Here is a 104900-nt window from a genome sequence, read left to right on the forward strand (position 1 = left end):
CATAAAGCACTCTTCAGTACAGAATATAAAAGAAGACAGAACAAATTGAGGGTTAGCCTCTTACTGAAGGTAAACCTGAAGTTAATCCCTAACTGGTAGGAAAATGAGCAGAAATCAGAAATCTTTCATAACTGACAAGACACATCCCAAAGTATTATTTTTTAACTGATGCATTGTTCATTCTTATGTGGTTTTCTTTAAAGGAATTATCCTGGGAATGCCACCGACAGCATTAAAGAATACTTGTTAGTGTTACATCTGGTTTAGCCCTTTATTTATTTTTATTTTACCTGAAAATGTATTTTCTCAGAGACCTTATAACAGCATTTCTGCATTATCAGTTCATTTTGTCCTCCTTTTTCCTGGATATATTAGCCAGGAAAAGGAATTCCCAGTCTGTACACATTATTTCACACGTTTTACTTTTTCCACATAGAAAAATGCAATTTCTGGATCATTGAGGCATATGGATCATGAACAAGACACTCCAAAAACTAACTATCCAGATGGGGATATACTTACAAAAATCTTTTATGTCAAAGTCAGGATTTCACAACATAACACACTAATAATGCAAAATCCAGTAGCACCTGAAAGATTAAGGTAGCTGCTGCTATCACTTGCACACACTTGCGAAAGAGTTAATTAAAAAATAAACAGTAAAAGTACATTCTCCGGAGAACAGCAAGTGTATTTCAAAATAAAAAACTGCATTTTTGAGTTTTCTTTTTTTATTTTCTTTGTTTGGTTTGGTTTTTTTGTCGGGTATGTGTTAGGCTTTTGGTAATTCCGCTTTTTTTTTTTTTACAACACTGTAGTTGCCATATAAGAAGTTATACACAATGTGACTGCTCTCCCCTACAGTGCAAGTTCATGGTCATGTTTTCAGGCTATAGTACTCAGACACTGTTTCCTCCTATATATATTCCCACAGATGTATAGTACCTGTCTCTGGGAAAGTAATGTTCCAAGTGGGCAAACTTCCATTCTAAAACAGAAGTGGAGAGTCTACAGTAGGTATAGCCACCTAAGTATGAACCTTAGATTGCAACTTCTAAACACTCACCTACTGTACATAAACACTAAAAATAGTCTTAGCAATAGGACTTTATTTATATGTGCACGTGCGTCCACCTTATCCCACATTTATGTTTGGCAACTATTTGGGAATTCAAAGGTGCAGTCCTCCATAACTGTACTATTAAAATAAAAAAAAAAAAATAATTAAGCATATCTACTCTATGAGTAAAGAAATTCTCAAATATCAATTTCCAATTTTAAATTTAATTTCAATAGGAAAATATTAAAAATGTGCACATCTAAATTTTTCCATGTTCTGTATATACATATGTGTGTGTACGTATACATAGAAATACTCATGTACCACACATAGTCACAAAATTTAAGTGGAAATATTTCTGTCCACTATTTTCCCACATGTAAATGACATAGTATCCTTAAAAAGTCAATAATATCATTAAAAATAATATTACATTTATTCCATCATTAACGTTTTGTGTTTTTATTCTTTCTTCATCCTTATTATGTCCACTGAGCATCAACAGGCCAGATTCTCCTTGTACTTCCACAGATGTTAGGACAACTGAATCTTACTGACATTCAGCTGTCATAACACAAGGACACATCAAGGACACATCCGGTTTACAGCAGCTAAAGTGACAGGAGAATCAGGCCAAAACATCCCCAATAAAATTAAAAAAATGGTAGTATCTGCTCATCTGGACATGATGAAGATAAACACACCACCGTGTAAAATCCACCAAATGCAAAACATGTAGCTCACAACAAAGTAAGTTTTCAGCCAGCAGCACGCTGAACCAAGCTCCCCCCACCCTTTTAATAAATAAAATACATGAGAAAATACCCCCAAAATATGGAGAAAACTTAAACATTGTCTACATTACATACTATATAATACACAACGGTTTAGCATTTGACCTAAACCATTTTCCTGACTGGTCAGGGGAGACCTGATAAATCACTCTAAAGAAAATAACCCCAGTATTTTAGCAATAAAGCATGTATTTCTAACAAAAATGAGAACCTGTGTGTATTACATGGTGTATATACACACGGTACACACGTGAAAACAAACTTATATTTTCTAGTTTTGAATAGTAGTCTCTAAGTGGAGAAAACTGTTGTACAAATTTAATAAGCAGCTAGATTTCATGTTTAACATTCAAATTAATCTGGGGAGCAAACAAAGGTCCATGCATCTTTTGACTCTGAATTCTGACATTCATTCATTTTAAAAAAGCCTTCTTCAGCATTACAAGCAGTTTATGGCGAGAATGTACTTTGATGCAAGATGCATGACACTTGGCTTAACTTTCAAAGAGGTTTTTGTTTTTTAAATATATCTATTATATAAAGACATGTGTGTTTGCCAAAAGTCTGTTAAAATTACATCAAAACAACTTTAAAACCTGCTCACTGAGGATAACTGAATTCAATTTCTGTTTTTAAACATTTAGTTAACAGTTCAGAATATTGCCTGGTGTGTTTTCAATTAAGATGTGATATGAAGACCATAAAAGAGTAAACATGTCTCCATTTCAGTTTGCTATGACAACAAAACTTCTACAAGCAGCTTTCTTGGTTGGACAAGTTCAGTGTACGACCAATTCCTTGCAATAGCTCTATGCCTTTAAAGCAATCTGTAATAAAACAGTACTTTCCATAAGCCATTATTCACAAGACCTGAAACTCATGAGACATTCCAAAAAAGTCTCCTGCAGAACAGGGTAACAGTTAATCTGAACATACATATTCAACATATGTATCAAGGCCAGAAAACAAATAACTAGCTATTCTTTGTTATCTGCGCACGTCAAATTTTACACTTAAAATTCTCAGGGGATTTTTGTCTTTTTTTTCCTTTTTTTCTTTTCCCTTTCTTCTGGGGACTCACCTTCCATCACTGGTTGGCTTCAAAATACAGTTAAGTGGAAGATAGCATCTCACTGTAATTACATGGAATTCATATAAGAAAGTAAACCTTACATTGGACAATATTGCAGAACACCAGAGTAAGCTCCATAAAGAAATACCATATCTTTCAGTATATAGATATATATATATGTGTGTGTGTGTACATATATATATATGTTAAAAAAAAAAAAATTCCAGACCAACCAACCAAAAAACCCCCAAAGAAGAACTTTATACAAGCAGTTATAGTAACTTTTTTTCAATTAAAGATGCAACTCTCTCTCACTCCTGGCAAGAATAAATTGGTAATGGCACTGCTTCTCCACAGTGCAAAGTATCCTGAGAAATTATTAAAAACAACAAAATAAAGGGCTGTCATCACTAAGTTCTTGCACAAAACACAGCAATTAAATATCTTAAATAAATAAAACAGCAGACAACCTACATTGTTTCTATCCCAAAAAGGGGAAGTGACCTGGGACACTGCTAATTCTTCCACAACTCATAATTAGAAAAGGATTGCATTCAATTACTGTTGGTATCTTTCAAGGTATCTGTGGCCAATAATGTACAAGGAGGTAATCTGTAATTCAAGTTTTTTTGTTGTATTTTTTTCTAAATTGAGATACTGCTAAGTAAGTTCTAAATTTTACATTGAAATATGACTCAAATTTAAAACAAGCCCTCTCAGAGGAGCAATTTCTAATTTTGTGCAACTTTGATGCAGAGCCCAACACAGTCTTATGAAGAGAGACAGTGCATCTTTAAACTGATTGGCACTGAAAACCCATTTTCTTTAGCTGCATTCTATTAGCTTGGCCAAGTTATCTCGTAACTCTGATAGTTCAAATATTTTTCCATCAAGAATTTCTAAAAGTGTCTTCAAGTTATTGCGAAATGCTTCTTGCTCATTCTGACTTTTCTCCAGACGTTGCTCTAGATCAGACAGCTGGCCTTCCAGGTCTTTGTTTCGAATTTCTACTTCCTTCAGAGAAAATACATAACATGTTAATTGTGTTGCCTGCAAAGAGAAAGCAGTCTCACCTCCTGTTGGTATTCATGTGCTGGTTTTGTCAACGGTTTTCTAAAACAATTTGCAGCCCTTTACAGTTTCCATTAAGCCAAAACCAGAACCCAAATACTTATTATGATCGCATACATACTGCCAATTCTTCCATTTTTTCAGTAATTCATCTGAAGGTCAGAAACTTTTGGAGAAGAATAAAATTTAGTCAGTAAATAATGGATGGTAATATACTTACTCTGGTAAATTACTGTTTCTATCATTCTGAAACATACCACCTACTGAAAACAGCTTCTCAAAGGTTTACTTAAGTTCAAGTATTTAGAGCTGATTTAGACTACATGAATTACTCAAGGAGACAGTTCCTATTAAACCATCTCATACTGAAACCCATTCAGTATACTGCTTTATGGATGGAGGAGTACTGCTTTATTCCTGTCCCACATTACACGCCTTTTCACCCTGAAAATTAAGACAGAAACATCAACTAGCAAGACTGATGTCAAGGTGACACCAATTGTGACAAATTTAAATCAGCAAGCGTAAGCTGAACATTTTGTCTTGCTGCAGGGTGCCCCAGAGCAACCCCTGCCCCACAGCAGCGCACCTGTGGGAGCAGGAAAGCATGAGAGACAAGCTGGTCCCATACAGTAGGAAAGGAGACAAGGTGGTGCTGTGTTACACACAGGTGAAAAGATCTGACCCTGAACAGGCCCAGCTCCATCCCAGAGCCTCACTAGGGATGGAGGTCCTGGCCATCCGGCTCTGTATAAACCAGGTGCTCTTTCTTCTATCAGATGACTAATTTGGCTGTCGTATGGGTCTGGAACAACATACTGTCATTTGTCCCATACATTGCACATCTCATAAATTCATGCTAAACTTTCTAATTTCCATTATGAGAAACGCTTTCACAGGCAGCAGAGGGAGAGCGTTTTCAGTAAACCATACGCCCTGTGGAGCCATTCTTTGAAAAGTGCATAGTGAATTCATCCACTTACATACGTTACATACATTAACATTTTTTCAATACCGCTTCCCTCAACAATGGCTTTGTGTCACAAAGCTTTAATGGACCTGCTCTGAGATTTTACAACAACTAGTTTCACACAGCCATAGGATGGCTGATTTAGCAGCAGCCACTATGCCAAGTGCAAGGGACTCCTTTTTCTGCCCTCCCATTCTCCCACTAGTTTGTTTTGTTATGATTCTTCTGTCTCCCTTCAAAGCTAACAAATATATTCATGTTTACACTGGAAAGATCTCAGCTAACCATAAGAAACATCTTGACTGATACAGCCAAGAGTAGCAAGTATAAAATGGCAGCCTTGCGTCAATGTCTGTGGCCCAGACATGTTTCCACTCGTGAGGAGTCTGATGGCAGCATCAATTGGCTGCTACATTCCTGGTCAGTGGAGGGATGGGGTGATGTGGCCAGTGCTTGGTTTTGGCTCCCAGTCTCGGGAGTGGTGGAGAGCTCTAGGACCTCTGCAGTGGTGCAAGTGAAGGCGGCAGATCCTTGAGAACCTGATCTCCCTGTATCTCTGGCTGCTTGTGCAGCCAAGGGTTATGTCCAAGATGAACTGCAATACCTCCCTTACTTCTTGTTTGTAAATGGGCAAGTCAAAAATTACAGAGTTCTGGGCACTGGTCTTGGACAGCACAGATGGAAGAAGGAATTAACACTTGCTGCCAGGACCAAGAGAAGAATTAGTTTAAACCGTTTAACACTGGCAATATAGTTACCAAAGCACTAAAGGAAGCTAACTGAAAAGAATATTTGTAGGAGCAATTAAAACACATGTACGCTTATATAGTGATTTGCTACACCACTCCTGCTACAAACAAGCTGATTATAACCCAGCCATTCCCTCCAATGATTTTTTTTCACTGAGCCTACTCCTGCCCTCCAAACTGGGTACTGACAAGTACTACCTAGTATAATGCCTGCACAGGTTCAAGACCCTCTGAGACCAAGTGACTGCAGTACAGGCCTAAAAGGGAAATTTAAAGTCCTCTCGGCTATGCAGGAATAACACAGTCCTCTGTTTAGCTCACACAAAACCGACTACTGTTTGTCAATGTTTACTCAGATGTCCTGTATCTCCTGTCACCGCTCCTCTTCTACTCATCAAACCTGTGTGCTCTAGAAACTCTCCTTGCCACTGCTCTTACCCCAGACATAAATAATTTCTATAAGCAGACAAGCCAGTGATGAAAGGGACCACTCCAGAAAAAACGGACAGATACATATATCACAATATTTGTGATATTTGGGCCTGAAGTGTATCCCACTGGCCTGTACCTAATGCTGAAGATCATCTTTCAGGTCCTCTTCAGACACACAAACTGAGGTATGTTCTGCTGTGAGCTGTCAGGGTGGTAGCACCGAAGTAAAACCAAAAGCTTTGTGTTAGACATAGGCACTTCCATCCATATTCAGCCACAGACCAACTCTCCATTGCTAGTTCTTGCCCTGCATGTCTTCAAAGAAGAGATCCATTCTTTTGTTCAGTCTTCCAGCTTTCATATTTTATTTACATTCCATTCTTGATATCTCTTTCCTAATCCATTTACACTTAGCTTCCCAAACATTTCCTCAGACAGACTTTCTCCCACACTTCCTCCTGTTTTATTTTCCTTAACTGATGCTTAACGTATTTAATGATGTAGGGGAAGCAGAATCAACTGAAATACACAAGGAACTGCTGCTTTTAACTTCTGGAAAATGCTTGTTCCCAAATTTTACATTTGATCCTTACACTTACTTACTCTAGACTAATATTAATGATATTTTTTTTCAATAGTACTGCATTACAAGTTCATGTGCAGCTCATGTGCAGTTTCCTATTACAAACAAGTCTACGTCTGGAAGAAGTGCAGAGGTGTCCCTGTAATGTAATCTGTTCCCTAGTTGGGTCATTTTACTTTATTTGCAGTTAATCTCAGCTAACAATAAACTGACTCTTTTGATACATTCAAACCCTTTGCAGAGTGTATTTTGCCCTCTTACAGCGGATACAATAATTTCTCAAACATTGTCTTCTTCTAGAAAAGAAGTAAGTTATTAACAAGTTATTGTTTGTTGTTTGCATTGTAATCATCTTCTGTAGAATTCAGTGCAAGGATCTGAATAAAATATTCAAACCATACACAACAGCTATATTTGGGAATCAGCCATAGTAATAAAGATATCCTGACTTACTGTTAAGAGTCACACTGGTCATTATTCATTGAATGCCTTCTCTACATTGCTAATGGAATTACTGAGTAACAAGGGCCCCAATACATACCTTTCACAGTGATAACATACTGCTTTTCATTGGAATTTGCCAACTGGATTTCTAATTCATTCCCTTGTATGAGTGTGTTAGAATTGCAACACACCTTGAAATCATAATTTCTTGGTATAGCACATTCTTCATACAGAGTATATTCCAAATTATTTTAGTGTTACATAATCCATTTGCAGACACAAGAGGGAAAAAATACAGCACAATAAAAAAAGAGCACAGACCCTGGAGACAATAACCCTGAAAACAGATGACGAGTCAACTAAGTGAACAGATGTGAGGAGGTTTGTCTGGAGGTACAGAAGAAAACACCATCTCACTGATGTCACAGTTGTAGGGTGGCTCAGAGTAGGCTGGTATAATTGAAGCAGGAGAATTACAGCAAAGCAAACACTCCAGATGTCTTAAGACAGGTTGCATTAGGTCACTAATAAACTTTAAGCTTAAGAAAGGCAACTTTTAACTGAGATCCTAAGTGAGCTTTAAATTTACATGAATTGAACCATGCAGACCTATTTTCAGAAACTCATCACCTACAACATGACATATGGACATATATGGACATATATAGACAATAAATCCATAATAAAGATGTACCAAAGGAAGCTACTGACTTTTTAAAATAAAATTTTAATAAAAACTTTTCATTTTCTAATCTCCAATCTTTTACTAGTCTTTCATAAATCTGTTTGCTGAGGATAGCTCATTCCTGGCTCAGTATTATTTTTCATATGATCTTACATTGAAATTATTGCATATGCTATTGCTAGAACAATTTCCAACTTTCATTATAATCTCCCTTTTGAGCCTCTCAGATAAGTACTTTTTCAGCTGAAAATTCCCATCTTTAGCCTAAAGCCAACAACAATTTTTTGAATAGTGGAACAGGCAACCCCTAAACATTGTTTAAATAGCGTACTTTTTCCTAGTAATTTGACTTATGAACAGGGAAAAATGAATAAAATAATTTTCTTCGTATGGGGTTTACTCTGTAGGCTAAAATGAGATTGAAGAAAGTTCCTATTCACGTTAACACATTTCAAAGAATAACTACTTAATAATTTTTAAGCTGTGGCTAGTCTGATGGGGCATGATTTAGGTTGTGCCACAGAACAGCGAGGGTGGTATTTCAGCACTTTAGATTTGGAGCTATTTAATACCTGAGTTTGCACTCCTATTTACTTTCTGATGTCTGACTTCAGAATTTAACCCATCTAAGCTTTGGTTCACCATGCATATGTGCTGATTGCTCAGCTCAGCAACTGACAGAGGCAGCACAGGAGAATGTACTAAGGGCACACTGATTCTGGTAAAGTTGAGGTATCTGGCTTTACACACAGTAAAGAAACAATCCACAAAATCCAATAAAACCACAGTGATTCTAAGTAATTCCAAGAAAATGTCGAAGAGTGTTTTTAAAGACTGTACTACACGTGAGGCCTTCAACCTTTACTTTCTCAGGGCATGTTTAAAAGCTGAATAAACTCATTCCATATATATCATTATCCAAGCTGATGATATACAGCCTGACGGTTTCAGTGGCACACAAGACCTACAGCAAGACACTCCAATGAAAATGAGACCAGAACTGCCCAGGACATGTACTGTTGAAAGACATCTGCTAGCCTGAGAGTACTCTGTGGACCTGTAAATTAAATTTGGGTCTGTTCCCTCAGGTACAAATAACAACTTCATACAGAAGGCAGAAATTTTGATACAAATTCCTACGGATCATCCCAGCCTACCACTTTGCAATGCAGTCTAACTTACATACTTATCTGGCACCTTCAGTGAATATACCACAAGTTGCTGATGTGAACTGCTCACTTAATGATCATTTTTTCCCTTCTCTCTAAATTAAGATGACACAGTATAGCTCACCTGTAACTTCTGGGTCAGAGAATCCCTCTGTGCCTGGAGCTCTCTGGCATTGTCGATTTCTTGTTTCAATCCTTCTATTTCCTAAGGGAGAAGAAACAACCTTGTTAGCGATACCTTACCTGTCTTGGCTGCAGGTAAGCTGGCTATTGCTTCTTCTCCTGATCAAGCCATTGCAATGATAACAAAACTGGCAGCTGGCTACCGCCCATCTCAGCACATGTTTAAATTGTGCTCTCAATACTCATGAATCACAGTCCCAAATCAGTGATTCCTTTGTGAATAAACAATATTTTCTTTTGTAAAAGTCCAAGTTTTTCTTTCTCATACAAAAGATCTGAAATATTTTTTTTCCTGGAAAATTAAGGGTCCTTGGAATTAAGAGAAACAATATTGTACTTGAAATTCTATTAGAATCTACCCTACTTTTTTTTTTTTCCCAAGAAAAAGATCCAATTTTCACCTGTGACCTGCACATTATGTCACTAGCAGCAGCACTGAGCATCAAAAAAATGACCACTGATATTGTAAAAAGAGTCTAAACAAAATGGTATCTTTAATTTGGCAAGAAGAAAGTAATAAGATATAAAAATAACAAATACAGATAAAATAGTGAGCGGAAGAGAACCCTTTTCTTAACTTAGGAGACAAGAATAGAAACAGTTAATGAAACTAGAATGTATAACTTAAAACTATTAAGTACTTCTCCCTGGAAGGACATATTCACCTTCCAGAACTCTGTACAGTAAATTCTCTTTGCAGCCAACAGCTCAGCATAATTCAAAAGTGAACGGGCACCATAATGGGAAACATTACCAACTTGAGGCTAATCTCTTAAGTATGAGGTAGTTTGGAAAAGGTTTTGTTCCATTTTGGGAGGATATTCTGTAGTTAATGTATCTCAAGGCCCCCCCTGAGGGCTCAAGGGATCTTGTCTTATAGGGACAAATAATCCTTCATACACAGATTCTTCCACCTCCTTTGTACCATCCATAAAGAAGCAGTTCTTGACCACTCTGTGCCACAAATCTCCTTTCCTCTAGGACTCATGCCAGTGCAGGTACTATTCCAATTCCTTTTATTTTCTTGCTGCTGGTCCAGCCAAGGACAGATGCCACAGGAAGTATCATAAAGTTTCAGGCCAAGGGTTTGGCATGTGTTTAAGGGCTCATCTTGGGGAACATAAACAGTCAGCTATATTAACATAGCCTGAAAAACAGATTGGCCTGAAAAAGGTATTGATCTGTTACATGTTCCAAACCCTACTCGCCAGAAAAAAAGAAAGCATTCTTATGACAGCTTCCCTTCTTAGTGAATTTGGACTGCATCAGAGTGATCACTGCACTGTGGAAACCACTTATGACCAACCCCTGCAAACAAATATGCTTGGTAAAAGCAAACTGGAAAACATCATAGGATTTTTTTGTTGTTCAGATACCTAGCTCTATACATGAAAAAATATTAACGATTCCAAAAAATTTTACTTGATCAACTGAAAAAAATTCACTTTGTAACATCTAAACAAATATAGTATTTACCAGCTATCACAAGCTTAATATTGAAAGCCTTTAGAAATGATATAACAGAAAAGCCACAAATAAATGTTAGAAAATACCTCTTCTTTTTTCTTCAGCGTAGATTCTAGCTCCTGTATTGTCTGATTTAATTCTGTTTTATGCGTGTGCACTGCATTGGCTTGACTGCTCACACACTCTAACTCAGTCACCTGTTGAAATAAGTAGAAGTAACACATACAGAATAATTTCAACAAATTCAAGGTACTATTACTCTTTGCACCAACAGTTGTATGTGAAATATATGTGAAGTATCATTTTGGGTGACTTATGTTGATCAAAATGGTGAAGGTATTCTAGGAAGTTAGCATAAAATTCCTTAATAAATTGTTTAGTATAAAATGGTTGACATGACTTCTTGGAAACAATAAATTTATTATGCTGCAGGCTGAAAATAACATTAATTAAAATTATACTTCCTAATTATTGTAAATTTTATGACAGAAACTGAATTACCATTTCAGAAATAGTAGTAGGCAATTAAACACAGATCTGTCTGACTAACCTCTCTGACACTTCAATGCTGCACCACCTGAATCAACTAAGCCACAATGCTCACCCACTTCCTAGCAAGCCAATTAACTTTTTACAGCCTCAATTTCTGACTCGGCATCAACAGTGTAATAGCAAATACTCAGCCAGCAACATACAACTGCCAGCTTCTTACTTTCTCTAGTCACAGACCTCATCTCTCAGCCTCAAAGCCAACAACTAATGGATTTCACATTTCCTCTTTGTCATCAGACAGCAAACACTCACCATCTGCCTTTGAATAAGTGAAGATACCTAACGGTGGTATGCCCTCTTTATTTTACTTTTAATTGAAGAGATGTTAATATCCTGCCATTCACAGATAAACAGTTGTCAAAAAATAGCTTCTGCACCAAAGAAATAAAAGCCATGCAGCTAGACTCCACAGAGGAAAGTCTGAGTATTTCTCAAATTACAAATCAAAATATGATAGAACTCTCATGTTGTGTGTCTGCGTGGATGTAAGCACTAAAACCACTGATGAACAAACTGTTAAAATATTAAAAATACTATTTAAAACAATACCTTTTTCCCCCCAGAAGATATGAGCCTTTCAATCTTAGTACAACATTTTTCAACAAAACTTCACCATCTGCCTATGGCAACTTCTTTGTACAAAGTGCTAACCAATTCTGCAATGAAAACCTACGGGTCTCCATTTAACTTTCTTGGAGAACTAGCCCTTAGACAGAGGGGCAGGCATTCTCATGATAATGTTATTTCTTAGCTAAAAGAACATCTTGAGGAATCAAGGTTTGTGCCCTCCAGCACCAATGTACTTTAACTAGAGAAACCACTCTGATGCCAGTAATTTCAGACTCTGTAGGCTCAAAAGGTAGATTGCTGAGTGAAGTCAAAGGAAAGCCAAGATGAAACATAAGAAAATTGAAACAAAATCCCTATCAACTTCTTTATAAGTCACAGGGCATGAACTTCCCCTCTGTAATAGCCATGACGACGCTAGTTTCTTCTACTGGAAAACTGTAGACATTTCGCACAATTTCTATAAATGGAGAGAACTGAGATTACAGCAAATTCTTGTGAGGGGTTAAGGGGAATGTGGGATGAGAATATAGCTTGGTAACATGGCACCCAACAACTCACCCCAAAGAATTACCTTCTGGAATTGTCCCAAAAGAAGCATCAGTGCAAGCAATAGCAGTTTGCTCAGCTTTAGATCCCACTGAGCATTACAACCGAAGTCTTATTAGATAATTTTCTCAATTTGATTCTGCACAAGGATGTCTCTATTTGGATTCCTGTGACTGTTACTGATTTTGTCTGTTAAAGTATTCATCACTACAATTACACAAACACAAGCAGAATTGGAACAGAGATAAATTTATGACTACATGGTGGCTGAATCTGGATATAGCAAGAATTAGAGAGGCACAGAGTAATTTAGGCTTGAAGGGGGCCCTGGTGGTCATCTGACTGAGACCTCCAGCTCTAAATAGGGCCAATTTTGAGGTCAAATTTGGTTGCTTAGGGTCTTGCTCAGTCAAGAACCCATCACTATCTGCAGAGTTGCCACAGTTTTACCCAGATTCCTGTATTTCTGGCACTGTGAATGCCACACATGGGCTTTAGCCCATTCCTAAATTTTGCTGGAACTGTGAAACACACCCTGCCCACATTCACCCCTTCCGATGTTTAACTCCTTAAACATTTCCAAGCTTTACTGCTGAGTCTTGAATTGGAGGTGGAAGCCCCTGTGAACCCAGACCCTGGAGGGATTAGGAGGTCAGGCTATCTCCCACCCATTGTGAAAGACTGAACATTGCATGGGAACCTCCAAGAAGGTCTATCTCTCTTTTAAACCTGTTTGATTCAGCAACAGTCACTGACTTTTGCAAAGCACTCACACAGCAAATACTCATTTACAAAGTTTAAGAGCCTCAACTGGAGAGACAGAATACCTAGTCTCCAAACCACCTCTGTCCTAGCACCTAGTGCCTTGGAAGCAAGTGTGAAGAGGTGTCTCATCCTGTTACTAAGGAAGTGCTTGGTCCCCCCCCCACTGTTCTCCACATGGCTTCCTAAGCTGAGGAAACACACAGAGCGGATGCATGTGTTGATGCATGTGTTGGTGCAAGCTTGGAATCCAAGGAGGCTGGTGGACTGAACTCCAGTGGATGGAATGTTACTGCTCCTGGCTGCATGTACTGCCACTGGCTGCAAACACCTTCTGCAGTAGCCCCACCAACTACACGGCTCATGTGAATGTTTCCCAGTATGCTCTGGCCCATACTAACTCAAGACACCTATTAGAATTGCTTAGACAAACAACTAGTTTTGCTTGAGCAGAGCAAGGAGTGTGCTCACCCTTCTGTTGTCTTCTTGCCAAATGAGCCAGCTAGTGTCAGAAGGGCAGTTAATTACCTGCACTAAAAGGGCTGTGATGTCTTACTCTGGTCCTGCTTTACTAACATCTACCTCTTACTGCTTATGCAAGAAAACAATGCATTGCTCAACTGTCTTGCTTCCTATTTGTTGAAGAATCAGTGAGTTGAAAAAACAAAAGAAGAAATTAAATTAAAAAAAATGGGGTTACTTTAACTGAAACCTTATTTAAAAGTCCATTCCTATAGAGATCTGAAAAGATGGCAAATTATCTTCACGATGCTATCTTCTTGACTGTACCTATAAAAAGAAAATCATACTGTGACCCTTTAAAAAAAAATTGTAGAGTAAGATGAGTTAGAAAATGATGCAATACAAGGAATAAGTGATTGAAAACAGAAGTAACAGAAGACAAAGCTCTAGCCAAAAATCTGGATAGCATTTACTTGCTCTCTTTCCTCTTTTCAAATTGATCTTATTTTTCTTGTGACCAGTGGTCCAAGTAACATTAAAAGTAACTGTTTATGCATTATCCGCAAAAGGGGGTATAAAAGGAAGCTCCTTGACCCTCCCCCCTCCTGCTGTTTGCAGGGACATCTCTTCATGTTTCATGTCTAAGAGCAAGCTTCAATCAATCATTCAAGCCTTCACACATTAACACTGAGCAATGTACCTGTGAAGAAGCCTTGTTTTCAGTACAAAGTTCAGACTAAAAGAACAGTCTTTGAACAATAACTGATGAAAAAAGGTTCTTTTATTTTGCTATCCTAAGACTGCACTGACTTGTATATGTGAAAAAAGGCAATACTGTGGCTTTGTATTTGAGACTAAAAAGAAAAAAAAAACAACGTTCTCAGCCACTGCTTCTTTACTTTGCATTTACCATGCAGGTAAGGATTGCATGTAGGGAAAAAAATTCTGAAAGGGCTTTTCTGTGACTATTTAATGAGCTAACTCTTCTAATATATGGCTGGCATTATATTTAACTACATCCTTCAAAGAGAAATGTATTAGATGAAATAAGATAGCAAGGCAACTTGTTCCTGGAGAGCTTTCCCAGCAAAGGCCATTCTGGTGTTTTCTGGGAACTTTAATATACGGTAAACAACGTATAAATACGGGAGGAAGCCAGGCAGAAGTTTTCCTTGGAGCAGACTGTTAGCACATACTGGGCTGCTGTGAAGACTGGAAGAATTAAGCTTTGGGCCACTTAACACAAGGAGTGACTGCCTTGATGTGAGCTTAAAACACTGGCTGTCCAAAGCTTCAAAGGACCGACGAATCTCTCAAAGAAAATAAAACAAATCAAATCACAAAGAAACCAAGAGAGATGCATCAAATCCCAATACAGACAACTACTTCACAAGCAAAGACTTCAGTTAGTCAAAGAAGTGAGAATGACAGTAATATTTTGAGCTATCACCTTCCCCAAGCAATTACTGAATGAATGAATCTGCACTGTTTGCTGCAGGTTGGTTTTTTTTTCAAATCACTTTCTTGAGATAAATTTGTACACTTCTGTTCTCAAGCAACAATAGTATTTATCCAGCATCTTAAATTCAGTACCAACAAATCAGGAAATTTCTTCTAAACTTCATATAGGAATTACCTCAACTTCTACAGAAATGCAAAGAAAGATGAGAACATAGAATCATAGAATCATTTAGGCTGGAAAAGACCCCTGAGATCATTAAATCCAACTCTTACGCTGGCACTGACAAGTGCACCACTAAACCATATCACTGAGGGGTTCATCTTTTATTTAAACCTCTTCCCTGGGCAGCCTGTTCCCATGCTTGACAACCATTTCAGCAAAGAAACTTCTTCAATCCAGTCAAAACCTCCCCATGCACAACTTGAGACCATTTCCTCTTGTCCTGTCCTTTGTTACTTGGGAAAAGAGACCAGCCACCACCTCACTCCATCCTCTTTTCAGGTAGCTGCAAAGAGTGATAAGGTGTGTCCTAAAGGTATTTTACCCCTTCTATTTAGTGTGGAATTCAATATCCAAGGTCTACGAGCCCAGGCTATGGTGCAGACCATTCAGAGTGCTCACTTGCAAGACGGAAGTATTAATTATGTATTTTTAGCTGATTGAATTACATCCTAAATGGAGCATAGCTATGACTGTGATAATATTGTTCCATCAATAATTCAAAATGAACCTCTTACAATGAAAAAAGAGCCCTTCGCTTTCCACATGGAGAAGAGAAGTGATGTTTCGCGGCTCAGCAAAACCAGAATAACTGCATAAAGTTTCACATAACAGATGCAGAAGAAGCGTCTCAATTCTTCATGGTGGACAGTAAAATACAAGACAGCATGCAACAAGCCAAGCATAAAAGTAATTCCATCACTGCTTTCAAGAATAAAGAAACTTTGGAAGGATTTTTGGTGCTGAGAAATGTGAAAACACAGAAAACCAGGAAAATCGCTTTTCAAGGTTGAGGCTGAAAGAACAAAAAGTACACCACCATATTATTTATATACACTACTTCTGACAGCAAATTAATTATTGTATTTTTCCAAGATTTACCCATAGATAAAATAATAGCCTGGGGGCAGGGAGAGTTTTGTGCATTACCAACAATATATTACTTTTTTCAACAGGAAAACAATTAAAGATTTTGCTGAAAGGGACTTATTTTTCTCTGTGGGCACTGATGCCGCAAGCCACGGAAATATCAAAATGTTTTCCACAGTTACTCATTTCTACAGAGAAGAAACAGGAATAATCCATCATCTGCTTTCTCACTGTGAAGGAAATAATAAAACTGCAAGAGGAATAGTTGAAAATATAGGAAATTTACTAAAATTGATGCTTTGAGCTTCAACCATTATTTGCAACTGATACTGCTAATACTAACTTCAGGGGACATGCCTTTCTCTGCAATCTAATTAGCAAATACTTTTTCCAGCTATCTGGCCAGCTCATGAAATACATGCAATAGCACAGATAAGTCATCCTTTAATCCTGAGGATTTAAATCCAGTAATTTTCTCATTAGTCAGTGGAGTTTTGGAATTACAGAATATGATCCATTCTACAAAGCTGTCACTACATAAAGATTTTGCAGCATGCCTCTACGAAGTTTGTTTTTTATAACTTTCAGTTAAGTGGATCATAAAATTTTCTTAGAAAGATGAAGATCGGGTTGAAAGACCCTTCTGTGAAACCTTTTTTTGACTTTCCCAGAGTGACAATAGTTTGGTTGGTAGCTTGTTTTCGGTTTGGGTTTGGGTTTTTTTTTCAAATTAGAATCTTGTGATTTTCAATGAAAATGAATTCCCAGAAAAAAACCCCAATGAAATAAGTTTTGGGTCGTAAATGCAAATCTGCTCTAAAACCAAATCAAGACAAGTGGAAAAAGACTTCAGTTCACCATGTATTAAAAAAAGCTGAAATCACATCTTGATTTCAGGAACATGACCTGATTCACCTGCCATGTCTGAAAAAAGACCATCTTTCTTACTAAATTGTAATTATTAACCAAAGGTTGAATGTTGATAAAGGCCAGATGTGGATTAGGAAAGTTAGCTGAGAAATTCCAAAGTCCTGTCCTAGGAAAACACTCTAATAATCTCACATCACAACTGACAATACACCCTTTCAAAAATAATATGGAACTTGTGATTGCTGAAATTGATCTTGAAGGAGAAAGAATGCACATCTGAGAAAAAAATACATATTCCCTGAAATAACATGCTTGCATTTTTCTTTTGGTATCCCCTAACACAAAGGTGCAAAGAAGGTGGTCAGACTCTGCAATCGTTTCTCAAGCATTTTAAAAATGTTGCTTTGGATTTCTATTTTTATTATATCCTAGTTTCACTGTGAGAAGGATAACTAAGCTTACCCAGATAATTACAGCCTGTTCAGAAACACAAACTCTGTCTTAAGGCAATATCACAATTTGAAAAATAAAAACCAGTCACTAATTCCCCCATGTCTTCTAAAAACTGAAATTATCAAAGTTAGAACAAATTAGCCTTTCCAAATCTTACTGTGTCATATAAAACCCTAATATTCCCTAGACATCTCTTTTGAACATGTGGTCAGTATTCAACGTTGTGACCTCCACTTGGGCATGAGCTGCACCTTTTTTGCCTTTTCAGGAGTTTATAGTGCAACAAGGGTTTGCTTGCAATTCCAGATGAAAGGATGTTATATGTAAATATATGTACTTACTTGTCCCTTGGCATACACATTTCTTTCAAATAAATCCATAGACAAATACTAACAAAATTATAACCCCACTGTTTTGATCATATTGCCAAGCTACCCATTTCTATCCTGCAAAATGCTCATCTATTTTCATTACAAATGAATGGCACCAAACTTCTATCTAGCCACATACTATTTACAATATTTTAAGAAGGAAGTTATACTTGGATAGCTTCAATCAAACGAAATTTAAATATAAGTTTGGATTGTTCACTGGGGGTAGGAGGAACACAGTTTTAAAGGGAGGATAACAAGAGAAAAGCATCACATAAAAGAGCTACACTGCCAATACAGTTTTGGATCAAAACTGCATTCTTAAGTTTCCTCCCACCACACTTTGCATTACCTTCATTCGTATTGCCACTTTTAGATAACGTCCTTCTTCATGATACCAAACAGTTATTCTTGGTAGTCTCACAGTGGTACTAGTAAGACTTCTCAGCAAGCACGAAGCCCACAGCATGGGCTCTGATTTAGCAAGCAACTTCATCACATTTTCAAAATTTAGTTTTGGTTATTCAGTTATTAATACAGCTTGTGGAAACATGGAGGTGACTGCTAAAGGGTCTGCAAAGATTTTCTACAGATAACCTGAGAAGATAGCTTATACAGTATTCCATACTTCCTCTGGACTTTAATAACTGCTTTTATAGATTGCTATTTTCTTTAAGTAGCATAGAAATAGCCCAAGAAAATGACCATGGTTTTAACTCTGTATGCTCATGCATTTTCTTAATATCCAGTTTAAAATTTCTTTTAACAGCAGTGAAAGGTGTCAGGTGGTTTTGACAACTACATAATATATCTGCATACTTATTTCATTCATTGTATAAAAGAAGCAGATTACAATAGGCTAATTTTATCTTATTTCTTAGGAAATCCTGGTAAAATAACAAGCTCAAGAGTTTACCTCTCTGTTCTTTCAGGAATACCCAAGAGCTTGATCATTTCCCTTCATCTCTTTTTATCTTAGGTTTCTTTTTCTGCAGATGTATGATCTTCAAGGACTGCTGCTTTTATTATCATGCACTAGTGTTATTAGTCTGTGCTATTACCCAGTGTCACAGGATGATTTACTTTAGCAGTTAGCATGCAAGAAAAAAAAAATCAATCATTTTCATTTTTAACATACCAAAGACTTAGGGTTACTTTCCATAATTCATATCACCATTCAATCCTTTCTTTTTTGTGGCATCAGGATTAACAATATTACCAATGCTATTCTATTTGTCTGAAGGAGACAATTTCAGGGGTTTTCCTTCTGATACTGAGCTGTTCTAAGCTCATGAATCCCTTTTAAATTCCAAAAGCTATGCAAGGTGTGTAGGAGTGCTCCCCAACCTCATTTACAGGAAATCCTTGCTAAGTTGCTGCTGAGCAGATTAGAGGAGAGAAGGCTGAGAGCTCCAAGTTAAGCTCTTGACTGGGCATGACATCTTCTAAAATCATTATCTCTTTGTATTTGAGAGGGAAAAATCCATAACTCATTTAGCAAACTTCTGAAAAATATGTCTGACAAAGTATCAAAGTACAGTACTTTGACAAGCTCACAACGTGTCAGAAGAGAGGACAAAACTTTTATTTATTAAGAACTTTGAGACCTTTGCACTCAGCCACACTGAATCTGTATTCTGCTTTTTCTCAGCTCCAGGGATTACTAATGCAGAGAAAAAATGGAAAAAGGAAGATAGAAGCCACAGAGAAAGAAATTAAATATAGGTTAGTATGAAAAAAAAAAAAGGACTGATAGAGGATATCTTATACTTAGAAATGGCAAATAATAAATTAATTAATCAAAACCAAAGAAAGGGGCATTTTAGCTTTGATTCTGTGTTTTTAAAAGTGTAAATAATGTGATACACAGAAAACCTATTTCAAACAAATTCAAATACAATTACAGAAAAAAATGTTGGGCTTAAAAGAATTTAGAACAACTTAAAAAACAAAGTTTACAACAAATACTGCATGAGATGAAGGGCCCAGTTTACCACAGTGAATGAAAAAAACAGAAGATTAAAAAATAAGATATAATGTAAAATCAAAGGATGTTTATAAATAAAACATGACAAAGTTCAAACTGTGGAAAAAGATACCATAAGAAGTCAACTAGTAAGACAGTTTTAGCGTATTTTTTTTGAATATAAAAAGGAAACTATTTATGTAAATAAGGCTATTTATAAGGCTATTTATGCAAAGAACAAACTAAAGATGGAAACAACTATGCATTACTTCCCCACATACAACATATTTGACAGAGCATATGCATCTGCTACAGCTTGCAGACAGATGACTCAGGCACCAAAACTTGAATCTAAACCTGAAGCACATCAGAAGTGAATACCACAATTACATTATAACCACTTAATATATTATTAAATTGCATCTATCTTGCACCTTCTTTTTGAAATGGGGCACTATTTCAATTTGGAAGATCAGTTTTTGAGCATGGAGGTTACAAGAGCTCTCGTATCGTACCATATGATAACAGATTGAAACTGATTACTTTTTTAACATGATCTCCGTACTTTTGCCTAAAGAGTTCTATTTATTGGGTTAGCCAGGTCTTAATTTTTCTAAAAGCAATTCCAACAGAGGGCAGTACTCTTGATGCACTAACTTGTAATCTACAAGTATTTCTAGAAAGACAAAGGCACCGAGTGTTCCTGTATTCTATGTGAGATATCAACAACTCCATACGTCACAGATTACAGAAACATTTAATAAAGGCATGCAAATGGCAATCGAAAGAGCATAGGGTAGATGACCCCATATTAAAAGAATTTGCACACCCTCAGAAATATAGAATAATTGCAGGAAATTTGCTGGGTAAAGGTTATGAAAAAATCATCAGCTATTAATGAATGTAGCTATAGAAACTGGGTTACCACTTCTGCTAACTGTAGTGACATGCTAAAACTTTTTGTATTCATTAACTGTTTTCTAATAACAGATTCTAAACAAGAGTTGACTAAGAGTGAGAGTAGCATCAAGAAAAAGGGATCTTTGCCCATCTTGGGCAGCTGGGACTCCTCATGTGTGTTACTTTTCTTTCTTAGGTAAGGACTATAATGTCTCAGCTTTTTTCTTTTTTTTGTTCATTTTGCAACAAAAGCTGTTAATAAGTTATATTAGGAAGAATGCTACCTTACCATGTCTGCATTTTAGCAATGCGTTCTTCACTGTAAAGCCTATCTGGTTTTAAAAATCTACCTGAATATCTGTGTGCTAGTGATTTTAATACCAGGATGTAATTTCAATAGTTTTATCGTTAATGACTTACCATCTATTCACAAACCTGGAGCACAGGTTAGAATTCCCAACCTTTCAAAGGAGAAGCTTAAATGACATGACAAAGTGAAAAGTCTCCCTGTGTACAAACACACATGACAAGCTTGAGCCTGACTGGAAAATTTCTGAAGCAAAGCAGTTTTGTCAGCAACTGCCAATTTCTTGAACTAAAAGCACTTTGCAAAAAGCACCAGATTTAATTCTACTTCATGCGTTTTCATCTAGCCAGCTATGGCACACACAGTTACAGTCCTTCAGAAATTGTTGTTCCTCCCTATCAGATCATTTGGCTGGGACTTCAGGATCCTTGCCTGCAAGTCAGTCTATGCACAGGATAACCTCAACAACCTGCCATTATCCCAGGTTTCTCAAAGCTCAAGAGAATTCTTGTTACTCTTCCACATCTCCAGGTTAGATGAAGCCTGCTGAATTTTTCCCCTCTCAGACCTTCCTGGGACTACTAACTTCTCAAGACTACTAACAGTTGGACAGATCCATCACAGTCTGAAAGAACCCATCACAATTTACATGATTTGGCTAACTGTACCATACCTCGTTTCATATAGCTGAGCAGTACAGCATAAAAAACAAAATTAAAAGGTCCGCCATGTTTGCTACTTGACCTTTCCCTTCCTCTCAGCGGATTCATGAAACCCGTTTTCATGCAAAAAAGCAATGGCTCTTGTTGGTTTTGGTTTTATTTTCTTAACAGAGTACATCTCCTTGGTATTTTCTAAGTCAATTAATATTAACAAAAATAATCCAGCTTCATCAAAGACATCTTCAGTCCATACATGTGCTAATCTTGCCATCGCTTTGCACAAAAATGTATCCTATGATTACAAATTCATATGGATAAAAGTGAATAGATTATACAATGTATAAAGAGTTACATGTGAAACAAGAAATTAAACTATTGTATACTTGCTTTCATAATGCAGCCTTCAACCTTGTATACTTTATTCCTCCTTAAAACACTGTCTTTCCTTCCCACACGGTGCACTAATATCTGGTTTGCTCAAATACCTCTGCAAAATTTACAGTGGAGAGAACAGGCCAGTCCCTCCTGTTTGAAAGTGGGAGCAGAAGTCTAACTGTGTTTAATGATCTTGAACCTTCAGTTTCTTTAAGTGCAAGGATGAGAGAAAACTGCCTTTGTTGCATATGGAAACTACAGACGGGTATTTTTAACTTACAGATTTGACATCAAATTTATGTGGCTTAAATGCAAGAGGGACTGAAGTGTAATTCCATGGAGAAGGTCCTGAAACAGATGTGATGGCATCAAATTCAGAGTGAAAGCTGGCAAACATGGGATAAGATTAGACAACTCTTCCTGCCTGCAACAATACCCTTTGCAGAAAAATAACTGCTACAAAGGAAAGAATTTCCCAGTGAAGAACCCTGTGTGCTTTAAAGTAACCATTAATTTCTGTCTCAAAGATTAACCTGAAACCACAACAATAAATTCGTTTTGCTTGAAAATGAGTGAATAGTCACCAGTACTTCCACCTCCAGGATCCTGGCCATTTGCCTTTAGTTACTTACCCGCTTATGGAGACGTTCTGCTTCCTCCTGATATGCAGCAAGTTGTTGTTTCCATTGTTTTACATTGGCAGTGGATTCCAGCAGGGCTGCTGTGAGCTTAGCATTATTACCCTTGAGTGTGGCCAGTTCTGCCTCCCAATGCTTGCTGATTGTCGAACTGCACAGACAGAATGAGAATGGTCAGAGCCCCCAAATCTCTTTAATTTTTTTTTAATTAAAAATGCCTTATAATTTTTTTCAAAGTATCTAGGAAAATAGAATTATGCAAAAATCCTATGACTTAATGTGCAAATGAGTCTCTAAATGCTCAAATCATCAAAACTTTTTAATTCCTAAAATATAGGTATATCCTTATTGAAAAACAACCTCTACCCCCCCAGTCAAACAGGATAATTTTTTTAGTAAAATGTTAAGGATGATGGAATTCACATCAGCTTCCCAAAAGCAACAGTGTGCAATTCTAGAATATGTATATGATTAATCACTATTTTAATACATATATATTGAGTGAAAATGCTCTTTTAATGTACTACTTTATGAAATGTATTGTAGAAAAAGATTTGTCACTAACTTGATTAAAGAGAGCTAATGTAGTTCTTTGGAACTACAACTTAGTTGTCTTAATGCAAGCCTTTTACTTCTTTATTAAATACCCTATTTAATTTGTACTTGCAAACTCAAAGATCTTGAATTTCCATACCATAATACTATTAATATGCTTCTCCTCAGTTATATCAGCAAAGAGACTAAAGATCAAGGAGCAAAAAGATATTACTGCTTTATTGCAAAGAAGATGATAATGGGGTTTACTGAAATAGCCTGTGGAGGCACAATCCTTGCCTACAATTTAGTTATTCTCTGAATAAACACAGGACTTTAATTTTCACAGGTAATTAGTTTGCCATTACCCACAGACCCCATCCTTGCACTCAGTATTCATCAGAAAAACATCTAAGACACATGAGATCAACGTATTAGTATGCAAATGTCTCATTAATGCTTAGTTGTATAATGCTAACAGCATGTGAGGTGTACACCTATATGGAAAATACACACCGGAAATAATTTTGTCTCATTAGATTGCTGTTAAAGGCACAATTGAAAACCAAAGATCTGTAACTCTGGTCAAAATTCTTTTGTATATAGCTTTGTGATGAATTATAACAAATTATTATAATTATTATAATAAATACAATTTAATAGGCTTAATTAGAAATACTAGCATTTATAGGCTTATTTGATTTTGTACATATGAACAAAGAAACATTCTGCCAGCATTTTGTCCACTGAGTTTCTTTTTTCCACTTCACACACACGCACAGCCCATCCCACCAAAGCATATTTCAAAAACATTATGAATCCTATAAATACTCCTCAAGTATTCAAAATCAACCAGCCTCCAAAAAACATTCATTATCAATTCAGATCACATCTACTGCTTCACTAATACATGATGTCTGATTCTTCCAGCATGTTCTGGGGATGCTGCTTCCTCCCTTTCAACAAGAACACAAGTTCCTTTGGAAAAAGAATATGGGTATCTTTCAAATTGCTCTAGCATTTAATGAGCTAATCAACAAACTACAAGTTCACCAAGAAATTTTAAATTTTAAGTTACTAAACTAAAATAATGATAATCCTACTTCATTTGGAATACTGACTCACATATTAAAGAAGAAAATTCTGTAACGATGTCTGCTCTTAACATTTCTATAATCAGATTTATATTTCACTTTGTAGTAGTGCAGCAGATCAACAAATTACGTAAAAACCATGCCAAGTAAAACCTAGTTCATTATCATATATAACTACTCCTTGATGTTCTGATCTGCCAAGCACCCATTCCAGCCATTTTGGCAAGTAGCTCCAATTAGTAGTCCTGCTAATGCAGAACTAGTCGCAAATTTTGTGTGACACCTTACAGGTTTACAAAATGTGGCTTCCCACCCATCTTTCTCCACATAAGAAATATACACACAAGATTTTGTATTGATGTAACACAGCAGATTTAAATCTTTGTATGTCTTTTATCACTTAATATCCTAATTTAATATGCAAACAGGGAAGCAAATGAAGTTTTTTTCAATGTAATAATGTGCATACCCTCAATGATACAAGTAAACTTTTAAGATACTAAGATCCCAGGGGACAGACTCTCAAGCAATGTTGAGTAATAATGAAAAGGGTATTTCTGGCATGTTTCATGCTCGTCTTTGGCCAGTTCCCTTACTACCCTCCCAGGAAAAGTCAGGAGCTCTTAAGTTACTGCTTGTATACTGCAATGTCAGCATTATATATGAAACATGCACTTTCTGTTACTGCTATGGCTATCCTGGTTCAAAAGCTAGAAGGTTTCTTTGGAGATGGTTATTTTTTGATTGGTTGTTTTCAGGAGGAATGCACCAGTATTATTTCTCAATTGTACTTTTTACCCTTAAGAGACCTACATAGTGGGCATGAACATGTCCATTGTAATGCAGATGTTATTTGTTTGTAGCATATATTTTTTTTCTACAGATATTCTACTATGGCTCCATATTACTTATATTAGTCCAGTTTTTTACCTGATAATACACAATGACTTACCAACTATTTAGACTTACCCCCCTTCTTTTTACAAAACTCCACATTCTCTGAAATAAATGTAACCATGTGATGTATATCATACCACGAAACATCACTAGAACCAAAGATGTAAATATTTCGTTTCATAAGATTGTAATTTGATTAAAATAGCCCATAACCAATCCTGGCAGTTCTGACCTACTTTTCTTGAGTACTTTATTGACAAACTAAAAATAAAATAAATATAACCAAAATTACACTTTGTGGATTATTTTGGTTAAAACTGGATTTGTTTGGATTTAGAGTAATTATTTTAGGAGCAGACAAAAGCACACCTACAGCAGGCTGGTTTTAAGCTAGACTAAAAGTGTCTGCATTGAAGTCTGCATTGGTTCTAATTTATCAGTACTTCAAGAAGAAATGCTGAGAAACACATGGTTCAGACACAATGAGAATACTCTCTCAGAAGAAAAGATGCTGAAGCTAATACCTGGGAAAGGGAACACACATGGAAGCTGAAGGACACAAGCGGAAAATTCAAAAAGCTCACAACAACTGCAAGAGCCCATGGACATAATTTTGATGGTGCAACAGCTGCACTACAGTCCCTCAGGATAGGTATGGGAGGGCTGCACACACTCGTTCTCTCCAAGTTCTTTTACGTAATTCCTGTCTGAAAGGTTTCCTGCCAAAAGGAACTGATTTTGCCCTTGATGCATTAGTTTCTGTTATAGGAAATTACACACAGAGCTCTGCCAGGTTGTCTTAACAGCTGTAAACATCTAAACAAAACTCAAATCATTCCTCAAGTGTTCTGAAATTATTTGCTCTAGGAAGCACATGAAATACAAGCACTTGGTGATCACAGTGATCCAAACTACAATGTTAACTTCTAGCAGAACACCTTTCAGTTTCGTCCTGCAGTGCAAAGAGCAATGCTCTATGTATGCACTGGGGGACACAGGCAGTTCTGTGGTGCAAGACATACTTTGTTTTCTTCTGAAAGCCATCCATTCCTTTGCTGACAGTGCCACAATTCTAACACTTACTTCTTCATACCTCTAAGAATTAACATCACTGACTGCCTGGCACACTCAGAGTCTCAAGATGGCCTTTCAGAAAAAGTCATCCTCAACACTCCTGCTTGTTGCCCATTTCTCAGTGTGAAAGGCTGTACTAAATCTCTCCAAAAGGGAACAAAGCCTGGTCATTTCCCTTGTGAAACTTATGAACATCTGAGAATAAGAGAACAAGCTGTTTTGCATACATCACTACATTAGTGCCAAGTACAAGAGGTAGAATGGGCCTTTAATGGATAATAGCAAAATACAGGCTTTACTGGCTCAGCTGATCATGCTATACAAAGAAATGCTGTTGTAACAGAGGTTTAGGTATGATTGCACAGAAAATTATATTTACAATGGCAGGTGCTGACAGGATCATACGTGCTTGTTACTGAGTAAAAGGTCAAAACTCTCTTGAACATCTGATCATTGGTGCCAGCCACAGTATCTGGTGCGTGTGTTAACTTCAGACATGTTCACAGTCAGAACACACATGGTGATCCACCATCAAGGCAAAGGATTCAGAGTCATATATTTAACATCTATGGCACCCAGTAATTCAGTCACTAGAACGACTACTGGCTGGTATCATACAGCCTAACTTTGACACCTCCTGAAAACTAAAGTAGGAGTCAATGATCACCCATACTTTAAGGTGGGTTGACCAATCAACATAAGGCCAATTTCCTTTCTCACTGGGGATTAGTTACAACCCCAGTAAGTCACTGAGGAATAGCTTTGCTCTCTGTCCATCTGTGACCTGAATAGAGTGCCAGAGGCTATAAATGCATGATTATCTTTCCCTGCAAAGTAGGTCACTTTAGGAAAATTAATCCGAAAAGCTCCAGTCACCATGTGTAGCCAGTTAGAGAAAGCTTGCAAAGGCAGGGGGCGGGGAGGACACATTAATGAGCTGCATTCAGAATGAAGTTATTTTGAGAGATGCCTTCATGAAACAAAGGAACAAAAGCTGTTCAAATCAAAAGATGCTTTCTGCTTTTTGAAACAGTATTCCTTATACATTGTTTGTCAGGTTGCATGCAGCACCAACACTGTAAAACATGGTTTAAGCTTTATTTCGGATTTACAGAAATGCATGCAGAATTCTGCTTTATTAAGATTTTATGGGTTTTAATATTGGATTCATTGCATAAAATGAATTGTTTTTTTTCTTACTACAGCATAGTCATGGTTTCAGAGAAATACTCAAGAGCACATACTTTTTCTTCTTCAGGTGTCACTGTGATCTGCATTCCAGGTGTATGGTGAGCAGTGCTGTCTTGGGATAGCAAAAATGAGGAGGAATTCAGCTGAGTAGAGAATGGAGTACTTTCACTACAAAATTTGGCATCTGGTATAGTGAATCCGTAAGACTTGACAAACATGAGCAGAGTCCTTGTAGCTGCTGCCTAATTTATAAATAGTGGCATGTGCTGGAAGCAGCCCAAGAGTCTGGTGGAGTGAGCATTACCGATCAGCGGGAGAAGCAAGTCAACCAGCTGGTAACCACACTAGCTGTGCTGGCAGCAAGGGGCAATCCTTTCTGACAGCCTTGCCAGAGAGCCTTACGGAGCAGCTCTTCATGCTTAAGGAAGCAAAAAGGGATTGTGTGCGATATGGTTTTGTTACAGTAGTATCCCAGAGCTCTAGTGAACTCAAGTACTGTAGCTTCTTCTCTTTGTTTGGGTTATGTATTTGGGATGGAATTCTGCACAAGGCCCTTATGAAATCCTCCATATGAAATATGCTTCAGATAACGCAGGTCCCAGGCTGGAAGAGACAAATCTCTGCAATGGGCTACACTTGCTATTGCCTACATTAGAATGATGTGACTGTCTTATTAGATGGAAAGGTTGAGACTCTGCTGACACAGAGAATGAGAGCATCATCCCTTAAAGTATTCCTAAAAATGCACAAGAATCCTACTATCATTTATGCTGAGAATGAAAGTTAAGCTCATCACTTCATGTCCTGGTTTAGAAGACATTTTAAACCAGAATTTGGGGAGTTTCACCCCTTTTCAGAGATTTCAAAAGACATCTTCTGTGGCCATCTATTAAATGTGTAAAATTACTTCATGACAGAAAGGATTTAAACATGATGGTTTTAGAGTTTGTCCTGCTGCTAGTCTGAAGTATGCCCTTAGTAATGATACATAAGTTTCTCCCTCTTTTTTGAACATTTAAAGCAAAACTGAAATCAGAAACATTTAATTATACTAATTAAATATATTTAATTATACTAATGATATACTAAAATGAGTGGGAACTGAAGAAAAAGCAGTGGAGTGGATCAGGACCTATCTCACCATTCCAGAAAGAGGCAAAAGAAGACATTTTGAGTTGTTCTGCCATTTTAGTATTCATACAAAGCTGTTTGCCTTTACCGGTGCAGTGGACTCAGCATTCAGAAGACTTTGAATTTATGGGACACAGTCGTCTACAGCATAGTTACATAATTAAAGACCAGCAAAAGAGGAGGAAATATGGCAAGAATGACACCTTTTGCTAGACGAAAACTTCGGAAACTACAATAAAAAATGCCTCTTTACAGCTATTGCTGATTGTCTGATCTGTGTTTGTGAATAACTGGACACATACAAAAGGAAGTCTTACCTGATAAAGTGGAATTTATTAAAAAAGAGTAAATCCTCTCAAAATTATAATCAAGAGATAATTACCAGAGAATTGCTTTGAGTTAAATATTTTGAGGGAGGCCAATGAAAAACTAATTAATATTCAAAGAGATCCTTATCTTTAATTAGAGTATTCAAAAGAATTTTTAGCAAAGCAGGATAGGTTCCCTGGGGAGAGAAGCAGGCACATTAATGGAGCATGAAAGATCTGTTCTTTCCTTTGGGATAAGGAATATCTACATGATCTCACTGGAGTTACATCAGCACAAAAACATGGAAACATAGTTCTGAATCAGCTCTTTAGATTGATTAAATGACAAATTTGATCATAGCAAAAAAAGGCGAAGAAGGCCCATGAAGTATATCATACTTTAAGAAAGGTGACTAATGACAAAGCCGCACAGACCTACTGGGAAGCGAGAAAGGCTGAAATTGGCAGGTGAGAGCATGACTTTTCTGAGAGCCTATCATTCTCTACAAATGTTGAAGGTTTCTCCCACTCCAGAATATTTTGTTGTATTTTGCACACCACTTTCCTCAACCCAGAGCTACAATTTGCTTGAACTCCCAATTTCTATGTCAGTGTAGCAGACAGAAATGCAGAAGCTTTTTCTGCAAATTTGGGCTTAGAGGTTCTTGCTATGGAGCTATTGCAGATTTCTCTTTCAAGGTGTTTCATATATGATATTTCACTTGTGTTCAGCCTTTCAGAGTGACCATGCCCTTAAATTCTGAATCACCTGAAGTACCCAAAAGTACAAAAGTTGTCTTTCCAGTTCTGTTACAGGCAGTCCTGTTCCTAGGCACTTCTTGAGCTATGCTTTATCAGCTCACTGAGGAAGGGTCAGTATCTTTGCAGACGAGATGGATGACCAAAGAGGTAGACTAATGGTATGGACTCTTTCCACTATATAGCAGACAACTATACAATGCAAATAGGTGGCTATATCCTATTTAGACACAGCCTTCATTCATCACAGGGCCGATACAAACCACAACACAGACCGCCTTTCAAGCTTATCACTGAGGAATAGACTGGACAGTAAATCTAAGGAAGGCAAATTTCACATACTTATTTTCTATGGTAACACAGCATGGTATTCCTGTAGGAAATAAAGCCAGAGGAAAAAATGCCCAAGAATGGTGGTATTCACTCCTTATGGAAACACTATGCCAACAGCAACAGCAGAGCTCCTGAAAGGCACTCCATGGATGCAGAAGACCGTGTATGAACACAAAATTAATGCTTCAGCTATGATCCTTACCAACTGGGGCTTAGATCTCAGTCCTGCCCCAAGCTGAAGTGGGGAACAAAGAGAAAAGTCCCTCTTCTCCACAAGAAACAATGACATTTCCAAGCTTCGTGTGTTGTCTGCTAGCTTATGCTTTATGTATTTCCACAGGTGTCATTTAGACTGTTTCTTACTAAACTTACACTGTTAAGAACAGTTTTATGCATGCCTTTTGTACACTGTAACACAATGCAAAAGACTTGCATTTAACTTGAATCATCACAGTAGCACCAAGAAAACCCCTATTTTCATTGAAGAGGCTCAATTTTTAATTTTATTCTTCTGAAAAGATCTCAATTTTTGTCTCACTCATTTAATTTTATATAGTAAAGAGATAATAGGTTATCTCTTCATGAAGGCCACAGATCATAAATCAAAATCAGAAACTCTGTCTTGTCACTTTCAGCCCCTTGCAAGAGCAAGTATAGCAAACCTTGCAGACCTAACATTAATCAGATCCTCTGAAAAATTAAAAAACATTTACCCTTGCTCCTTTATTGAAACTACTTATTGGTATCACTGGAAGTAGTTAATTCTTGCACCTATAATGTATCTCGTATTTTTCACAACTGATACCTGGTAAGTTTTCTCAGTGCATTAAACACCAGACATAATTCCTTACTGTGCTGTGGTGCTGAAAATTTCTAATGTTCCACAAACTAAATTTTCAAAAACAACCTAAGTTATTTAGGCACTTAGGTCCCATTTTCTAAAATTACTGGGTATTTGGTTCCAAAAAAAGTCAAACTGACTTGGGCTCCTTATGGCACTTAGTCACTTTATGAAAGCAATTCGATGATGTGGTTATTGGCAAGTCATACCAGGACACAGTGACCGTGACACTAAAATTATCTAAATGAGGACTACTTTCATTCTGAAACTCATTTGTTCACCCAAGAATTTAAAACAGTTTAACTGTAAATTCACAGTTCGTATTTGGATGGATTAATTTTGCTGAGGCCCCTGGCGAGACAAAAATCCTCTGTTTCTCTCAAAAGTTCTACCTATAACTGTTGTGTGCATTGAACCAACCTACACTCTGTCAGCAATGCAACAGGAAAGAGTATTCAGGTGCCATACACTTCTCTCAGCTGGTCTCTCCTTTATTGAGAGCTATTCTGATTTTAAGTGTTTCACTGACCTGTGCTCTCAACTACATCTCGGTGAGTTTGAGGAATTTCCCTAGCTTCACCACAGATCACTGTAGTAGTTAAGAACAAAGAAAAACTCTTTTACGAGTGACCGCATCTCCGCCACTAAGCCCCGAGCTTCTGAAGGCCATAGGGGCTTGGGGGTTCGCACTCTCTGAAAACTGCCCTGGTCCATCTCAGCTGGCCAGATCCCAAGCACAAGTTTGCACACAGTCAGATTTAGCACCCTTCCATCTCTACAGCCTTCCAAGGCTCAATGGGATCTGCAACCCTCCCATGCTAATCTAGAACACTTCTGGGCATACAATGCCCATTTCTGCTTTTGTGCAAGGAGAACAATTCTGGTGGGTGGCAATGCAGCCCTCTATCATTGTAGGTATGTGAAACTTCAAAAGGACTCCATACACAACAGTAACCATGTCTTACAGCTGCAAGGACACTGCACGGACACAGAAGAGATCCAATATCATTGCTGTAACAAGTGGAAATGGATCAGCCCACAGCCTGCATTGGCAAGGCGCATTTTTTTAGCTGTATAGATTTGCCCCATGAGGCTGCTGCTGTTACAGGTTGATTCTATGGAGCTCAACTGAGATTCTCAGCTTTGCAACAACAGACTGAGGACAGTAACAGTTACGCTCTGAGCAACTGCAGACACATACAAGCAGTGAGGTGGCTGAAGGGACTTCTCTCAACCCTGTAAATCTGACATACACCACATGCATGGGGTGGAGGTCCTCAGCACAAGCCCCTCTCTGCATTTCTAAGTACTGTCAGCTTTACCTAGAGTGTACTGTGCCTCTGCTGAATACAGAGGAGCTGTTATGAGTGGCTGAATGTGCAAGATTTACAAGTCCCTATTTTAGATCTCAGTTGAACCTTCTCTTAGTGATATCACACGATAGCTCAGCTTCTAAGACACCTTAATGCTGGTTTCTGTGCTACTTTTCCATAGCAAAAAATGAACTCAGCAGCACAATCATTAAAGCCGCAGGGCCTCACAACTCCACTGCCAGCAAGAGAAATACATTCTATAGAATGACCTACAGAAATAGTTATATGTGATTAGGCAGTTGCATAAAGACTCTGAATTATGATTATTTGGCCTCTACCCAGCTAGTGCATTAGGTTATAATATCAGCTACTGGTGCAATTAATTTTTGCCTTACCATTGCCAGTTTGCTTATCCCAGGTGAATACAATGACATGCATTAATCACACAGCACAGGAGATGAACTGTCAGTTTACATGCTGACAACAAAATAATTTTATTCCATTAAGAAGCTATGTGAGAGCATGGCAAATTTAATTAAGTTTAATTTATCTCCTGTGATAACCATACAATTATAAGAATCAATAGTCTGTATATAAAGCCCAAACTAAATCATCTATGGAGCTGTCAGAAATACTCTGAAAAACAAGCAGTAAGTCACATGAACGATATGATCACATTAAAGCATTTATTGACTGTACAGGTGTGAAGAAAACAAGTTCTAAGTGAGCTGCAACACTTACAAGTGGATACTGCAGCTGATGCTTCTTTTCCATCCCAGCTTTTTAAGTGAATGGAAGCATTAAATTTGCCTTTTTTAAACTAAATATGAATCCAAGAAAAGACTAATTTTCTTGCACTATGTTGATCCTAGAGTCAAATTTACTAAAAAGAGATTAAATGGATGGAAAAAAAGATTAAATTTAATACGTGAGAAGTCTCTGATACTGGCATTTTTTCTAGGAAGTACAGGTTACCACTCAGAGGAAGCAGTCCCTATATACATTTCTCTGTCTCCCCTATTATAAAAAATACTAGTTTTTAAGAAAAAAAAAAACAACACCTAACATGACACCTTCCTTTATTCATTGATAGTTGCTACTTCTTAATTTGTTCAGTCTAGACTAAGTGACCTTAGTTTTCCCTCAGCTTCTCTTCATCATACACCAGATGTTTGGCTCAAAAACTCAGCTGGAAGTTAAAAATATAATAATTTATAGACCTATTCTTCCCAATTCAACACTTAATTGATGCAACAGTTTCAGAGAAGCACACAAAGCTTGGTTTCTCACTATTTTCCCCACCCCACCTTACTTAACTTGTCCAAACCTAAAAGGGATGCCAGAGTATGAAACGGCACATGAATTTTGCTAGTTATGCTTTTACAGACAGCAGAACAGGTGTTGAGCTCCCATCCTCTCACAAAGCTATGCCTAGGTGCTACAATGCTGTTTCAGTGTATTTGTTTGTTTTCTAATATTCTGAGCTATATTTTGCTTTCCCTGATGAGATGCCTAGACTAGAAAAAGGGTCGACAAACAGCATGATGTGAAGATGTTTAAAAGTCAGCTTTCCTGAGCCTCCAACTATGCTGAACCTCCCACTATGCCCAGCACCAAGGATCTCTAAGGTGCTAAAGCAGAAATAAACAATCAGTGGCGTCCTGTAATTAGTTTAAAATTTCAGAGTATTTCCTAGATAAAGTGAACAGTTACGTCACAGCCAAACACAGTGATCAGTCAGATCACACTTTTGGCATGTAGGAAACTATTTTAGCTATCCTCTTAAAATTCAGGGCAACTGAATATATTGCCTACATGAAAAAGCATTTGGCTTCAGACAACAAATCTCTATCTTATTTCTATACAATTTTCACTGTAGTGAGGGGAAAAAAAACATTTATTCTTTTTCCTTTGGCAAACTACAGATTTGAGTAACTCACTATAATTCAGTCAATTTAGGTTTTGGTTTAGGTTGTGGTGTTTTTTTTTGTTTGAGCCACATTGCTTAAATAAAATTACTTCTTAATTTCCTATGTGGTTGCAGTCTCCCAGAAAAAAATGGTTTTCACTATTCTAACTTTAATTTAGAAATCAAATACTTTGCATTTCATGACAGGAAGACAGAACATCATTACACCATAGTGCCACAGAATAAAATCTGCAATGGCAACAATCCCCACAATAGAAATTCATCATGACAGATGGAACACACATAATGCTTTATTATTGTGTACTTGAGACAACAGAGTCCTAGACAACCTGGATATTTTATTCTGGCACCTTCACCCAGCTTCAACTTCCTTTATTTACCAAATGGCTTAAGAGCTGATTAAAAAAACCCTCTTACAGTCTAGTTCATTGCTGATTTGTGCCAACCCAATTCATTACAGACAAAACTTGATGGCTGTTTGGTGTCACTGTGAAATACTTTTATGATGCTTATGAATTGCCATTTTTCCACATCTCACCAAAGTGCTATTCAGCAACAAATGTTTTGTTTGCTCAGAACTCTTGATTAAAACAAACCACTTTCTGCCTGTATGACAAAATGTCACTGGCATCTGCAGTGATATTAAATGAACTCAAAAGATGTGATTCTTTAGGTACAGAAAGCTTCCCTAAAGCGTAAAGTGGATGGAAAACTACAGGAAATGTTCATCTCTATTTCCCCATATTTCCCCTTTTACCCTTCAAGCTGTTACCTCAAGAAGAGAATATACCAACAAGATACTCTGCTTCTGTGTTTACATGTGCCTGCCCCTAATGTCTACCCATGTAGGAAGCAGATTGATGCTATCGAAGCTCCACTGCAAGGGTTTCGCCTACTACAATGCAACAGAAAATAATCAAGAGCCCACAGTTACGTTCAGTGACACAACTTTTTCAGGTGGAGCCTGAATACTGTTTGAACATTCAGACACATTCTGAAATGGCTTACAATAAAGCAACTTTGGACTTCTTCATGATCAGTGAGATTTTACTCTGGTCTTGCAGGGACTTACAATATCTGGACAAGGAACCATGACCTGGAGACTAGGGATTCCTAATGAAACAGCTCACCACGTAAAATTTAAGGCTGGACCTGGTGAAGAGGGCTTAGTGGATGAAACCCATCTTCCCCAAGTTTAGATGTTTAAAAGCTAAGAGAGGTTAAGTATCCTGGTTCATCTTACCAGTGTTAGGTGCCTGTCTAGGAGGAAATGCATCAGGCACTTCGGAAGCCCCTCAGGCAGAATATTTCTGACCTCAGTGTCACATGGATGTGGCAGAACTTGCTGGTTTTCTCCATGAGGACACAGGCCACAGCAGTTTCCAAAAGAATTCCTACTTTAACTAAGTTTACTTGTGAAGTCTACTTCTAAGTAAGGGAGAAATCTTTAGCAATCTTAATTCAACCGACAAAAACAACACACTCCAAAGAGTACCATAGTAGTAAAACAGCATGGATCTTTTGGATTAGACTTAAAACCAAGTTTTTCACTTCATGTGAGAATTAAGAGGTCCTTGTCCTTGGTCCTGCGCCTCTTGCAGGGATACAGAATGATCCCTCATAGAGTACACAGCTACATAGCTTATGAATTTCAGCCACTCTATAACAGACAAATTCTAGAAAAAATAACTCTGATGAAAACTATTTTTTGTCTAAGAAACTAATTTAAATATGAAATAATTCTCTAAAAAACATACTGAGTATAGATTTTAATCTATATTAAACTAAGATATAAATACTAAGTATAGATTTTAATCTATATTAAAAATAAGCTACATCTTTTTAATATAGATTTCTAAACTGCTTTGGCAAACTTTAGGTTTTAAATATGCATTCTTTCAAGGAGTAGGCAGAGATAACCCATTTGGCTGAATCCTATCAATAAATACGTAATACCAGCAAGTGGCTTAATCGAGTTTCCCATGGTTTTTCTGCAACATGCAGACAACTGCATGTTAGCTCTGAACTGGAGAATCAACAGAGCACAGTTAATTCCTAAGCTACATGTGCCTTAGAGCAAGCATCCAATCCTCCATTCTGTGTGACCACTGGAGAAGCCTGCACCAATTGCTCAAGGTACAGTTGTTAATTGCAGTTGCTAATTCTGAAGCATCAGAGGGGTAAAATAAGACCTGCAGTCACATCCTGAACTGTGCTTCTTTTCAATCAAAACGGTATTTGGGATAGCAGAACATCTATCTCATATCTTCAACAGGAAAAGAATCCATAACTTAAGAAATTGTTGTCAGCTATCACTGACTTTAATGGACAATCACCTAGGAGAAAGTTATCTAATTAATTAAAAACCAGCTAATTTTTAAGTCCATATGGGCTTCCTTAACACTATCTACTTACTTAATAAATGGCAAAACCCACAGATCCAAGGATCCATGTAGCATAGTTTAGGTCCATCCACGACTAATAATTCATCCAGTCTTAAAATGGAAACACTCCATGGCTTAAGATGCTTGGCATCTTGTAACTCAGGTCAGATGTAACATAAATTCCCCTATCCCATATCTAAGAGTATCCTAGTAAATACTGGTAGGAACAGAATGAATAACAGGCACTTCAGCTTAAATACCTGCAGAAGATGGTTCTAGACAGACTGATACTGGTTTCATCTCCAATGTGGTTGTTAAAGGATGAAGGTATGGCTATTTATATCCTGATTGGAAGTCCGGGAAAAATTAGTTCTACATTGTTTTAGAAAATAGTAATCATTCAGTCATTAATGTTGTCATCACAGATGCATGTGTATCATCAGGCCTTCCAGACAGTAGTGAAACCACAAACATACAGCATATGTAGGATTTCAGAAGTGAATATCCCTCTCTCTCTATATATATATATGTGCAGCTTCTCACATGAGTAGTACATGTATCTCATGATCCACTACTACAACCAAGATAACACAGGAGGCAGAGTAACTTGTTGGTATGAGTAAGAGAAGGACTAAGTTGGTATCAATCAGATGTAGCCAGAGGATTTACCTTCATTAAAATGTACTCAATTACAGTCTTCTCCCCCCTTCTTTCTTTTAAAAAATACTTCCTTCAAGTATTCCACTGGGTTTGGACCTGCTGCCTAAAAACTTCTCTTATGTCTTTTCTTTTAGAATAAAGCAGACAGATGAGATACAGCAACACAGAGACCTTTCAAAAGAGCAAGGAGCAGGCCAAACAGACACTATACCTGGCACAGATCACCTAGCCCAACCTCCCTGCCACAGATGTCCTTCACTAGAAGAAGCTGCACAAAGCCCCATCCAACCGGGCCTTAAACACTTCCAGGGAGGGGGCATCCACAGCTTCTCTGGGTAACAAGTTCTGGTGTCTCATCACCCTCACTGTAAAAAATCTGAGTGAAGATATTCAAGTACTTGAGCAATTTAACAACTGGAGGTATTTCTTAATTAAAAACAGACTTTACAAATGTAAAGTGAAGGGGGCAGGTTTACATGGACTTTAAAAGAGTAAGGCTGTATTTTGAAAATAAGTTGTTGCTATGAGTTAAAACATTCTGGTACATTAAAACACATTTTAATGTTCCAAAATTCCACAAGTTTTCTCTTGCTGAGTTTTCTAAAGCTGGTTTTTAGCTTGTGAACTTTGAACTCAGAACTATTCAGCAACTCTTCAATTTCCTTTCTTTCTAACAAATATAACAGAGGCTTTCTTCCATTACTGGAATGTCTGGAAGTTACCCAAGTTCATCCATGTTTTGTATACTGATTTTAGAAACTAATCTGAAGTTGACAATAACTGCATCTTGAGATGAGTAAAATACACAAGAATCAAATAAAGATAGTGATGCAGATTCTTCTGTGGCACACTTAAAAGTCACCTGAAGGCCACAAATCTTCATTTCTATTTAACTTACTTTCTCTAAAACTGTGTAATCTTTTCAATAATTTCTGTGTGGATGGAAACATGTACCCTGAAACCCAAATGTGAACTATTCTCCATTTTCATAGAACCAGATTATAACTACAAAGTCTATTTAGAGGAAGAAAGCAGTAAATGAACAAATCTGGAAAAGATTTTTTGCATTTGTCTCCCCATACAGATGGTTGCACAAGCATTGTATTTTGCATTGGTAAAGATAAGTGGACAAAGTCTTGCACTTCAAATGAAGCAGCTACACACAAGATACTGTACGATACTCTTACATGGAGAACACACTGCCCTGTTCAAGTCTTGATACAAACAGTTTAAATTCCAGGCTCTGAAAAAGCCCCCAACCTCCACATCAAGAACTAATCTCAGGCTGACTCACAGAATCAACTAGGTTGGAAAAGACCTTTAACATCATCAAATCCAGCTATTATTCCAGGCCTGCAAAAACCACCACTAAACCATGTCACTAAGGGCCTTATTTACATGCTTCTTGAACACTTCCAGGGATGGTGATTCAACCACTTCCCTGGGAAGCCTGCTCTAATGCATGACTACCCTTTTGGCGAAGTAAGTTTTCCTAATACCCAGTCTAAGCCTCCCTTGGCACAACTTGAGGCCACTTCCTCTTGCCCTATCACTTTTTACTTGGGAAGAGCGACCAGCCACCTCCTCACTCCATCCTCCTTTCAGGTAGTTGCAAAGAGCAACAAGGTTTCCCCTGAGCCTTCCCTTCTCCACGCTGAACAACCCCAGTTCTCTCAGCTGCTCCCCATCACACTTGTGCTCCAGACCCTTCACCAGCTCCATCGCCTTTCTCTGGACCCGCTCCAGCTCCTCAATGTCTCTCTGTAGTGAGGGGCCCAGAACTGAACACAAGATTTGAGGTGGGACCTTACCACTGCCCATTACAGGGGGGTGATCACTGGATCACTGCCCTGGCCGGGCTGGCCACACTACTGCTGATACAGGCCAGGATGCTGTTGGCCTTCTTGGCTGCCTGGCCACAAGCTGGATCATGTTCAGCTCCTTCAACCAGCACCCCCAGGTCCTTTTCCATGAGCAGCTTTCCAGCCACTCTTCCCCAAGCCTGTAGCATTGCATGGGGTTGTTGTGGCCCAAGTGCAGGACCTGACACTTTGCCTTGTTGAACCTCGTACCACTGACCACAGCCCATTGATCCAGCCTGCCCAGATCCCTCTGCAGAGACTTACTATCCTCCAGCAGATCAACACTCCCACCCAACTGGGTGTCATCTGCAAATTTACTGAGAACGCACTTGATCCCCTCATCCAGATCATCAATGAAGATGGCACTAACACTGAGCCCTGAAGTACACAACTAGTGACTGGTCACCAACAAGATGCAACAGCATTCACCACCACTCTTTGGGCTATGCCATCTTTTTGACTCAGCGAAAAATACACCTGTCCAGGCCATAAGCAGCCAGATTGTCCAGGAGAATGCTGTGGGAAATCGTGTCAAAAACTTTACTGAAGTCCAAATAGACAATGTCCACAGTCTTTCCCTCATCAACCAGGTGGGTCACCTTGTTATAGAAGGAGACTGGGTTCATCAAGCAGAACCTGAAGGTATAGGCATGAAGGGGTCACACTACATTAGTTGTGAAATACTTCCACGTGTCAAGTTTCTTAACCAATGGGAAAGAGTGAAGTCTGAGTGATCAGACTTTGTGAAAAATATGTTTGTCCTACAAACATCCCTCTGCTTCCCCCCCAAAGGCTTTTTAACGAAAAGTTGTGATACAAAGTGGCTATTTCCTGTCAAAATTTGTCATTGTTTTTTTCTGAAGAGTAGTGCACTGTAACCTGCAGTGTTTCTTTCGTGTTTGTTCTCTTTGATACTAATGGCACCTCTCAGTTTGGGGGGGGGGGGGGAGGAGTTTGAAAAGATGAAAAGACACTGTAGTTGGAAATGCTGACCTAACTTCAGCAAAATTCACCCAGAGAGATCTCTGGTGTATCAAAGGCAACACCATGGAGTCCTTCTCGGTGGCTGGTGTTCAGTTTGCAGCTTATCCCTACTTAATGTTTGAAAGGTTTTCTATGGCGACTCTTTCTGATGGAAGTAGGAGTAAAGAAAACAAGAGGTGTCAACTGCCTACATAAGATAGTCTATAATTCTTCTTCTTGAAAGGATTATCACATGTAATCTTACAACTCACAAAACAGCAGATTCTAAATCGTATATGTACCAATCATACCATAAAACAAACCTCACAGGCACTGCCCACAATTTTAAACAAGCATACACACTGGTACCAGAATGTACTATAGAATAAAGAGAATAGCTCCTCCATGGATGACTAAAAATGACCAAAGTCACCACATGCTAACAGTAGACTCCTAGAATGAGTAATGAGTTTCAGAGAACTGTATTCTTGAAAATGCTTAAAAGAATTAATGATTGTGAATTAATGGATGCAACCAAAAGCCTCAGAAAACATTCACCCTGCCGAATCTGATTCAGTACAGACATGATGCTTACAATTGCTTAAGTATTAACAATATTTAAATTTCAGTCATACTTTGGATAGCCCGAACATTATGAATGTATTTTACAAAATAGAAGTTCATTCCCTAAGCAAGATAGTTCCTTCCCTCCCCCCTATTTTTACTAAGCTTTTTTTTAATTATGTGATTAAAGGGGGAAAAATTACATAAGACAAATATATGGGTTTTGTTTGGTTTTATTTGTTTTTTTTTTGTTTGGTTTTAATAAAGTTGCATAATGATTGCATTCCTCTTCTAAGAAGGTACTCGAGTTATGTTTCAAGAATGCTCACTTTTTTCTGAGGACAGTATTTATATAATCTAATTTGAAACAAACACCCAGGTCACGTTGCCTGAATTGCCCCTTGGAGCTCTCACTAAATAAATGGCAGGAAGAAGATAACTGACATGCTCCAAACTAAAATGTGCTTAGATGCACAAGGGAGATGGTGAATTACTCTCTTAAGTGTTTTGTCTTTCATCCATTCCCACAGCCATTAAAATTATTTCAATTAATTTGAGAGCTTCTTCATTTCGAAGACCTAAGCAACACAAACACCAAGACCATTCTTTCAATAGCAGACACCATTCATCTCCACCTCTCCTCCCATTACTAGAGATACGTTATGAAAATATTACAGGGTGAGCTGTACTGTGCTGTGTTTGACATGCTACTGGTTTAAAACTATGTAATGATTTACCCTGTATTCCAAGCACACTTAAAAGAATTTTCAGAAATTATCAGTCCAGAAAGTCAGAGACATGAAAAAAATTACATGAACACAAGGTAAGACTTTCCTTTCAAATTAATAATTTCCTACCAAGAACTTTTATTTTGAAGGACAGCCTACTTGAACTAGATCCTGGCAGCTTAGGCTGAAGTACAGGAGTGTGGGGAAGCAGCAGGAATTGTGTCAGGGAGACATGAGCAATCCCTATCTGTGTGCTAGCTCCAGAGGCCACCAGACTCTTGCTGGTGGAGCACAAGAGGCTGAGGAACAGCATAGCTAACCCTTTCACAACATCAAAGAGATGTTGGTTGAGATGAAGTCAAGACCTACACCTAAGTTGCTGTTTCAGCCAGTCCTTTGCTTATACTGACAGCAGGAACATATTACCTTTGAGTTTCTTTTCTGAGTGCTCCTGAAGAAATAACAATCTTTTCTCAACAGACTAACTGAATTTACCAAAGCTTCTTCAGTGTGCCTTAAACTGTCACAGGTCATTTCAGTACTGTGCAACATGAGGACAGTTACTGCCTTTGATGTTATAGAGAAACCTTCTTAAAAGCCTGGCTTTATCAGTCCCTGTTCTAGAAGGTTTTCAAAACCCAACTGGATAGAGCTTAGTGCAGCCTGGTGTGATCTCAAAGCTGATCTCTGAGCAGGAACTTGGGTTGAAGAGCTCCTGAGCTTCCTCAGAAGAAGAAATTATCCTATGATCAGGTTAGATAACATTGCAAAACAAAACAAACAAAAAAAAAGTAATACGCACCCCTAGGACTATTTGGTAAGGAAGCTATGCACAACCCTACCAAAAAACCCCACCCAAATACAAGGATTTGAGTATAAATTCAAATTACAAAGCACCACAAAAACAACTCAAAACTTTTCCTTAAAGCCAACTGAACAGTTCAGCATGATCCCCAATGTACCTTTACTGTAATATAACTAACATATTTAAGGTTGTAAAAGTAAGTAGTTTTAATACACAAAGTGAAAAATCTACTAAACAGATTTCTGCATACAACTTTTAATAGAAACTCAGTGAAGGAACATGAGCTAGCAGCAAGATTTTTGTTTTTTCTTTGTTGTACAGTATTGGATTTACATGCAGCATCATTAAATGGTAAGATATTTAGACAATAACTAATATGTCTAAGATATTAACAATATCTAAGATATTAACATCATTTGAAGTAAATCCATTTTCACTAACGCAATGAGTCAAAATTCCCTATTAAAAATTTGCTTGAATACAAAAATAGGAATTTTAACGAACGAGCAACAAACACACATATATATATTGTCTGATCAAAACATCATGTAATTGAAAATCCAAGTTTATGTATTACAAGGAAAAAATGAGGTAACAGAGTTAAGTAATGGTTGACAGAAAATTGAAGACTTCCAAGATTTGTCCCAGAAGAATCCTCTTACATTTTGTTTCTGAAAGTGTATTTTATCAACTTCGTTAAGGTGCCAAATACGGAATAAAGCTTGTTATAAACAAATATATTCTCTCTTCAACAGTGAAAGAACAGGTTCACCAAACAGTTACCAAAAGCCCCAAGCAGCAGCTGCAGAGTTCGCCAAATACATTATTCAGTTTTAACATTGGAATTATATTCTAAGGCTGAATAAGTTTAGTACACTGTTTCTCTGGGCTCATTCAGATGACCAGAAATGGTATCTTATGCACCATCAGGATTAAAAATTTTATTTAAAACAGTCACATCAGAAGTAGTAAAAAACATTTTCACAGCTTCTCTCCAGACCCCATTTTATGATCAACAGTTTTCAGTTTGGAAAAAGAAATAATAAACACAACTCAAAGAATGTGGAAAATGTGTTTTTAAGAAAGGAAGATGTCTTAAGAATAAAAAGACATACTTCTTTTAGTCTTAGCTATTTTAAATATTAGATTTGATTAACTAGCTTCTATCAGAATAACAAGCCTTCCTGGAGTTGCTATCATTCAGGAAAGGACTGATCAGTGTGTCAGCCAAGATTTTTAAAAATTCTAATGCCAGGCTTAGGCTACATTTGTTTTGGCAGCATTACTCATGAAGAGCAGTGCTCAGGCTAAATTATATTTTAGGATGTGGGAGTAATATTACTTCATAATTCAACATCAACTATCACTGATGGTTACAAGGAAAAAAAAGGCAAGATGTTTAATTACAAGAGTTTATCCTCTGTGCAAGGTTTGTAACTGTGAAATATCCTTATTTCTCAAGTAGCTGACCAGAGTAACACTGCTTGTAAACAGACTTCTGCTCTATTATGCTAATGGCATATGAATAGTATCTTAGACATATACTGGAGAATTTGCATTTCAATACTTATGATTATTTCCTGGAATAATGAGAAATTTGTGTTCTAATAACAAAACTCTGGTGACTTAAGTAATACTGGCTTTCAGCTTCTAAGTACAAGTGGTCAGGAAATAACTATAAATACCAATGTAGTCTACACTTTGTGGAAGTAACAGGCCACATCAGCTGACACCGAGACATAAACAGCACAGAGAACGCTTGCAGAAGAGGACATACGTGGCCAGTGAGGATGTGTTAGAACAAAATCAAACTAAACATTTTTCAGGCGTGCAGATTAAAAATGACAACTAATAACATGCAGTCTTAAGTATGACCTCCACATCAGCAATGTCTGACCTTGTGAACTCCTGTCTGACCCTTCCAGTTCATACAAAGACATGAAAACCCCTTACCTAGATCACTGTTCTGGCAGATGCTCCTTCAAACCTTTAACTCTGTCCTCTGCCACAGACACCAGCACTCAGTTGAGCCTGGCAATCCCCTCTGCAGCAACTCACTTCCCAGCTCAGCAGCCACCTTCATAGCTGCCCAGGCCCCTGCTGTGCAGCCCCTCACATATGCCTTCACTGAGGACCACTCTCTTTGGTTCTTTACAGGGTAAGTATGTACTGACAGTGCCAGAGCATAATGTAACTCTCCTATTCATGGAAGAAATTAACTCCTTTGGTAGTGTTATTTCAGTGAAGCATAGGCAGCTTCAGTGACTCTGAGAGTATAAATGTATAATGTATAAAGCACTGCCACAAGCAAGACAACACTCGAATGCCCTTCCAGCGTTACCCTCCTCACCCAGAAGCATCAGCTAAAGTTCACCTTTGCCCAAAAGCAGGGTGCAGGAGGAAGAGGCTCAGTGATGGGCAGGAGTTACCACAGTGCACAAGGAAAGGGCTCAGTTCAGCAGCTCCTCTCCATCATACATGGAGTGCCGCTAACACACAGCATCATCAGCAGGGCAGGGAATGAGAAGCACAGTCCCTTTCTGCTCCCAACACATGAAAAGCCCAGGGAGTCTCCATATATAGGGGTGTAAGGTTCTAAATTTAACTTTTTTTTTTTTCCTTTAAATAAGGCAACCAGATTGCCTGCACAGAGCACGCTTTCAGCCAGCACAAGCAGCTATGTATGTCTACCAAGTTGCCAATTCAGTACTTTGAAATACCTCTATAAAATGTGCCCATTTAACCCAGACTAACACGATCCTGAAAGCTTCACTTTCCATCTTTCATGCATGTGTTTCATATATCTTTACTTCTTTATAAAAAATAACCTTTATTTATTTATAATAAAAATCATATCTAGTCAAAAGTCTACTTCAAAGCTTTTTAAAAATTTGCATTTTCTTCAGCAATAGCTCACTAAAAAACCTGAAGCTACCATTAGCAACACAAAACTCTGGTCTTTTCAGAATCATGAGAAATGACCCTCAAAATGCAGAATTATTGTAGGAAAACCAATTTGAGCTAGTGGTATTTAACAGGATAAGAACTAAAACCAGGCACTCACACTACATACAAGAAGCAGACAGAAAAATGCAAAACACATGAAGGTTTCATTACCTCTATTCTACACCACCAAAAAATTACAACTGGGTTATTTCAAAGCAAATCTTCAGTCATGCTCAATGCAGAGCAGAGCTTAGTTACTACACTGACATAGGAGAAAACATTTACAGATGCAGAATGACAGGAAATCTTGCAGCTATCATTTAAAAAAAGGAAAAAAAAAAAACCCACCAAAACAAACACCACTACTCATGTGAACTTTATCACAACTCCTTTCAACAAAAACATTGACAGCGAATTTCAAAACACAAATAGTTCAAATGAACTCACTACAGACCACTGACAGATGTGCAACACTTGCAACACTCAACATGCACACAGCACTCTTACAAAGGACCATTGCTTCTAGAACATTTAATAGATGCACTAGTGACAGTTGAAGTATAAAAATAAACACAATCACTCTGTTAAAAAAAATAGTGCAAAATTGTAACTTTCTCCTTTGAAAATGTATATTATTTCCAGATACATTTAGTATTATCCTCTTACGAAAACCAAGAAGTCCTGCACAATTGCATCTCTGCTCATTCTGAATTGCATGACATACCTGAAGTCCTAGTAATCCCCAGTCTTTGATCAAGAGCTCTTAAAACTCTATTTAAACTGAATTAGACAATGTTTAAAAAAATATATCTAGCATTTCTAGCTCTGTTCTAAGTTTATCAAATGTTTCAGTTACTTTCCACAGTCTGAATACATTGTGCTTCACTGAGAGTGACTCATTTACAGCAACTTCTGATAGGTGAGATCCATCTTAACTCATTATTTGGATAGTTAAATAGAAAGTCCTATATAATTAAATAGAGTCTTTGCTTTCTTAAAGAACAGAGCACAACACTCCTAATGCAACAAAACATAATTCAGTTTGAAGCAGAACTACACTTCTCTTGTATTTCAAAAGAAGTTGAAAAATGTTTTCAACCGTCAAGAGAACTGTTCAGTTAGAGGCTGCTTTAAACTTCATAATTCAGAAGTGCTGTAAGAGACTCTTTTCTTCCAACAGCTCACCAATGAAAGGCTAACATCCAGTCCTATCAGTCATTTAAGGAATGTGTGCAAAAATGATTTAATTGGAATATTCTATGAAGCAGTAATTTTACTAAGATCTCAGACACAGAAATAATGCTTCCTGTTAAAGGGACACCTACACTACCCAGTGTTCAAGGGCTCATGTTAAAATGATTAAACTCTGAATTAATATTCCCCCAAATCTTATTCCAAGATATTTTCTCATACCTGCCTTTTTCTTAAAACCAAAAAAGTATAGCGCAAATGTAAAAGCTAGTCCATTTCTGGGGGGGAGGCCAGGTTTCGTGGTTTGTGAGTTTTTTCATGCAAAATGGGAGAAGGTCCCTTTAACAAGGAAGGAGACAGGTATCACTTAATCAGGATGTGGGAATGGAATCTGTACCTATGGGTAAATGGCAATGCGTTCTGGGTTGGTTCAGCCCTTGGTTCTGAGTTCTGCGTCACTTCTGGCATCACTCGCTCATCATCTGTCCCGTTAATACTTTCCGGCGTTAAAGGAGACTGAATATCCCCTCCAGCTGATTCCTTAAGTAAAACAAAAAACACATTAAAATTACAAACAGCCCTGCTCAGGAGGGCTATGTGCATGTAAGTGCTAACTTGAATTCTCAAATGATACACAAATTTAAGTAGCATTGCTGAAAGGTTCAGCCTTCCAGCATCTCTCATGGCAATATTTCATCACATTAACTTAATTTTAGAAGTAGTTTATTAACATAACATTCACATTATCTTGTACAAAACACAACTGACCTATATACTATTTGCAAGTATTCTTGTATTGCTTATTACAGCTCTCTCTCTCTTACCTGGTATTACATTCTGCCTTCATCCTACTACACAGTGCATGACTGCTGACACCCAGGATTCTTGTCTCTTATTTTATATTCTAACATGGTGAAACAAACAATTCTAATATTTGTTTCAAAATCTTTCATACTGTTTATTAACCAAAGTGAATATGAGAAGGGCCATTGGTGGTGCATCCACCGTGTCACAAATGAGCCATCTGTAAAGAACGCTTGTTCAGCGAAGCCCCTGAGAAAGTTTTGCAGGCACATTAGCCTGGCTTAGCTCTTGCTGGCTGTGGTATTATCTGTGAAGGAGAACAACCTAGCTGCACTCAGACAGCTGCCACTACTGCTATGTAACTGCACACCTGAAAAACTTAATGGTTGCCTCCCAGCAAAGGGCACGCCTGGGGATTTAATCATGCTTCACCACTCCAATACGTACATTTGTGTTTTGGCCAACAAACACCATTTGCTAATTTCTAGTCACTGAAAAGTATTTATTTTTTATTCAAACAAAGTACAGCCTTGTAGCCTACATCCTAGGTTAGAAGATTATAGGCTTTTCAGTCCCTGCATGTGGTTTAATTTTAGTGTTTTCTTTCCTATTCTATTCTTTTTCAAGTAATGGGTTTTGCAGGAGATCAGAGAGTCACATAAGCTAAGCAGCTCATCTCAATTTTCAAATGTCTTAGTAGGCTTTCAGTAACCAAGTGACAACATTTAACTCTGAAATAGAAGAGCTTCATGAATAGAGTTCAATGAATGTCACAGAGGGGTGTCTATACAGCAGAAGACTGGCTGAATTACAGAATTTCCGTAAGTTAAACATCTTCACACAGCCTTCTACCACCTGCATGGGGACTAGATAAACTGCTACTTAATGTTATTAAGTTTAAGCACAAGCAGTCCCTGAAGCTGAGAGGTCCTCTCCCCAGCTCTTTGACACTCTACATAGGAAACCGAAGAACAGCAATCTCAGACGGAATTGCAAAGTCTCTGAAGGTTGTCATGATCATACAAGATCAGGGTTTAATTTTGAACCTCCACTTGTAGCCTTTAGCTAGTTTAAAAGGATAAAGCTTTCTGAAAGCCAGTACTGAAGCCAATCCTCCATCTGTAGGACATGTTGTCCTTGACTTTGACACTTAATTAGGTGGAAAAACTCAGTTCTTTTAAAGAAAATAAGATCATCACTTTCCACACCTTTCTGGAGTCCCTCAATCAAAAAATGTTGTTCAATGTTTTCATTGCACTTTAAATTATATTAAGCCTTTGTAGCACAACAATTGTCAAAATTTTGCATTTATTCGGCCATATTTTTCACACAGTGAGAGATACACATCTGACTCTACAATCTGAATTAGTGCGTGATACAACATTTTAATACTGATTTCAAGTTATATTATATTTAGCATTTGTGCACATGCACCAGTGTCTCCATTCTACACCTTATTAAATTCTCATGGATTAAGAAGCAAAAATAATTAGCTTACACTGATTTAATTCCACAGATAAAAACCATTATTTATAATATAAATGTAGGGGGTTTATGATATGAATGAAAATTGTTACCTACTTTCAGAAAGCTTGTTATTTTACACTCAAAACTATTAAGTGTTAATACTTTAAAAGTCAATATTTTTACAGAACAATATTACTGAACTGAAACTGAATTGAAATTAAGTGTGAAAAGAGAGCAGTAAGCAAGATAACCCCGCAAATAAACTTTTCTACACAAATTATATGGTTTTGCCTATTATTATCCTTCACAGGATAGACATTTGACAATTTCCACTGACATTAAATAAAAGGCATTGTGGACCCAGGAGTTTCTCCTATTTCCTCCTCCCAAACTACACTAACTACTCTGAAAAATACATACCTCTCTACAAAAAAAACACACTCTACAAAACCTAGATGGCTTGCATCTTTAAGTTAAAATTCCTGCACCACCATTATTAGATACATAAAGCCAGAGCCTACTTACTAAAATGTTTTGAGTATGAATACATAAAAATTATTTCAGTAGGAGAAAAACAAATGTGCAAGTTCCAACTAGGCTTATTTTTCTGTACAGCACTCTCATAGACTTCTAATTTGAATGCAATTGAAGTGAAAAAAGTTAATGCAGACAATCATAGTCTATGTAATACCTAAGGGTTCACTGCCTGCAAATTCACGAGGGGCTGATTTTGTATGTACAAGAGAAGCATCAGATTCTAGAATGTGTTTCTTCCACCAGTAATACAGGTTAATTAGTGCTCTCACACACTCACAACTATCCTTGCCTGATAAATAATTTATGTACAATGAAATATCATGAAGCTGACTACAAATAAAGCACCAAAGACAACAGAAAGCCACTCACATTGGACAATTTTTTTACAAATGTTTAAAAATAATGTGTTCCCATCTTATATTAATCAGACGAAAAGAATTTTAGAAACATTTTTGTGAGATGTTCCTATGTAATGAAGTTTTTATTCCATACCACTGTAGTTTCACACATCCACTCCAGACTTCACAGAGCTGGGGAAGAGACTGCGGTCAGCTTGAAAAGAGATTTTCATCCTTTCCTTCTAGCTGGGATAGCAGGTTAATTTAGTTCTAACATTCAACTGTACAGACACAATATTGAAAAACATAGTTCTTAAACTGAAAATGACAAGTCTTCCTATAAATCAGTGATGTATTTTAATGCCTGATAATTCCCAGTCATGACAGTTACAGGCTTTTCATACATTTGAGAAGAAAGGATTAACAGCTCTCCTGTGGTACCACTGTTGTATCATATATAGGTTTTCTAGAGAATATTGAACTTTAAGTCACTCACCAGTCCTGGATTTACACATGCTCTTGAGGATTAGTATTTTCCACATGATGAGTAGGCAAGACATGAGAGTCTGGCTCAGGTATATTTTGCTATTTAAGAGTTTGTCAGAGATCTGCACTGTCTAATGGAGCTCTGCTCCCTACTAACTGGGTATGCAGGACTTCAGTGATGCCAAGCAGTATAAAAATGACAGGGCACACAGTATATAAACTACATGTAACATAGGGGCACTCATCAAAAGATGCCTCAATTTTAAAATCTTACAAACAAAATGCATACACTCACAAGAGTCTCTATAGTAAAACAAGGGACTTCACACCACAGACCAAGCCACTTTTTAATGGTGACTAGATAGAGAACAGAATAAAAGGAGTAGATCATTCTAAAATCATGAACCCATCAATTCCAGCTTGCTTTCCTACTACGTATTATACCGCTTCCTCTTTAAGTATTCCATACACTTCCCTGGCATTGCTGTTCTTCATGGCGCTTCTCTGTTCAGTACTGACTGGCAATGGTGTAAGTCTGCCAGCTACTGATTCAGGTACAATAACAATTACAAGAAATGTTTGTTCCAGCATAGAAAGTCACACAGAAAGTTACTTTTTCAACAAGCTTTCTAAGCAAATTCTGTACTTCTACAAAGAAAAAGCCAACAGGTTTTTTTTTGCCATGACCATTTTGCCAAAACCAACCCAATTCTTGCACTAAAAAATTATGTGATTCTACAACTTTTCAGGCACCAGCTATTCCTTATAGTCTGCATAAAAAGGGATCAGAATTGCAGACAAGACTATTTTGAGTAAATTAGTCACCACATAATTTCAAATATTAACAAAAGTCCTAATCTGAAAAGACCAGGGTTAAAAGCAATATCTGAGGGCAGATTCTTGCTTAGAGAAAAAGAACTGAGGTTCAAAACTCCATCTGGTTGCAAGACTGATAAGGTGAGACTGCAGACCACACAAACTGCTCTATTTGGTTCTACACTTTCACCAAGTTAAAGTAATTTTAAAAGTAAAAAAAACAACAAAACAAAAAAACAACAAAACAACAAGGTGGGGGAATACACACACAGTTTTCAGGCTATTGCTTCCTGTAAGCTCAGTGAACTCCAGATCTACGTGTTGCTTTTAGTGCATAGGCAAGCTTGCAACTGAAAACAGACTACGGGTGGCTTGTCACTATAACATCCATGAGTTCCTGATCTGAGCAAATTAATTCCCTATATTATAAGATAGGTGTGGGAAATAGGAGGTGGCACAGCAGGAGAATCAGTATTTTAGTTTTATATAAATAAGGTAAGAGCATTGCAAAGCTTTATTACCTAAGGCTGAGTTGAAGGGACACCAGACGGGGGTACCTATGTGCCCAGGTGGTCTCAGAAGTAAAACAGACAGCCTCCAGACATATCAGATAAAGTGTGTACTATTATAGGAATCCATCTTCAGGTTCAAAGTACAAGTTCTGACACAAAAACAATGCATTCCTCATTTCAAGAAAGCACCATGCACTTGGTGGGACTTTACACAGCAATATCTCGCTTTTAATTTGTTGGTCCAGGCCACCGTCTTTCTGTGGACAAGTGAAGTTCTTTTTATATTTAAGGTAAATGGTGATTTTATATATTATCTAATATTCTGGGAAAATAAAGCAAAGCCTGTTGGTAAACAGGAGGAGAACAGACAGTATTAAAGAAACAGTAAGAATGCAGACTTTAGAATTAGCAGCATTACAGCTTAGCAGAAAAGGAACTCCTACTATTGAGTAACCAGAAATCCAGCTATGTATTGTTTTCTTTCTACTATGTGTTACACACACACAAAAGCCAAAGAATACATGCCATCAGATGAATCAGAATATCAAAAAAATACTCAACCCAGAACTACTACTTCTGGGCCACTGAGGCATCTTTCTAGTGGAAATACCTAGAAGAATAGTACCAGGATTTTGCTAAAGCTCCTAACACCTTAGAGAAGCAGCCTAACTTCAGTGGGCCTCAGATAAGACTGTTCTTAAGTTTTAGGATGGCTAACTCGAGCAAGTATTTGAACTACAAATACATATTCTATTTCTGAGATACTTCTATTACTATGTCTAGTTTTATATTTCTTTCCAATTTCACAACAACTTTTTGCAGAACATTCAGAATTGAAACTCACACAAACCAGCAGTATCTGCAATGAACAGCAAATGCCCTATGCAGGGTTTTGTTATGCTATTATTCGTTGTAGAGATATTTTAATGAAGATCAATCTGCAGGGACATACTGAATGCAGAAAAAAGCACATGTACTTTTTCTTTTTTAAAATTGTGTAGCAGAGAGGGTGGCCAATTTACCATACCTGGTACTTTAATTAACTCATAAATAGTAAGAGCATTTATTTTAGAGCAGTACCAAGAGAAATAAAACATTTTGTCTGACACGTATGTTTTGCCAGTCTCCAGACAGGAGAGCAACTGACACTTGTAGCTAACTGGGTTACCATTATATAGTTCACTACTCGCACACTACCTCCCAGTGCCTTTCCTGTCAAAGCTTCCTAAAAAAAGCCAGGCTCCTGTGAAGCCTTAACTAGCCCCTGAAAATGTCTCCCTCCCTCCTTCCTCTCTGTAAAGGATCATTAGGCAAAAAATAAAGAGGAGTTGTAAATGACTGAGAAAGGCAACACCTGAATTATCTGCCTTGCAGCCACTCTTTGGCAGTTGGTCAATATGACTGCAAGTGGTCCTCTGAATGTCTCAAGGGTCCTGCTTTTCCCTTCCTGCTATCAAGCACCCATCTTTCTCCAGTCATAAACCTCTCTGAATGAGCCCCAGTGCCATGGAAGTGCTACAGTTTGCTATGAAGTCATTGTCTTTCACCTGCTCCAAAGTTCTGGATTCAAGTCCCTTCTCTGTGAGGAAGTAATGAGAAGCTTTGAGTATGTGAAGAATACTATGCTGATGTGCTGGCACTTGCATTAACTGTATCTTTCTGAATAATATGCTAACTTACCAACACAGTGAAAAGACAAGAGAAGTCCTGAATGGAAAATTATTCCTAAATGCGGATTAATTAAATTGCAGCTCTCAACATGCATTACAGAATCACTCAAGGTAACATTTCTGTAACTGCCTACAGTATAAAATGTTAGGTTCCATGTATAAAAGGAAGTCTGTCCGGAATACTAATAATACTAATAGCTCATATATTTTAAAGAGAAAGCTTTAACTATGGGCAGTTGTCAGATGAAATTATCTTGTCTCTGAGTAAGTAGTTCAAGTTTATGTCCAAACCAAACACTAAGTCACTCCATTCTACTATGTTGGATTTACCTTCTGAGTCTAGAATATTAATAAACATGCCAGAAGAGAAGCAGAGGAATTGTTTTGCCTATAATATTGAGTAACTAGAGGCCTAGCTGAAGCACTTCACTGTTTCTAAAGCCAAGTATATATTAGGTTGTAACACTGAAATACCTGCTTCCATTATCTCTGTGTTTATTTATGGAATTTATCAGAAAGTGAGATACAGCCAAGGAAACTAATAAAAAAGGCCTTACTTTTCTCCTATTACACCAGTGCAAGCAGTTTGTCATTAACAGCAAAGCCAACCTAGTACTTGGGCAAAATGCCTACTAGAAAACAACAGGATGTTGGTTCACTGGGTGCATTCTTGTGGTTTCCACTGACTTCTCTTGGAAGGACACCAAATGTAGCCTTCTGGTGGCAATAAAACTATTTGTACACTATGTTACAAATCGCCTTCCATCTTTGTTCCATCAAAGATCAGGAGCATATTACTGTGTAAAGTACCCAAGAGATGCACTGATTCAATGCTTTAATCCTAGTCAACTCAGTCACCCCTGCTGTAGTTTTAAAGTTGCTTCATCCTCCAAGAGAAGGAATTACCTTTGACTTCCCTATTGCTTAAAACAAAGCAAACAGCTACACACAGAGACAGGAACACTGGAGAGGAGGGGAGAGCAGGAGTAGAGGGGCATAAAAGCCCCATGCAATTGCTTTTTTCAAAGCAAATCCAACACACTGCACAATACTACACAATAGGAAATAGTTTGTTGTTTTAACTTCAATTTTTGTTGTAATAATTCTTCTGCAAATTTTGTCCTTTACAAAAGTCCTGAAGTTTTATAGATACAATATGGAACAAACACAAAAGGTGTTCACTATAGATTTACTTACATAACTGCTCACCATGTTTACTCATTTTCTGGGTGAAGCTCAAAGAAAGGAATAGGAGTAAACAAAAGGCAAATGTTATTTTAAAACGAGTCCCCCTGACACTTTTGTAGAGTATGTTACATGTACTATTAGACTTCTTGACACTTCCAGCTGACTGTTGAGAGTAATCACGGTAACTGAGAAGTATCACATCCAATTTTAATACAACATCTGTGTGTAAGATACAATACGGTAAGTAGCACAGATATGAAGTACAAGGCTTCAATAAGGCAACAAGACTCACTTGAGAGGGTGTACTTGTTAGCTCCATCTTTTCTTGGGATTTTTCCTTTGCTAGTCTTGCAGCTTCTTTGAATTCCTGAAATTTTTCAGCAAACTGAAGGTACATATGTTTAAAAAAAAAAAAAAAAGGAAAAAGAGAAAGAGTAGGCGTGAAGTAGTACTTTACATGCAGAACAGAATGTTGCAGTTAACATTTTACAAAGTCAAATTCTGTCAGTAGAACTTTTTAGTTTTCTCCTTATTATATACTCATTTAAGTGAGTTGCACAGTGATGTAACTTTCAGACACAATGCACACTTAATTCACCCTTACACTTGAGAAATTAAATCACTTTATTAAGAATGAAGGTTAATTTCTCTGGCTAGAGGAAAGTTTTGCTTCATAGATCTCAGCTTGATATTACACTAATTGCTATAATAGCCAAGCATTAGTTTTTGTTTCTTACTGCTTTTATACAAAACATTTATCTTCGTATGATCAGCTTAAGACTGAAATGATTCTGCAAAAACACTGGAAGCTTCACCAACAGCTTCTAAAACTCCCTAGCAGCAGTATACAAAGAAATTCATTTGCACTCAATGTATTTAGAAGGCATGAAGGCTACCCTTTGTGTGACTCAATCTTCCCAGTTTTCTTCCATCAGAACTTCACTTGCCATGCAAGACCTAAAAAACTTTATTGTCTTTAAACTTCTGGTAGGCTATTAGTATTTGAGGAAATATAATTTCTCTCCATTCGTATGCTACATTTCACCTGTCAGGTTACTTAAAAGCATGCATTTCCTCAAAGTCTAATCCAGCATCAAAAAACGTCTCAGAACAGGTAACAACATTGGCAACAGATCACCAGAACTAGATGATACTTATTTAGAGACTTGTACACAGACCTCAAAATCTGATGGGTAATCTATTTGTTAAATCAGCTTTAAGACCAGAGGACTGATGAATGGAAAACATGATGCTGAGGTTTAGAATAAATGGCTGAACACAGACAAGGCAGTAAATACGATCTTCTGTATCACAATGGCAGAAACTGTAAGAAAATATTTAAGACAGACAAATGGATACTGCTCTAAAAAGAGCCAACATGACTAATGTAGTGGAAATTTTCACAAATTTACTGGGCCTCCTTGAGACAGCCAGGTGATGTATAATAGCAATCTCTTGATAAAATTCCTGAATAACGAAGATGAGATCTCACAGTATGAAAGGAAAAATTTTCTGGAGGATCAGTATTTTAAGGAAAAATTGTACAGGGAGATTACAGGAGGCCCTTACAACTATTTATAATGGCATTTTTCCCATTTAGCATATTCTTGAATTATAAAGAATAAATCAGATCAACTAATTCAAAGGGGAAAGACAGCAAACCTGAAGAGTATTTCTTACTATGCATCAATATACTATCTAAAGCAGAGCTGTATATTCTCAATGACAAAGTCATCTCATTTTTTTCTGAAAATCATGGAATATTCTGTTCCTCCTACTGCACAGCAAGAGGGACTCTGTTACAAATCCTGTGAAAGGAATATTCTTCAACACAGAAAACTTATTTCATCACAGACTGCTGATGGAACAATCTGCAGGTGAATTTTTGGTCTAACTTATTGAGGAAAGGTCTAAAGAAGATAAATCAATTTCATATAAAACCAGTATACAATAAAATTAAATATCTGAGTGCCATTATTTTTCTATCAGATAATCTCACTCCACTAATTACCAATCACAATAACTGCACAAAAAAGAGGTTATCACTGTTGCACCCTACCCTAGTAATTAGTGTAGGAGGACAAAAGCACATGAACCAGAAGTGAATATCCAGTTTATTCTATCTGCTCTTGATTATTTGCTTCATTAAAATGTTGGAATCAGTCACAGACTAGACTAATTTTTATTTTTTTTTATTGCAGGCTGTCTTTTGCTCCCTGGAACTTGAAATATTGTATTGGGGCAGAGAGACACTGCTGAAAAACAAATTGCATACAACAGGGTTGTTCACTTAAGGGTTTTGGCAAATCAAATACAGAAAAGAAGGCAACTTTCAGAAGCAAGTTGTGTTGGAACAAATCCATTAATACAGTTTATTTGTTAACCCTGTTATTAATATCCAGTAGTGCCTTCACCTCTAAATTAGATTTCATGTTCTACAGTGCTAGGTGTACCAAAGAGTGCTCTGGTAAACCTGACTATGATGCCAGTGCACAGAAATGAGTTTATAATCTGAGCAGAGTGACAAGACAAGAAAAATAATACAGATAGGATTTTTCTAAAGCTACACAGCAGATCCACAGTTTCCAATTCAGCTTTTCTGATTCCAAGACCAACATATCTACCAACTCCAGGACTGTAATCTAAAGAAAAGTTTCCTTCCTTCATCAAATATGGTTTTTAATTTTAAAATAACATAAAAATTCATAACCTTTATGAATTTTAGTAGTAACAATCAGCAATTTCAATTCACATGAGTATTGAGATACCATAATATACTAAGGCATCATATTAAGATATAACAGAAGAGGAACACTGTGCTGAAAAGGTCTTGAAGATTCATTACCATAAGCTCCAGGAAAGGTCTGTGACTTGGCATGTTTCTCAACAGATTTGCGTATTCTTTGTAAAACACAGCAATCTGAGCAACTACTAATCAAAAGTGCATTTGGGATAAAATATTTACTGTAGCTTTTCAGGTATTTTTTTCAAGAGCAATATAGTTTTAAGCCAAAGCCATACTTAAAACTCTTAGACATCCCTTTGAAGGCAGTATAGAATAGGACTGTAATTAAGAAGGCAGGCAGAACCACATGGGGAGAGCAAGAAAAGAGTCAAGAAAAGGACAGATAAAAAAACAAAAATATTTTCACTGGCAAAGATAACCCAGTGTTTAAAGTCAGTCAAACACAGTGTGCATGACTACCTTATGATACTTTGCCTCCAAAGAAGCATTCTGTGGTAAAGGAAAACAAGTTAGTCAACGGAATAAGGTAAAGTAAACTAGAATTTATGCTAAATGCATTGAAATATTGAGAAATGTTATTACTACATTGGCAAGCAAGTGCCTCTAGGACATACAAACCAATGTAAGTGACAAAGTTTCCAAGTTCACTGATGCAATGACAGGCACACAAAAGCACACATGGTATTAGTATCATCCAAAATTTCCTGTATTTGTGTTACTTCGTGGAAATGAAAGCTGTCTGATTAGGAAAGGAAAAAGATCTTACAAGTGTAATATTTGTCAAAAAAAAAGCATTGGCTCTTATTTTAAGGTTTTTCTAACAGGTTTATGCTTATCCTTGGTTAGTGGCAATTTCTCAAAAGGGCAGGTATGAATTTTCATTTTGGGTGGGGTTCAGTTCGTTTTTTTTTGTTGTTTTGTTGGGGTTGTTTTGTTTTGTGATGGGGTTTTTCGTTGGATTTTTTTGGCTTGGTTTCTTTTTATGTAACAAGCCAATCACTATTTCTTACTTAAATCTGTACTATACATTCCTTTTATTACACTTGGGTTTCCAGATGTTTTGTATACTTCAAAGATGAAAATTCTCTGCTAAATATAGAAAATTGTTTGTAAACTGAACTGAAATTCCTCATCTGGATAAAAATTGACACTGCTTGTACAGTTTCTAGACTCACCTACTGCATTAGTATTAACAGCAATAGGTACTGTGGAAAGGGTGTTCTGGGGAACTATACCATCAGTTTGAGAAACAGGGGTTACTCCTTTCCTTGGAAGAAGTACCTGCCTCTGCACAAGTAGAGCAGAAAAAAACCCTCATGGATGACACAGAGTTTCTTTGGTAAACATTCCAACTTTTGCATTCCAATAAGAAAATGTAGTTTTCTTTTACACTGAATATATTTCACACTAGCTTTATTTTAAGCCTGCAGATGTTGAAATATCTGTAATTTAATGTACTACATAGTAGGAAAGTGAATGTGGTTTAAAAGACAAAAATGCATCTGAAGACTACCGCATTTTATTTCCATAGGAGCTCTAAATACAGAAGAAAAGCTGAACTGTTTAGTCCTTCAAATTCTGTCATGAAAAACTGTAATGGAAAAACAACTTCAGAAAAAAGAGAAACCTAACAAATCAGTAATTAGGAAGAGTTAGCAACATTTGTTGAGCTGGCTTACATCTCCCACCTTCCCTCCATCAATTAGAAGAAAATTTGCAGGTATCACACTTTGTCTTGCCTTTTTACACTACAGGAATCAATACAGAACAATTTTTGTAAATTATTTTTTAATAACAACAACAGTAAAATTATTTTTAAATAACAACAGTAGCGAGCACTGACTCAAGATACACTGAGCAGGAATCAAGTATTCTTAAGCTGCCTAACTAGCTGAACAGTTGCCACTGGTCATACTTACTTTTGAAAGATGATGTTCAGATGAAAATCCCAAGCCATAGACCGTATTAGCCCTGCTGTCTGCCCACTGACCAAACTTCTGGGATGTTTTAGTAAATGTCATGTTGGGGGTGATGGTGCTATTTATTATTGCCTGAAAAAATAGTAACGATTGTAAGAGAAAGGTTTGTTTTTTTTTATTCAAAGACTACTGAAAATTAAAAAAGCCAACACTGTAGTCAAGTATCTGTGTATACTGAATGAGACACACACTGTGAACTAAGGGAGCAGTTTTCTAATTCAGTGACAGCTAAAATTACAAAAGCATATTTTCACATACATTCTGTAAAAGCAGCAAAAGCGGAGGGGGGGGGGGGGGGGGCACCTGTTTGCAACTGCAAGCAGTCATATAACAGATAGCAGGTCTAAAAGAAGAGCTTTAAAAAGCATCTGCATAAGCTAATGAGATCAGAATAGAACTGGCGAAGTCCATTTTTGTCTCACAAGTGCATTTCTTTGTCCACTAAGGAAAGGCCTCTCAAGCTGCAGTGTAAGCAGCACTGTTGCATTCCCCCACCCGCTCTGCATATGCGGTTCTCACTGGAAAATACACAATAAAACAATGAGGACAATTTATTTTTAAGTTTCTGTACTAAAAGAATCTGGTTTTCCTTTATATACACACAGGCATGCCTAACAGTGACAGGGTCATACACCAGCTATAGAAGAAGAGCTGCTCTTAGAATCATTTTTCTTCTCTAGTTCTTGTTTTATACAGGATGGCAGAAGCACATCCTCCAGCATACAACTTCGCTAACGTAAACAAAATAGTCAACTACTGGATGATATGCTGGTTCCACTAAAAGCAGCTAAAGTTTTACCACAGATTTCAACAGTATTTCCATCACATTAAAGTTTGTAGAAGTGTTCAAGGCTGGGTTGGATGGGGCCATGCTCCATGAGCAACCTGGTCTAGTGGAAGGTGTCCCTGCCAATGGCAGGGGGTTGGTACTACATTATCTTCAAGGTTCCTTCTAACTCAAATCATTCTAGAATCCTGTAGTATGTTATTCTAAATCTACAACACAGAACTGTCCAGCTGACTTAAATTATGTCAGTATAGAGTTTGGTGGAAGCCCAGAATAGAGCTGTGCAAATTCACTTAAAGCTCCACCTCTCTTGCTGCGGCAGCTGTTAGCAGTAATGTGCTGGAAACCAAATATCCTGTGGACAGTGTATAAAATAGTATTCCTCCCAACTCGAGCTCTAGCTATGTTGTAACCTAGGGCTTAAGCAACCTAGACATCCATTGCTAATTAATTTGAATATGCGTTACACATTTCACTCTGTGCATTATGCCATGGATGTAACTTCGGTAATGCAGAAGATGACTTTGAGGTTAGGGCCTTATGACCTGCAAGCAACAGGCACGTTGCAAGCTTGCAGGACTAGCATTTGCTGCCGTGACAATGGCATATCTGGTTGCAAATTAAAAAACCATGGAGCAAGAAACCCTGGAGAACCAACCAACTTTTAGCTGAGACTGGTCACTGCTTCAAGCTGACCACATGGCTCGCTGCACAGAAGAGAACCCAAAACAAGCTGCCTTGACCAGAATGGGCTGTATGTTTTGACAGCAGTCTACATTTAGGCTGGGTTACAATGACTGCCAACTTGCTTCCTTGCAATGGAGACAGGCTGGGAAAAAAAAAAAACTTTTTAAAAACAGTTGTAGTAGTTAATGAGAAAGAGTTGCTGTGATTCTTTATTTTCGAGAAGAGAAAAACCAGGAGGCTCCACTCCAGCAGACAATGAGTCCAAAGACAGTTTCTCACTGGGAAAACTAAATTCAGATCCCAGTGATATAAAAAAAAAAAAAAAGTATTTTTTCATTAGACTTACTAATTTCACAAAGAAATAAGGCTTTCAGTCCTCTCTGAATTAAAAGCATTAGTATGCCGGATCCCTCATGTGCTAAACTAATCACGCTTTTAAAAAGTGCAGTGCTATAGAATACTACAGATATAGTCAGTTTCAGCTACTTCTAGAAAACTCTAGGTATGAACCCTTCATATCGTCATCTTAAATATTAAACGCTTATTTTTAAAATTAAAATTTATAATTAAGCCTGTCTTGCCTACTCAAATAGGTACTACTTTAACTGTTCTCTATGCCAGATTTCACTGTACAGTTACCAGTATAACAAGTGTCAAATATTTCATCAACTTTTAAGAATGTTATTAGTATAAATGCACAAGAACATCTTTAAACCAGAACAGAGTCAATATGACAGGCAGACATTTAGCTTTTGAAGAAAACTGATTTTGTTATCTTTAGATTTTGCTGGAATTATAAAACAGTTTCGATGTTTTCCTTTCATATTAGTTTAGCTATGAGAAAACAGGGCATGTGTCTCAGCTGTTCATTTTACTGACTGCAAACTCAACAGCTGCAAGATATACAGCAGTGGTCAAATACGATTTTTATCTTGTGCTAAAATTGATAGTGTTGGTAATTAAGACACACAGTATTTTTTTAACTTCTTCAAAGGAAGACCACTGAAGACCTGCTCATACAGGCCTTACTTAATGCCTGTATTTAGCATTAAACAGGTTATCACTTTAATGAGTGACTGGTTTATTTTACAAGAGTCATTAAAATGCAAAGATCAACTGTAGTAACACTGATGGGAGATTTGACACAGAAATCATATACACAAAACTCATGGAACCTACAGACTGCAAAACTTCTCTTTTACAGAATTTTCTCTTGCTTTAGATAGGCACACATTATTAGGTTTTTTTCCTACCTTGCATCTGTGAAAAAATTACCAGAGCATTAACTAATACTGCATGAACCACATTACTTAATCTTCTTTCTGAGAGACTGCCTGAGACTGAATGGAAAAGACAGCAGGATTCTGGGAATAATGCTACTGTCTGTCTGCAGCATTACTGGGGAAATACTGGAAGCTTCCTTCCATCACCTAGTAGGAGTACTAAACCACATTTTTCCAAGGAGCTATGAAATGACTATGTAATAAAGGAGAGCTGAAAGCCTTAGCAACTGCTTAATGCTGTCATGTCATATTGTATGAGAAATTTTACTTTCCAGGCTTTCTCTTGATTCTTGGGAGTGGTGGGAGAAAAAGGCTGCATGGCTCTGAATTCTATCAGATTTTCTGTATCAGGAGCTCCCTGCTATGGGCAAAAGGGATTCAAATATTCTGTGTGACTATAAAATTTGGCATGTACACATACCACGCCTTATGGTTCTGGAACATTTTCTGTAGCCAAGTTAGAGGGAGCTGCATCTTTTCTTCTGAAAGGTATTTTAAGAGAAGACTGTAGCATCAGAAAACCTTACACAGCATGCATTAAAAATAAGCAGAACTTACTTCTATTGGACCTATCTTGTCTGAATCTTATTCACAAACCCACTGATATGGAATAAGGAAAAAAAAACCAACCAAACAAAAAAAAACCTTTCTCAAAATACACCAAAGACCCCCACAAACAAATTCAAATAGAAATCTGCAATGTGCAATAGCATCCTTCAGAGGTAACTGAAGATCATGCTTTATCTTCACATTTAGCCCTTTGTACATACTATACTGTATATGTGCAGACATGTTAAAAAAAAATGGGGTTTCTATAAAAAAAATAATAATAATAATTTCAGAATTATGCTTAAAACTGCCTTAAAATTCTTCCATGGGTCCCCCTGCTATATATCTGTGTGTTTCAGAGCAGTGTTGTGTTGTCTAAAACAATGGGTCTTTCTTAATCTTGACTGGGATCACAGATCTTAGTCAGACATCTAACACTTGGATGAAAACATTATTAGGACTGCAGCAATCACAGAGAGAGTAAATAAAAGTGATAGATTGCATTACCAATATACCTTGCTAACAGTACTGTAATTGTAAAGGAAATGCTGCAGCAGATAAAAGAACAAACAAGTACATGAACAATTGCTTGACAATTTAACTCAGCAGCCACTTTGTAGGAGTTGCAGCATTGGTCAAAGGTAGAGGAACCCCAGTGGGTACCAGAATAAGGATTTTGTAAACTGCGTATCAGTTAAGGTACTGAAGATTACCACCGGTAGTCTTGATTTCTTGATTTGGAGCATTTAGCTCCAATTCCAAAGTCTTTATTTGCAAAAAGTCACACAAAGATATTTTAATTATTTGACAGAACTAAAAGACTCATTTGAAGGAAGACTGGGAAGGGAAGAAACAAACTAAGATTTAAATTTGGAAGAATGATGGCAGGCTGTGATACTAGAGTCTCAGTCATTTAAAGTAGTATCATACAGAGATCTTTGACTATGCAATCTACTTCTACATACTCCTTTATGACAGAAATTCTCCTTCCTCGTTTAAAACACCAATACTCTGGATATTTTTAAAAACAACTTTCAATAAACAGCCGCAAAATCTCTGTGAATATTGCTATGCTCTAATGAAGTATTTCACTCCAAACATCATGAACTCATGCATCTCCAGATGTTGCAAATGAAAGTCTCCTTAGAGGATTACAACTTTTGATTATATCCTGTGTATCTTCAATGCCCTTATTGCAGAGCTTTTCTGATATGTTGTTTGTAAAGTTACTGGTTTTATACCTACTTGGGATAGAAACCAAGGAATAGTCACATACTTTCTCCATGTCAAATTAATTTCCTAGACAAGGTTTCTTACCTCAACAGTTCAACATATTACCCTTCCTAAAAAAAAAACAAAAAAAAAAACCAAACAAACACACTTTCCCCCCAAAACACAAGCTGAAACCAACTGAGTTTTAGTAGAAGCTTACCATCGAGAGCTTTATTAGGAAGGAATCTTCACATTCTCTACAGCACAAATTGGAAGATTACGTAACAAAGTATTTACTAAGTGATTATGGGCAGCAAACAGATGTCCTTCATAATGCTGAAGCCAATGATATTGAGAGAACATTGAATGTGGGGATGAAAGGAGATGAAAACAGGTTTTTGCAACCCTACTTGTACTTTCCAGTGCATCTCACAGGGAATGTCTTTTTAGACTGCCCATAATAGTAATTAACTGGTCATCCCTTAAATTCAGCAGATATACCACAGTAAATATGAACGCACGGAAAACAGCATTTTCAAATAAACACTCAGAACATGCAATGAAGCTATGTTACCATTTTAACATGTCAGTAATCTGTTACTCAGATAATGACAGCGCATTTGAAAAGATACATGAACATCAGTCTAGAAAATAAATTAAAAAATTGATGAAGCAAACAAGTTTTCAGAAATAAAACTTACCTTTGCACCATCCAAACTGATTATCCTGTAGACATTCCTTGTGCTGTCATAGAAGTAGGACACAGTAACAGCATGCTTGCTGGTGGGAACCCAGTTCTTCTTAGTGTTTGGGTCAATCTGGAAGACATGAGCTCGGGTGCTGAAGATAGGTTGCTCCCTGAAGGATAAAGTAAAAGTAATGAATCTAATTTGTACATAACATCATTGCACACAAGTTATCTGACAGCTGTACCCACTGGGATGTCCACATTTCATTTTTCGTGCCAATTTCTTTCCTAAGAGCATCTGGATGTGTTGCTGCATAGAGCAAGTAACTACATTTATATATGCAAGCAAACTGAAAGCCTTCTAACACAAAAATCAGCACCCAGCTCTACAGTCAGATAAAGACAGACATCTCTAATACAGATTCAGCCCTTTCCCACCATCTTTCTCAAGCCTTCACCCTCCATATCTATACATTTAAACTCACTGGCACTAAAGTTACATCATTACAGTGCAAAAGGTGGATGACTTTAAGCCCCAATCTTCTCTAAAAATCTTGTAATACTCTATTATTCTAATCAATTTTAGGGCATAATCTGAAACTAAACTGTCTAATTCAATGCAATTACTCTAAAACTAACATTAATTATGGCCAAGAACGTGTTGTGAAACCCTCACTCTTCAGATCTTCACAACATGAAGATTTTCATAGCAACACTAAGTATGCATAACATCCACAAAGTTAACTGCTTAGCAAATTAAACTACCTACCATACTTTAGAATTTACAACTTCATAGAAATCTACAAATACTTTAGTGTAACTGAACTGGTTTTCAGCTTAAATTTAGCTACATTTTAGAGACAAAGGGATTGCTGTAATCTTCAAAGAATGCTGTTATCAAACCCAAAGATATTAAGTACCGGAACTTTAACTTTTTAGTTTTTTGGACTCTGTTTTCTCCATTTCCAGGATGTAAGGAAACTCTCCTGGACCTTATTTCCAGTTCTGGTGTCCTCAACATAAAAAGGACATGGAACTGTTAGAGCAAGTCCAGATGAGGGCCATGAGGATGACCGGGGGACTGGACCGCCGCCTGTATGAAGATAGGCTGAGAAAGTTGAGGCTGTTCAGTCTGGAGAAGAGAAGGCTGCGTGGAGACCTCATAGCAGCCTTCCAGTATCTGAAGGGAGCCTATAAGGATGCCAGAGAGGGACTCTTTATTAGGCACTGTTGTGACTGAACAAAGGGTTATGAGTTCAAACTTAAACACGGGAAGTTTAGGTTAGATATAAGGAAGAAGTTCTTTACTGTGGGGGTGGGAGGCACTGGCACAGACTGCCCAAAGAAGTGGTAAATGCTCCATCCCTAGCAGTGTTCAAGGCCAGATTGGACAGAGCCTTGGGTGGCATGGCTTACTGTGAAGTGCCCCTGCCCTGGAACTTGATGATCTTACGTCCTTTCCAACCCTAACTAGTCTATGATTCTATAATACAACTATTTTTTCAGTTAAATTTTAGTTGTTGTCTTCAATATAAATACATTTTTGTATTTACCTCCCAATTAAGCATACCCAAATGTGACACTCAATTCTGTCACAGTACAGTACATCACACTACTGGGTGTAACATACCATAGTTTAGGATTTCAATACGTAAAACGCAGGCAGAAACTATGCAACTAGAACGACCAGGAGCGTCAGTAAAAGCTTATTTTTCAGCCTTGAGCTGCTGCTTTCCTGCACTATCAGGACAAAAATCTTCCATAGTCCCAGCTAAACATCCTCAATGTGTTTGATGAGATGGCCTCACATCCCTGTTGATTCCTCAGCAGTGTTGCTCAAAGATAAGCCAGAGCACTTTGCAGAGCGTATTTCGGGATCAAACACAGTTATAGTAAGGTATGGAACAGCAAAAATTAAGCTTACTTACACTTTTTCAGTTGCTTCTGATAAGACTAGATTTAGTCTTTTCTTTACATGTTTTAACTGAAACTATCATTTTGGTGAATGGCAAGCTGTCTACACTCAGAAAAAAACATAGCTCTCTTTGTTAAATTAGTTGCATAAATCCTGATTTCGCCAGATTACTGGAGTAATTAAGGTTGACAAAGATGCTAAACTTCAGATGCCTGTAGATTACACCAATGCTTTGACACTTGATGATCAACATTTGATTATTTCTGTGAACAAATGGAAGTTATGCACCTTATGTCTACAGGACTTAATGTTGTACAGAATCAGTCACTAATGTGCCACTCGAGTGCTTTGAAGCTGCTGTTCAATTACGCCATCTGTACTTTTCTGTGGCAACACACTACAGAGCTACTTATATTTTAGATTCGTTAAAACAGTCATAAACAAACAAAAGGTAACATATAAAACATACACAAGATTTGTAACTTCAGCTAATCAATCTCTACTCAAAGATTTTGTTCTTCCATTATCCACACAGGAGATGTTGCCCTCCTATTCTGAAAGTTTCAACTAATTCAGCTGAAGTAATATTAGTTATAGGAGTATTAGTTAAATAAAAAAGTAGTTCCCTTTTGCCTTGCAAAGTACTCAGACTATATAAATTATACTGTATTTTATAAAATACATATACATTTAAAAAAAATTTACTTGTGTTTATAGAGTTCAGAGAGAAGCAAGAGAACAGCTTTAAATAAGAAAAAAAAAAAACTTGTAAAAAAAAAAATCTTATGGGTTTTATACCCTTCCCTCTTTACTCCTCCTTTTTGAGCTTTCTCTGGTCTTTCTTTCATTACCAGAAACTATTTAGTATTCATTAAAGACACTAATAGGTACCAAGACAAGAACTCTTTGCTAATTACATAGAGAGTATTTCTTTTCCAGAGATGCCCTGATGCTGAACAAAATGAACAGAAATTAACAAGAATGCCATAGTAACTTCGTTTGACTATTAGAAATGTCCGCTCAGGTGTGGCAGAAACATTAAGGCTAATACACTGCTGCTCTTCACTGGCCTAAACTGCAACATTACAGTGGTCAAACACAAACTAAAGAGAAGTAAATGCTACGTCTTCCTGGACTTGAGTGGCAATGTGAGGACTAAAGAAGCATGGTAAGTACCACTTAAGCAGGTAGAGTCACAACAGTTTTTTTCATCACTGATACAGAAGTCCATTCACTGATATCAGTCCTAGGGTAGGCTTAGGAGAAAAACCTATCCTTTGACATGTCTGATACTTCAACACTGCTGCTGAAGACCTCCTTCCTCTTATTTCTTTCCCCACACTATCTTTTCATTGCCATATCTACAACTTCTCAAGGCTTGGATTCTGTTGCTTCAGTTCCTGTAAAAACTGTAAGGCCACTGAAAAGAAGGTAAGAACTTCAACATTAGTTGATATTCCTACTTGTCTCCCCTAATGGTGCTAAAAAAAACTTTTAAAAAATTATACACACATTCTGCCATTCCCCTGCATTCCGGGCTAAACTGACACAGTTTTGGTAGGAAGGGTGCTGCACTGTGTGGAACCAGGTCAGCTATTTTCCCCAACCAGCAGGACAAAAGGAGAAAAGCAAGTCCAGTGTGATGGGGTCCTCCTACTCAGCTCAGCTTTGATAGCTATAAAGTATCTACTGAGTACAAACACCGAGTCCATGAGAATGAGCATTTATGTCAATCATTTCAGCAATTGCTATTTCCCTGATATGGATCTTAAAAGCTTCAAGGTGCATTATCCAGACTTACTGGTTTTGATGCTCCTGGAGTACAAATACAAGACTGTTTTCAAGTCAAGCTCAACAAAATGTGCCTTGGAGGTGCTTTTTATTGCTTTTGCAAATTGAAAATGGCGCAAGATCCCACCCTTCAGATTTCAGACTCAGTTTCAGAGGAAGATGATGCCCTGTGCATTATAGAAAACAGGACAACATCCCTGTTCTTAGAAATGGAGTACAACTACACTCCACCTTCCCTGTCCACAGTGCAGACTAGACTTTAGAGTGTTCTGCCCTCAGTCCATTACAAGCTATGGGCACAGAAAACCCTGCCACATGGCAGCCTGCATGCTCAGCATACACACTCTGCCAGTCATAAGGACTCCACACATTCTCAGCAGGCATCACATACCTGTTTTTAAAGGTGGTAATTCTGCACAGCAAGTTCTGAGCTTCTGTAGTACTTGCCATTCAAGGTAACTTTTCCCCATACCAGCCAACATAAATCCCCTTTATGATCTCTCAGGCATTTGCTGATTATCCTCAGATTTAGGACAGGACAAAGACCCTCCTGCTTTTTCACAATGACAGCATACTAAGACTAGAGCTTTCTCTCAATGCCCTGCTATACTTTTAAAAAATACTGTATCTAGATTGTTTTTAAAGCTGTAACAAGCTTTGGTTACTTCAAGCAGCTTGAGGAGTAGAGGTATTTCTGAAAAGAAATACAGTGACCAACAGTGCATCTGTAGTCAGAACTTATTTGTCAATATGGCATCCAAACACAGCCAATGATTTCTCAGAAGTCTGAGCCAGCGAGAGTGCAAATGCAGTTCAAAGCAACAGAAAGCCACAGAATTCTCCTTATTCCTGAAAGTGCTATGAAGTCTGACAAATACTGTACACAGTACCTTGTGGGACAGTATTGCTTAACATTGGTTTTATGTTGTATGGGAACTGTTCTAAAATAAAATCTTTTTCTGGAGAGAAAGTCACTGACAACTGCCATCTTGAAATAAAAATTAAAGTTATTAAGTGCCTGAACAAAACACACTCAGCAGACTTACAAAATGAGTACTCGTAAGATTTTGCTTTCCACATTACATACATTTAATGTCTCAAAGCAAGCTTTAGATAGTAAAAAAAAAAAAAAAAAGGAAGTTACAATCAAATAACCAGATCAAAATCTTTCCCATGCCACCAGCAGTTTATCTATTTTTATATTTACATTCTTAGATCTACTTTTGCTACTGTATTTTGGGTTTAAGTCAGATTTACTCATGGTCCACAAAAGCTTAGGAAGTCATTCCCAAAAATCTTGGTAAGTTTTCTGTATTCAGTTAGAAGTTAACATAGATATTTGCCTACTTGCCTATTAAGTTCAGTAGCTTACTTCTCAGAAGATGTTCTGTGGCTATGTAACACTGCACAGAGCACTGCCTCCAAGCTTTCTGCCAAGCTGTTTTGTTCCCATTGAACAATGAGCTTTTAGTATTCGATCTTTAGCCACTTCTAACTTGGCATACCATCACAAATTATGCCATCAATTTTTCAGTATTTGAAGGGAGAAAAGATTCCTCTGTGACTATTAGGAGCTGAACACTCACTATTTCAACAAGCACTTATTTCCACCTGACTTTTATTTTCATAAAACTCTCAGAAATCTATTATCTTTGAAATGTCAGTGTTCCTATAAAGAATAGCTGAAATTTCAGAGCTATGCAGACAGGAGGGGGGACAGTAGCACTGTATCTGCATACCTTAAAGCTCTAGACTCTAAGGAAAAAAAAAATAAAATCTTAACATTTTACTATGGGCTAAGAAATATATGCAAAACACACGTATACAGCTGGGTGCAAAGAATGTAGTTTAATACAAGCTAGGCTAAATTTGATGCTATGAGGAGACAGAACTCTAATGAAGTCAACAATTACAGACTTTCACTGGTAGAAAAATCATCTACCTATGCTTATTTGTACCAATAAATAGAAGTGCCTGTATGACACAGGAGACAAGTCAGGAAAGGAGGTAACTTCAAAATATAGGGCAGAAAATATTTCTGAAATCGATTCCTTCTGATAACATTTTGGCATATCCACTAATGTGGACAGCATCTTTATGAGCATGTAATTCTATAAAATAGTCTATTCAGGAGAAAAATGAACCACTCTGTAGGTGCCAGTCTCAGCTAAATGCTCAGGAAGCCCATACATAAGACCTTCCAGAGGAAGAAGAAAGAGAAGAAAGGCAGAGGAGTATCCTGCAAGCAGGCACTGTGAAACAACTGTAGACAGCACTTAAAATTTATTGTCAGCATATAAAATCACAAGAGCTAGGATTACCATATCTTGGGAAATAAGGCTCTTGCTATTAAACAAAACAAACAAAAAACCCAAAAATCATGATTATGAAGAGTAATGAGAAAGTTCATTTAAACTCACTGCTCTTCTGCCAGAGCCTCCCATTCATAAGAGACCACTGAAGGATATTGTTACCAGTAAACTTTATAATAGTAAAGAGCTTCTTCTACAGCACAGATTTAAAATTAATTGTAGCATTGCACAGAGACTACAGTCTCACAAATTCAGCAGCATCTAAAATGGAAGCTGGCAGAGTTGCAAGCACAGGAGCCAGTGACACGTGGTGTCCCTCAGGGATTGATGTTGGGACCGATCCTGTTCAACATTTTTGTCACTGACATGGACAGTGGGATTGAGTACACCCTCAGCAAGTTTGCTGATGACACCAAGCTGTGTGGTTTGGCTGATACCCTGGAGGGAAGGAATGCCATCCAGAGGGACCTCGACATGCTTATGAGGTGGGCTGATGCCAACCTCATGAAGTTTAACCATGCCAAGTGCAAGGTCCTACACCTGGGTCGGAGCAATCCCAGGCACAGCTACAGGTCGGGCAGAGAAGAGATTCAGAGCAGCCCTGCGGAGAAGGACTTGGGGGTGCTGGCAGACAAGAAACTGAACAGTGGTACAGAGGAGGGCCATAGAAATTATCAGAGGGATAGAACACCTCTCCTGTGAGGAAACGCTGGGAAAGTTGGGCTTGTTCAGTGGGAAGAAGAAAAAGCTCCACTAGCAGCCTGCTAGTACCTAAAGGGAGATTGTAAGAAAGATTGAGACAGACTTTTTAGTTGGGTGCATTGTGATAGGGCAAGGTGGTTTTAAACTAAAAGAGGGTAGATTTACATTTTTACTACAAGGGTGGTGAAATACTAGAACAGAGAGGTGGCAGATGCCCCATCCCTGGAAACATTCAAGGACAGGTTGGACAGGGCTCTGAGCAACCTGATCTAGTTGAATCATAGAATCAGCTAGGCTGGAAAACATCTGTTCCTGCTCATTGCAAGGGGGGCTCACTAGATGATCTTTAAAGATCCTTTCCAATCCAAACTATTCTGATTCTATGTCCCAAGCAGCAGAGCTGGCAGTGCCCGCTTGCAGCCCAGAAAGCCAACCGTATCCTGGGCTGCATCAAAAGGAGCGTGACCAGCAGATCGAAGGAGGTGATCCTGCCCCTCTGCTCTCATGAGAGCTCACTTGGAGTATTGTGTGCAGTTCTGGTGTCCTCAACATAAAAAGGACATGGAGCTGTTGGAACAAGTGCAGAGGAGGGCCACGAGGATGATCAGGGGACTGGAGCACCTCCTGTATGAAGACAGGCTGAGGAAGTTGGGGCTGTTCAGCCTGGAGAAGAGAAGGCTACGTGGAGACCTCATAGCAGCCTTCCAGTATCTGAAGGGGACCTACAAGAAGCTGGAGAGGGACTCTTCATCATGGACTATAGCAACAAGACAAGGGGTAATGGATTAAAACTTAAACAGGGGAAGTTTAGATTGGATATAAGGAGGAAGTTCTTCACTGTGAGGGTGGTGAGGCACTGGAATGGGTTGCCCAAAGAAGCTGTGAATGCTCCATCCCCACTGTGTTCAAGGCCAGGCTGGACAGAGCCTTGGGCAATATGGTCTAGCAGAAGGCATCCCCGCCCATTGCAGGGTGGTTGAGAAACTAGATCATAAGGTCCTTTCCAACCAAAACCATTCTATGATTCTATGATTTTGACATGCTCCTGATCACTGTTTCTACATACACACACACCTCAAAAACATTACAAAGTCTATTAATAATAAAATTGGTCACTAATACAGTTAGCTTACTTTGAGTACCTCAAGAAAATGAATTCTGCCCTCAGTATCTTTCGTTAGGAACAACCCACCGGCAGTCTTCCTTGGCCTCATCATATCGCAAGGGAAATACAAATGCACTAAGAAGCCAAGAATTGCCCTTTGTCTCATTCCATCTTTAGATGCCTACCATCAGGTGGGTAAGACTCTAACGCTTTAACTTCAAATTAACGAGATTGATGGAATAAATTATTTTGGTAGGTCAGTGTTAACTTCACTGCAGATGGTTTAAATTTTTTCTTTTCTTAATTTCCAGAGCAAATTTGAGATACCAGCAGAAAAGACTTAAGTGCATTCATTAGCTGCATTACTATTTCTCAGAATACAGTGAAAATCAAAATGACAGTGTCCTCTTGTTTTCCTTCAAGCAAGCAATGATCATATTCATCCATGATAGAGTGAAATCAGATGGGTCTTACTAGGTATGTTCAATACGCAGATCAACAGCAAAACCTCATGTTTTGTTTTATCACAAACTGAAGAAAGCAAAAACCGAAACATGAAAACGTGTAACATTCTTCAGAGAAAGAGCAGCACACTGCACAGGGTTCTGCACTGTAATTTGGCGTACTTAGATGTGTCAAAATTACACCTGTAGATCAGGTTTCATCCTGCTATTTAGGTAGTATCTCATTAGCTGCTTGTCCCTGCCATGCCTGGACGTCTGTTAGGAGTCTGCCTCCTAACTGTACAGAACAGCTTGCAGCTTAGCACTGCTCTCTTCTGAGGCTCCCAAGGATGGTAAAGGCACTCGCATTGAGCTCTAACAAGCAAAGTCAACATGCCTTTAGAGTTCTGGTTAAGAAAGAACACAATGAATCACATTTGCCAGCTAATATGAAAACTCCTGTATTTGGAATAAAATAGATACTACTTAAAATTAGGGCTTCTATTCTAGAGCAAGGGACAAAAAGCAACAAAACTCTTCAATTTTTCATATAAAGGCAATGAACATGAAGCTGCTTGCACTAAGGGGTAATGTTAACCTGATTAAAAACTAAAGGAAGAAAAATAGACAAACACTGGATTTGCTTTCACTTCTATAACTCTGGAGATTTTTAAGAAATGCCTGTTCCCCAATGCCTTCAGCTATCACATGCTGCTCAAGTTCTGCAGGCAGGCAACCAGCCCAAGTATTACAGGAAACACCTACACCAAGAATTTATCACTGACTATAAAAGTTCCTCCAATAGCTGCACGAAGGTATCTCTAAGGTTTTCCTTTTTTGTCCTTCCACCTAACCTTCAAAAGCTCATTTTCAAATCATGACTCAAGTGAGAGCTTTGGGAGTCAGAGGAGATAACAAAAAGTGTATTACAAGCACTCAGCTTTATCTTCACACTTTTCACTTCAGTTTATGATGTCATTCCAGGGATATAAGCATCTTCAGAATTTTTCTAGGAAAAGAAGTGACTATTCCTCTAAATCATGCAAGTAAGTGGACAAAGGTATCTCTGAACTTTTACCTTAACTTTGTTTTTAAATTAGAAGATTAGAGAAAACTAATAATCAGCTTGTAATGACGTAAGCGCAGCCAAACTATGTTAGGATGAATTTTCAGTTAGATATTTACCTATAGTGAAAATATTGCATAATAATAATAGCAAAAATTAATACAAAGTTATATTATATTCCTGGATTTTGCTCTGTCCAAAAATTCTTGTCAAGGAAGCCCACAGAGGAGTTCTTCTATCTTTATGTTCTGTTCTATGAAAAAAGAACCCTGGAATGACAGGCTAACAAGACACTTCTGAAAGTAGTCTAGATGTTAACATTTCTGCAACAACCCTCACATACAGTAAACTAAGTTAAGCTGCAACTGGAATAATAAAAAAAGCAACAGTCTAAAAATACTAATTTTCTTTCATTCTACAACATGGAAAAGCAACTTTGCCACACTTGAAACACAAAGAGAAATGAGAGGAATAAAGTCTACACAGCACAATGCTGTAAAGGAAGAAATAATGTCATTCATACCTGTCAGGAAAAAAAGTTTAGAAAGGATCAAAAGGTATTGATAACCAGATTTTCATTTCCCTACTTTCTTGATATTTTCTGTATAAACTTTTCTTTACAATCTACATCTACAATCAATGGAGTTGACGTGCCAGTCATTTTAATGGAGAACATAAATCAGCTTGAACTTCTCCTGTTATTTAGCACAGCAATTTAACAATGATAAATAACAGTCATAACAATATGCATCATCAGTTTTCTTGAGTTTAAATAGACATTTTCTAGACATGGTCCTCAGGGACACTATAGCTTCAGTATCATTACAAGGTCTACAGTTTTAAAGGAAAAAAAAACAACCAAACAAAAACAAAACCCACCCAACAGAAAAGAAACAAAGAAGACCCCTGTAGCAGCAGAACATGCATAGCTCTCCAAATACAGAAGCAGAGAGGGTGAGAGAACAGAGTTGCTCTGGGGTCTAGAGATGCTGCTGGTAAGCAAGAGTCTTATTGCCCCAGCAGTACTCTCCTTTCCAGAGGCATGGAAGAGGAGGATGAGGAGGAAGGCTCCAGGTGGGACATGATTTCGAAATCTACTGCAAATTCCAGAACTGAAGCCTGATCCCATCCCATCTGTTTTCCTGGCCATGTCTCACGGACACCCTTAAATTAGTTCATGGACTCTTTGAGATCTGAACTTCAGTAGTTTCCTTTCCAAAACAATTTTCAGTTTGTGAGAAGGGCTGTTAATGCCATTCACAAATAACTAATTAGATTAACTGATGCTGAGTAAACAAGGTGAGAATTAAGCCAAATTGGATGAGGCCACTTAGGTGCTGTTGCTGAGGCACAGATGAATTAAAACAAAACACTGCAAGAACATGAAGATTCTTTGATGTTAATCATACTGTTTGGTGGGATACAAGGGACATAAGACAGCAGTGGCAGAAGTGCCACACAGAGTAACACATTCAGACAATTGACAGACAAATTCCCTGGTTTGCTCCAAAATGAAAGCATGAGACTGTCCAAAAATTAACACCGTCTGTTGTAAATTTTGGTTAGATCAATTTAGTTGCTGTAATGAAATCCTTCAGCAGTGTTGATAAGTGTCACTGCACAGCTAGCACAGAAAGAAGGAACCAAGAACAGAGGGTTGGCACGAAGACAAGCAGTCATGAAGAGCACTGAAATAAGTAATAATCCTACATTAGCTTAAGCTCCCTAAAACACGGCAGAGTTCAAAAAACACGTAAATGCAGTATTTTCTAATTTGACATTCAGCGTGATTTTGTGCACTCCATCAAGTCTCATCATTGCCTGTGACAAGAATGTCTGTTTTGATGGTTGTATTTCACAGGTATGAGCAAACAGAGACAGAGCTGGGGCATTTGACGAGAGAGATGAGAATTCTGGAACCTCAAAAAAAGCAATAGAAGGAAGACAAAAATCACAGAATTAATTCATCATGTGTTTCCACTGAGATAATCATCAATTATATAGTAAACAGTGATGGTATTTAAAAATTAGGTTTTTATATTGTTTAAGTTCTACTTTTCCAATTATATTTCAGAGGCAACACTCAACTAATACTAGTCATAACTTTGCGATTTTAAAGATGACTTATTCACAACAAGGAATACCGATCTTCTTTGTTTATTATGAGACATTTGGAATTCATTTTAAATGATTTTCTGTAGCAAAATAAGGTTTCCTCACTCTGCACCAGTCTTCAGCAACTCTTCCTTCTAATGCTTCTTACCAGTCTTTCATCACCATCTTTACTGGCTTCAAACTTCCATTTGCTTCCTTGTAGGTCTTCATACAGTAGTGATCACACCTCCTTAACGCTTCTCACCCAATCAACCAAGTCTACCCCACCTTTTTCTAGATTTCCAAATTAGTAATTTCAACATGCCTTTTATATGCAAAAATGCTTTTAATTTTTGAGGGCCTGGCACTAGTCACTCCTTTCATTAAAGCCCACAAGCCCCTTATTTAACATTAAGAATTTGTCAGGTAACAGCCAGTTTTGAGAGCTTTTACACTTAATTCTCAGGAATAAATACCCTGAAATAAATCATTAGCACAACCTGCATGTTAACTGCAGACATCTCAAAGCTGAAGTCATGCTTACACCAGCACCAGTGGAAGTATCAGAATTTATATACGGAGCAAGCAGAATGAACCAAGCTGAATAAACATGCATTTCTTCACTATCCCCATCAACTGATCTTCAAACAATTTGTAATACCATCCAGACTGCTACAGCATACAAAGTTTCAAAAAGAATCACTGGTCCACATCACAAGATAATTGCATTATTTCATTTGTATCAAGGAACTGAATTAGACTCCTAGAAAAGTAAACAAATTAATTTTATATTCATAAGTAACAAATGAATTTGAATCATCCCACTAAACACTGCAGGAACTGTAAAGCCTCTTTAATTCACCCTGAGCATGCCACTACCATGCCAGCAAGTCCCTCCTTCTGACAACTCGCACTACTGAATTTTGAAAGCAGTGGCTGCATCTGTATTGAGCTGTAACTGCAAGTGACAGATCTCAGTTTTCCTGTTTACACCATACACATGCCAAAAACATTGAGGCTCCTCCTAAAGCGGGACACCCAAATACCATTCCTCACACCCCTCTGCTCATCAGATCACCTACAGGCATTCCCAGGCCAGCTCCAAATCCCGTTTCCCCCAATGACGTGCCTTGCACTGTTAGGCAACTTCCCGCCTTAATGGTGAGATTCACAAGAAGAATGCAAAGCACAATCCATTTTCAAACATATCAGTATGACCACAAACTGTGCATGGAACAAACAGTGGTGCCCTGTTCAGCCTTCTACACAGGCTGAGGTGCAAAAAGGTACACAGGTCTGCACAACAAATGTCAACAAAGGTATTGTGCCAAGTGCTGTGCCTTGGGAATGGGCCCCCACAGCTGGAAAGTAACAGCCATACCTGGTCTAGGCTGTCACACTGATAAGCATCTCATAGGGAAGATGACTGCTGGAAACACAATGGCTGCATCAGTACTACCCCTGTGTATTGCTATCCAAATAATGTAAGTAAACATTTCTTCACTGATGGCTCATGCACTTGCTTTGACTGCGCTAGTGGAGGCTGGTAAAGACAAATTATGTGTTAGTTTACAGTAATTAGATTATCAACCACTGTGAAAAGCACACTTCAAAATATGGCTTATACTGTAGAAAGGCATCCACAATGACTGGAGCTCTAACCCCAAGATAGCAGGTAGCTATCTGGGATTTACCTAGATGGAAGTTACTTTACTTGTTGGAATGTAATTACAGGGGGGAAAAAAAACAAAACAAAACAACAGATCTCAGGAAACCAGTTAGCATTTTGACAAATTAAGCAGTAAAATGAATGCCATACAGTTTATGCAGAGGTGCTGGCTCAAATGCCTGTGTGACAGAAAACTGGTATTTTCTTGCCTATTTCAATGGAATTGGAATTGCCTATATCAGAGGCCTATATTTAACAGTTCAATAAAATATTCAAGCAATAAATGCATGCTACTACTGCTACGAAGCATCTAATCAAAGACCTGGAACGAGTGCTTGTTAAAACCTATTTAGGTTTTTTAGTATGACTTTTTTATCAACAGTAACAATTTTCCTTACATGGTACCGGAATGAACTGGTAGGGTTCAATGCATTCAAAACCTATGCACAAACCAAGAACTAAAAAAACCTCGCTCACCCACTCCTTTGCATAAGTATCAGAATAAGTATTAAATGTAAGAAGTCAAGCCCTAATGTTTCTGTTTCCATGAAATAAACAGTGGCCAGAAACAAGCAGTTTTATTTGCAATGCAAGAATTCTGTAAGTAGCTAAGCCAGTTTTAAAGAAAGCTGTACTTAAAAACATTTCACTCATGCACGCTAAACATAGACATGGTACAGTCTTCCCAAACTGAGGTGCACTTAGGTGCTCACCAGCCTACTTCCAAAAAAGGTTAACGAAGCATCAAATACAAGTCCATGTAGCAGAACCTACCATTTCCCATTGTAATAGGTTTTGTGTTTAGAAACAGCATACCAGGATACACAGCTGCTTAACTTAGTAAAGAGAATGCCTTGAGTAGGAAGTACTAATACCATACTTAACTGCATAAAAATCTCAGTGTTCACAAACAAATGAAGAGGAACAGTTCTTCAGGAAGATGAACGGCATACATACAAAACAAAACTATTTAGAACAAAACTTTGTATCTGCCAATTGAAATTTGAAGCATCAGTTTTAATTGTTACTTAACTGGCTCCATGTGAAGTTTGATCATGACCACTAATTTTCTAAACATTTAGTATATAAGCATATTAGTTTGTAAGCATAATGGCATCTGGAACCAGAATTCTTGCCATTTTTCTAATAGCCTTCATTAAGGCATCAGATGACATAAGCAGATCACCATGCCTGTCAAGTGTCAATGAAGAAGACTAACTGCTCTTGTGCTACTATGGCTAGTGATACTTCTCATTCAATATAAGCTTCTCATGGAAGTATACTAGGTGCATTTTTCAAATGTGAAAGATGAAATTCCACTTTGTGACCACAACCAGTGATACTAATCATAAACTGTGTGTTGTCATCAAGTTCTAACAGTAGCACACAGTCATGCACTCTGCTGCAAACCTCGTATTCATACCAGGCAGTATTCAGTGACCTGGTGTCAAAAAATCAGTTCACCTACCCACAATCTGAACTCATCATTATATGCCTCTTTCCCACTCTTTCTCCTCTACAATGAGGAAGTCAGGAGGACTTGTACAGGGTGACAACAAAAGTCTGTATCTTAGTAACTGGGTAAATTCCATTTATATTCTGAGGGAAAAGTATTTCCAAAAAGTACTCTTACATGCAAGTTGCAGATCATCAAGCCAGCATTTTTTAGGGTCTAAATATACTAACAAGGATTTGTTCAAAGCCATATAGAACATCAAATCAAATGTTTGTTCCAGGCTCCCACTACAGAAATAGTTCCCAAAGTTGCACAACTGTTTGTATGGCTGGATTTTGTAAAACCACTTTGAACTTGAACATGGTGTTGACAGTTACTATTCTTCCTTGACAAAATCCTTCCACCAGAGTGTTCAACTACTCTTTTCCAAATGGTTTCACAAACATATGCAACATCCTACACATATTGCTTTATGTGACAATAAAGTCCTCTGCATCAGCGATGTTTTGAGTTTTACAAAAACAATAGCCAGCTGCAGAAGTAGCAAGGAAAGTCAAGCAAGACGGAAGGTAACCTTTAAAGATCTAGACTTGGGTCTTATATGTAAAGGTTGAGTTAGTGCAGGTGATTTGAGGATTGCTATGTCCATCTCTGACTCCTTGACAGCAGTAAAATTCTTCAAATTTAAGATTTGATAAGCAAGATTCTTCAAATCTAGGATTTATGGTTATTACCAAGGAGAAGAAGAGAAGGATTGTTCAAAAGTATTTTCACACTAAGTAAAACTGCTCTTTGTAAATACTCTTGGAGAAAGAGCAAATTGTTTTCCTTTGTCCAAGAACTTCACTCCAGAATAATATTCTCAAATCCTGCTAATGATAAAAGTCACAGATGTTATAGAAAAGGCCCCTTCAATGCTTTTCAAATCCATCCCAGTAATAGAACTATCCTAGCTTTTGTTCCAACCCAATTTTAAAAACTTGTTAACTCAGGTGGATAAAAAAGGAGGATTTTGATTTTTTTATGTATCTCACATTTAAGGACACCAAATACATAACTATCATTAAAAATTATCTCAGATCTTGAGTGGCCTGTCAAGATTTGTTGTAACAGAACAGGCAGCACTTACATTCAGATGTGAGCTAAATTAGGGAATCCAGAGTTTAAGTGCCCGTGTTTCACAGAAATCCCATCAAAATGGATCATTACTTAACCATGTGTTTCAGCACCTGTCTTTTTCCGGAAAACTTCCCAAAGATCCTGGGAGTCTTACTACTGTGCATAGCCAGACATGTTGCCATTAGCTGTGCAGTGCTTCTGAAGAACCAAGCCTACCTAGGACTCAAATCAGCAGGACACCTCCTACTCCCAAGCACTGCCAGTCATCTCCTGGTAGGAGCCCAGTTCCTATGGATGTCCAAATGCAGAGAGCTCAGGATGCCTGGGTTGTAGCCTTGGTAAAGGACACAGGAAATCCTACATTTTGTAAAAGAACAAGAACAAACACTGGCGTGGGAGGGACATATATACTTGTATGTGTACATAGGTGTATCTGTATATATACATATCTATAGGTGGATGTTGAAAAGGCACTTGGAAATCAATATTCAGAAGCTGAAATAAGTTAATCTATGTGAAATGGTTGCTGTCTAATTGCAGGCTTTTAGTCACACACAAGTCAGTGACGAATATTCCCAGTGCAAAAGCATAAGTTTTCGGTTTCAAAGTCAACTGGCCAAATAGCTGTTTAGGACCTCAGTTACTGCATGTAATGATTTGAGACAAGAGAGCTACACAGCATATATTATTCCATATGCTTATTTTTGTTGGCATGGAAAACAATTCATACCCTAAGAAGCCCTGTCATTGCTGTACACTCGGCAGTAAGGCTTATGGTGGAGAAAACTGGTTTCTCCAGTATCACACAGTAACATTTTTTCACATTTCTTGCAAGCCAGGGCTAGCAGGCTGTTGGAAATAGGCAGGCACAAGAAGGAATTATGAGCATATACATCAAGGATCATTTATTTCACCAACACTTCACTGTAAAGGGTTGACCATTTAAAGCTCATTCTTCAGTTTTCAAAACTCAAGGAAGATCTCATTATATGCCCAGTTACAAGAACAGCTTCAAGATTAACTATGGATTCAAGGTTATAGCATACTATTTACAAAATAAGGCATTAAAAAGCATTTGAAAAAAAAGCCAAATTCTAACCCCTGACATTACCTATTATGTTTTTTACTATGAAAGAACACTACAGAACTGGGAATAAAATGACATTTCTTCAACAAGCTAAGACTCAACCTAGTAGATAGTCTCAAAAAAACCTTTTCTGACTTGAGCTTCAAAACTGAGGAGCAAACTTGCACAGAGATAACTCTAAGCCTGGATCTTTTTCAACACTTCCCTTCAGAACATCAGACACTGCTGTAGCAAAAGGTATGTCTATCCTACTTGTAATGATACTTCCCTACTGCCAACCCTGTATTTGTACAGCCATGCAGTCAGCCATGTTACAGTACTGATGTGGCTCTCTACAGAAATGCTTTTGCTGCAGCAGACAACAGGAAAAAGCAGCCCCCATCTTCTGTTGTTCCCACTTTTTGGTGGCAAGAGTGAAAACACTATGAAAAGGTTGACAAAGGTTGACAAAGGTTGACAACCACAGAGATTGACTAATCAGTGCCTGTGAATCAGTTGTATGTGTATGGAGGAAGAAGAGGGAGAAGAAAACCCTGAGAGGAACTATGCATTTCAAGTTCTTCCCTCTTGATTCAGGTAAAAGCCATTGGTCAAAATGAAAAAGAAAAAAAAAAGGGGGGGCAAAAAATCATGATTAGATACTGGAAATGTCAATATATGCTCATACCTGGCAATCCAGCATCACCTATTACATGTTTAAATAGTGTCTCCCTAGACAAATTTTTTTAACAATGACTGGCATTCACACTACTTGCCACCAGAGAAGCATGTCGGAATGCAGTGTGTTGCCAGAAGCATATTTGTGATGCAGTTCCAGAAAATCAATACACTATTCAAACATGGTTCCATTACTTTGCAAAACAGAGCAGATGACATTAATACCACTATCAGGCTCTCTGTAGATAGAACAGAGCCCAGCACTGCATGGTGCAAGGCCTAGGTGGAGTAACACCACAGTTCCCACTAGCCTCCTCTCCCCTCTAGCCTCCTTGTCCTCCACACAGTACTAGTACTGGGGGCTCTCACACAGCCCAGACTTGGAAAAAAACAAAAATATTTGCAACAGAATGGGGAAAAGAAACTTGTTACCAAAATTAGATCTAAAAGTGGATTTTTCATAGCACAATGCTTCCATACCCACTGCACCTTACTTTTAAGATTGAATACATCTGAAAAGCCTCACAGGGAGAACAGCACGAAACCCTGAACCAGAAAGCATGCTCTTGCACATTTTTTTTTTATTTTTTTTTTACAGAAGGCTTTCACCTAAGTAGGGCTTTTAAATACAGATTTCAAAATACCATACTATCTTGGGGAAAAAAGAAAAAAAAAAAAAAGACTAAGTAGACCAAGTACTCCAATTTGGGGGTTTTAAAACAATACAGAATACTCTGTTCATTTGTCCATTGTTACAGTTCTCTGTTACTAAGACTATAATCACACATGTGGGGAAGACAGATTTTCTTTAGTGCAGGACTGTCTCAGATATAAACGTCACACTGTTAAGACACAAGCACACCTAATTTCTCTGTGCACATATATACATTTACTAATGTGAGTTCCATTCCAAATCCTGTTTCAGCCTCATTGGGTATCTCTATAAGACACTAACTCCCTTGCTAAGTGCCTCTTAAACTGTAACCTCTCAACTAGAAAAGCCATCAGCTCTTGATAACTACTTAAGGCCTCAACAGCTTAAAAATTAAAGATATCTAGAAAAGTAGAACTAACTTTCTAATCTCTATGAAGTATATGTATTGTTTAGACGGTCTCTGATCTGGAATACACTGGAAAAGCATAGGCTTAGTTTAAATGATGTCCTGGGCACCTATACTAATGAGACACTACTAGTGAATTAGCCTTACATCATGAGATAATGCTCTTCTTTTCATAGTAGACTAACACATGGACATAGATTTGAAAAGCTGCGATGTAAAGGATGTTCAGCTAAGAGCTTTAAATAAAACTGCAGTCTTAAGAGACAATCATGAATTGAATAATGAATCAAGAATAGATGTTTTCCAACAAAATTCTCATTAAAATGATACCGATTTCTACTTAGTACACTTACTAACTAGCAGGCAGAAACACTCTAATGCTGGTTAGATGTCATTGCCTCCCCTGATTACAAGTGTTGGCCTGTTATTTTGTGCAACTGCAATCTCTATGGCTTCGAGACTGTGTATTTCTTCAAGTATTGGCTTGACATCTGGTTATGAGTCCTGCAAAATAACGGGAACTGTTGTAGGGCAAGCACTGTTTGGGAGAGAGAAATCACAAGAACACACGCACAAAGCATTCATCTGATGTTTGTCTTGTGACACTGAGAAGAACAGTAATCTCAACATGATGAGTGTGAAGGACTTAAATGTGACTTTTCAGCAGAACTACGATTTCACCCAAAGAGCTGGTCTATATAGTCTATAAAATGCATGGAAATACTGAAAGAGATCAATCGCAACCTTAAGCCATTACACATACCTCCACTAGATCAGCATGGAAATCAACCCCTGTGGGTCTGGGACACTCATTTACGTGCTGCCAGGCCAGAAGAGCTGGTTTTGATTTTTCGTGCTTATTTTACACAGTCATAAAACTACTGTGATAGAAGATAATTTAAGCATGGTAGAGGTCTCCACATATTGCTGCTTAACAAGGCAGTTCACTAACTATTTCAAGCTGATTTACATACAGTCCATCTGTCTAGGTATTTATACCTTACCATTTTTTTCCAGCTAATCAAGTTTTATAGTGTTATCTATAGTAACTGATGTTGATCTGGTTTCGTTACACTCTCCACACTGCCACAGAAGACAGCATAAACTACTCTGCTGCCACTGCTTTCACGCAATAAGCATCTCATTTTACCCCTGAGATAGCAAGATGGCCAGGAATTGCAGTAACACTGAACTACTGCCAAGAAGCTACACCTTCTGCTCTAGTATCTGCAATATTTCTGTGTCAGAGGAGCTGAGGGGCTGTTGCTAAGACAAAGCTATCATTAAGCCTTGTGGGAAGGAGAAAGACAGGCTAAAGAACCTAAGTCAGGTCAAATTCAGTGATCAACAATGCCTCCGGCTCCCAATAACTTTACAGTGTTCATCTCTGGCTATCCAGCTAGAAAAAGGAAACTGAAAAGTTTGAGGACAAGACCAGGGTTTGGAAACACCTAAAAAAGCAAGTCAACAGGCAGGAAACCAACACCCATTTCCACAGCAGTATCTCTCTATCCCATATGTTCAAACAGCATAAACTTCCACATATTTTTAGATTTTAAAGCTTCAAATGAGCTTTGTAAAAAGATATTACATCCTACAGTTTAGAATTAGCATGATTTGTCAATTCCCTTATGACTATAATACCCTCTCTTCAAAATGGGACCCCGTATACTGAATGCTTTAACTGAATGCATCTGACTAACTCCCCATCCTTCAAAAAGGGTAAGGGCTAGGAATGGGTCAATCAGGAAAAGACATTTTCCCAACTGCCAAAAATTAAAATGAAATACTTATTTCTATGCAATTACAATGCTAATAAGAACATCCTAAAATACTCATCTTCCACAATATTCTCCAGCCAGCTTAAGAACCTAGTATTCTAATTCCACCATCTCAAACTGACACATATTATAACCACCTTTATGAAAATAACATACTAAATATAGCCCAATAAAACTGTAAGGAAGCTGAAGTCTTTATAGAGACACCTTGATTAACATGACATGACAGAGACAAGCACATCTTACAGCAGCTTTTACCCTGTAATTCATTATCACTCAGGAAGAGTGAAGGGAAAATCTAGCAAGACGAATTTGGACACTTGTCCACAGCCCAGAAGGTCATAAAGGAAAGTACTTACAGAGAGACAACCCATTAATAAACCAGGAATTAATCCAAGAGATTAAGTTTAACAGGACACCAGCTTCTCACCCCTGTCAGGATTCATGGCTGTGCAGGTAGCATGAAGTGTATTCATTTCAGCCTAAGCAGTCCACAAATGCAAACCTCTAACTCCCCTGTCCCAGCCAGAAGCAGTACCAATGACAAGTAAAAACACAGAGACAGTTTACAGCTTTAGCATGGGATTTACCCGGTCAATGAACACAACAGTCTAGGTTACCAATATACATCTTGATTACATTTACTTAAGATGCATTTCTTGAGGACTTTTAATGTAATCAAACCTCTGCTTGAAGACTGTGCAGTTCTGACAAATTCTGTACTTCTAAATACTGGGAATACAAGACAGATGTTATCAAGTAGGACAGAACATACTGAGGTCATCTTTAACAGGCACATAAAAATCCATATGTTTCTGTTAAAGTACACTATATTTCATGTGATCAACCAAATAGATGGGTCTGCACAAATAAATGGTTGTACCACTCAACAGTGATTATTGATAACTTGTCTCTATGCAACAGGGATGAGAAACTAAAAGAGGAGAGATAAGACTGGCAGATAGAGAAAAAAGAATGGACATCCTATGTGTCTGGTCTATGCAGTCCTAAAGGCTTGATTCATTTACCTCCTCCTATGAGCTAGGAGACACCCACAGACATACAAAACACAGCACCAAGAGGAGTGCTTTCCGAGCTGCTGTTCCCTATAATACCACCTTCTAGTTTTAAGTTTCTCAAAACAAGTATTTAATAGCAGCACTGGCCCTGAGACCAGTCATCACATCTTAGTATGCAGCACACACACACTGCATAATTAACTGGCCTGCCTGTTGATACCTGATGTGCCGAGTAGGCTGAACTACATTGGCAGAACTCTGAATTCTTCACTATAACAAATGACACTAAGAAAGCCACTGCTAGTTTGGCAAGTCAGTTCCTCTCCCCCATGTCAAGTTTTCTGACCATTAGAATAGGTAAACTCTCCATCAAGCAGGTACTACAAGCTGGCTGTACAAGCTTACACAGGCCAGCAATACCAAATACTGAATACAGTACACAGATCATTGTGTGGCCAGGTACACAGACTATCAACCATTTTGTAACTTGCTTCTAGAGCACTCAATTCTAAGAATTCAGAGACTATCAACCATTTTGTAACTTGCTTCTAGAGCACTCAATTCTAAGAATTTAGTAGAGTATCTGCAGACTATTTTCACAGTAAGAGTGTTAAAGTCTTGTAAACCTTGGTCTACAAATACTCAAAAATCCATGGGCAACTGTGTTTAGATGTTTATACAAAATACTATTGAGTCAGAACCTGTGCTCTGAACGTGAGCAAACACCTGATGCTTAATGGCAGATCCACAGAGCAGGTGCTAGCCCTGGCTTGTATGTGCTCACTCACGTATTTCTAAGGTTTTGTCCACCTTGTCAGAAGACAGTCTGCAAAGGAACTCTATACTGCAATATCCCAATGTGCACCAAGAGCCTTCAAAAGTCTTCACCAGTGAGTTTTGTCCTCCTGACCTCAATGTGCCTAGATACTACCCAAGTCAACACACTAACTTTGGTATTTAGGATTATTTTAAACCCCTCTACAGATACTGGTTTGTACTATTTGTTAAGAAGCTGTGGCTCTAAAACACCAGCAATAATGGAGATGATGAAATGGGGAGTCTTTTTTTTTCTTCCCCCACCCCCATCAGGTTTTTTGCTTTACTCTTCTTAAACAGTTCTCAGTGTCATTTGTAATGACATATTTGTAATATGACACTTAACTGACATATCTACAAGCACAGTAGTGATTTTATATAGAGATTTTCTATTATTTGAATTTTAAGAGGTGCAAAATTCCATGTCTACTTACCAGTTTTAAGAATATATCCCCAAAACATTTTAATACCATTTAGCCTTTTGGCAGGTTTTTGAAACACATTATCACTTTCTTGCATACATAGATAGCTGCAAGTTTAGGTTTATTTGGCTTGTCTGGTTTGTTGTTTTTTTTTTTGTTGTTGTTTTCTTGTTTTTTTTTGTAATGGAAGGGAAGGCAACAGGAAAATACACGCTAGCCTAAGAAGCCATTCCTTCCTACATCTTGTACGCTGAATACCAGTGACTAGGACAGAGCCAAGGATGCAGCTGTTACCACCCCACACGCAGGTAAGTTAATAAATTGTATAATTCCATGTGTCCTTAACAGCCTGAGGAAAGAGACAATTTTAACTTCCTTATAAATATCCTAATTTCACATTCGAATTCCCAAATTTAATTTTTATACTCTGGACTATGCCATAAAGCCCCAGAAAAAGAGCATTTTGTTAGCTCATTAAAAGTCTGTATCCACCTTGCAGTTAGCCAAATCACACCAGGTTTCTGTTGCTTTTGAACGTGGACTAGTTTCAACCGCACTATCAGACAAGCCCAGTAGCAGGGACTGTTTTTTCATTTTACTATATAAATTAATAAGGATAAAAGTTTTTAAAGTTTACACGGGTATCTGGTTTTGTTTTTTTTTTTACCTACTAATTTAGATGCGATTGGATTCCTTTGTAAAGATTTTATTCCTTCTCATCTCCTTAAAACCTCAAGAGGACGTCCCATTTTACCAGGGGACCTGCTGTTGAGCGCATTCCCTCAGAGCCTTCTTCACTGCGAAATTCACACGTTGCTTTATAGCCCTGAAAACTCCGGGGGAGTTAAAGCGAGCCTTCGCCGGCTCCGAAGTTTCACCTTGTCACTCTGAGCTTAAAGCAGTCGTTTTCAGCTCTGACCTCCCAGTACCTACCCCCGAGAAAGCTCCTCACGGCGGGGATCTGGAAGCCAAGATCTTCCCACGATCCGGTGTGCTACGGCAGAGGCAACCCGCTGCAGACCGCGCTGCGCCCTCACGGAGAGCACCGCACCCCTGCCACCGGGATGATGCACAGCATCGGCCGCGGCAAGATTCCTGCTCCCTGCGCTCCCCGCCGCTAACCCCCCTCGCCTCCGTGCGCCCTTAGCAGCGCCCGCCTCAACAGCAGCCGCTTCCATCCCCCGCCCCGGCACCAGCCCGGCAGCCCCCCGCAAGATCCTTACCCCATGGCGGCCGGCGGCGCCGAGCGCCGGCGGTGCCGCGTCCCCGGGGCGCTCCTGGCCGCGCCGGCAGCTCCGCAGCCCCGTGGCGGCGGGCCGCTGCGTTAGGCGGACCGCGCCGAGCAGGCCCGGGGGGCCGCGCCGCCGGCTGGCAGTTGCCGGGCCGAGCGGGGCCGCCCGCGCCCTAGGGAGCGCCCCCCGCGGGCCGGACTCCCATGGTTGTCGGCCCCGCCGGGCGCTCGCAGGCAGCGGCTCCGGCCCCCGGGCGAGTGGTGGCGGTGGCTCCGGGGACAGACGAGTCTCCTCCTGCGGGCGGACGCGGAGGAGCTCGCCTTCTCGGCGAGAGGCTGGTGGCGGCTGCGGCGCTTCTGGCCGGGACGAGAGCGGCCGCCGAGGGCTCCGTGCGGCTCAGAGGCAAAGCGGGATAGGGCAAGCGGTGCGCGCAGGACTCCAAGCCGCCGCTCCCCCTAGCAGCCCTACCGGCAGCGCGGCGGGCCCTGGTGCATTTTTCCGAGAAAGCACAGCGAGCCGCGGCACCGGCATGGGACTCCCGGCGTGAGGCGGCTGGTAGCGGGCTGCGGCCGCCGCGCTCCCCCAGCTCGCTTGCCCGCCCACCCCCGGCTGCGGAGGTGCTGGGCGCCGCTCCTCCTTCCCGCGGCGGCGGCTCCGCGCCTCGCTGTCACGCCTTCTTCTGCAGCGAACGGGCGGGCATCGTCCTGGGGTGCGGCGGGTCGGGGGCTACCAGCGGGAGGGGCTGTCGCCGCCGAGCCCGCGCTGCTCTGCGGCGGCGCCGCGGACTCAGCCCCGCCGTGGGGACGGAGTAAGAGAAGAAGCGATCGCCGCGTCAAGCGGTGCGTGGCTGCTCCGGCTTCTCTGAGCCGCGGCCACTGCGTGCTCACCTTCCCCGCCCTGCCTCACACCTCCGCCACCGCCCGCCCGTCCCCTCGCGGTAGGCAGACGCAACCCGCGCCTCCGTCCCGCTCCTCCCGCGTGCAGGGAAAGGAAGAGCAGAGCAGGGCCGGGCCAGGCAGCACCTCCGCGCCCTGCCCTACACAGCGCCGCGGCCCCACACAGCTGGCCAGCCACCCCACCCGACGACACCTGCCCGTTCTGCCTCCATCCTCCTCCCGGGGAGCTTTAAATAGCCCACGTCACCGCGCCTCCCTACGCACTCACGTCACGCACCGCTCCCGGCGCTGACGTCACCGGGGTGCGGAGGATGATGTCAGAGTGTTCCACGCTACCGGAAGCTCTTCTATAATAGGGAATGGCGGCGGAGGGGGGGCTCCAGCCGGGCGCGGAGCGGCCGCCTCCGTGCACCGCCTCCTCCCGCCCCCGCCCCCTGCGGCGCCGTCTCCACAGCAACGCTGCGCGCTCCCGCCGCCGCGCCCCGTGCCCGCCCGCGCTGGGTGTTGCGGCCTGCGGCGGCGGCGCGCTCCGGAATGCGGCAGCAGTCAGGTTCTCAGCCGGCGGCAGAACGGGGGGAGCTCCCTGGGCGAGCACACGGGGCATCGCCCTGCCCCACACACACCTCAAACCGGACATCGTTACCGGTCAAACGGGGAGGAAACCCAGCCGCCGTTCCAGAAGTGCCCCACCAAAGGCAGACTCCAGCCCGCCTGTGCTAGCGGGATTGCAGAGAAACAGCACCGTACGCTCCCCAGACCACGTTTTTGCTTAGTGCGTCAATGGTGCCATGCCGGCAGAGAGCATGTGCTGCTGCTTCTAAGTCGAGTAGCCCCAGCTCCAGCACCACCTTGCTGGGCACCTGCCTCATCTGGGGTTCATCAAATACTTCACTAACTCACCACGATTTCCTGAGTTGATAAACCTCAGGTATAACTGCTCCTAGGCAATGCCAACGGCAGTGGAATATCCCAGGGCGCAACACACATCACATCTCCTCATGACTTCTGGGACCACTCTAAGTATTTTCATGGTATTTTCCTGCTTAAGTGATCTAGTTGCCACCAGTGGTGCAATGAAACCATAATGAGCATAAGAAGGGGATATCAGTAAGATTGGCTAGATGTCAAACGTGACATAAAAATGGAAGAGGACCCAGTTTTCACCAGTGGATGTTAAGGCATTACAAAACACAGCAAAACCTACCATGAAACATTAACAGATGTTGCTTTAACAAAAGGTAGTTTGTCCTTTCATAAGATCTCTACTACCAGGAAGAGTCTGGAAACAACAACAGGATTTACCGAACTCTCTCATCTCCTCAAAGTATGGGCAGCCATTTTCAAAAGTTATTTGAATTCACACCTTCACATGCTTTTACAGACCCATGCTGTCTGAACATTTTAACTTACAAAAGTAATCAGCTAAGGAAGAGTGAAGATGATGGATTAAATGTCAAAGGAAACCTTCTCCAAACAAAACCAAGCATAAATCATTCCAGGCAGCAGCAGCAAGACAGACGGCCTCACAAGGGAGAAAATAGAAGCTTCCTCTGTTTCCCATTTCTCACAACCTAAAGTAAAGGCTACCAAAACGTCAGACTGAGTGGCAACAGTTTAAGGTTTGTTGTGGGCAATGCTCAGAACATGCTTGGTTATGATGAGGCTCCATTTCTTTTCTTGACTGCGCTGTCATTTCTTGGTTTGGCTTCACGTGCTAACTCTGAAATATATGAAGCTCTATGTATTTTCTACTAAAAATCAAATTAAATGTACAGGCTTGTATCAGTAAAACTGAGGCAGTCCCCAGTGTTGGTGGGAGAAAGATGAAGATCCACAACAGTTCTCTCTTCCATATGATGAGTGATAAGAGTGAGGGAGACTACGACCACAAAATATGCAGACAAGTCAAGCATAAACAACATACAGCTTATAAATGCATGCCTTGATGTCAAGTAGCTAGGAGCTACATTCATTAGCTTCTAAAAGTCTCCCATGACATTTTGCATGCAGTAATGGCAGCTCAAGAGCAAAGAAACTAAGGCTCAAAATCCACATATGAGTAACTCTGTTGCATCAGTTTTGTTCTGTCAGCTCAAACTCACACACTAATGCAAATGCTTTAGTATTTCGCTCCATCCGCAGTATTTTGTTGAGATATCACAGAGATGCCTCCATCTGTCTGCCTTTCAACTTGTTCTCATATTTGTCTTGCATGAAGTATGTTTTCCCACCGTATGGGTGCAAAACCAGAAATCCCAGAGACTGAAGATAAAAGAAAAAATATAAAAGAAACCAAACACACACTGAGCCCTTGGGGAAGAGATTGCAGGTTCACTTGAGAATCAGAGGTGTGAAGAGATTCACAGAAAGAAACACTGCTGTCTTCAGAACAACCCTGTATGGGATACCAGGAGTGTCTTTACTGACTTGTGAAATGCCCTATATATTTTATGCTCCTCTGTAAGTAATAAAATATGAGTACTGGCATAGATAAAATCCCCAGGTAGGAGAACAGAGCTGCAAGGACAAAGAAAGCATCACTCCAAGTAAAACTAATGGATTTATCTCTTTTCTTCTTAAATATTCATTTAAACAGTGTTAATTGCTTATTACAGTTAAGTGTAGAAGCTCCACATAATTGATTACTTCCATATTTATTGTCACTGTGCCTCTAGGTCAGTCAGCCTTCTCTAAGCCTCAAGCTTTGTCTCAATTATGCCCTTTTACATTTTTGATCAGTTTCCAGGTTGATTCGATTGAGTTAACATTATTTTCCTGTGGAAAAAGCCTTTGTTTATGATTGCCAGGCTTACTGAAAACTGTCTTGCCATTCCCAAATTAATACATGATCCAAACCCAAGGTGACATATGTCAGCTAAGGCTGAACTGAACACTCAGATACAAAGAAAGCAAGCTAGGCAATTAAATCATAGACATTAACAGGACAAACAATACACAATCACCTTACTTAGAAAACTCAAGTAATATAACATGGAGAAATTAAATAGTGATGACAAGAGGTTCAACTCTAAATTGGTTGTATTGTTTTGGGTTTTTTTCTCTATTTTAGAACACTTCTTTGCCTAGAGCACTCTGACAGAGGCAGTCTTGAGCTGTAGCGCAAGCCTAGTGGAAACTACCAGCAGGTCATTGGCTGTTACTGTGCAAAGATACCAAGCTGTGCCACAATCAGAATAGATGGATGGCTTCAGGTAGAGCACAGCACAGGGTGATGTGTGAGAAAGACTGCTGTTTGCTGCTCTAAAGTAGCATATTCCTGGCATTATTATTCATAGTAAACAAATGAGCTGCCAAATCCTGTTCTGACACCACTGCCCTGAATGGCCAACCAGCTGGGGCAGCACCTGTAAACTTGGCAGCAGTACCAATACTGCTGGAAGGAATGTTGGGCCGAACTTCCTGATGGCATAACTGTGCATTGGAAAAAAAACAGATGGCTGTACTATCTGCATCTGAAGCCTAATGAATGTCGACATAGCGAATGGCCTGCCCAAATTTCTGGAAAAGCTGCAGAACAGAGCTGGAAAAGAAAGAAGCACAGCAGTTTAGTGTATTTTGCCAAAGATTCCATGGTACCTCTGTTCTCCCCATGAAAACCAGATCTCTACCAGTTGATAGCATATTGTTCTTGAGGATACCTAAAAGTTGGGATGATGTCCTGAAGCTTGTGGAAATTTGCAGGCCTCATTCTGGGGTTTCTGGGGGGAGGCTAAGAAGCATAGAGAAAGCAGAGTAAAGAGGGGAAGAGAGTGACTGTGGACCTGCACAAAAGCAGCTCTCCAAGAGCAGGTCCACAGTCCTGGTGGAGCTTACACGCTGTGCATGTGCACTCCAGGAGCCCCGGACCAAAGGTGCAGGAGCACAGCCTGTGGCTGCAGGGTAGCGCTGAGGTTGGGGACGTCACAGGAGCCTCCCAGTGACATCACCGCATTCTCTGAGGCTGGCCCCCTACTTGGCAAATGGCAGTAACGCAGGAGAGAAGCCTCGGGTGACGTCCTCGATTACAAGGGAGTACCCTGATGCAGCTCCTCCAAGGGCAGTTGGGGAAGGACTCGCTCCTTGTCTGCCATGCCAAAGCCCACGGCTTGGTCCAGAAGGGACTCCTGGAGATCATCCTGTCCATCCCCCCTGCTCAAGCAGGGCCACCTTGAGCCAGCTGCCCAGGACCATGTCCAGCTGGCTTCTGTAGATCTGCAGGGATGGAGACTTGAGCAGCTCCCTGGCCACCCTCTACCGTTGCTCCTCACAGTAAACAAGTGTTCCCGCATGTTCAGGAGGAACCTCTTGCGTTCCTATTTGTGCTCACTGCCTCCTGTCACTGGGCGCTAGTGGCAAGAGCCCGGGTCAGCCTTCTTTACACTCTCCCTCCAGACAGTTGTACCCCTTGAGCTTTCCATTTAGGCAACCCCCAGCCTATACTGGTACATGGGTTTACTCCTCCACAGGTGAAGGACTTTTCATTTCTACTGCTTGGTAATGTTTCTTTCCACCCGTTTCCCCAGCCCATCAAGGTCCTTCTGGATGACAGTATAACCTCTTGTGCATCAGCCTCTCCTCCCTTCTTTGTCTCATTAGCAAGAAGCCCCTCTGGGTTCTGCATTTTGTCTAACCTTCCATGGTACCTCTGTTTTCTCCATGCAAAAGCAGGTCTTTACTGCGTGATTGTAGATTGGTTAGGAGCTAACATGCATGTAAGAGAGAGGGAAATCTCATTTGCCCAGTCAAAGCACTGAAAAGATTTGACCATCAATTCGTTGTTCAGGCTTTGTCAGCACATTCAAAAGAAAGGAATTCTAGCTGAACCAAAACCAGAAAGAAGCTCTAAGTATGTTTAGGGAACCTCAGAGCTGTTATTTGAGAGTATTAAAGCAAAATGTGGCTTGTTTGATTTATGAAACTAAAATCCAGTATTATTATGCTCTCCAAATATTTTGGGTGAGGTAAACACAAGCAATGGATCAAAAAGCTATTAAAGGGCAAAAGGATAAATGAGTAAAGCTTGATATTTTTTCTGGCACCCTAGAGGTTGTTGGTATTCAAGGAGCTGGTAGCTTCAAGAGTAGCTTTCCAAAACAAGGGCCTCGTGCAAAACAAACTGAAAAGTAATCATGGATGGCATCTATCACTGCCTCCATGTGGGAGGAGGTGAAGATAGGTGAAAGGGTGGAGAGACATCCTTCCTCTTGCACCTCAGAGCCTGCAGACACCACTTTCTGGGGGGCTCTGTGCGGGGCTACTGCTGCTGCTCCCTTACATCACCTGCATGGTTTAATACCAAATGAGTGTAAATTCCAAAATCCCTGAGTTAACTGAGGATGTTTATTGCCTTTGGACATGAGGGAGCCAGCACCTCACACTTCCTTCACTTCTCATCCATTGCTGCTATTTAGTGTCTCTTCCTTCCTCCTACTCCTTTATGCATTTTTCTTGCCCTGTCTAATCACCAGCCTTCCTCCCCACACACATGCTTCTTTCAGTGAGTGGGATCACTTCTCCATCATTTCCCTTGCAGTATCTGCATTTAATTTATAAATGAAGTGGAGAAAAGAGGGGAAGAGTATAAGTGGCATCCTTTTCCATGAGTCCAAGGTTTCAGGGCGCATTTTCATCAGTCCAGAAGAATCTTCGCTGTCATATTAGGTGGACCTGGAGGGATTCCAGAGGAATTCACTATCACAATTTTTTCTCCTGGAATAGATGAAGAAACATAAGTGTTGCCTTACATTCAAGTAAATGCGGTACCCTCAGACTAAGACTAGATTTGATTTTGAAAGCAACTGTATGACATAATTCCCTGAAATGCCTTATGGTGCAATATTTCCAACTCTGTCCTATTGCCAGTGAATGCTAGTTTTCTGGCACCCACTTCCAACATTTCATTGTCCTACCCCCAGAAATAGATTGCAGATCTCCCACACAGCTCTCTGGCACTAAACCCCTACAGGAATTTTTTGAAGATGCTGAGTCCTGAGTAACACTTTAATTTCTTAGCCAGGTTTATTGGTGGCTCTAATTTGCTCCAGTGTTTTTTCTGACCATACGGAAAGTGCACTTTATGCCAGGAGATAGATTCTGTCAGCTTGTCGTTTCTGATTATTCCACGTTTGTCTAGGTACTCCACTTTGCTTCCTGAAAGCCTTGCTGGAAATTTTGCAGTTTCAGATGAAGATGACAAAAATATTGTAAAAGAGCAGCATATTTTTTTACTTTTGAGTTTTGAAACATAGCAGCAATGGTGTTTTGTGTTTGGAACCTCCACAACAGCATTCCTTTCTTGGCAAAACTGTACTAGTACACAGTGAGTCTTCTTTTCTAGTGTGTGCTCTGTGAATCACATCTGAAAAAACTCACACTGATAAAAAATCTTTTTCAGTCATATTTACATTATAGACAATATGGTCTGTGTTTTCAGAAAGAGTAGGTCACAGCAATCATATGGCATTTTTCTTTTTGATCATCGCTGCCAACCAGACCAGTTTGATTTCTAGTTGAAACAGCAAATTCCAAACATCACCCATGCTTTCTGTACCCATTTTTTCTATCTGTGAAATAAGAGGTTAATTTTTTTTATTTCTCAGGGTCTGAAAGTTTATAGTGTACAAAGCACTCATTCACTAGTGAATATGAGATTGCCTTAGAAAAATTAGCTTCTTTATTTTGAAGTTCTTCCTTCCTACTTGTCTTCTAAAGGTTCCTGTAGATGTTCTAACAGTAGAACCAATAGAATCTGTGAATATTAGAAGAAAACAATTTTCTGAGTTTTCCTTCTTAGGGATGAGTTTTTCTGAGACTCTGAAAGCCTCATATTTGGAGAAAATTATGTTTTATTTCTGTTAAACTTTCTATGGAGAACATACGGAATTTCCAACTCTTTCCACAGAGTTTCCATGTGCCTGGACCTCAGCTGCTGTGAAGAATGACGTCCCAGTATACACAAAGGTTTTTTTTCTGTATGAGAAAATTTTGACCAAGGTTTGAGAAGCATTAACATCTTCGTGCTGTGAAGTACAAAACTGAAATGTAGTCATGAACAGCCTCAATATCCCTTTGTTTTCCCCATCCCTCCTCTCCCCTCCCCCCCCCCCCCAATCTAAATTTTCTTCTATTCCTCTGGCAGATTTTTTCCAATTTATAATGCGGTAAACTTGAGGGAAATGCAAAAAATCCCACACATTTGGGAATTCACTTACAAATCGCTAAAGATTGCTCCAGTGCCATTCTGCAGCTCATGCTGAATAGAGAAGGAGGCTTTCAGGCTGGAACAAGCTTGATAAAAAGTCACAGCAGGTTTTCACATTATGGGAAAACAGGAAGAAGTCCAAGGAGAAACCATGACTATGGACCAGAGAGAGAAATGGCAGGCAAAGAAGTAGGAAGCAGTGTATTGAAAATGAGATTAGATAAAAGATCAGAAAGAGACCAGATAAGAGCTGGGGCTAAAACGCGGTGGGAGAAGTTTGAGAAAGGTAGCAAGCAGGGAAATGGACTGAAAAAAACACTAGGATGGGTAAAATCTAAGCTGGAGGGTAGAAGGGAAGCTTCAGACTGGTAGGGCAGTGAACAGAGATGTCTGATGTTATAAGCAGGAACTGGCAGTCAAAGATAATATAGACTTGAGTTAAAAGAGGAGGGCATGAAGTGGGTGTGAATGAGCAGACAGAACTACTTCAGGCTGGTAGATGAAACTGGACAGGAGTGTGCTCAGCTGGGCAAGTGTTTGCCCCAGATGCTGATAAAAGACCCAGCATGTCATTCCTCTGCCGTCAGAACACAGCTGGGAAAGCCACAGGCTCCAACTTCTTTTTCCCCCTGCCCAGTGCTGTCTGTGTAATTGTGGCAAACGATAAATCATACTAGTTATTCTGAGTAGTCAAGTGACTCCTTCCTGCTTGTGGCCGTGTGGGACAATATGATGCCACAGGGTGGGATTTGGCTTTTATGGTGGAGATTCTTTAAGGACATTCAGAGATTGCACTGAAAGGTTCTATCATTAGGCTCTCAAAGGTTAGAAATTCCACAGATGAGGATGCACAGGAAAACTTTGGAACTTCCTTGCACAAGCTGCTATGAGGTCTCCACACAGCCTTCTCTCCTCCAGGCTGAGCAGCCCCAACTTTCTCAGACTGTCTTCATACAGAAGGTGCTCATGGCCCTCCTCTGGACTTGTTCCAACATTTCCATGTCCTTCTTCTTTTGAGGACACCAGAACTGTACACAACACTCCAAATGGGATCTCAGCAGAGCACAGGGGCAAGATCTCCTCCTTTGACCTCCTGGTCACGCTTCTTTTATAAAGGCTGGAAGAAGTGCTGAGATAGGGGAATCCGAAGATTTAAAACTTGTTGCTGGTTGGGTAATTAGTCTTAATTCGTATTGTTAATGTAATTCGTGATAATATACCTTAATCATGTTGTTAGCGCAACCTAAGGGTTAAAAAAGCACATGACTTAATGCTTATGAAAAGTTAGCTATATTTGTAACTCTTAAGATCAGATCAGCCAATCCAAGGAGAGACTGAGCCCGTGCAAAAGAAGAGAACAGGTTGAAAACCAGCTTTGTGGGCTGGGCACAATCCAAGGAGCAACTGAGCCTGCGCAAGACCAAACGGTTACTTGCAGTGACAAAGAGGAGCCGTTAGCCTTCATCCCCACAACCCTCTACGACCACCCCCAAAAGGCACTGCACAAGCGTGGTGGGAGGAGATTTATGGAAATACTAATTATCATATGAAGCAGGGATGGGTTATGAATATGTACAGGTGATCTCATGAATATGTAACCACAATGCTATATATATTTAGAGGACAAACGGCTGCCGTGCGCACAACTTTGGTGGGATGACCCCTGTGTCCCCCAGTGCTGAATAAACTTACCTACTTTACAACCTTATTGGCTGATTGGTTGTAAAGTCCTTTCTCCTCATGTCAATTTGGCGAGCCTGGCAGGAGGCTCTCTGCCCGGCTGTGGGATCGACTGTGGGACGGATGCCCCTAGGTGCGCCCTGAGAACATTCCTCAGAGAAGCCTCCGCTCCCAGCCTCTCAGCACGGGGACAGACAAGAACCTCCTGAAGCCACAGATAAACGGTATGTTTTAGGGAAAGGGAAAGGCCTATAAGTCACTGGGGACGCCCACGCCTGACCGGGGCTGCCAATAACCCACGCAGAGATGTCTGGCATACGGCATACTTCTCATATGGTAGGAGGTGTTATTTTATATTATTTCGGGTGTTATTTCGTGTTGAAATGTTTGCATGCGTGTTTGGAACACAGTGCGGCTGTGAAGCGGGTGGGAGTCCTAATCAGTAGTTCTGTTTGAAAGGTTGTGGATGTCTTGGCATATGAGATAGACTTCAATTCTAAACGTCAGGGTTTCGACTAATCACTGAACTGGCAGGACCAAGAGGGTCACTCCTTCGGTGGTTTGGACTCAAACCCTGGGAATACTTAAATGAAGGAGGAGGCTAGAGGAGATTAGGGGAGAGGCAGTATTATTTAAAGGGTGTGTATGTGATACCCGCAGGGCAGATAGTGGCCCTGAACTGGGAACAACCTGTCCCAGATACCCTCCAGAACCCTCATATTAACGGACACACATAGGGGTTATCCCTTGCTTTGTGTGTGGGCTTACTAATAGATTACATGGAGAAAATTGACAGTCGGCATGGGTTCTGCTGAAATGTAAGTTTTGCAACAGAAGGTGGTATTGTTTATCTGAAAGATGGAAACCTGAGTGTCCGAAGTGTCTCCTGGAGCCCCCAAGGTTTTATGACCAGGAAAGGGCCCAACAGGAGGCTGAGATAGTGAAATTTGTATGTGGAAAAAAAAAAATCCCAGACATTCGGGATGTTTGGGAAGAGGATTGGGAAGAGATTGTAAGAAAACCCATAAAGAAATGGGTTTCTGAATCAGAATCAGAATCTTGAATCAGATTAAAGTAAAACATAACAATTGATAGGAGGCTATTCAGAAGATGGGTAATACCCAGTATAAAACTGTTTTAAAGAAAAAGCCTCTTGCTTGCATATTGGCACACTGGAAAAATATTGCTGGAGCCGGAGGGACAGAGAATAAGAAAACCCTCGTTAAATATTGTAACCAGTGGTGGCTATTATATAAACTCAAGGACTGGGCCAAGTGGCCCCTGGATGGGTCAACAGATTACAATACCATCCTGCAATTAATGTTGAGAGAGGGCAAATGGGATGAGGTATCAGATGCGGATATGTCCTTCACCCTCCAGAATCATCCAGAGTGGCAAAGGGACTGTGGAATAGTCACATTTTCAATTTATTATAAAACAACACAACCCCGATTGGAATGACATACAGTTATTGCTAGACTATATGACCAAAACAGAGAAACAATTAATTCTAAAACCTGCAGGGGATTTGGCTTGAAGAGCATTATAAGACTATGGGAGGAGATGTCAAAGATTATCTCCCCCTTCAAGACCCAAAATGGGATGCAGACAGGTCTGCACATATGGAGAGACTACAGACATACCAAGGATGGATTGCAAAGGGAATGGAAAGTGCCATTCCTAAAACTATAGATTGGTCAGCACTGTACGCAATCAGACAAGGCCCTTCCAAGTCACCATCCGAATTCCTGGATCGCTTTGAGGGACGTAATGTGCCATAACACACTGATAGATCCTGGATCAGAGACAGGAATACAGCAATTAATCTCCTTGGTTTTGGGCCAATATACAGGAGATATTAGACATAAGCTTCAAAAGCTACATCCTACAGAAAGAAGGAACCTAGAGATATTACTAGATGAGGCATGGAGAGTGTTCAGTAACAGGAGGATTACAAACGGGGACAGAGAAGGGTGGTAGTGGTAGTCAGAGAAGAGGAAGAGAGAAAACCCAGACAAGGACCATGTTGGTTGAGTAGGGATCAAAGTGCATTGTGCAAGAAATTTGGCCACTGGAAAGATAATTGTCCAGAAAGGTGGGAAAATAAGGGAAAGAGGCGGAACAATCAGAAGGGGAGAATAGTGGCCCATATAAAGAAGGATTGACAGGGACCTGGGGAATCCACCCGAGCGGAGATAGGGAAGGAACAAAAAGGAGTGGAGTTTCTAGTGGACACATGAGCAACCTATTCGGTCTTACACCAAGCCTTGATGCCCCTGGGGGATGATTATATTATGGTAAAAGGGGCAACTGGCCAAAGTGAAATGGCATATTTTTGCAAACCACTGGAGTATAAACTGGGAAAACAGTGGGGCATTCATCGATTTTTATATACGCCCAACTCTGCAAAGTCACTTTTGGGAAGGAACTTATTAGAACAATTGAATGCCATAATTAAGTTTGAAAAGGGAGAGACTACTCTGGAGGTAAATGAACAACAATATATCCAACTAATGAGTTTATCCCTAGCTAGTGTCCCTACAGGAGGAGGAATCAGCGAAGAAGTTACGAACCAGGTATACCCCGGGGTTTGGGCCACTGAGACACCCAGGAAAGCGAAAAATGCTCCACCTGTTGAGGTCAAACTTAAGGAAGGATGACAGCCAGTAAGAATTAAATACCCCTTGAAGAAAGAGGACAGGGAAGGAATTCAGCCAATAATAGGAAATTTTTACAACAGGGATTACTAAAAGAGTGTGAATCTGATTTAACACTCCCATATTACCTGTCCGTAAACCTGACGGGTCCTACCGGGTGGTCCAAGACCTCCGGGCTATAAATAAAATCACCGAAGATCTCTATCCAGTAGTAGTGGCAAACCCAAACACCTTACTAACCACATTGACGCCAGAGCTCATCTGGTTTACTGTTTTAGGTTTGAAGGATGCCTTCTTTTGCCTCCCTCTCCACAAAGCCAGCCAGAAAATATTTGCATTTGAATGGGAAAATCCCAAAAGTGGACAGAAAGCCCAACTTACCTGGACAGTGATGCCCCAAGGATTCAAAACCAGCCCTCCTATATTTGGCAACCAGCTTGCCAAAGATTTAGAGTCCTGGGAAACTCCGTCTGAGGAAGGAAAACTTAATTGTGACTAAAACAAAAGACACTTGTATAACCTGGACAGTAAGTCTATTGAATTTTTTGGGACTCCAAGGATATAGGGTCTCCCAGAGAAAGGTCCAAATAGTGCAGCACCAAGTAATCTACCTGGGCTATGAAATAAGCATCAGGTAAAGAACTATGGGACAGGCCTGGAAAGAGGCAATATGCCAAACCCCGAGGCCACAGACAGTGAAGGAGTTACGAACTTTCCTCAGGATTACTGGGTGGTGCCGCTTATGGATCTCTCATTAGGGACTGCTTGTCAGACTCCTATATGCATTGACAACTACAGACCAGAAACACCTTAAATGGGACAAAGAGACCATATGGTCCTTGGAGTTGTTAAAGAAGGCCTTGATGTAGGCCCCAGCCTTAGGACTCCCAGATGTGAGTAAGCCGTTTCTCCTCTTCTCTCACGAAAAGCAGGGGATCGCGCTGGGAATACTAGCACAAGATTTAGGTCCATATTGCCGGGCAGTAGCCTTTTTCTCCAAACAATTGGATGCAACTGCAAAGGGCTGGCCTGGATGCCTATGAGCGATCGCAGCCGTAGTATTAAACATCCAAGAGGCCTGAAAATTTACTCTAGGCCAGAGAATAACTGTATTGGTATCTCATACCATATCCACAGTACTGGAAGTAAAAGGTGGGCACTGGCTCTCCCCACAAAGATTCCTGAAATACCAGGCCACCCTGGTAGAGCAAGATGATGTAGAAATTGTGGTCACTAACACTGTCAATCCAGCCTCTTTCCTCAGTGGAAACACAGGAGAACCGGTACACGACTGCCTAGAAACCATCAAAGCAACATATTCAAGCTGCTGTGTCCTGTGGAGGACACTGAGAACTGGTTCATGGATGGAAGCAGCTATGTCTTAAGCAGCAAGAGACATGCTGGATATCCCATTACCACCAGCCAGAAGGTAACAGAATCAGAACCCATGAATACCTCGGCACAAAAGGCAGAAATAATTGCTCTGACCCACACCTTGGAACTGGCCCAAGGCAAGGCTGTGAATATCTACACAAACTGAAAATACACGTTTGGGGTCGTAAATGCACACGGAGCAATTTGGAAAGAGAGAGTACTATTGAACACACAGGGCAAGAACATTAAACATGCAGAAGAAATTCTGAAACTGCTGGAGGCAGTCCAACTTCCTGAAAAGGTGGTGATCATGCACATCAAAGCACACCAGAGAGTGAACTTGGAGTTAGAGAAGGGAAATGAGCTGGCGGACAGAGAAGCAAAACAGGCAGCCAAAACAGAGATAAAGGTGGAAGAAGCTTTAATCCCTGATGGACGAATTCTCCTACAGGGTAAGCCAAAATATGCCAAAGAAGATCTAAAGCTTATCACAGACCTGGAAAGATCCTATAATCAGGAGGGGTGGGCTCCGAGAACAAAGGAAGGAATGAGCCCTTTTGAAATCTTGGATGGGCTACCCTATAAAATTCAAAAGGGAATTCCCACACAGGCAGGGGACAAATCATGACCTCCTACATAGTGGCATTAGGCAAGCAACTTAACAGAATTGAAAAACATGTGGTTGGGACTTGAAGTAGGGGTCTAGATGGGCCTGTATATAATATACAACCCAGGGAATGTATATATAAAGTCTCCTACAGAAAAAACTTTGGAACCACAGTGCGAAGGACCATTCCAGGTACTCCTCACCTCTTTTACGGCAATCAAGATTAAAGAGCAGAGCGCCTGGATTCATCACACCAGAGTGAAGAAAGCATCCCCATGGGGGGTCACACAAGTCCAACAAGGAAAACTTACTTATCACGATGCTGATAGTGAGCCTAATAGGAAGACTTGATGCTTGGGAAAATAACAGATTCCTGCAATTACATGGTAAGATCGCGAAAGCCATGAACTGGTCTGACTGCTGGATCTGCTCACACCTACTCACAAATGCGGAGTGAGGTCATCCTGTGGTGGATACTGTTTTTCCTAATTCCCCTATGATAATAACAGCCTTTAATAACCTCTCCATATCCGATTACACTGATATATCTGAAGAGAATCTAGCACGGTGAATAGATATAAGCCTATTACGGAATGAGACTGAAGGAGTGCCCTGTGTCCAGAGGTGCTACCTGGACACTGTCACAGCAAATAAGGGAGGAAATAAAACAGACAAGAGATGTGGGGAGGAATATTTTGTCAGAGCTTACCTTAATTGCACCTCTTACATCTCTTATGGAAGCGCAAACGTGGAATAAAAACCAAACCCGAAGTAATTCCACAAATACTCCCAAAGGCTGGCTGGTTCCCATAGGCCAAGGCTGGTACTGGATTTGTGGGATATAAAGTACCACCCCTAGGATGAACTGGCCAGTGTGCTATAGACACCATAGTTCCCAACAGCACTAATGCGAAAAATCTGACCAGTTTAAAAATACCCGGCTTATTAAGAACCTGTATGAAACCAGTAGCCTATTTGATAAGAGAAAAACAAATGACTAATCCCTTAGTGACAAAACCGACTAGCTTCCATAGCTTCGCAAGATGGTTTATCCCATGGTTAGGAGTGAGCGAATTAGAAAAGGCCCTAGTGAATATCTCGGTTACCATGGAAATTATCAATAATGCCACAGCTGACGCACTCACGGCCCTGCAGAAAGAAATCTCTTCCCTAGAAAGATGACATTCCAGAATAGGCTAGGATTAGATTTGCTTTTCGCCAAGGAAAGGGGTCTGTGCACAGTTATTAATGAACATTGTTGCACCTACCTTAATCAGAATAAGAGAATCAAGAAAGACCTGTCTCTAATTTGGGAAAAACCCAAAATTTTACATGAAGTGGCCCAAGACAACACGTCTTGGGATTTCAGGGACCTAATAGAAAAACTAACTTCCTGGTTACCAAATTTGGCATGGTTGAAATAATTGTTTGTTACAATAATGGTGATTATAGTTTTATCTACAGTTCTTTGTATAACAGTCCGATGCACCTTATGGTGCTGTCACAATACAAGAGACACAGCGAATGGAAAAAGAATCAACTACGACGAGAACTTGAGTCTAATAGATATTTTGAAAAATGCTAGGTAAGGAATCTTTATATTAGGTACCATATGTTAGAATTAGAAGGAGTAAAAGAATTTACTAACTTACTAGAAAAGGGAGGACTGAGATAGGGGAATCCGAAGATTTAAAACTTGTTGCTGGTTGGGCAATTAGTCTTAATTCATATTATTAATGTAATTCGTGATAATATACCTTAATCATATTGTTAGTGCAACCTAAGGGTTAAAAAAGCACGGGACTTAATGCTTATGAAAAGTTAGCTATATTTGTAACTCTTAAGATAAGATCAGCCAATCCAAGGAGAGACTGAGCCCGTGCAAAAGAAGAGAACAGGTTGAAACCAGCTTTGTGGGCTGGGCACAATCCAAGGAGCAACTGAGCCTGTGCAAGACCAAACGGTTACTTGCAGTGACAAAGAGGAGCCGTTAGCCTTCATCCCCATGACCCCTGAAGACCACCACCAAAAGGCACTGCACAAGCGTGGTGGGAGGAGTTTTATGGAAATACTAATTATCATATGAAGCAGGGATGGGTTATGAATATGTACAGGTGATCTCATGAATATGTAACCACAATGCTATATATATTTAGAGGACAAACAGCTGCCATGCGCACAAATTTGGTGGGATGGCCCCTGTGCCGCCCAGCACTGAATAAACTTACCTACTTTACAACCTTATTGGCTGATTGGTTGTAAAGTCGTTTCCTTGCACATCAGTGCTGCAGAAGTAGATTTTAAGTGGAAGAGGAAGAAACATGAAATGAAAAGGAGGATGACTTTATAGTTAAGTAGCTGGATTCTGTTCAGAGAAACCTACCTCCCCCTTGCTACATTGCCTGTGTAATTCTTGCTTAGGGATAACTTTAAAGTTGGCATTCATGCATTCCATCTTCTGGGAGATGCGAGATGTGAGGAAGGCTAACCAATGGGACTGGCAATAGGGCTGACCCTGAGAAGCACCATGGGGAACCAATCACCAGCCAGATGTAGCCCCAGAGGCAGCAGCACACCTCTCCCTGGGCCTGTGTACAGGCAGACATTTAGCCTTGTCCGCCCACTGTATTCTCAGTCAGAAGTGCTCAAACCAGTGCAGACTGCCAGGACAGAGCAGGCTGAACCCCCTTTACTAAATATTTACCTTACAGCCTGCTTGGTATTAGTGTTAGCCATGTAAATGGAGACACTCTGCTACAAGTCAGCTGACCTGGGTTGTCATCTGAAAGTCACAACGGACCACAGATCCTGAGAGGT

General features: G+C 39.3%; 1 protein-coding gene across 2 annotated transcripts; it reads right to left on the reverse strand.

Moving 5' to 3' along the window:
- Positions 1-257: 257 nt before the first annotated feature.
- Positions 258-87750, reverse strand: HOMER1 (homer scaffold protein 1). Of its 2 annotated transcripts, none has more exons than XM_061475881.1 (9): positions 87660-87750; positions 63935-64091; positions 58656-58787; positions 54283-54375; positions 46570-46712; positions 22659-22815; positions 10766-10876; positions 9154-9234; positions 258-3940 (listed from the first exon to the last, which is right to left on the reverse strand). In XM_061475881.1, the coding sequence occupies exons 1-9, from the start codon at positions 87662-87664 to the stop codon at positions 3752-3754; spliced, it is 1068 nt and encodes a 355-aa protein (XP_061331865.1). In that variant the 5' UTR covers positions 87665-87750; the 3' UTR covers positions 258-3751. The 2 variants fall into 2 exon arrangements, with proteins under 2 accessions (XP_061331865.1, XP_061331863.1); XM_061475879.1 differs by lacking the exon at positions 87660-87750 and adding an exon at positions 87370-87641.
- Positions 87751-104900: the final 17150 nt, after the last annotated feature.

Source organism: Pezoporus flaviventris, unplaced genomic scaffold (assembly GCF_033815535.1).
Source record: "Pezoporus flaviventris isolate CSIRO_AGI_PZ_B2104156 unplaced genomic scaffold, CSIRO_AGI_Pfla_v1 ptg000090l, whole genome shotgun sequence".
NCBI lineage: Eukaryota > Metazoa > Chordata > Aves > Psittaciformes > Psittacidae > Pezoporus > Pezoporus flaviventris.

Bases quoted from the DNA above. Each gene is read 5' to 3' on its own strand.
- HOMER1 (XM_061475879.1), bottom strand. From the start codon at position 87,614: ATGGAAGCGGCTGCTGTTGAGGCGGGCGCTGCTAAGGGCGCACGGAGG. The intron at 54,376-58,655 runs GTAAGTATGACC...ATGTACCTTCAG, and splicing joins CTGAACATCATCTTTCAAAA to TTTGCTGAAAAATTTCAGGA. The intron at 46,713-54,282 runs GTGAGTCTTGTT...GTTTTACTTAAG, and splicing joins TAACAAGTACACCCTCTCAA to GAATCAGCTGGAGGGGATAT.